Raw genomic sequence first — 140,879 nt, forward strand, 5'->3', positions numbered from 1 at the left:
GAATACCTTGTGAAAAGGTCTGAGATAATGCACAGTGATGCTGTCTATGTATTGTCTTGTGAGGCCTTCATCTATAACTTTTTCCTTACCCCTTTGGTGGTCCCCCTCACCCCAGCTTTTTTTTTTTTTTTAAAGGACAGGGTCTCACTCTGTTGCCTAGGCTGGAGTGCAGCAGCACAATTTTGGCTCACTGCAGACTCAACCTCCAGGGCTCGAGTAATCCTCCCACCTCAGCCTCGCAGGTAGCTGGGATCACAGGTATGTGCCACCACGCCCAGCTAATTTCTTGTTTCTTATAGAGACAGAGTCTTACTATATTGCCTAGGCTGGTCTCAAATTCCTGGGCTCAAGTGATCTTCCCACCTCAGCCTCTGAGTAGCTAGGACTACAGGCATGCACCACCATACTCGGCTAATTTTTGTATTCTTATTGTAGAGACAGGGGTCTCACTTTGTTGCCTAGGTTGGTCTTGAACTCCTGGGCTCAAGTGATTCTCCTGCCTTGGCCTCCCAAAGTGCTGGGATTACAGGCTTGAGCTATGTGCCCAACCTCCTTTGATTTTTTGTTTTTCTTCTTGTTTACTTGACTCATAGGAAAAAATATATACATTTATAAATCCTGATTCAAAGACTACTTTTGTGTGAGGGTACCGAGTTTGATTTTTTTTCTCCTTTCATCTAGGTCATGTGGCCTTTGAGAGATATGTGTGTGTGTGAGGGGTAGGATATGTGTTTAATTTTTTATATTTATATTTTGGTGCTGTATGTTGTGAAAGATTTGCTCATAGTGGATCAACGAACCATCTTTTCTAGGCAGTTTTGTTGAAAATGAAGGTTTCTCTTTGATTTCAAGAATGACCAAATTAAAAAACAAAAACAAGGTATTAATTTTCTATTGCTACCATAAAAAATTCTAACAAACTTAGTGGCTTAAAACAACATAAACCTAGCTTTGTGTATCAGAAATCTGAAACCTATCTCCCTGGGCTAAAATCAAGCTGTGGCAGGGCTGCATTCCTTTCTGGAGGCTCTAGGGGGCAGTCTGTTTCTGTCCTGGCCTTTTCTAGCTCCTAGAGGCCATCCACATTCCTTGGCTCGTGGCCTCTTCCTCTGTTGTCAGAGCCAGGAATGCAGCATCTCCCTGGCCCTGCTTCCATCTCACATCTTTTTCTCTGATCACAGCTGGGAAAGGTTCACTTATTTTAAGGACTCGTGTGATTAGATTGGGCCCATCTTAAGGTTCTTAATTTAATAACATATTTTATTATGCAGAGTCACATATTCAGGGGTTCCAGGGATTCAGATGTGGACCCCTTTGGGGCAGGAGTTATAATTCTGCCTATTACAAATGATGTAAGAGCATATACATTACAGTGTTTAAAATAGTAATGAGTTGGAAATACATGTTCTACAACAGGAAAATGCTTAAGTTATAGAACAAACAAATGTTGGAGTACTAGGAAGCCTCTAAAAATCATTGTAAGAGAATAACATAGGCGATGAAAGAAGTAGAATACAAAGTTTTAAACAGTGTGATGCTGTACTGCATGTGGGGTGGGGTGATGCCCCACTGGGTGTGTAGAATTTTGAGTGATTTTCATTTTCTTTTTTTTTATGTTTCTTTTTTGGGGAGAGGGGGTACTGTCTGCTGTAAGCATGTGTTACTACTATCATATCCATCTCCCCCCAAAACTTTTAATTAAATCTTAAGGGAAAGTGTATTTTATTTAATAGTTGTAAAAAGTAAGTATCTTAAAAGCAAATACTAAAGTCCTGATAAAATTTACATTATACTATAAAAGGGCATAATTTAAAGGCAAAGGCAAAGGGAAACTTTCAGTAAGCATTTCCTAATAGAAGTCCTATAAAATGAGGTATGTAGTAATTACTTGGGCTGGGATTAAAGGGACATAAGAATGTCTTTACATACAAGTATAGCCAATAAACAAAATGCACAACAGTCTAGTTACCATTAATCAAAATGGTGGGCAAGTACTATAAAAGTCACCATTAAAATACAGCTTTGTTAAAATGTATATAATATTTATGGAAACTAAAACTGACATTTCAAAATAATTATTTCTGTGTGCCCTAGACATTTGAGCAATTTAATACTTCTGCTGGAGTACAGAGAGGAAGTAAGATGGAATGTATTTGGATTTCAAGCAGTTATTTTTAAAGGAAAGCTATTACTTTAGAAACTAAAAGCAAAACAAAAAACAAAAACTTTAACCAGTGTCCTTTCATCTAGCTAATTAGATGTTTGTTCATTCACTATAGATATAGAATTTATTTAAAACCTCAAAATGATTGAAGTAACAGACTCAGCACTGTGACTTTGGGATTGAGTAGGCTATAAGAGTGGGGTGAAATATGACCACTCATTCTATAATTCAATATTAAAACACATGCCTGCAACCAAAGAAATAAGTAGTACTGGGTTAGGCCAGGTTCCCAAGTTCATTGTGTAGTCTAGATCTATAGTGCTAATAAAGAGAAGACAATAAGTTGTTTGCCTACCTTATTTCATTGTTAAAAAAAATCACTAGGTCAAAATAATGAGTCAAGTTGTTGATTGAAAAACCCAGAATTGATTTTGTATTTGCTGGGATAAGCTAGATGTCTTAGTTCATTTTGTGCTGCTATAACAGAATACCACAGACTAACTTCTAAAAAACAGTAATTTTCTTGCAGTTCTGGAGACTGAGAAGTCCAAGATCAAGGCACTGGCATCTGGTGAGGGCCTTCTTGCTGTCTCATCACATGGCAGAAGGGCAAGAGCACAAGAGAGAGAACCCATTCCAGAGAGTGCTTTTCATAATTAATCTATTCTTAAGGGTGGAGCCCTCATGGCCTAAACACCTCCCATTAAGCCCCACTTCCCAGTGCTGTTGCATTTGGGATTCAGTCTCTAACACATGAATATCTGGGATACACATTCAAACTATGGCACTAGGTTATGCTGTAGTAACAAATTATTCCCTAAACAGGCACAGATGATGGTCCAGGGCAACTGTCCCCTGGTGTGAATCAGCAATTCAGGTCACTTGATTCTTGTGACTGTGGCATCACAGGGAGACAAGAGGTCTCCCTGTTTTCAACTACAGCAGAAAGCATGAGGAGTATGCAGCCCACCTCTTCTATGCTTGGCTCAGTGGTGATATACAGTATATCTCTTCTGCTTACAGCCCATTGGCCTGAAATGGTCATGTGGTCCCACTCAAAGGGGAAGGAGGCTGGGAAATGGAAGCTTCTATGTGTCCTGAAAAGAAATGATTGGCATACTGCTGAGTACTACTTATGTTTAAACACACCTATACAATTTTGGAGAAGCTTTCCTTTATTTTTTTATCCAGTTGGAGAGACTTTGGTCTCTAAACTTCAGAGCTGCAGGTAGGACCTGGTCCTCATTCTAGAGAAAGTAGCTCTGCAGTCCCAGCAGAAAGAAGCCTGACTTGAAGCTCCACTACTTTGGCTATCTGTTGAGTGTTCTTCAAAAGTGAGTGCCAATTCACCGTAGTACCTGGCACCTGGCCTTCCATGCTTTCATTATTAGGGAAACTAGATTCGTAGCACAGCTATTGGAGAGTACTAGGATCCTAGTAAGCTGGCTTTACAAACATGGTATGTACTGCCTATTTTTGCTTTTATTTCAGAGAAAATAAAATGTAAGATAATAGGAACAAATACATGTGAACTGCTGGATGGCTATTCAAAAATAGTTTGCCAGAGTAACTGGTAAGCCTGAAATCTGTGTGGCCATGAAAGGGCTCATCATTGGCTTAATTCTGAAGCAAAACTTAGTGAAACACGTGGTGGTTATCTTGGAGGTAAAATGCTGGCTTCCCGATGGGAAGTGAAAGTGTCAATCAAGTTGTGTTGGGAGATGTGATAAAGGCTGAGGCAGTCTTGCAGCTCATGATTTTATGCAGGGGCTAAGAAGAGAAGGATCTTCAAAAAAACCAGGGGATATCATTCTAGCTTTTGAGGATGAGACAGCCTCAAAGCACTGGGAAAGCTGGATGCTAGCAGGAGGCAGTAGAAATGCAGGTGTGAGAAAAATAAAGGCTGGGCCAGCGTGCTGGCAGGAAATGGATTTGAAAGGCAGGTCTGATAAATGTTTCAGAAAAAGAGAGCTGTCAGGATGAGGTAGAGCGAGCTTGGCAGCCTGGGAGTTGGCATGCCATTGATGGTCAAGACCAAATGCTGCTTCTCCTATCCAGCCAGAAATTTTGCTTTAGAAATGACACTAGGGTTTTGCTCTCAACAACCACTGTCCTCTCTCTCATTCTCCCTCTCACTGGGTTACCTCCTCCTTGTCAGTGACCTCTTCTGTGATACTGACTCTTCAATCCATCACGGGTTTTTTCTCTGATTTTTTAAGAATAAGTGGAAATACCTATATTGTTTGTTCTTTCAGTTGTAGAAAATATTGAAAACCAAAAGGAAAGAATTTAAAAACACTGTAATTGCACTACCAAGAAGCACTTATTTTGGTATACGGCCATGTGTTGCTTAATGGTGGGGATATATTTTGAGAAATGTTTTATTAGGTGACTTCGTCATTGTACAGATAATAGAGAGTACTTACACAAACCCAGATTATATAGCTGACTACCCACCTGTGATATATGGTATAGCTGAGTGCTCCTAGTCTGCAAACCTGTAGAGCATGTTACTGTACTGAATAAGGTAGGAAATTGTAACACAATGGGAATCATTTGTTTATTTAAATATATCAAAACATAAAAAGGTACAGTAAAAATACAATTTAAAAGATAAAAAATGGTAGGTACCTGTGTAGGGCACCTACCATGAATAGAGCTTGCAGGACTGGAAGTTGCTCTGGGTGAGTCAGTGAGTGGTGAATGGATATGAAAGCCTAGAACACGGCTACACACTACTGTACAATTCATAAGCACTACATTTAGGCACACTAAATTTATAAAAAATATTTTTCTTTAATAGGAAATTAAACTTACTGTAATTTGTTACTTTATAAACTTTTTAACTTTTAACAACTTTTAGATTGTTTTTTGAGCAACATTTAGCTTAAAACACAAACTCATGTACAGCTGTACAAAAATATTTTCTTTTTAAATATCCTTACTCTATAAGCTTTTTTCATTAAAAAATTATTTTTACTTTTAAATTTTTTTTGTTAAAAACAAAGATGCAAATACACACATTATCCTGGGTCTACACAGGGTCAGGATCATCAATATCACTGTCTTCCACCTCCACATCTTGTCCTGCTGGAAGGTGTTCAGGGGCAATAACACGCACGGAGCTGTCATCTCCTATGATAACAGTGCCCTCTTCTGGAGGACCTCCTCAAGGAACTGCCTGAAGCTATTTTAGAGTTAACTTAAAAAAATAAGTAGAAGGAGTACACTCTAACAATAAAAAGTATGTAAATACATAAACCCAGTAATAGTCTATTATGATTGTTATGTACTATACATAAATATATATGCCACACTATTGCAAGACTGGCAGTGCCATAGGATTATTTACGTACAGCATCACCACAAATGTGAGCAATGCATTGTGCTACAACGTTCTGATGGCTATGACATCATTAGATGATAGGAATTTTTCAGTTTCATTATGATCTTATGGAACAACTGTTGTATCTGTGGTCCATTGTTGGCCAAAGTGTCATCAGGAGTTGCATGACTGTATCTCCTTCCAGACTTGTGTTTATGTGTGCGCTTTTACAAAAAGGGAATATACACACTATTCTGGGTACTCCTTTTCTCATTTAATATTCTGTGAAAAGCTAGACTCATTTATGAATGCTTATGAGATGTTTTACTGGCATTTCACACTCAATGTGACAACACCATCCTTATCATTTCTAACCTGTGCCTCATTTTTTTCATTTTTCATTTCATTAACTTTTTCAACATCTTTTGAGCCCACAGTAAGGGCCTAACCACTTGATAATTGTCTTAGTTTATTTTCTGTTGCTATAACAGAATACCATGGACTGGGTAGTTTATAAAGAAAAGAAGTTTATTTAGCTCATGGTTCTGGAGGCTAGGAAGTCCAAGAGCATGTCACCACCAGCATCTGGTGAGGGTTGTCCCATGGCAGAAGTGGGGAAGGACGGAAGGTGGAAGCAAGTGCACAAGACAGAGAGAAAATTGGGTCAAATTCATCCTTTTTATAAGGTGCCCACTCCTGTGATAACTAACCTACTTTCATGATAATGACATTAATTCATTAATCCATATAATCACCTCTTAAAGTTCCCACCTCTCAACACTGTTACAATGGGGATTAAGATTTCAACACAAATTTTTGGGAGGACACATTCAAACCATAGCAATGGTTAAAAGTAAGCTCAGATACTCTCTTTTTTCCTTATCCTTCTCACATTTAATTGTCTCGAAATCACTCATTCATTCAATAAATATTTTTTCATCTGTCCTTACATGGCCTGTATGCAGCCTGTGCCCTCATGATTTCCTCATTCAGTAAAATTGAGCACCTACTATGTGCCAGACTTTGTTTTTGGCTCTGGGCACACCAAAGTGAACCAAATGGGGAAGGTACCTTCTATCATGGTGCTAGTATTCTAGAGGAGGAATAAATACTGCTTCAATATATTAGTTATCCATTATTGCGTAGCAAATTACCCCAAAACTTAGTGACTTACAATAATGACATTTACTATTTTACTGTGTTTGTGGGTTAGGAGTTGGGGCATGCCTTAGTAGGTCCTCTGCTTCAGGGTCTCTCACAGGCTGCACTCATCTCAAGGACTGACTAGGGGAGAACTGGCTTTCAAAGTCATTCACGTGGTTGTTGGCAGGATTCCGTTTCTTGCTGTGTTGGCTATAGGCTACTGTCAATCCTGGCCACATGCACGTCTCTCTTAGGGCAGCTCACAATAGGGCAGCTTGCTTCATCAGAGTAAGCAAGCAAGCGAGAGCCAGAGAGAGAAAGACTAAGAGGGAGAGTGCCGGTAAAACAAGAGTCATGGTCTTTTATGACCAATGTTGAAGTGACATCCCATCACTGTGCCATATCCTATTTGTTAGGAACAAGTCCCTAGGTGGCCCATTGAAGGGGAGGGTGTTACACAGGGTTTGAATACCAGGAAACGGGGATCATTGTGAGCCATTTTAGAAGGCTGCCTCCCACAGTCAAGAAACAAGACAATTCCAGATCATACTCAGTGCTAGAGAGAAAACAGGACGGGGATAAGACGAAGAGCCTCTGGGAGTGTTGGGGAGGTAGTCTTTAGTGAGTGTTTACAGAGGACCTCACTGAGGAGATGACAGCGAAGCAGAGAACTAAAGGGCAAGAAAGGGCCCACCTGGAAAGACTCAAGCCTTCCAGACAGAGGAAACAGAAAAGGCAAAGTGGCAGAATGAGTTCTGCCTGTTTGAGGAAGAGAGTGCAGCCCAGTGACATGGAGTGAATGAACACGAAGCAAGCGGGCGCCTGCTGAGATGAGGCCTGGGTAATGAGTACATGAAGTGAATAGTGTCCGTGTTTTGAAATACCGAGTAACTTCCCTATGTCACAGCTTGTAAGTGACACAGCACACACAAGGATTTGAACCCGAGTCCATCTGATGCTAAAGTCTATGTTTTTGCCACACTAGTGCCTTGCAGAATTTACTAGAAGAGGATGCTGCTGGGTGGTGGTCAGCCACTCCAGGTGCTCACGATGTAAGTAAGACTTTCAAGGCTAAAACCAGGATAGTCCTGAGGAAATTGGGATAGCTGGTCACCCTCAAGACACGACAGGAACAGAGTTCTCTGACGTGATATGAAACCCAGGATGAGCCGGCAGCTCTGAGTCAGCCTGATGAGAAGTCGGCTGTGCCTTTTGTTACCAAGAAAACAAAACCGTAGCATAACCCCACTTTGTTGTTAAAACAAAATGTTTACATTCTTCTGTTCTGCTTCGCTCAAGTCATTCCTGTGGGACAAGCCGACCTAACATACAGGTGTAGTCAGAGGCTAGGAGAGACCTAGGCAGGCCCCTGTCCATTCTCAGTCACTGAAATGAGACCTAGGGACTCAGGAAGGACTCCGAGTTCCCTTAGTCATCATTCCCTCTGGGCATCCTGCTTTTGGCATAATTACTGATACGAGCACCTCGTGTCCCCTCCTGAATTATACCTACCACCCCCCCCCCCCCCCGCCCCCTGCAAATGCTTAGCACAGTATCTGGCCCAAGGAAGTGACTTCACGGAAATTCAACGGATGACTGACTGGACAATGAACAACACACAGCAATGTGTGGTGTGACAGAAAAGGCTGCACCAGCAAAAATTGGAAGCTGATCTTTGGGTATTTCCTTGCCTTGGCCACTTTGCAATTTCCTGGGTGCTTGAAACAGGAAGTCAGTGACTCTAAGCCCCTGTGGGATCTGGCACGTCACATCAAGGTATCTGAAAAGTCCTCATTCTTCACTTCTCCATGCGATCCTACCCTACAGACCAGCCCTCCTTTTGGAACCTCTCCTGCTACACATTCTGTGACCCTGAGACTCTCTTTTATTTTATTTATTTATTTTTATTTTCCCGTGTTTCCAAAGGAATAATAGGGCAGTTAAATATAGCTACGACTGTGCCTTTCCATAGCCCAGAAAAGTCTGGAAAACTGGGAATATCCAAAGCTCAGGATGATATTGCGCACACAAAAAGTACTAGGCAGAGTAATGTTTAGATAGAAAGCAGACTCAGTCATATAAAATATATGCATATATAGCATGATCTGCATTTCTGTGATGCTTCTGAAGTACAGAAGCATTCAGCACTTTAGTAACTCTTACTGCAAGTTACCTCTTCAATCATTTTTTAAAATGCTTTAAAAATTTTTTAGCTTATTGAGGTATGACTGACAAAAATTTTATATATTTAAAGTGTACAACATGTTTTGATAGATGTATACATTGCGAAATGATTACCACAATTAAGCTAATAAACATATCCATTATCTCACATTACATTTGTGTGTGTGTGTGTGTGCACACACACACATAGTGAGAACACTTAAGATCTACTCTTAGCAAATATCAAGTATTTCAAGTATATCAAGTATGCAATATATTATTACTGTACACTCACCATGCTGTACATTAGATCTTCAGAACTTATTTATCTTATAACTGAAAGTTTGTACCCTTTGACCAATGTCCCTGTTTCCACCATTCCCAGTGACCACTATTCTACTCTGTTTTTATGAGTCTGGCTTTTTTTAGATTCCACATGTAAGTGAGATTATACAGTATTTGTCTTTCTGTGACTGGCTTATTTTACTTAGCATAATATCCTGCTGGTTCATCCACATTGTTGCAAATGGCAAGATTTCCTTATTTTTTTAAGGCTGAATAGTATTTTATTGTGTATGTATACACCACATTTCTTTATCCGTTCATTCATTGATCAACACTTATGTTGATTCCATATTTTGGCTATTGTGAATAATGCTGCAGTAAACATAGGAGTGTGGACAGCTCTTTGACATATTGATTTCATTTTCCCTGGCTATATGCCTAGAAGAGGGATTGCTGGATCATATGGTGGATCTAGTTTTAATATTTTGAGGACCCTCCATATTGTTTTCTATGATGGCTATACCAATTTACATTCCCGCCAATAATGTATAACAGTTCCCTTTCTCCACATCCCTGCCAACACTTATCTTTTGGCTTTTTGGTACTAGCCATCCTAACAGGTATGAGGTGATATTTTATTGTGGTTTTGATTTGCATCTCCCTGATGATTAGTGATGTAGAGCACATTTCTATATACCTGTTGGCCATTTTTATGTCTTCTTTGGGAAAATGTCTATTCAGATTATTTTCCCACTTTAAATCCAGTTATTTGTTTTTTTGCTGTTGAATTGTATGAATTTTTTATGTATTTTGGATAGTAACCCTTTATTATATATGTGGTTTACAAATTTTCTCCCATTCTATAGGTTCTTTTTTTCTTTATTTTACTACAAAGGTTAAAATTTTGTTTTAATTTTTGTGGGTACATAGTAGGTGTATATATTTATGAGGTATGTAAGATGTTTTGATACAGGCAAATTGTGTCACAGAAAATCTCAAGAATTTATCTTTTGTCTTGTGATACAATTATACTCTTAGTTATTTTAAAATGTACAATTAAATTATTGACTATAGTCACCCTGCTGTACTATCAAATAGCAGGTCTTATTCTTTCTAACTTTTTTTTTGGGTACCCATTAACCATCCCTACCCCCCCCACTTCCCCCTTACCCCCTTCTATAGGTTCTTTTTGTTTTGTCAATTTTTTTTCCTTTGCTGTGCAGAATAAAATGCTTTTTCAAAGCAAGTTAAAGCTGCTCTCTACTTAGATTAAGAAATCAACTTAAAGTATAATATAGATATATAAAAAAAGAAATCAAAACATCTGAAGTGGCTCCAGCAGAAGGAAAGGCAAGATGGGAATCAACAAAGTTTAATCTACATTGTTTCTGCTTCTCTTTTTCTACCAACACTGTGTTCAACTGCATAACAGTAGTACCAATGAGCACGAGAAAGATAGTTTTTAGTTTAAAGACTATTTCAGTTTTATCAGACTACTTCAGACCTCAGACTCCAGACTTCAGACTCTAGACTTTAGATAACAGACTTCACACTCCAGACAACAGACTTTCAGACTCTAGCTTCAGACTTCAGACAACAGACTCTAGACAACAGACTCCAGTCTCCACATTCCAAATGACAGACTACAGACTCCACACTCCAGACAACAGACTTTTAGACTCCAGATCAGACTTCGAACTTCAGATTTACTCCAGACTTCAGACTCCAGACCAGACTTCAGACTCCAGACCCAGATTTCAGACTTTAGACTTCAGATTCCAGACTTCAGACTCCAGACCAGATTTCAGATTTCGGACTCCAGACCAGACTTCTGACTTCAGACTTCAGACTCCTGACCCCGGATTTCAGACTCCAGGCTTCAGAGTGTGGACTTTGGACTACTTCAGCTTTAGTCAGACAGACAACTTCAGTCAGACCACTTTTCACCTCTACCATCTAATCTCATCTTTTAAACAACCCCCTAAAAAGATAGCATTCCCAAGAAACCGAGGCCCAGAAACACTGAATGACATACTCAAGACTACCCACCTAGTAAGGGGGAGGCCACAGGTTCCCTTGCCCTGGCAGCATGCACATGGCAGGCCCTTCACTTAGCTGGTAGAAAGAACACAGGCTTGGGAAGGAGATGTCTGATGTTCACTCCCTGACGACACTCTTACTTGCTTCTCTGATCTCTCTGAGCCTTGGGTGGCCCATCTGCTAAACAGGGATAAGTTATTTCCTGGGGATGCTAAGAGACTTCTGCCTCATGCCTTCAGTGCTGCTCATGTTGCCCCCTTGGAATTACGTGTTCAACTTCTTTCTTCCCCACTAGACTGTGAGCTTCTTCAGGGCAAAGACCAGGACTTTCTTGCTGTTAACCCCAGCAACTAGCACCATGCCTGACCAAAGGGCATGCTGAATAAACATTGATTGTCCAAAATCACATGCCTGGTCCCCAGTAGGCACTTGCTGGTTACTGCTTTCTTCCCATCCTCCCTCTGCCACACCTACCTCTCTGAGTCTGGAGGGGATGGCCATGTACTAGGCGGGGGGCAGTGTCCATAGGAAGTTCAAGTCCTTTGCAGCAGTCAGTTTCATTTCCTATGATTAAAATTTCTGTGAAACATATTATGCAAGAGTAGGATTTTAATATAGTCATTCCCTCAGCAGTCTGGGCAAGACAGACCTACCCTGTACCAGTTCCTGGCACAGCTGGTGTTGGCCCAGTTATGCAAGTTTCTGAGGTTTAAAACAGAACAACAACCTTCCAGTGTTTCTTTCAACGCCAAAGCAAACTTTCTCAGCAGAGCGGCCCCTCATTCTTGGAAAAGAGAGGAATGTCCTTTTCTTTTCCCTGTCTCCTCTTTTCTGAGAGAAAAGTGATAATTTATTATTGAGATTGCAGATCAGGCCTTGACCCCTCCTTTGACAAAGAGGCAAAACACTCCCAGAAATAAAGTTTTCATTAATGCATTCCTCTCTCCCGTTTCTCTGTCCCCTCCTCCCCTTTCCTGTTCTCTATGTCTCTGCTTCTGAATGTACCCCCAACTTCTTTCCAAGTACTTCCTCCTGCACTGTCCCACCTGAACCTCTGCTAGGTAATGCCCTCTGCTCCCTTTTTGCCACCAACAGTCTAATTTCCTGAGAGACACTGAGCTCATCTAGTTGGTTAGAAGAAAACATTATGATTGATCTAATTCCTATTAAAGTGTGAATGACTGAAAGCCCAATATATTTACATTACTTCATATAATTGCCTTTTTACCAAAAGGGCTTATTAATCCAAGTAAACACTTTCCATGTAGAATTCCCCTAAAGAATTTTGGGCTAGTTATTCCTCTGCATGTCTCTCAGGGAATGACTATTTCTTCATAACTTCTGTCTTTCTTTTCAAGAGTAAAATGAAGGGAAGGGTGAGTGATCTCATATTGGGTCTACACTGGGGATTATGCCCTCAGTGAGCTAGAGATGGGACAAGTTTAGGGACTGATTTTCTTAGAGGCAATCATTACCTGGTAATTTTCCTGTCAATTGAATTATGATCTTAGAAACAAATCCTTTTAAAAAAAAGGTCAGCTGGGTATGGTGGCTCATGCCTGTAATCCCAGCATTTTGGGAGGCCAAGGCAGGCAGATCACTTGAGGTCAGGAGTTCAAGACCAGCCTGGTCAACATGGTAAAACTCCGTCTCTACTAAAAAAAAAAAGTACAAAAATTAGCCTGGCATGGTGGTGCACACCTGTAATCTCAGCTACTTGGGAGGCAGGAGAATCACTTGAACCTGGGAGGTGGAGGTTGCAGTGAGCCGAGATTGCACCACTGCACTCTAGCCTGGGTGAAGGAACAAGACTCTGTCTCAAAAAAAAAAAAAAAAACAAAATTAAAAAAATAAAATAAAAGGTGAAGGAAAATTTTCATATTGTTTAATTTTCTGTTATAATTTTTATTCTTTGCCAATACAGCTTTGAAACTCTGTAGTTTCCTTAGTAACTCTGTAGTGTCTAAAAGTTCCTTAGTCAACTGATGTATAACTCCTCTCTTTCATGTCATTCACCCCATAATTATGTACTTTTGTCAACTATTATAATTAGTATTCATATGCCTAATGTTTTTGCGTATCTGTTGTATAGACAGGCAGCTTTGTTTCTCCACTCGATTCTTCTTTTTTGATTTTTTTTAAACCAAAGTTTATTCTTACATGTACAGCAGACTGCAAGACAATAGTTCATTCTAACTATAGGTGGCAAAAGATGTTACGGCAGGAAATGCAGAGGTTTAAATAGCAATAGAATCAAGGATCATCATCGCCTCAGTCACAAGGAATAGCTTTTTTTTTTTTTTCCAGGTTTCTTATTTATTTATTTTCAACTCTTATAAATTCAGGGGGCACATGAGCAGGTTTGTTACCTGGATATATTGTGTGGTGTTGAGGTTTGTGTTACAAATAATCTCATCACTCAGGTACTGAACATACTACTCAATATTTCGTTTTTCAACACTTAACCTCCTTCCTCCCCCCTCTAGTATCCCCACTTTCTATCGTTGCCATCTTTATGGCCATGAGCACAAAGTTTAGCTCCCATTTATAAGTGAGAACACGTGGTATTTGATTTTCAGTCTATGCATTAATTTGCTTAGGATAATACTTTTTGCCAGATTTCTTAATTCCACTTGTGGCCAGGAGTCCCTTCCCTGTGTCCTTTGCTTTTAGCTCCTCAAGTTTCTTCTGCTCCTCTTTTTGCTTCTGCGTGGAAGCCTGTCTTCCTCCTCCATCTCTTTGGCCTGTTTCTTGGTCTCTTCTTGCCACCTTTGCAGCCAGACATGGCACTTGCTGCTCTTTCCCCAGGCCCTATCACCAGAATTCATTTTTTATAAAACAAATATTCATTTGGCTCTACTTACCAACGAACTCATATCTAGCACTTACAAACATTAGGTACTGGCGGGTGGCACCGACACCTGGGGCCTGGGTCGGGGACACGCGGAGGTCAAGCCGGTGAAGGCGGCAGGAAGCTGGAGCACGATCCCAGGGGGAACAATCCTGGACCATGACTCAATAGCCACTTCGAGGAGTGACCAGCCTGCGTTTCAACCAAGATCAAAGCTGCTTTTGCTGCGCCATGGAGACAAGTGTGCGCATCTACAACGTGGAGCCCTTGATGGAGAAGGGGCATCTGGACCACGAGCAGGGGGGCAGCATGGGCTTGGTGGAGATGCTGCACCGCTGCAACCTTCTGGCCTTGGTGGGCGGTGGTAGTAGCCCCAAGTTATCAGAGATCTCAGTGCTGATCTGGGACGATGCCCAGGAGGGCAAGGACTCCAAGGAGACGATGGTGCTGGAGTTCACCTTCACCAAGCCAGTGCTTTCTGTGCGCATGTGCCATGACAAGATCGTGAATGTGCTGAAGAACCGCGTCTATGTGTACTCCTTCCCAGACAATCCTCGAAAGCCGTTTGAGTTTGATACCCGGGTCAACCCCAAGGGGCTCTGTGACCTCTGCCCCAGCCTGGAGAAGCAACTGTTAGTGTTCCCGGGACACAAGTGAGGGAGTCTGCAACTTGTGGACCTGGCGAGCACAAAGCCTGGCACCTTGTCTGCTCCATTCACCATCAATGCACATCAGAGTGACATAACCTGTGTGTCTCTAAACCAGCCAGGCACTGTAGTGGCCTCAGCCTCCCAGAAGGGTACCCTTATTTGCCTCTTTGACACACAATTCAAGGAGAAACTGGTGGAGCTGCACCGAGGCACTGACCCTGTCACCCTCTAGTGCATTAACTTCAGCCATGACTCCTCCTTCCTCTGTGTTTCCATTGATAAGGGCACCATCCATATCTTTGCTCTCAAGGATACCCGTCTCAACCGCTGCTCCGCGCTGGCTCGCCTGGGCAAGGTGGAGCCTATGATTGGGCAGTACGTGGACTCTCAGTGGAGCCTGGCGAGCTTCACTGTGCCTGCTGAGTCAGCTTGCATCTGCGCCTTATGTTGCAATACTTCCAAGAACGTCAACTCTGTCATTGCCATCTGTGTAGATGGGACCTTCCACAAATATGTCTTCATTCCTGATGGAAACTGCAACAGAGAGGCTTTCGATGTATACTTTGACATCTGTGATGATGATGACTTTTAAGGACCCTGGGAGCTGTGCTAGAGACCTGCAGTGGCAGACTGCAGAGCTGAGCCTCGGCAGTGGGGCATGCTTGGAAGCCACCAGCCAGCAAGTATTAATGGGGCCGGTGCCCACTTCCCACTCAGCAGAGCTATGTCTGTATAAAGAGCTCACTTCCCCACAGCACTTCTTGATGACTGTGCACCCCAAGGGCCAGGCCAGAGACCCAGGAAGGCAGCGATCCCTTGGGATCCCTAACCTGGAGGAAATTGCCAGGGACCCAGAGGGAGTACCCTAATCCTACCTGGGGAATTTTTAAAAGCTTCCTAGGAAGAGATGATCTCCGATGTGATGCATATGAATAAAAGCCCCTTAATGGCAAAACAAACAAACAAACAAACATCAGGTACTGTTGGTAATTTATACGTGCCATCTCAGCAAATTTTCAACCCTGTGAAGTCCATTTCAAAGAGATGATAACTTGCTCAAAATCATGCAGTTAGCTAGATGGCTCAGAATCTCTATTCATAACCTCTATACATACTGCCTTTGTTATGTTTCATGTTATCAGAAATGTTTAAAAATCACTTTGGAATGTTATTTATCACAACAAACAAAAGTTATATCATCTTAAGCTTCTAAAAGCCAATCTGAACAGTTTGACCAAATGAAAACTTAAGTTCTTAAGACGAAGACCCCATTGTACCCAACCTTACATACTCAAGGTTGATGAGGTACTGTTCCTCCTATTCTCTAGTTACTTGGTGAGGCCATCACTAATCTCAACAGATTCTGGGGGTTTGAAGGCAGTGGCCACCTGTATCAAGAAATAAAATATTGACTACAAGCAGAGCAAGTAACTGTATGACATTCCTTTTTCCCCAGGACAAATGTTTCCACTATTTTCATTCTGATTCATCAACAGTGTGATTAGACTTCCTGGTCCCACTGAAAAATGGAATTAAGTTCTCACAGTTTAAATCCTAACGCCTTTCTTCAAAATAATAGCTAACACTGAACATTTAACCAGGTTCTAGGCACTATATTCTGGATAAGAATTGTCTCCATTTAATAAATGTAAAAACTGAGTCTTGGGAAATCTGCTCAGTTATAAAGATAACATGTGGAAGAATTAAGATTTGAATCCAAGTCTGTCTGACTGCAAAACATTTGCCCTTACAAACCATGCTACATTGCTCCCATAATGTGGAGGGTGGGCATGACTGAATCGTGCTGAGCCCTGGGAATCAGTGGACATGACTTTGGATCTGAGACACGTGGGCCACAGTTGATGGCTGCCTTGAGACAATCCAGAAGCTGATTTATGGCAGTGATTCATAGTGTGTCCTTTAGAGCAGGAGTCCCCGGCCCCATGGTACTGGTCTGTAGCCTGCTAGGAACCAGGCTGCACAGCAGGATGTGAGAGGCAGGCAAGTGAGCATTACTGCCTGAGCTCTGCCTCCTGTCAAATCAGTGGCAGCATTAGATTCTCATGGGAGCATGAGCCCTATTGTGAACTTCACATGCAAGGGATCTAGGTTGTGTGCTCCTTATGAGAATCTAATGCCTCCGAAACCATTCGCCCCCCTCCCCGGTCTGTGGAACTGGTCCCTGGTGCCAAAAAGGTTGGAGACTGTTGCTTTAGAGCCAGTATAGCATATTTTAAAGATACTATATTTTAGTATTATGCAATAAATAAAAGAAAAATTGCAATGAAGAGTTCTTGCTATGTTACAGGTCAGGGATGATGATGATGGTGATGATGATGATGGTGATGACACTAGCTAACAATGATTGAATTCTTTCTTTGTGTCAAGCATTCTGTTAAGCACATTATATGCATAACCTCATTTAAACAGGAAAGAAAATCAACTGTTATTTGAATGGTATCTGGTACTTGAGCCATTACTCAATCATCATTTGACTTCCTTCTTCTACTTAAAATAGTATATGGCATTGTTTCAGGCAAGATTTGTTGTTTCTTAAAATTCTCATATGAGGCAATCATACCTGAATTGTGCAATGCATTTGGGCAATATTTGTATGAAGAAACCATGTGACAAAATGGGAACATGCACACACACATACAAAACAAACAACAACAAAAAAATAAAAATTAAGAATTCATCCTTTTCAGGAGAATCGCTTAAACCCAGGATGCAAAGGTTGCAATGAGTCGAGATCACGCTACTGCACTCCAGCCTGAGTGACACAGCGAGACTCTGTCTTAAAAACAACAACAAAAAAATTCAGCCTTTTGTATTATTTGAGTGTTTGGTTATGCTCTCATGGAATAAAAATATTATGAAGCATGAGAAGTTGGTTTATGGAGATCTAGTGAAATGCATGGCACGTGGGCTTTGAAATCAGGTGGAGGTTCCAATCCTAACTATGTTACTTGGCAAGTTTGTGAACTCTTCTGAGCCTCCTTGACTAAAATTCTGATAATACCTGCCTTATAGGCTTCTTATAGGATTAAACAAACACACTTAAAACAACCAGAAGAGATCTTAGCTCAAGATAGGGTCTCAACAGAAGTAACTGACTTCCACTCCCCAACCTTACTTTGGATTCTACCTGCCAAACTCTACAGTGTTTACTGACTTCTCCTTCCTTCACCCTCTATTCTATGTCCCATTTTTATAGTTTTGTATTTCCAAATTACTTTTATTTACTCATTTATTCAAAGGTATTTACTGAACAACTGCTATATATGAGGTACTAGAATAAGCACTGAGGAGGCAATGGTAAGCTAAACCAAACAGAATTCCTGGTTATGGCCTAGTGAGAGAGACAGGCATTAATCACACAAGCAGGAAGAAAGCTACAAGCTGAGCCATATGCTTTGAAGGAAAAGATCACATCTCTAGGCTGAAAAGTGATGGAAGTGAAGTTGGGTGGGAGCCTGAAGAGAATAAGCGTGGTCTATGATAGGTGGTGCTGGTCCTAGTGGAGGTGGTGGTGATGGTGGAATTGACGGTGATGATGGAGGTGGTAGTGATGGTGGAGTTGATGGTAGTGATGGAGGCGGTGGTGATGATGGAGGTGATGGTGATGACAAGGTGGTGGTGATGGTGGAGTTGATGGTGTGATGGTGGAGTTGATGGTGTGATGGTGATGATGGAGGTGGTGGTGATGGTGGAGCTGATGGTGGTGATGGAGGTGGTGGTGATGGTGGAGTTGATGGTGATGATAGAGGTGGTGGTGATGGTGGAGTTGTTGGTGATGATGGAGGTGGTGGTGATGGTGGAGTTGTTGGTGATGATGGAGGTGGTGGTGATGGTGGAGTTGGTGGTGGTGATGGTGGGGTTGATGGTGATGATGGAGGTGGTGGTGATGGTGGAGTTGATGGTGGTGATGGAGGTGGTGGTGGTGATGGTGGAGTTGATGGTGATGAGTTGGTAGTGATGGTGGAGTTGATGGTGGTGATGGAGGTGGTGGTGATGGTAGAGTTGATGATGGTGATCGAGGTAGTGGTGATGGTGGGGTTGATGGAAATGATGAGGTAGTGGTGATGATAAGGTGGTGGTAAAGGTGGAGTTGATGGTGATGATGAAGGTGGTGGTGATGGTGGAGTTGATGATGGTGATGGAGGTGGTGATGATGGTGGAGTCGATGGCAATGATGAGGTGGTGGTGGTGATGATAGTGGAGGTACTGGTGATGATGGAGGGAATGTGGTAGAAAGCAGCATTCACAACAGAGGGAACAGTATATTCAAAGAATCGGTAGTGGTGGAACCTCTGCATGTCTGAGAAGCTGAAGGACTAGTGTGGCTGGCATGTGGATGGTGAGAGGGAAGGAGCAGAGACCAAAAGGAAAGCAGAATCCACACCACAGACCCTGGAGGGCCTTGTAGAATATGTGAAGCATTTGGATCCTAGTCCTAAGAACGACTAGATGCCACAGAAAAGCTTAAACATGGGGTGAGGTGAGGTGATCAGATTTGCATTGTGAAAAGATCATTCTAATTCTTTGTGGTCCAATAATGGTAGCTAATAGCTACACATGGCTGCTGAACACTTGAAATATTGCTAGTTTTAGTAGAGATGTAAAATATACACTGGATTTCAAAAACTTAGTATAAAAAATGTAAAATATCTCATTAATTTAAAAATATTAATTATATCTTAAAAAAGTATTTCAGATTAAATATAATTAAAATCAATTTTAAAATTATTTTTAAAAACAATTACTAGGCCAGGCGTGATGGCTCATCCCTCTAATCCTAGCACTTTGGGAGGCTGAGGTGGTAGGATTGCTTGAGTCCAAGAGTTCGAGACCAGACTGGGAAACATAGGGAGACACTGTCTCCAATAAAACAAACAAAAAAGCTAGGTGGGTGTGGTGGGACACACCTATGGTCCCAGCTACTCGGGAGGTTAAGGCAGGAGGATCACTCGAGCCCAGGAGGTCAAGACTGCAGTGAGCCATGATCGTGCCATTGTACTCCAGTCTGGATGGCAGAGCAAGACCCTGTCTCAAAAACAAACAAACAAAACCCATTTCCCCCACTCCCCAAAAAACCAATTATCTGTTTCTTGTTAACCTTTTAAAATATAGCTATTAAAAATTAAAAATTGGGGGTGGGCACGGTGGCTCACACCTATAATCCCAGCACTTTGGAAGGCCGAGGCAGGTGAATCACTTGAGGTCAGGAGTTTGAGACCAGCCTGGCCAACATGTTGAAACCCTGTCTGTACTAAAAATACAAAAATTAGCCAGGTGTGTTGGTGGGCACCTGTAATCTCAGCTACTCTGGAGGCTGAGACAGGAGAATTGCTTGAACTCAGGACTTGGAGGTTGCAGTGAGCCAAAATCATGTCACTGCACTCCAGCCTGGGTGACAGAGTGAGACTCCATCTCAAAAAAAAAATTTAAAATTGCATATGTGGCTCCCATTGTATTTGAACTAGATGGTGCTACTCTAAGTGCAGTATGGAGAAGGTGCTACAGAGAAGGCACAGTAGAGGAGAACATTTAGGAAGTTGTTTTTGTACTCCAGGAAAGAGAGGAGAAGGTAGCTTGAACTAGGATGATGGCAGTGGGAATAAAAAGAGTTGGATGAATTCAAGGTAAAATCGGCAGGACTAAGAGCTGCAGCAGATGCCTCTGGATGGATGGTGGAGCTTCATGTTGAAATACAGAACAGCAGAAAAAGATTAGCCTTGGTGATATGGTTTGGCTCTGTGTCCTCACCCAAATCTCATCTTGAATTGTACTTCCATAATTCCCACATGTTGTGGGAGGTACCTGGTGGGAGATAATTTGAATCATGGCAGCAGTTTCCCCCGTACTGTTCTTGTGGTAGTGAATAAGTCTCATGAGATCTGATGGTTTTAGAAGGGGTTTCTGCTTTTGCATCTTCTTCATTTTCTCTTGCCGCCACCATGTAAGAAGTGCTTTTTGCCTCCTGCCATGATTCTGAGGCCTCCCCAGCCATGTGGAACTGTAAGTCCAATTAAACCTCTTTTTTTTTTTTTTCCAGTCTTGGGTATGTCTTTATCAGCAGTGTGAAAATAGACTAATATAGTAAATTGGTACCAGTAGAGTGGGGTGCTGCTGAAAAGACACCCCAAAATGTGGAAGCGACTTTGGAACTGGGTAACAGGCAGAGGTTGGAACAGTTTGGAGGGCTCAGAAGAAGACAGGAAAATGTGGTAAAGTTTGGAACTTCCTAGAGACTTGTTGAATGGCTTTGACCAAAAGCATGATAGCAATATGGACAATAAAGTCTAGGCTGAGGTAGTCTCAGATGGAGATGAGGAACTTGTTGGGAACTGGAGCAAAAGTGACTCTTGTTATGTTTTAGCAAAGAGACTGGTGGCATTTTGTCCCTGCCTTAGAGATTTGTGGAACTTTGAACTTGACAGAGATGATTTAGGGTATCTGGCAGAAGAAATTTCTAAGCAGCAAAGCATTTAAGAGGTGACTTGGGTGCTGCTAAAGGCATTCTGTTTTATAAGGGTAGCAGAGCAGAAAATTTGCAGCCTGACAATATGACAGAAAAGAAAAACCTGTTATCTGAGGAGAAATACAAGCCACTGCAGAAATTTGCATAAGTAATGAGGAGCTGAATGTTAATCCCCAAGACAATAGGGAAAATGTCTTCAGAGGTCTTCACAGCAGCCCCTCCCGTCACAGGCCCAGAGGCCTAAAAGAAAATGGTTTCGCTGGCCAGGCCCAGGGTCCCCATGCTGTGTGCAGTCTAAGGATTTGGTGCCCTGTGTCCCAGACACTCCAGCCATGACTAAAAGGAGCCAAGGTACAGCTTGGGCTGTTGCTTCAGAGGGTAGAAGCCCCAAACTGTGGCAGCTTCCACGTGATGTTGATTCTGTGGGTGCACCAAAGTCAAGAATTGAGGTTTGAGGAATCTCCACCTACATTTCAGAAGATGTATGGGAACGCCTGAATGTCCAGGAAAAAGTTTGCTGCAGGGGCAGGGCCCAGATGGAGAACATCTGCTAGTGCAGTGTGGAAGGGAAATATGGGGTTGGAGCCCTCACGCAGAGTCTCTACTGGGCACTGCCTAGTGGAGCTGTGAGAAGAGGGCCATTGTCTTCCAGATTGTAGAATGGTAGATCTGCTGACAGCTTGCATCATGCAACTGGAAAAGCCACAGACACTCAACACCAGCCCATGAAAGCAGCCAGGAGGGGAGCCATACCGTGCAAAACCACAGGGGCGGAGCTGCCTGAGGCCATGGGAACCCACCTCTTGCATCAGTGTGACCTAGATGTGAGACGTGGGGTCAAAGGAGATCATTTTGGAGCTTGAAGATGTGACTGCCTTGCTGGATTTCAGACTTGCAAGGGGCCAGTAGCCCTTTTCTTTTGGCCAATTTCTCCCATTTGGAATGGCTGTATTTACCCAATGCCTATATCCCCATTGTATATAGGAAGTAACTAACTTGCTTCTGATTTTACAGGTTCATAGGTGAAAGGGACCTGCCTTGTTTCAGATAAGACTTTGGACTGTGGACTTTTGAGTTAATGCTGAAATGAGTTAAGACTTTGGGGGAACTATTAGCTTTGAAATGTGAGGACATGAGATTTGGGGGGCCAGGGGCAGAATGATATGGTTTGGCTCTGTGTTCCACTGAAATCTCATCTTGAATTGTACTCTCATAATTCCCACATGTTGTGGGAGGGACCTGGTGGGAGATAATTTAAATCATGGGGGCAGTTTCCCCCATACTGTTCTCATGGTAGTGAATAAGTCTCATGAGATCTGATGGTTTTATCAGGGGTTTCTGCTTTTGCATCTTCCTCATTTTCTCTTGCTGCCACCAGGTAAGAAGTGCCTTTTGCCTCCTGCCATGATTCTGAGGCCTCCCCAGCCATGTGGAATTATAAGTCCAATTAAATCTCTTTTCTTTTCCAGTCTCAGGTATGTCTTTATCAGCAGTGTGAAAATGGACTAATACACCTGGCAAAAAATATTGTGAGCTCAGATTGGGACATATTGAATGTGCATGCTCTGAGACAAATGTCTCAAGTAGGCAGTTGCCTATCTAGGTCTGGAGCTCAGGTGAGATACTTGGGCAAGAGATTTAAATTGGAAAGTTATTGGGTTATGGACAGCATAAATGAAATTCATTAAGAAGAAAGCAGCCAGTGAGAAGTGGCCTTGGACCTAGACTTGGGAAATGGGGCAGGGAAGGATAACCTTGAAAAAGAGGGTTTAAAGGAAAGACTAAGTATGTGGTCATACAAGCAAAAGGAGAGAACGTTTAAGAAAGGAGTGGCCAGCTGGGTGCGGTGGCTCATGCCTGTAATCTCAGCACTTTGGGAGGCCAAGGTGGGTGAATCACCTGAGGTCAGGAGTTCCAGACCAGCCTGACCAACATGGTGAAACCCCATCTCTACTGAAAATACAAAAAATTAGCCAGGTGTGGTGGTGCATGCTTGTAATCCCAGCTACTTGGGAGCTGAGGTAGGAGAATCGCTTGAACCTGGGAGGTGGAGGTTGCAATGAGCCGATGAGCCGAGATTGTGCCACTACACTCCAGCCTAGGCGACACAGCAAGACTTTGTTTCAAAAAAAAAAAAAAAAAAAAAAAAAAAAAAAAGAAAGGAGTGGTCAATCACATCTGTTCTGAGAGGTTAAGCAACATGAGGACCAAAAAATATCTGGGGGAGTGAGCAATGCAGTGGTCTCTGGTAACCTTTGCAAGTGCTGTTTGGATGGAGTGATGGGGTGGAAGCCAGACTGGAATAGAGGGAAGACTGGGTAAAAGGAGAGGAGATAGAGACAGTAGGTACAGAAAACTCTTTAAAGGTGTTGGGCTGTTAAGTGGAGAGGGAGAGAAAGAGAAGTTTGAAGGAGACCAAAAATATTTTTTGCTGTTGTTCATTTTAAAAATAAATAGGGAAAACTTGAGCATGTGTGAATATTGGTAGGAGTGGTCTGGATAAGATGGAATAGTAGAGCACAAAAGAAAAGAGAGGGATAATAAGCAGAGCATCTAGATAACATCTACATAGGATAAGTGGGTACCCAGCATCCTTGGAGGTCCGCTGTTCTACTGTGGTAGGAGGGTGGAGGGGGTGTTTGGGTATAAGTTCAGGTGTGGGAAGTTAGAATTTCTCTAGATGGCTTTAATTTTCTCTGTGAAATAAGAGATAAAGTCATTCCTGGAAAGGATGTGAGGAGGCAGAAGCTGCTGGTAGCTGGACGAGAGTGGAGTAAGCTTGAGATTGTGTTTCAGGAATTGCAAGAGAGCTGGCTCAAGAAATGCAATAAAGTACCTGGTCTCCTCTAAGAAGGCAGGTCATAGGGTTCTTTTAGGTTTGGGGTTTTGTCACATGGGATATAAGGAAAAGAGACAGTGGTGGCTCTAGAATTTCTGTTTAGTAGAGCTTTAGAAGAAGCAATCTGATTTGGGGATAGGAAGGCTTGAAGCATCTTGTACAGTATTTTACATTAGGTATATTAAGAAAACATCAATTGTTCATATAGAAGAACAGGGAAGACTTAGGAAAATTGAGAATGAGGTAAAGCCCTCTCCTGTAACCTTGTGTTCATCAACACCACTGGAAAGAGTTTCTGGTTTTGGCAAGGGTGATATGGAGATTCTGAAGTCTGGGAGCTCTTCCAAAAGCCAGTAAGAAGGGCTGTGCACTATCTGAACTTCCCTGAAGTAGTTCATTCCAGCACACCTGGGCAGCTGGCATTCGTGTTCAGACCATCTGGTGGCCACACTCAGGATGGTTTTTTTCCCCTATAAAAAGGGATCAGATCTCTCTGTTTTGCAATTAGCAATTTGGGGGGCCAAGTATGACTCCCCATAGTATGCTATGAGAATGGGAAACCCAGGGATCTGCTGATTCTTCTGCTGTGAGCTCCGACTTGAACCAAGTGTTTGTCTGAGAAGAATGGAGGTAACAAATGGATTGGAAAGAGGAGGGATCAGTGGACTCTGATCAAGATGCAGGAGGTTTGAATGAGTCATTTTGAAGGCTTGGTAACTGTAGGTAATGACAAAGTCCAGGGCATGGCTGAAGTGGCATAGAGGAGAAGATCCCTGCAGAGGAGGAGGTAAAGGAACTGAGCAGCCAGGGTGTTGGGTAGGTCATCTGAGGGAACACTGAAGGCATTGGGTCTCCTGGAAGATCTTGAGAAGAAGAAGACTGAGCAGGTCCCAAAGTCTTCAAAAAGTAAGAGGAGTAACTAGGAGGTCAGCAGATGGTGACAGAAGTTGAAGGGCGTGAGGACAATGTGGTCCAGTGGCATGAGACTAGAGCCTCACAGGAACTGGTTTTCTTACACCATGTTGCCCAGGCTGGTCTCAAACTCTTGGCCTCAAGTGATCCCAGAGGGGCCTCCCAAAGTGCTAGGATTACAGGTCTAAGCCACCACACCGGGCCTGTTTTTAGCTAATTTTTTTTTTTTTTCTAAGACAGAATCTGGCTCTGTAACCCAGGCTGGAGTGCAGTGGCACCTTTGCTCACTTCAACCTCCATCTCCCAGGTTCAAGCGATTCTCCTGCCTCAGCCTCCTGAGTAGCTGGGATTACAGGTACCTGCCACCATGGCTGGCTAATTTTTGTATTTTCAGTAGAGATGGGGTTTCATCATGTTGGCCAGGCTGATAGGGAACTCCTGACCTCAGGTGATCCACCCGCCTTAGCCTCCCAAAGTGTTGTGATTACGCGTGTGAGCCACCGTGCCTGGCTATTTTTAGTTTTTAAAGTAACCTCCATACTGTTTTCCATAGTGGCTTTATTAATTTACATTCCTACCAGTAGTGTACAATGGTTCCCTTTTCTCCACATCCTTACCAGCTCTGATATTCTGTCTTTTTGATAAAAGCCATTCTAACTGTGTGAGATGGTATCTCATTGTGGTTTTGATTTGCATTTCTCTGATGATTCGTGATATTGAACATTTTTTCCTATACCTGTTGGCCATTTGTATATTTTCTTTTAGGAAATGTCAGCTCGTATCTTTTTTCCCATATTTTAATCAGATTTTTTTTTTTTTTTTTTTTGCTATGGAGTTGTTTGAGCTCCTTATATATTCTGGTTATTAATCCCTTGTTAAATGGATAGTTTGCAAATATTTTCTATCATTCTGTGAGTTGTCTCTTTACTTGGTTGTTTTCCTTGCTGTGTGTAAGCTTTTTAGCTTGATAAAATTCTGTTTGTTTATTTTTGCTTTGGTTGCCTGTACTTTTGAGATCTTATGTAAAAATTCTTTGCCCAGACCAATGTTCTAGAGCAGTCCCTAAAGGTTTATTCTAGAACTTTCATAGCTTCAGGTCTTAGACATAAGTCTTTAGTCCATTTTTATTTGATTGTTGTATATGGTAAGAGATGGGAGTTTAGTTTCATTCTTCCACATGTAGATATCCAGTTGTCTCAGCACCATTTATTGAAGAGACTGCGCTGTCCCCATTGTATGCTCTGGTACCTTTGTAAAAAATTAGTTGGCTGTAAATGTGTGGATTTATAGCTGGGTTCTCCATGCTGTTCCATTGGTCTATGTGTCTTTTTTATGCCAATATCATGCTGCTTTTGTTACAATGGCTTTGTAGTATATTTTGAAGCCAGATAGAGTGATGCCTCTGGCTTCATTCTTTTTGCTCAAGACTGCTTTGGCTATTCAGAGTCTTTTGTGATTCCATATAAATTTTAGGATTGTTCTTCTATTTTTGTGAAGAATGTCATTAGTCTTTTCATAAGGATTGCACTGAATCTATAAATTGCTTTGGGTAGTATTGTCATTTTAACAATATTAATTCTTTCAATCCATGAGCATGAAATATCTTTCTATTTTTTGATGTGTGTTCTCTTCAACTTCTTTTTCCAGTGTGTTATAATTTTCCTTGTATGGATAAATGAAATTACTTTCTTGATTTCTTTTTCAGATTGTTCACTGTTAGTATATATAAATGCTACTGATTTTTTTTTTTATACGGGGCCTGGCTCTGTTGCCTAGAATGGAGGGCAGTGGTGCGATCTCAGCTCACTGCAACCTCCACATCTGGGGATCGTGATCCTCTCACTTCAGCCTCCCAAGTAGCTGCAGGTGCACGCCACCATCGCCAGGTAATTTTTGTATTTTTTTGGTATAGACAGGGTTTCACCATGTTTCCCAGGCTGGTTTTGAACTCCTGAGCTCAAGCCATTTGCCTGCCTCTGCCTCCCAAAGTGCTGGGATTACGAAGTCAGCTACTGTGCCCAGCACTACTGATTTTTTTATTTTGTATCCTGCAATTTTACTGAATTTGTTCATTAGTTCTAATAGCTTTGTGTGTGTGTGTGTGAAGTATTTAGGTTTTTCCTAAATATAAGATTGTGTCATCTGTGTACAAGCCTGATTTGATTTCTTCCTTTCCAACTTGGGTGCCCTTGATTTCTTTCTCTTGTCTAATTGCTCTCACCAGTACTTCCAGTATTATGTTGAATAAAAGTGGTCAAAGTGGGTATCCATGTCTTGTTCCAGGTCTTAGAGAGAAGACTTTCCATTTTTCCCCATTCAGTATGATATTGGCTGTGGTTTGTCATATACGGTGAGGTATATTCCTTCTACACCTAGTTCATTGAGGGTTTTTTATCATAAAATAATGTTGAATTTTATCAAATGCTTTTTCAGCATCTGTTAAAAAGATCATATGGTTTTTGTTCTTGGTTCTGTTAATGTGACAAATCACATATATTGATTTGCTTATGTTGAACCATTCTTGCATCCCTTGGACAAATCCCACTTGGTCATAGTGAATGATCTTTTTAATGTGCTGTTGGATTCAGTTTGCTAGTATTTTGTTAAGGATTTTTGTGTCTGTGTTCATCAGTGATATTGGCCTGTAGTTCTCTTTTTGTTGTTGTTGTGTCTTTGTCTGGTTTGGGCCTCAGGACAATGCTGGTTTTGTAGAATGAGTCTAGAAGAATTCCCTCCTTGTCAATTGTTTTTGAGGAGTTTGACTAGAATTGGTATTAGTTCTTTAAATATTTGGTAGAATTTAGCAGTGAAGCCATCAGGTCCTGGTGTTTTCTTTGAGAGAAACTTTTTATTATGACTTTGATCTCATTACTTGTTATTGGTTTATTGAGGTATTCTATGTATTCACAATTCAGTCTTGGTAGGTTGCATGTGTCTAGGAATTTGTCCATTTCTTCTAGGTTTTTCAATTTATTGGTGTATAATTGTTCATACTAGTCTTTAATGATTCTTTGTATTCTGTGATATCAGTTGTAATGCCTCCCTTTTCATTTGTAATTTTATTTATTTATTTCTTCTTTTTTTCTTAGTCTAGCTAAAGGTTTGTTGATTTTATCTTTTTCAAAAAGCCAACTTTTTGTTTTGTTGGTCTTCTGTATGGTTTTTTTAGTCTCAATATCATTTATTTCTATGATCTTTATTATTTCTTTCCTTCTATTAATTTTTGGTTGGTGTAGGCTGGGTGCAGTGGCTCACACCTGTAATCCCAGCAGTTTGGGAGGCTGAGGTGGGTGGATCACAAGGTCAAGAGATTGAGACCATCCTGGCTAACAAGATGAAACCCCGTCTCTACTAAAAATACAAAAAATTAGCTGGGCGTGGTGGCGGGCGCCTGTAGTCCCAGCTACTAGGGAAGCTGAGGCAGGAGAATGGTGTGAACCTGGGAGGTGGAGCTTGCAGTGAGCCAAGATCGTGCCACTGCACTTCAGCCTGGGTGACAGAGCGAGACTCTGTGTCAAAAAAAAAAAAAAAAAAATTTTTTTTTTGGTTGGTGTGATGGTTAAGACCGCGTGTCAACTTGATTGGATTGAAGGATGCAAAATATTGATCCTGGGTGTGTTGTGAGGGTGTTGTCAAAAGAGATTAACATTTGAGTCAGTGGACTGGGAAAGGCAGACCCATCCTTAATCTGGGTGGGCACAATCTAATCAGCTGCCAGTGGGCTAGAATATAAGCAGGCAGAAAAATATGAAAAAGAGAGACTGGCCTAGCCTCTCAGCCTACATCTTTCTCCTGTGCTGGATGTTTCCTGCCTTCTAACATTGGACTCCAAGTTCTTCAGTTTTGGAACTCAGACTGGCTCTCCTTGCTCCTCAGCCTGCAGACAGCCTATTGTGGGACCTTGTGATCATATGAGTTAAAACTTACTAAACTTCCCTTTATATATATATATATAGGGAAGATTTTTATATATATATATATATATATAAAGGGAATATATATATAAAGGGACTATATATATATATATAAAGGGAATATATATATATAAAGGGACTATATATATATAAAGGAAATATATACATAAAGGGACTATACATAAAGGGAATATATATATATAAAGGGAAGTTTATATATATATACATATATAAAGGGAAGTTTATACATATATACATATATAAAGGGAAGTTTATATATATCTATAAAGGGAAGTTTATATATATGTTATATATATATTCCATTACTTTTGTCCCTCTAGAGAACCCTAATACAGTTGGTTCTTGCTTTTCTAGTTCCTTGAAGTGCATCATTAGGTAAGTTTATTTGATGTATTTTTACTTTCTTGATGTAGACATTTATTGATATAAACCTCCTTCTTAGTATTGCTTTTGCTGTATCTTATAGATTTGGGTATGTTATTTTCCATTTTTATTTATTTCAAGAAATTTTAATTTTTTCTTCTTAATTTCTTCATTGACCCATTGGTCATTCAGGAGCATGTTGTTTCATTTTTATGGGTATGTGTAGTTTCCAAGATTTCTCTTGTTATCGACTTCTAGCTTTATTCCATTATGGTCAAAATATTTGATATGATTTCTTCTTTTTTGAGTTTGTTGAGACTTGTTTTGTGGGCTAAAATATGGTAGACTCTGGAGAATGTTCCATGTGCTGATTCAAAAGAATGTGCATTCTGCAGCAGTTGGGTGAAATGCTCTGCAAATGTCAGTTAGGTCTATTTGGTCTAGTGTGTGGTTTAATTCTGATGTTTCCTTGTTGATCTGCTGTCTGCATGACTTGTCCATTGAAGTCCCTTACTATTACTGTATTGCAGTCTATGTCTCCCTTGAGCTCTATTAGTGTTTGCCTTATATACTTTGGTGCTCTGCTGTTGGGTGCATAGATATTTATAATTGTTATAGCCTCTTGCAAATGGACCCCTTTATTATTATATAGTGACCTTCTTTGGCTCTTTTTATAGTTTTTTACTTTATTTTATCTGACATAAGTATAGCTACTTCTGTTTTTTTGTTTGTTTTTACTTGCATGGAATATCATTTTTCATCACTTCACTTTCAATTTCTGTGGGTTTTTATAGATGAGGTGGGTTTCTTATAGCTGGATCTTGTTTCATTATCCAGCCATTTTATGTCTTTTAATTGAAGAATTAAATCCATTTACATTTAGTGTTATTATTGATAAGGGCTTACTACTGCTATTTTGTTGCTTGTGTTCTCCTTTTTAAACTCCTTTCTTACTGTCTTCCTTTGTGGTTAAATGATTGTTTTGGTAGTATGTTTTAATTTGTTGCTTTCTATTTTTAGTGTATCTATTATAGGTTTTTGCATTGTGGTCACCATGAGGCTTACAAAAAAAATGTCTTATAGAGATAACAAGTTATTTTAAAGAGATGACAATTTATCTTAGATCAGAAAAAAGAACAGAAACAAAGAACAAACTTAAAAAACAAAAAACCCTCTATACTTTGACTCCACATTTTGACTTTTCTTTTCTCAGTTTATATATTTTTATACTGTCTGTCTCTTAATAAGTTGCTATAGCTATTATTGTTTTTCATATAGTTGCCTTATAGGTTTCCTACTAGAGTTTTGAGTGGACTGCATACCATAATTACAGCACTGGAGTATTCTAGGGTTATCTTTGTACTAGTGGGTTTTATACCTTCAAATGTTTTCTTTTTGCATGTTAGTGGTTTTTTTCTTGCAAATTGAAGAACTCCCTTTAGCATTTCTTGTAAGACAGGTCTGGTGATTGTGAATTCTCTTAGCTTTTGTTTGTGTGGGAAGAGTAATTTCTCTTTCATATTTGAAGAATAGCTTTTCCAAATATAGTATTCTTGGGTGGCAGGGTTTTTTCAGAACATTGAAAATGTTGTCGCACACCCTCCTGGCCTGTATGGTTTTCGTTGATAAGTCTATTGCCAGATGAATTGGAGTTTCTTTGTATGTTACTTGCTTCTTTTCTCTTTTAGGATCCTCTCTTTATCCTTGACATTTGGGAGTTTGCTTATTTTATGCCTTGATGTAGTCTTATTTGGGATGAATCTGTTTGGTATTCTCTGACCTTCTTCTACGTGGATATTTATATCTTTCTCAATTTTTGGAAAGCTTTCTGTTACTATTTATTTGAATAAGCTTTCCATCCCTTGCTCTTGCTCAACTACCTCTTGAACAACAACAGCAACAACAACAATAAATTTTAGATTTGGTCATTTCCATGTATTTTAGGTAATCTTTCTTCCTGTTCAATCTTTTTTCTCTTTTGACTGTGTGATACTGAATAGCCTATCTTCAAGCCAACTGATTCCTTCCTTTGCTTGATCTATTCTGCTCCTGAGACCCTCTAATAAATTTTTCATTTCAGCAAATGTTTTCTCAGTTCCAAGATTTATTTGATTTTTAAAATTATTATTTCAATCTCTTTGTTAAATTTCTGGGAAATTTCTGAATTGCTTTTCTGTGTTATCCTGAAGGCCACTGAGTTTCCTTAAAATTGCTATTTTGAATTATTTGTCAGAGAGCTCATGTATTGCCATCTTCTTAGGGCCTGTCATGGGTATCTTGCTTTGTCCAGTTAGGGAGGTTTTGGTTCCCTATTTGCTGTTGTTTCTTGTGGATATATCTCTATGTCTTTGCATTGAAGGATTTGTTATTTATTCCAGTCTTTTCTGGCTTGTTTTGGTTTTTATTTGGTGTATTTGCCTAGAGATTCCTTGTAATTTACTTGTTAATTTCTTATTTCCCGCACCACTAAGTTGCCACCTCCTTTTTGGTGCTAGATGATGCCTTAAGCACAGGTTTGCCTCAGCTCTAGCAAGGAATCAGAGTGCTGCGAGTCTCAAATGGAAGAAGTCCCAGTGAGGATATCTTGCCAGTTTGGGAAGGCTGGCTGGAGGTTCATGCCCAAGGGACCTGTGGAAGGTACTTCCTAAAGCTGGTGCTGCTAAACAGTCACTCTGATTTGGCATCTCCTTTGGCTTAATTACAGAGCAGAGTTTCCAGGGCTGGGCAAGGTAGTCCCACCTCTCACCTTGACTTTTGCTGTTTGCAGGGATATTTCTCTCTTCAGGCACTTGTGATGCTTTCTGTGGGTTGAGGCAGGTACAGGTCCCCTGCCAGGGAACCGAAGGTGATGGAGAAGCTGCTTGTCTACCTCTATCTCACTTTTTCCAGGGTAGAAACTATGAGTTGGGAGGAATTTTCCCCATGCTTCATGACAGGCAGATTGTGGGGAGGGGCATTGTGGATGTGGAAATCTGATTCTCTTAGTCTATTCCAGGCTTTTTCACTTGTCTGTGGCCCCAGGAACTGACTCATCCTCATATTTGAGTTCTGGGATATTGCTGGTGATAATATCTGCACTGTCTATTTGTTTTGAGTTTTCTGTGGACAGGGAAATGAAGCCAGTATGCCACCATTTTGGAACTGAAATTCTCCAAAGTATACATTTTAAGTCGCTATGATAAGCGACTCTCATAGGCCAAATTCTTTTAAACATGACAAGTCTTAAAAAATCAAGTATCCACCAATTCTTTAACACAAAATATTAATATAAATGCTAATTATACATCTTCCAGAGGTTGCACCTAGAAACTTTTTGGAGTAAGTAAGACTGTCCATCTAATTGCCCAATAGGACAGAAACCTTGCAGGCTTTGAAAGATTCTTACACACCCATAGGAAACGATTACATCATTGTTATGTAATTTGGGGAATTCCTTCTTAGGTACTTGGCCAGCAATATTGGCTGAGAAGCTGACAGTACTCTTGTCTGTGACTCTGACCAGTACACACTGAGCTCTAATTATACTTAATGATAGGAACTGAATGAAAAGAAAACAGTGGTTACACAGCTTATATTCCTGACTTTGAATCATATCATGACTCATTGTTTTTCCATCTACATGGAGTTGGCAACCCCTACACAGACTGGCATACCACAAAGTTGGATTCAGCAGTTATTTGGCTAAGATATATATATAGATATATAGATATATATCTAGAGAGAGAGAGAGAGAGAGATTGAGAGAGATGGAGTCTCACTCTGTCTTGCCCAGACTGGAGTACAGTGGCACAATCTCAGCTCACTGCAGCCTGTGCCTCTTAGGTTCAGGCGATTCTCCTGTCTCAGCCTCCCAAGTAGCTGGGAATACAGGTGGGCACTGCCATATCCGGCTAATTTTGTATTTTTAATAGAGATGGGGTTTTACCATGTTGGCCAGGCTGGTTTCAAACTCCTGACCTCAGGTGATCCACCTGCCTTGGCTTCCCAAAGTGTTGGGATTACAGGCGTGAGCCAGGCTAAGATATTTTAGTACATTTTTCAAGGTGCTCCAAATAAGTTAGAACTTGATAAAATTCTGCCTTCTTTTCATATTCTTCTCTGAAGTGGTCTGAAAAGCCATATAACCCTTATATATATTAAAATGATACCAGTCACTCATGGTTTTGCTTGACTACGTGGGTGAAAATAGTGCACTATATTTCTTCATTCCCATCTTTAAATGAAGTCAGCTTTTGTGTGGTGGAGGCAAGATGTCAGTCAAGACAAGGGGCCTGGTCTAGGCTTCTTCCCCCTGAAGTCTTGTCTCTGCAATGGCCACTTCAGATGTTTATACACCTATCCTCCAGGTCTAGCCCATATTCTGAAAAGGCAAGGCAATCCACCACTCAACAAGTATTCATTGAGTGCCAGCCATGTTATTGGGGATGAGAATAGTTCAGTGCATAAAAGAAAACAAAATCCCTGACCCCATGGGATTTACATCCAGTCATACTTAGCAGATGTGTGTGAATCTGGAAGCACCTTTTCTATAGCCTGATAGAATTCTTACAACAGGTGAAAACTACTTGCCTTGTCTTTGGGAGCCTTGTGCATTTGGATCTATCCCTTAACAACTAACCTTGTCTATCATCCTCACAGTCTGGCCCTTTACTTCTGGGATAGTCCATCAGAGACTTGAGGAAAAGTTTCTTTCTCTCTTTTTCCATTTTCCCAAATTTAAATTCATGAAATATATATAAGTTCTCTAAATTAAAAACAACAGGATATTTTACCAACTTTCTGTTCTGAACTAACTTAAAATTTATGTTTCCAATCCCCAGAGATATGAACTAAAAAGCCTGAAATAAATGTAGATCAGTCACTTGAGCTGACGTATGAAGCAGTAACTTTACTCTGAGAGGTTTTGGTTGATCTTTCAAGTTTCTAAAAGTATTTGGAAGTGGGAAACACCGTTCTTCATATGAGATAAAAGGAAGAAAAAAGGACCTTACAGTCAGGCTCATTGTGAAAAAACTAATATTAAGATAAGCTGAAGAAATCAAACGAGAGTATTTGCAAATCACTTGTTGGAGGTAAAGCTGGAAGCCTGTGTAGTTCAGGAAAATAGAAGATGAGATGGCTGAGATCCCATGAACAGACCAGGTCCAATAGAAACTATAATAACAACAGAGCTCAGCTACAGGAATTTTCAATGATGACAAAATTTTAAAGACATGCCTCTACTTTTGTATTGACTAAAGATCTTCAGGTTGAAAGTGTCAAGATCTGCTTAATAGCATATCCTCTGTTGCAACATTCAAAATCATCAGGATACTTAGATCTCAGTGAAAAATTGATGGTTGAAGAATAATTGAAGTATTCAGTCCATAAGGAAGCCTGAAGCTCCCTATACACCTTGAATTTCATGCTAAATAATCTACAAGTTCTGGAAAATGCTGCCTACTCTAGAAAAACTGACTAACCTTGATCTTGGTCAGCATATACTTGGTTCTTTACATATCACTTATCAGTGGTCAGAAAGGGAAGAATACTTAAACTTATCCAACACAAAAATTCACAATTTAACCAATTGTTTCCCAGACATGAGGCTTACTAGATGTGAGCCTTGTAAACTTTTATTTAGCTGCAACTTAAAGAACTTTACATTTTCAGATATGTGTTGAAGACCCTACCAGATGCTTTCTTCCTCTTTGAGAAGAAGCAGGAAAAGAAAACTTTCTCTAAAGGGCAACTTGACTCTTTTCACACCCTGAAGACCTTGGAAGCTGGTGGCAATAACTTCATTTGCTCCTGCGAATTCCTCTCCTTCACTCAGGAGCAGCAAGCACTGGCCAAAGTTCTTATCGGTTGGCCAGCAAACTACCTGTGTGGCTCTCCATCTCACGTGTGTGGCCAACAGGTTCAGGACGTCCGCCTCTTGGTGTCGGAGTGCCACAGGGTGGCACTGGTGTCTGGCATGTGCTGTGCCCTGTTCCTGCTGATCCTGCCCACGGGGGTCCTGTGCCACCATTTCCACGGCCTGTGGTACATGAAAATGATGTGGGCCTGGCTCCAGGCCAAAAGGAAGCCCAGGAAAGCTTGCAGCAGGGACATCTGTTATGATGCATTTGTTTCTTACAGTGAGTGGGATGCCTACTGGGTGGAGAACCTTATGGTCCAGGAGCTGGAGAACTTCAATCCCCCCTTCAAGTTGTGTCTTCATAAGCGGGACTTCATTCCTGGCAAGTGGATCATTGACAATATCATTGACTCCATTGAAAAGAGCCACAAAACTGTCTTTGTGCTTTCTGAAAACTTTGTGAAGAGTGAGTGGTGCAAGAATGAACTGGACTTCTCCCATTTCCGTCTTTTTGATGAGAACAATGATGCTGCCATTCTCATTCTTCTGGAGCCCATTGAGAAGCCATTTGTCTTAGTCAATTTGGGCTGCTATAGCAAAAATGCCAATAGACTGGGTAGTTTATAGATAACAGAAATTCATTTCTCACAGATCTAGAGGCTGGGAAGTCCAAGATCAAGGTGTTGGCAGATTTGGTATCTGGTGAGGAACTCTTCCAGGCTCAAAGATAGCTGTCTTCTCACTGTGTTCTTACATGGTGGAAGGGGTGAGGGAGCTCTCTGAAGTTTCTTTTGTGAGGGAACTAATCCCATTCGTGAAGCTTCTGCCCTCATGACCTAATCACTCATCAAAGGGCCCAACTCCAGTGCCTCACATTGGGGGTTAGGATTTCAACAGATGAATTTCAGAGGAACACAGGCCTTCAGTCCATGGCTAGGATCATTCCCCAGCACTTCCGTTAAGCTGCAGAAGATAATTAACACCTAGACCTGCCTGGAGTGGCCACTAATGAAGCTCAGCAGGAAGGGTTTTAGTTAAAGAAAACTCCTAGTTTTTAGTTCAACCATTGTGGAAGACAGTGTGGTGATTCCTCAAGGATCTAGAACTAGAAATACCATTTGACCCAGCCATCCCATTACTGGGTATATACCCAAAGGATTATAAATCATGCTACTATAAAGACACATGTACACGTATGTTTACTGCGGCACTATTCACAATAGCAAAGACTTGGAACCAACCCAAATGTCCATCAATGATAGACTGGATTAAGAAAATGTGGCATATATACACCATGGAATACTACACAGCTATAAAAAAGGATGAGGTTGCCGGGCGCGGTGGCTCATGCCTGTAATCCCAGCACTTTGGGAGGCTGAGGCGGGCGGAGCACGAGGTCAGGAGATAGAGACCACGGTGAAACCCCGTCTCTACTAAAAATACAAAACAAAAATTAGCTGGGCGTGGTGGCGGGCGCCTGTAGTCCCAGCTACTCAGAGAAGCTGAGGCAGGAGAATGGCGGGAACCCGGGAGGCGGAGCTTGCAGTGAGCTGAGATCGCGCCACTGCACTCCAGCCTGGGTGACAGAGCAAGACTCTGTCTCAAAAAAAAAAAACAAAAACAAAAACAAACAAAGGATGAGTTCATGTCCTTTGTAGGGACATGGATGACGCTGGAAACCGTCATTATGAGCAAACTATCACAAGGACAGAAAACCAAACACCGCATGTTCTCACTCATAGGTGGGAATTGTTCAAATCCCACTTGGACACAGGGTGGGGAACATCACACACCAGGGCCTGACATGGGGTGGGGGGAGGGGAGAGGGATAGCATTAGGAGAAATACCTAATGTAAATGACGAGTTAATGGGTGCAGCACACCAACATGGCACATGTATACATATGTAACAAACCTGCACGTTGTGCACATGTACCCTAAAACTTAAAGTATAATAATAATAAAAAATAAAACATATTAAAGAAAAATGAGCTTGGGAGTCATCGTGCCTCCTGCTCCCTTCCCCTGCCCCCAGCCCCACTTCTGGCTGGGACCTTTGAAGAGTGCAGTTCCCTTTTCCCCCATAATTCATTCTGTCCATCTACTCATTCCAGCACACTTTTTGATCTGATTTCTATGGCTCAGCTCCAAGGTGCTTGCCTCAGTCCCCGGGGCCGCAGGAGCCCACAAAAAAAAAAAAAAAAAAAAAAAAGAAAACTCCTAGTTTTTAAAAGGGAAATATATACAACATGAAATATTCTCAGTTTTCAGAATTTGGTTCTATGTTAACTTAGAACTTTACTACTATTATTTTGCATAGATAGTATTTTTGAAATGTCTTAAAAAATTACAGACATATTGACATCTGTTCAGAGTAAAAAAATGTTGAAGAATGTATGTTCATGTATAAAGATCTGTAAAATAATGCAGGATTTATGGCATATTTTCATTAATTGGTTTTTGGTGGATGAGTTTCTTATTATTTCATCTGACAATTACAAAATACTTTAAGTGAAAAAGACATAGACTGTGTGTTTCGTTTTGTTTTTTCGAAACAGAGTCTCACTCTTATCTCCCAGCCTCAACCCCCTGGACTCAAATGATCCTCCCACTTCAGCCTCCTGAGTAGCTGGGGTTACAGCAACAAACCACCATGCCTGGCTAATTTTTGAATTTTTGTAGAGATGGGGGTCTCCCTATTTTGCCCAGGCTGGTCTCAAACTCCTGGACTCAAGTGATCATCCTGCCTTGGGCTCCCAAAGTGCTGGGATTACAGGTATGTACCACCACGTTGGCCTTGTTTTTTGGATAACTTTCAGATAACAGCTTAGGATTTCAGGTAGATGCTCAAAACTATGAATATATACAATGAAAGTTACCCTTTCTCCAAATATTAGTGCATTTCATATGCCGTGTTGATTTTCTAACTTTAATCAACATTTTTTTTTTTTTTGGTAGAGAGTTATAGGTGGTCTTATATCTAGATACAGAAGGAGACTTGGAGTCTAACCTGGGATTTGCCACATGTTAACTGTGAGCCATCCGACTCTGGGCAAGTTCTCTAATCACTTTAACCAAAGAAATAGTAATATCAGAATTATTTATTGCATGTGTTATGGTAAGATTCAGATGAAATTATAGATGTGAAGTTGCTTCAAAAATGTCAAGAACTAGGCCGGGTGCTGTGGCTCACACCTGTAATCCCAGCACTTTGGGAAGCCTAGGCTGGTGGATCACTTGGTGCCAGGAGTTCAAGACCAGCCTGGTCAACATGGTAAAACCCTGTCTGTACTAAAAATACGAAAATTTGCCAGGCGTGGTGGCACGTTCCTGTAATCCCACCTACTTGGGAGGCTGAGGCAGAGAATTGCTTGAATCTGGGAGGTGGAGACTGCAGTGAGCCAAGATCGCACCACTGCACTCCAGCCTGGGTGACAAAACGAGACTCCATCTCAGAAAAAAAAAAAAAGTATCAAGAACTGAACAAGTATAAGGACTGCGTCTGAGTTGGATGTGCTAATAGCTTTGTGGACAGTGTACAACTACCTTCAATATATGCAGAGGACACTGATAATAATTTGTGGCTAAATAAATGATTTCTATCTGACTTTGCCAGAATATTCCAAGTGACTTTAGGATTATAGAGCAATAGCATCAAAATCCACCTTAGGCAGTTCAACTAGGGAAGTGAAATCGAGAAAAAACAAGTTTTTAGTTTCAGGAGAAATAATTTGAAGGAAGTTTTCTTGTGTCTGAAATCATAAGGTAGAGAGCTGGAGATTTGGAATTAATAAGAAAGCATTTTCACCAGCTGGACAACCTGATGGTCAGGATAAAGAAAAATAGTAAGATAGTGACCTGTATACAAAAACCTCTCAATTTCATATTTATGTGTATTGATTAAGTTTCCCTGATGAGATGATTAGGGATGTGGAACAGGATAGGAGAAACAGCCCTGGATTTAAGGTAAAATTCTGGTTTCAAATCTCAGTTCTGTCATATATAATACAATTCACATGACATTTTCTTGTGTAAGGGAGGAACAAGGATGCTTGCTCTCTTCATATCTCACTTTGTGAAACTCAAATGTAATTATGAACATAAAAGGTACATTATTAAGGCAGTTGAATTTTAAAAGCTTGTTTTCTTCCCTTATACATATTCCTAACCGTGGAGACAGCTAGGTTCTGTGGCAATGAAGAACATTGATCAATGACTGTTTTTGGTATTACTTTGGGAAGTAGGGATGGAATAGGGGCAAGGGAAGGGCTTAGCTTCAAACTGTAGATAGAAGTGGGAAGCCCAAATCTTTTCATGGTGAGAAGTGGGATGGAATGTAGGTGCTAGAGATGGTGCACCAGTAGGGACTGTCACAGGATTGGGGAAAAAAATCCGGGGCTGTCCTTATCTGTTCCCTTAGGCAAAATCGTTCTGTGTTAGTCTGGAGGGTGAACGTATTTTAATGCAGGAGAGCATAGACTTTTGGGTGGAAGCGGACCCTGGAGATGTACTGGCAGGTGAATAGAGTGTGGAAAAGCGGGGAAAGGAGAAGCATGATTCATGAGCCTGAGTTCGGGCTTCCATGGATGAAACATCAGGAGTAGAGTTTGAAGACGGTGTGTTTCAGGTGATGTGAGGTCCTGGATGCCGAAGCTTCAAGAAAATACTGGTTGGGCACTTAGCCTTCCCTCTGGTTGCCAATCCCACGCAGGCCGCCTCTAGTGTCTCGATTCGCTTTTCCCTGACCTGGAACCTCCGCCAAGCCCCAAGTTCTCTTCTTCGACCCAGGCTTGCACCGGGCAGCTGTCGGGGCAGGACCCGCCTCTGGCCTGTCGTAGCCTAGCTCACGGTCAAGGGTGGGAGCCTGCCGGGAAGCACGGCCGCGGGGGCTCGCTCTGGGCCACCTGCCCGGAGCGCGGCGCCAGGTACAGCGTTCCCTCCTGCTGCGCGGCGGCGCGCGTGCCCCGTGGGAGGGGCGGTTCCCGCACCACAGAAGGAGGGGGCGCCCGGCCGCGCGGACTTTCCCTTTCGCTCACTTCCTAGTCCCGGGCAGGTCGGCTCGGAGGCAGCGAGAGAGCGCAGCCAGGGGGCTGCTCGGCGTTCTCCCAGGTACGTCGTGCGCGACCCGCTCGTGTGGTCTCTCTGCACCCCTTCCTGGGGTCGGGTCGAGCAGGGGCGGAGGGGAGCCGCAGCCCGGTCACGGGCTCCAGGGACTCCAGGTTCCCGTTCGGCTGCACCTGGGCCTCTAGCTCCTGTCCGGGCGGGGATGGCGGGGATGGCGGGAAGCGTATCAGGCCCCCGGGATGCCGGTGCTTCTTTGCGCGGCCCGGCGCGGGAATGTGGACACCAGCGAAGCCGGCTCAGGTCGGCCCTCGGGAGAAGCAGGGGCTACACGGAAAGGGAGCCCGCGGGTCCTGCGGAGCCCGAGGTCGGGACCCCCCGCGTGCAGTGCCAATGGGCTGTGGCTGGGCCGAGCGCCCTTCCAGCCTTGCGGGCCCCTGGGGGTTGCCGCGGGGAGCTTCCGCTGAGGCCCCGGGCCTCTGGCCGCCACCTCCCTCGGGAGGCCGGGGTGGGCGGTGACCCCGGCCCGGCCCTCCCGCTTCCCTGATTCCCGGTGGGGTTGCCCTCCCCGCCTCCTGGCCCCTCTTGGCTTGGAGCGCGGATGACAAAGATTGGGTAAAGGCTTTCAACAAGCTAGCATCTCGCAGGGGGTGTGTCCTTGCTCACTGGTTACTGCTAGGACGGAGCTTCGATTTTGGTCACCGTGGCTCAGAGGTGGGAAAGGTTACGTGCTCTGGGTCTGTCCAGGACCCTGGCTCCCTAACCCAAGTCTGGCCTCTGCTTCCTGGCAGGCTTCGCCCCGCCTCTGCGTTCCTTCATTCTTAGGATGTGTGAGTTAGGTCTCTGATTAGAAAACAACTTACAGCGTTTAAGCAAAGTCGAGTTCTTCAAGTAAGAATGCTTTGAAGTGCCCTTTACAACTTCTTCAACTTCTATACATATGAACTTGTGTTTAGAACTTAAATGCAAGCCAGGAAAGCCTTTTTCCTGTTTGAAAGAGAGAGAAAAAGAGAGAAAGAGGTGATTGAAAGTGGTGGGTTGGGGCGGAGAAAGAGAAAGAGAGTAATTGTTCTGGGTGTAGACAACTCAGTTTGCTGAGATGACTTCAGTCTTTTGACTCTGTTATTAAGATTTTTACCAAAGAGCAACTGTAGATATGCTGGCCTGACTTGAAGGGACAGACCAAACAAACAACAAAACACAAAACAAAACAAACAACAAAAGCAAGAGCAGAAACTATTGGAAAATGATTTATTCACCAATATTTTAAAGTTTCTTCCTGTTCTAAGCAAGGAACATCTTTAAGTTCTTTATAATGTACCCATTTTACATTTACAAAAACTGCCAGAAGTTGACAGCATATTTTGGGGGTTTCTAAGCTATCAGTTAATTTTTTGGGGTACAGTTTCATTGATAACAGAGGAGAAAAAATCTAATGGAATACCCCCAAATTTAAAAGAGGGCAAGAAAAGAGAGACAATAGAACATAAAACAAATGGGACAAGAATAAAGTACATAGTTGTCATAGTCCCATTGGTGCTGCTGTAACAAAATACCTGAGACTGGGTAATTTACAAAGAACAGAAATTTATCCATTCATGGTTCCGGAGTCTGGAAAGTCCAAGATTGAAGGGCTGCATCTGGTGAGGGTCGTCTGGCTACATTATAACATGATGGAAAGCATCACATGGTGAGAGAGAGCAAGAGAGGACAGAACTTACTTTTATAACAAACTCATTCTCACAATAACCTGCTCCCTTGGTGATAACATTCATCCATTTATGAGGGTAGAGCCTTCATGACCTAAACACCTCTTAAAAGGTTCCACCTCTTAGCTTGCAGTGAGCTGAGTTTGTGCCACTGCACTCCAGCCTGGGTGACAGAGCGAGACTCCGTCTCAAAACAAACAAACAAACAAAAATTCCACCTCTCAACACTGTTGCATTGAAGATGAAATTTCCAATACATGAGCTTTGGGGCACACGTTCAAACCATAGCAATAGTTCAATTACTTTAAAGCCCAAAATGTCAGTAATTATATTAAATGCAATTTAATACATCAGTAACTAAATGAGACAGACTAAATTTTATGATAATCAGACTAATATTGTCAGACTAGACTTCAAAACAACCCAACAATCATATGCTGTTTACAAGAGACACATTTATGGATACTAAAAGGTATAAAGTGAACAGATGCAACCATTTATCAAAAGAAAGCTGTTGTGGCAATATTACTATTAGACAAAATAGAATTAGGAAAAAAAATCATAACTGTAGATAAAGAGAAACATTTCACTAAGTTAAAGGTTTCACTGAGAAGAAATAAAAATTCTGAATTTATATGTACCTATAACACAACATTAAGAAACTAGAAAATAGAAAAAGAGCCAAATTGACTGAACTAGAAAAATATAGAAAAACAGAAAATTCATAGAAAAATCCACAATCATAGTGGGAGATTTTATCATACATCTCTCAGTAACTGATAGAAAAACCAGACAAAAGATCAATAAGTATAAAGAAAATGCGAACACAATGTAGTTCACATAAGGAACCTATACCACTTCCAACAGCTGCTGAAATCACAGAGCATACTTAAAATCTGACCATATACTGGCTCATAGAGTAAATTGCAATACGTTTTAAAGAATTTAAATCATACAGAATATGTCTTCTGACCATAATGCAATTAAAGTAGAAAAGAACAGAAAAACTTATAGAAAATTCTCATATATTTGGAAATTAGTAAATACATTTCTAAATAACCCATGGGTCAAAAAATAGAATGAAAATCAGAAAATATTTTTAATGAATTATGAAAAAAATTACATATAAAAACTTGTCAGATGCACCTCAACTACTGCTTAAAGGAAACTTATAACCTTAAGTGCATGTATTAGAAATGAAGAGTGACTAAAAATGAATGAACAAGCAAATACCTTAAAAACTAGAAAAGGAATAGTAAAATAAATCCAGAGAAATCAGAACAGGGGAAATAATAATATAAGAATGGAAATTAATGAGCTAGAAAATAGAGGATCTATCAAGTCAGAAGTTGATTTTTTGAAAATGCTAATAAAAATGACAAACCTCTGGCAAGACAATAAAAGCTGGTACAAATAACTCATCTAAGGAATAAAATTGAGGACCTCTCTTTTGTTAAATGACATAAGCAGGAGGCCATTATCCTGAGACTGTCTCTATACTTTGAGTTCTTACATAATAAACTGCAACCTAACTTAGTATACTACATAAACAAACTGAAACCTAACTTAGGAGTCTTTTTTTTTGTAATTAATAGCCAAATTTCCACCAAATCATAGCCAAGCTTTAGCCAATCACAGGTAGCCAGCTGATCAGACTATGCCCAAACAAGGTAAATGCCTATTACACCATGCCCAAATAAGGCAGATTCCTAGCTGAAGCCAATCAGGTGATTACTGTGCTCTTGTGTTTGGCCTATAAAAGCTCACTGCTCACACTGTTGGGTGCTCTCTGAAACTTTTGTGAATCTGAGTGCTGCCTGATTCATGAATCATTCTTTGCTAAAATAAACTCTGTCAAATTTAATTTGTCTGAAGTTTCTCTTTTGACAGTTTTTGGTGTTGCAAGCAGGATCCAAAGGAGACCTATAGTGACCCTTGGGAGCTCTTAGTGACCAAGTGAAGGTACCTGCGGGGTTCATTGTGCCTATTGCTCTTTCACTGCAGCTGGTAGTTGTGGGTAAGTTCCTGCTCAGACTTGAGTGCTATACATTTGCATTTTCAGCTCTCTGACTTTATTTGAGCAATTCTTTGACTGGATTGTCTCCAGAATTGGACTGGAATCAGTGAAGAAACTGAAACTGGACTGGTGCTCTAGGAGGCCTCCAGTAGATAAGGTTACTAGAAGACAGGGAATCATGGGCTTATCTGGATTTAAGGAGTCTACAACTCCATCTGCAACTCCAGCTGATTTCATTTATAAGAATTATGGACCAAGAACCTGTGCTTTTCTAGAGAAATGTGTGGGCCTTACTAAAGGTAACTTAGAATTACAGTGGACTGCCAAGACCAGCTCGGTCATGGAGACCCTAACCCAGCAGCGCTAGAGGAATTAAAGACACACACACAGAAATATAGAGTGTGGAGTGGGAAATCAGGGCACTCACAGCCTTCAGAGCTGAGAGCTCCAAACAGAGATTTACCCACATATTTATTGACAGCAAGCCAGTGATAAGCATTATTTCTATAGATTATAGATTAGCTAAAAGTATTCCTTACAGGAAACAAAGGGATGGGCTGAAACAAAGGGATGGGCTCTGGCTAGATACCTGCAGCAGGAACATGTCCTTAAGGCACAGATCGCTCATGCTATTGTTTGTGGCTTAGGAACATGTTAAGTGGTTTTCCGCCTTGGGTGGACCAGGTGTTCCTTGCCCTCATTCCAGTAAACCCACAACCTTCAGCGTGGGCGTCATGGCCATCACGAACATGTCACAGTGCTGCAGATATTTTGTTTATGGCCAGATCTGGGGCTAGTTTATGGCCAGATTTGGGGGCCTGTTCCCAACATGTCCCCGTGTTTTGTTTTGCAAAGCAATAAAAGCAAAGGCAGCTTTGTCACGGTGAGCTACTTGCAGGAGTTGGGATTTGCATCTGCATACTATACAAAGACAAACAACACAGATTAAAAGTACAACCATCATTGAAGTCCTAGAGCTTCCAAGTGTCTTTATCTATTTTAATGGATTAATCACTGCTAATCTGTCTGCAGCTCCTTCAAGCACTGCAGTTCCTGGCAATAAGGTCAGGTGTGCCTGGGATGCTTTAAATATTTGTTCTTTTAATTTTGCAATATCCAAAGACAAGTTTGTAGAGTGTCCTTCTAGATACTTTTTTATTCTTTCCTGAATTTTGATCTTATTTAAGAGCCATTAATAGTTTCCACAAATCCTTATGTTTAGCTCCTACAGTGGGCCATATCATTTGATGGTGAGGTGCCACTATACCGTCATGTTTCCAGATAATAGGAACTCTTGCCGTATTTCTTACTATTTCTACCATTTGACCATTTTGTTTAGACCAGCTGAACATAGTGTGGCCATGGCATGCAGACTGAGAGGAGGTGCAATTTAAGCTAAACATCCCCTTAGGGGACCAATCAATAATGATTCCATAGGAATCGTTGCACAACACCTCTGCCTGTTCTGCAATGCAATCTTCCCAAACAAGTATGTTCATTATTTCTGGCCAGGTCCAATTCTGTTTACAAACAGGTTTTTGAGGGCAGTATGCCTCAATTATAGAAACAGATTTATTATGGTAAATACTGAGATCAGAAAGCATGTGTAACTGTGTCATAGAATGATTACATCCAGGCATTATTGCCAGCCAAGATTGATAAATATGCCCAATAAGTATAATTGTTCTCTGTGTCAGCCCTTGTTGAAGGAATACTCATGGCAATGGTGATCACCGCTATCATAGCTATCATTAAATTACTCATTGTGACTGGTTGTCCCACTTTCCTCAGGTTTTCTTCCACCATCTGTGACAGTTTCTTGATCTATCCCCAGGTAGGTGGCTGTGTTCGATGGTTGTTGCTTGTGATAGTTTGGGTCCTCCTCAGCGTCAGTCTCGACATGGCTGTGACCAGGGGGTGCTCGGGATCCTCCCAGAATCTCTTCTTTGGCATCTGGCTCGTGATAAGGTCTCAGGTGTCTTGATGGTATCCAAATCGGCTGTTGATTCTGGCCTGGAGAAACACAAGCATAACCTCTACCCCAAGTTATTATTTTACTTATTTCCCAACTTTTTGTTGTCAGATCTCTGCACCAAGCCAGTTGTTCTGCTTCTGTCTTTGCAGCTGGTTTCTGTAGATTCTGTTCAGCTGCTGATAGCATCTGGCCTTTAGGCAGGCTCAAAAAATTTAAAGTCAATAATGTTAGATTCAATTGTATATGGGTGTCCCGTAATCCCTGTTTCCCCTTTTTGCTTTTGCAACTGCTGTTTCAGGGAGAGATTCATTCTTTCTACAATGGTTTGTCCTTGAGAATTATATGGGATGCCAGTAATGTGTTTAATATTCCATATACAGAAAAATGTAGCTAGAGCTTGGCTAGTATAGCCTGGGGCATTATGTGTTTTAATAGAAGCTGGAATGCCTATCACTGCAAAACACTGCAAAAGGTGATGCTTAACACAGGCAGAAGACTCTCCTGATTGGCATGTAGCCCAGACAAAGTGAGAAAAGGTGTCCACACATACATGTACATCAGCTAGTCTCCCAAACGAGGGAACATGTGTGACATCCATTTGCTAAAGATAATTAGGTTCCAATCCTCGAGGATTAACTCCTCTTGTAAAAGATGAGGAATGCACCATTTGGTACGTTGGGCATCACTGGATAATAGCTTTAGCTTCTTTCCAGGTACTGTTGTATCTGCGTTTGAGACCAGAGGCATTAACGTGGGTTAAATTGTGAAAGTGTCTAGCATTAGATATTGCAGTAGCAACTAGGCGATCAGCCATTTGATTCCCTTCAGTTAAAGGTCCTGGAAGAGGTGTATGAGCCCTAATGTGAGTGATGTAAAAAGGGTGCATTCTACTCCTAACTGCTGTTTGCAATTGGGTAAATAAATTCATCAGTTGTTTATCTGTATGAAATAATAACTGAGCATTTTCAATTAATTGTGTGGAATGAACCACATATGAAGAATCAGAAATCACATTAATAGGCATATCAAAAGCAGTCAGTATCTCAATTACAGCTACAAGCTCCGCTTTTTGAGCTGAAGTATAGGGCGTCTGAAAAACTTTACCTTTCGATCCAGAATAAGAGGCTTTACCATTACTAGACCCATCTGTAAAAACATTCTCAGCACCTTCAATTGGTTTAAATTTAGTTATTTTGGGGAGAATCTAATTAGTTAATTTCAAAAATGGAAATAATTTCATTTTAGGAAAATGATTATTGAGAATACCCACAAAGTCAACTAAATGGGTTTGCCAAGTAAGACTATTTATAAAAGCTTGCTGTATTTGTGCCTTCGTGAGAGGGACAATAATTTTTCCAGGATCATATCCATGTAATTTAACAATCCAAGTTCTCCCATTTCTTATCATTGTAGCAATTTGATCCAAATAAGGAGTTAGAGTCTGTGGCTAGATATCTGCAGCAGGAACATGTCCTTAAGGCACAGATCGCTCATGCTATTGTTTGTGGCTTAGGAATGCCTTAAGTGGTTTTCTGTCTTAGGTGGACCAGGTGTTCCTTGCTCTCGTTCCAGTAAACCCACAACCTTCAGTGTGGGCGTCATGGCCATCACAAACATGTCACAGTGCTGCAGAGATTTTGTTTATGGCCAGATCTGGAGCCACTTTATGGCCAGATTTTGGAGCCTGTTCCCAACAGTGGACAAAGAAGAAAAGCTTCTTAAGGCAAACAGGCACTTATTTTTTAAAGCTACAGTAGCTAGACAAACCAAGAGAATCCCGTGTATGTTTTACTTTTGTATTTTTATTTTTAATATTTGTAGATACATAGTAGGTGTATATATTTATGGGGCACTTGAGATATTTTGATACAGGCATACAATGGATAATAATAACATCATGGTAAAAGGAGTATCCATTACCTCAAGCATTTATCCTTTCTTTGTGTTATAAACAATCTAATTAAACTCTTTTAGTTATCATAAAATGTACAATAATTATTGTTGACTGTAGTCACCCTGTTTTGCTATCAAAGAATAAATCTTATTCATTTTATCGAACTATATTTGTGTACCCATTAACCATCCCAATCCCCTTGCACCTCCAGCTACACTTCCCAGCCTCTGATAACAATCATTTTACTCTCTTATCTCCATGAGTTCAATTGTTTTAATTTGTAGCTCCCACAAATAAGTGAGAATGTGAGATGTTTGTCTTTCTGTGCCTTATTTCACTTAACATAATATCCTCCAGTTCCATCCATGTTGTTGTATGACAGGATCTCATTCTTTCTTATGGCTGAATAGTACCCCGTTGTATGTATGTACCACATTTTCTTTATCCATTCATGTGTAGATGGACACTTGGATTGCTTCTAAATCTTGGCTACTGTGAATAGTGCAGCACTAAACATGGGAGTGCAGGTATCTCCTTGATATATTGATTTCCTTTATTTTGGGTATATACCTAGCAGTGGGATTGCTGGATCGTGTGGTAGCTCTACTATTAGTCTTTTGAGGAACCTCCAAATTGTTCTCCATAGTGGTTGTACTAATTTGCATTCCCACCCACCAACAGTGTCCAAGGATTCTCTTTTCACCACATCCTTGCAGCATTTTTATTGCCTGTCTTTTGGATAAAAGCCATTTTAACTGGGGTGAGATGATATCTCATTGTAGTTTTGATTAGCATTTCTCTGATTATCAATGAAGTTGAGCACCTTTTCATATATCTGTTTGCCATTCATACACCTTCTTTTGAGCAGTGTCTATATAGATCTTTTGCCCATTTAAAAAATTGGATTATTAAATTTTTTCCTGTTGAGTTATTTGATTTCCTTATATATTCTGGTTATTAATCCCCTTTCAAATTGATAGTTTGTGAATATTTTCTCCCATTCTGTGTATTGCCTCTGCACTTTGTTGATTATTTGATTTGCTATGCAGAAACTTTTTAACTTGATGTGATCCCTTTTGTTCATTTTTGCTTTGGTTGCCTATGCTTGTGGGGTATGACTTAAGAAATCTTTGCCCAGACCAATGTCATGGAGAGTTTTCTTAATGTTTTCTTTTAATAGTTTCATAGTTTGAGGTCTTAGATTTAAGTCTTTAATCTATTTTGTTTTTATTTTTCTATATGGCAAGATATAGGGGTCTAGTTTCTTCTGCATATGGATATCTACTTTTCCCAGTACCACTTATTGAAGAGACTGTCCTTTCTGCAGTGTATGTTCTTGACACTTTTATTGAAAATGAATTCACTGTAGATGTATGGATTTGTTTCTGGGTTCTCTATTCTGTTCTATTCTGTGTGTCTGTTTTTATGCCAGTACCATTCTGTTTTAGTTACTATAGCTCTGTAGTATCATTTTAAATCAGATAATGTGATTCCTCCAGTTTTGTTCTTTTTCCTCAGAATAGCTCTGGCTATTCTGGGTCTTTTGTGGTTTCATGTAAATTTTAGGATTATATTTCATTAGCATATTTCTGTGAAGAATGTCATTGGTATTTTGATATGAACTGCATTAAATCTATAGATTGCTTTGGGTAGTAGGGACATTTTAACAATATTGATTTTTCCAATCCATGAACATGGAATATCTTTCCATTTTTTGGTGTCTTCTTTAATTTCTTGTATCGGTGTTTACAGTGTTTCTTGCATCAGTGTCTGTAGTTTTCATTGTAGAGATCTTTTACTCCTTTGATTAAGTTTATTCCTGGGTATTTTATTTGTAGCTATTGTAAACGAGATTACTATCTTGATTTCTTTTTCAGATTGTTCACTGTTGGCATATAGAAATGCTACTGATTTTTGTATGTTGATTTTGTATACTACAATTTCATTGAATTTGCTTATTACAGAGAGACTAAAGATAGTTGGGTCTGTTACTAAATGTGTTTTCTGTCACACTGAAAAATCATACCATGAGAAGGTACATGCTTCTAGAAATTACAGTTCATAGATATGTCAATGTACAGAATGCTGGTATGACAGTTCACAATTGTTTGCTTTGTAGTTTTCACTAGAAATTAAAGTTACTGAGGGTAAAGTAATCCCAGCACTGTGGGAAGCTGAGGCAGGATGATTGCTTAATGCCAGGAGTTTGAGACCAGCTGGGGCAATGTAGCATGACCCCATCTACAAAAAAAAAAGAATTCTAATTAATATGTGGTACTAGAATTACCAGAAATAATAAGGGAAACAACTCTGAAAAGAAGACAAGATGTGTTTTGGGTAAGAACAGCTATAAAGTATGAGGGGATGTTTTGTTTTGTTAAGGAAAAAATAAAATAATATTTGTCCTAAAGTAAAATGCCTGGTTGTTAAGACAATGAGAAAGAGAAAGAGTATAGAAGAAAAACTGAATGGGTATAAGAAAGTTATAGAAGGCTGTGGGATAGGAATCCTGGGAAGGGAATTTTATATGTGATCAAACTAAGATTTGAAGAAAAATCTAAGTTTTTTTTAAAAAATTGAGCATTAATATCAAAAACATACTGATACAGAACTAGAAATGTGTCCTCTCTGTTAAAACAACAAGGTTTTCTTGGAGTATTGGTTTGCTCTTAATAAGAAATTGAAAGACTTCTTTACCTGCTAAGTAATTGGCCTAGGAAATGACGATTCTGTGTTTTATCGAGGTAATTTATTGTGCTTCATGTTGTCTTTATTAGATCTTTGACTGCCTCGGAGACCTGAGTTCACCTTATTGAAAGAGCAAGAGTTTCTACAATTATGTGGCTTTATTTGCCTTTGAAGTCTTTTACCAATCACTCTAGTTAAATGAATAAATATTGTTTCATAGGGACCTGTGATCCTATTTTAATCAAATATTTTAAACCTTTTGATATTTTTGACTTCTCAAAATCAAATTCTAAATTAAAACCTTTTGACGTTGAACAAACTTTGGAAGCTTCTAGATGGGCTTCTGGAATATCTCAAAAGAAATTGTTTTTTCTTCTGATAAAAAAAGAGAGATATTAAACTAATTAGGCTTATTTGATATGTTATATTGCATGGGAAGCATTGTTAAATTATAAGTGATGCTGAACTTTCTTTAAGTCATATTGTATGGGTATGTTATTAATATGTGCTTCAGAAATTATATGAAATTCTTAGAAACCAGATAGTCATGGTATAATACTGTCAGCCAAAATTCTAATTATCATGAAATATTATATGTTGCAGAAGTAATGCAATTTCCTTATCAATTGCATTATTGTGAACTCTCATCATATCTTTAACCAAGTCCATTTTAAGCTTTGTCATCTACAAAGAGTCACTTCTTTTACTCTGGTACTTTCCGGAACACTATGAAAAACAATTATATAAAGTGTGTGGACCTATAGACAAACAAACAACCAAACAAAAATCATAAAGTGTTCTTTTAAAAGATTCGTGGAAAGGCCTCTGACAAGTATAGGTTTCTGATAACTTTAAGATCATATTACTGGACTGGGTAAGAAATTCCAGAACTCTAGCAAAGAAATGGATTGCTTCATAAAACTGCCAACCCAGCATCAAGCAGAATAAGAATTAATTGAATACCAGGGAAATGCTTTGGCAGATTTTCATGCTAAGTCAGCCAGCACTGAAATTGTTAAGATATGCAATTTGAAAGAACACTATAATATTCATCTGAATCAAATCATCTATGATAACCTATTTAAATGAACAGCATCTTGCACCTGAATTGGAGAAACAAAACTGATATTTAAAAGGATATAAATGTAGTGTTAAATGTGGCCTCATGGATCAGACAGCTATCTGGTCCTTTCTGAGTCCATATAGCTGCCATTATTAAAAGTTCTGCACTCTATGACTCATCACAGAATAGATAACATGAAATTATGAAAAAATATTGGTGTTATGACTGTTCTAAAATTGCTAAAATGGCTTGTAATCAATGTTTGGTTTGTCAAATCCACAATTTTTATAAGATAATAAAAACCTCAGTTGGTACATTTCCACCATCCACTGGACTATTTGAACATTTACAGAAGGATTGCATTCAGTTGCCTCATTGGGAATCTGCAGGAAACTTAAGTAAGTGCTGGATATGTCATGTTGAACCAAACACTAATATGCTCTTAAAGGTCTCCTAATTCACCCTATAACAGATTTCACTGATATTCCGAGTGTGACTACCTGTTCAAATTGCACATCTGATCTTTCTATAGGGTTAGGCTTTTTGAATCACATATTCAGATTTCATGTTTAAAGCTAACAGTAGACAAAACATATAGGAGAGGCTTTACAGTTAAATTATTCCAGAAACTGAATAAGAAAACCAAAAGGAGAGATAATTAGTTTGTAGACGAATTCATAACCCTAATTCTCTAATTGTTGGTAGCCTCCATTGATGATAATTAATAGTGGAGCCTTAGATAAATACTACTATTGCTTCCCCGTTGATGACCCCTGTAGCACACAGTGTCCCACAGGGAACTGTGTCTTGTGCCCCTCTAGCATATATTTTTATCTGTGAAGGATTTAACTGTCAATCATAGGCACAGGCAACTCTATGTCCCAATCAGTAGGAAATAAGAAGTCAGTGTGGATTAGGGATTCTAGCAGTACCACTGTCACTCCATAACCAACTGGAAATTTGACATTGTTCTATACCTCTTAATTTGCACTATGGTATAAAAAGGAACTTTCTAGCAGCTGCGAATCCCGCTAAATGGGCATCTTTTGTTCAAATGCTCCTTCCCTGGCTTGGAATAAATGTAAATGAGGTTATGGTTAGAAATCCCTTTCAAACATTAGCTACTACAGCTGACTACTGGAAAGGCTATAGTTGCCCAGTGAAGTTCTCTAAATTCTCTTGCTAAAGTTTCTTTAAATAACAGGATTGCCTTGAACTATCTTTTGGTTCGTAGTGGGGCGGGGGGTGTGATAGGGGACACTGTATATAATAGCTAATACATCCTACTGCACTTGCATAAAGGAATCTGTTATAAAGAAAATGAAATAAGGGTATAAAAGTTGGAAAGAAGAAAACCATCATTATGTCTTGAGGATGATTGGGGATACAGAAAATGAGAAGAATCCACAAACTATTAGAATTACTAAGTTAATTTAGCAAGGTTGCTCAATGCATGGTCAGTATACAAAATTTAATTGAATTTCTACATATATGTATATGCCATATTGTGTTAGATTGTTCTGCATTGCTATAAGGTAATACCTGAGGCTGGGTAATTTATAAAGAAAAGAGGTTTATTTGGCTCATGGTTCTGCAGGCTGTACAAGCATGGCACTAGCATCTGCTTGACCTTAGGAAGCCTTTACTCATGGTGGAAGAAGGGGGAGCTGGCATGTCATATAGTGAGAGAGGGAGTGAGAGGGAGGGAGCAAGAGTGAAGGGGGAGGTCCCAGACTCTTTTTAAACAACCTGAAATCCTGTGAACAGAGTGAAAACTAATTTATTACCATGAGGGGCACACCAAGCCATTCATGAGGGATACACCTTCATGACCCAAACACTTTCCACCAGGTCCTACCTTCAACACTGGGGATCACATTTCAACATGAGATTTGGAGAGGACAAACATCCAAAGCATATCACATATATAAATATGTAAAACTATTTTAAATGTTTTTAAAGTATCGAATAGGAATAAATCTCACAAAATATGCTTAAGAACTTTAAGCAAAAACCATAAAATACTATTGTGATAAGTTAAAGAAGACCTAAATAAATGGAGAGATCTGTCGTGCTCATGGATTGGAAGATTCAATACTGTAATGATGTGAATAGTTCCCAAATTGTTCTATAGATTCAATACATTGCCAATTAAAATCTCAGTGGACTTTGTTTTTTTGAAACTGACAAGCTGATTCTGCCATTTATAATAATATTCAAAGGGGCAAAAATAACCAACACACATTTGAAGAAGAACAAGGAGGAAGAAGAACATATTTGAAGAAGAATAAGGAACTCTATTAAGTGTATATCTCCTAGATATTGAGATACACATTTGAAATACATCTATCACCTAGATATTGAGATATATTATACATTTAATATAGTGCGTTGCTGGTATAGGGATAGACAAATGAACATTGGATCAGAATAGCACTGAAACAAGATCTACCCCTATATGGGCATGTGCCTATTGACAAAGAAAATATTGTTGATTATTTCCCCAAGATGATCTGTAAAAAACAAGTTAATTGAACATCCATATGGGAAAAAAGTGAATCCTTCTGCTACCTGAAATATCAACCCCAGGTAGATTATAGATCTAAAAGTGAAAGGCAAAGCAATAAAGATTTTAGAAAATAACAAAGAGAATATCTTTATGAAAATACAGGAAATATTTTAAAAATAGGCTAGAAAACTCACTATTAAAATATATAAAATATAAGAACATCTGTTCATCAAAAGTACTGTAGTTTGAATAGCGGTGTCTCCTCCAATATTCATATTGAAACTTAATCCCCATTGTAACAGTACCAATCCTAAAACTAAGTATTAAGAGGTGTGACCTGTGGGAAGTGACTAAGTCATGAGGGCTCTTTCCTCAGGTATGGGATTAGCATCCTTATAAAAGGCCTTGGGATGGCAGGTAGTGCCCCCTTGCCCTCTTGTGTTCTCCCATGTGAGGACACATCAACAAGGCACCATCTTGGAAGGAGAGAGAATCCCTCACCAGACACAAGTGCACGTGCCTTGATCTTAGACTTCCCAGCCTCCAGAGCTATAGTAAATACATTTCTGTTCTTTATAAATTACCTGGTCTCTGGTATTTTGTTATAGAAGCACTAATGGACTAAGACAAAAAGATTCCATTATGAAAGTGAAAAGGCAACCACAGAGTGGCAGAAGCTTTTGGAGATGATGAATATGTTTACTTCCTGGATTGCGGTGATACCATGAGTGTATACATGTGTATGTATACATAATGTAATACAAATTGTGTTCATTGATTATGTACGGTTTCTTTGTATACCAATTATGCCTTAATAAAGCTGAGGAAAAAAAAGAAAATCCAGAATAAATATGCATGGTAAGATCCATTTATTTAAAACAAAAAAAAAGAGGAGGGAATGCAAAGCAGTGGTTTTGGTGCAAACATAAAAATTCTGGCTCCAACAGCATTTAAATTCCCAAACTAAGCATGTTTATGTTTTAATTCTTTGTGGCCATAAATTGTACAGCTCAGGCCTTTATAATCTCTCAGATTCTGTGAATGTGGGGAATTAGTTTTACTCATAAAAAGTTTTTTTTTTATTATTATACTTTAGGTTTTAGGGTACATGTGCATAATGTGCAGGTTTGTTACATATGTATCCATGTGCCATGTTGTTTTGCTGCACCCATTAACTCGTCATTTAGCATTAGGTATATCTCCTAATGCTGTCCCTCCCCCCTCCCCCCACCCCACAACAGTCCCCGGAGTGTGATGTTCCCCTTCCTGTGTCCATGAGTTCTCATTGTTCAATTCCCACCTAACTCATAAAAAGTTTTGTTCTTGGGGATAAATTTTTTAAAAAAATTTTTTGTATAGTTAGCACACTGAGAAAATACAGACAAAGGCATACAGATGCAAGGAATGGGGTAGCTGAATAGAGCCAAAGAATGATATGGGGCCCAGAAGGTGGGCAAAGAGAAAGTTGTTGGGTTTATGGTTACAAGTAAACTAGCAGTTGTGGTGCAGATAGTTTTATTTCCCCCACATTAATCTGAACAGCCCATCCAGACTTAAACACTGCTTTTTGCATTTACTTCCAGGCAGGAAGACAGGGTTCTGATGGTGTGAGTCTCCTTCAATCCACCAAACCACCTTGGTCTGCCTGGAGTTTCCAACACCCCTCCTGCCTGCTGGTGATAGGTGTGAGGCAGGTTGATGAACATGCAACTTTTTGCTTTTGGTCCCAAAGCATGCTACTACTGGAGTTTCATCCAGTGAATGAGAGCTATAGTTTGGTTCTGTGAGATCCCTATGAATGAAGGAGCGGGGGGGCGGGCATTGAAGCAGAGAAAAGAAATGCTTAAATGTTAAGAAAGTTTGAAGTGCAGAAAAAGGTGATTGTAAATCCATATGGTTAAGCTTAGCCCATTTCTTAAAAGGCTTGATTGCTCATTCCTCCATTCATTGATATACTCACTCTTCCAATCCATGTTATTGAGTCTTGCTCTATATTTCCAGATGGTTGTGCTTTTAAGTACTGTATAGTGGTTGTATATCTGTGTTAGCATTGCTGAATGTATCAGGGAATTCATTTTTTTTATCCCCATTCATTCGTTCCATTCATCTGTTTCTCTCTCTCTCTCTCTCTCTGTCTCTGTGTGTGTGTGTGTGTTATGCCTAGAAAACATTTCTCAAGAATTAGAATTATGATATGCTGTCAAACACAATGACTTATTTGAACCTCTTTTATTTGTAGGTTGAATCACTGGACAATGCCACACAGTTTGTGGATGGTGTGGGTCTTGGGGGTCATCATCAGCCTCTCCAAGGAGGAATCCTCCCATCAGGCTTCTCTGTCTTGTGACCGCAATGGCAGCTGCAAGGGCAGCTCAGGATCTTTAAACTCCATTCCCTCAGGGCTCACAGAAGCTGTAAAAAGCCTTGACCTGTCCAACAACAGGATCACCTACATTAGCAACAGTGACCTACAGAGGTGTGTGAACCTCCAGGCTCTGGTGCTGACAGCCAATGGAATTAACACAATAGAGGAAGATTCTTTTTCTTCCCTGGGCAGTCTTGAACATTTAGACTTATCCTATAATTACTTATCCAATTTATCGTCTTCCTGGTTCAAGCCCCTTTCTTCTTTGACATTCTTAAACTTACTGGGAAATCCTTACAAAAGCCTCGGGGAAACATCTCTTTTTTCTCATCTCACAAAATTGCGAATCCTGAGAGTAGGAAATATGGACACCTTCACTAAGATTCAAAGAAAAGATTTTGCTGGACTTACCTTCCTTGAGGAACTTGAGATTGATGCTTCAGATCTACAGAGCTATGAGCCAAAAAGTTTGAAGTCAATTCAGAACGTAAGTCATCTGATCCTTCATATGAAGCAGCATATTTTACTGCTGGAGATTTTTGTAGATGTTACAAGTTCCGTGGAATGTTTGGAACTGCGAGATATTGATTTGGACACTTTCCATTTTTCAGAACTATCCACTGGTGAAACAAATTCACTGATTAAAAAGTTTACATTTAGAAATGTGAAAATCACTGATGAAAGTTTGTTTCAGATCTTGAAACTTTTGAATCAGATTTCTGGATTGTTAGAATTAGAGTTTGATGACTGTACCCTTAATGGAGTTGGTAATTTTAGAGCATCTGATGATGACAGAGTTATAGATCCAGGTAAAGTGGAAACGTTAACAATCCGGAGGCTGCATATTCCAAGGTTTTACTTATTTTATGATCTGAGAACTTTATATTCACTCACAGAAAGAGTTAAAAGAATCACAGTAGAAAACAGTAAAGTTTTTCTGGTTCCTTGTTCACTTTCACGACATTTAAAATCATTAGAATACTTGGATCTCAGTGAAAATTTGATGGTTGAAGAATACTTGAAAAATTCAGCCTGTGAGGATGGCTGGCCCTCTCTACAAACTTTAATTTTAAGGCAAAATCATTTGGCATCATTGGAAAAAACCGGAGAGACTTTGCTTACTCTGAAAAACTTGACTAACCTTGATATCAGTAAGAATAGTTTTCATTCTATGCCTGAAACTTGTCAGTGGCCAGAAAAGATGAAATATTTGAACTTATCCAGCACACGAATACACAGTGTAACAGGCTGCATTCCCAAGACACTGGAAATTTTAGATGTTAGCAACAACAATCTCAATTTATTTTCTTTGAATTTGCTGCAACTCAAAGAACTTTATATTTCCAGAAATAAGTTGATGACTCTACCAGATGCCTCCCTCTTACCCACGTTACTAGTATTGAAAATCAGTAGGAATACAATAACTACGTTTTCTAAGGAGCAACTTGACTCATTTCACACACTGAAGACTTTGGAAGCTGGTGGCAATAACTTCATTTGCTCCTGTGAATTCCTCTCCTTCACTCAGGAGCAGCAAGCACTGGCCAAAGTCCTGATTGACTGGCCAGCAAATTACCTGTGTGACTCTCCATCCCATGTGCGCGGCCAGCGGGTTCAGGACGTCCGCCTCTCCGTGTCAGAATGTCACAGGACGGCACTGGTGTCTGGTATATGCTGTGCTCTGTTCCTGCTGATCCTGCTCACGGCGGTCCTGTGCCACCATTTCCATGGCCTGTGGTACATGAAAATGATGTGGGCCTGGCTCCAGGCCAAAAGGAAGCCCAGGAAAGCTCCCAGCAGGGACATCTGCTATGATGCATTTGTTTCTTACAGTGAGCAGGATGCCTACTGGGTGGAGAACCTTATGGTCCAGGAGCTGGAGAACTTCAATCCCCCCTTCAGGCTGTGTCTTCATAAGCGGGACTTCATTCCTGGCAAGTGGATCATTGACAATATCATTGACTCCATTGAAAGGAGCCACAAAACTGTCTTTGTGCTTTCTGAAAACTTTGTGAAGAGTGAGTGGTGCAAGTATGAACTGGACTTCTCCCATTTCCGTCTTTTTGATGAGAACAATGATGCTGCCATTCTCGTTCTTCTGGAGCCCATTGAGAAAAAAGCCATTCCCCAGCGCTTCTGCAAGCTGCGGAAGATAATGAACACCAAGACCTACCTGGAGTGGCCCATGGACGAGGCTCAGCGGGAAGGGTTTTGGGTAAATCTGAGAGCTGCGATAAAGTCCTAGGTTCCCATATTTAAGGCCAGTCTTTGTCTAGTTGGGATCTTTACGTCACTAGTTGTAGTTAAGTTCATTCAGACATAATTATATAAAAACTACATGGATGTACCATCATTTGAGGACTTACTTACTAAAACTACAAAACTTCAAATTTTGTCTAGGGTGCCGTTTTATAAACATATGCCAGATTTAAAAATTAGTTTTTGGTTTTTTCTTTTTTCTGTGAGATAACCATGATCATAAGTCTATTATTGATATCTGAATATATTCCCTTGGTATCCAAGGGAATTGGTTGCAGGATCCTTATGGATATCAAAATTCATAGATGATCAAGTCCCTTATAAGAGTGGCATAGTATTTGCATATAACCTGTGTACATTCTCCTGTATACTTTAAATCATCTCTAGATTACTTATGATACCCAATACAATGTAAATATATGTAAATAGTTGTACTGTCTTTTTATTTATATTATTATTGTATTGTTATTTTTTATTTTCAAAATTTTTAAAACATACTTTTGATCCACAGTTGGTTGACTTCATGGATGCAGAACCCATGGATGTAGAGGGCCAACTGTAATCTGTAGCAACTGGCTTAGTTCATTAGGAAACAGCACAAATGAACTTAAGATTCTCAATGTCTGTGTCATTCTTTCTTCCTGCTAAGAGACTCCTGTGTGGCCACAAAAGGCATTCTCTATGCCATCTAGCTGTTACTTCTCTGTGTGACTGATCTCAAGAGCAACAAGGCAAAGTATTTGGGGCACTCCCCCAAACTTGTTGCTATTCCTAAAAAAAAGTGCTGTGTATTTCTGATTAAACTTTACAGGATGAGAAATACCTAGAGGGTGTATTTTCATGTGATCTGGATCTGTCTTTCTGGCTATTTGATAGGTTTCTCCAGCCATAGTTACTTCAGAGAGTGAGTACACAGTGCAAGGTACAGTAAATTATGTATTTCTGTAATTTAACAAAATAAATACTCAGTTTAGGAGAATTTGAAAGACACTTCCCACATCCGGACTCTGGTCTTCCTCAGCCTCTAACTACCTTTTGAGTTCTAGTTATTGTCCAATCACTCTGACTCTCAGTTCCTGTTTTTTAGTCTATATCTCCTGCATCTTGTTGCTTTTTCCTTTGAAAAGTCTTGTTTTTAATTCTAAAAAAGCCTGCCCTTTTTCCCCTTCTGAATATTTAAAAAAGTACATGTGAGTTAAATAGATTTTTAAGCAAATATATACCTAGAGGTTCCTCATGACTCAAAAATAGTTTGATACACAATAATTTAAAGGTAGATACTACTACCTATGTTAATTTTGCAATCTAGGTATAATAATACCACACATTAAATTTTGATGCAACTTTCTTTGGTAAGAGCTATTTGCTGATTCTATGTGACCTTCTTCTTAAGCTGGGAACCATGTGAAAGGAAGTGAGCTTTCTTTGACGCCTGCTCAATTCTCAACCAGAACTAGGTGTATGTGGTTAATTGGGCACTGGAGTCAGAAAGACCTGGGTTAGTAGACGTGTAATCTTTGGCAAGTCACTTGACATGACCCAAAAAGTTTTTCTGTCTTTAAAATAGGGATGATGATCTCTATATCCTAAGATGCTGACAGTATGAAATGTAGGAATGTAAGTAAACCATGAGCCTAAGCTCCTTGATTTCCATTTTCTCTGGAGGGGTGTGGAGGGCAAGAGTACCACGCCTAAGAGAATGGGCACTATGGGTTCGTTTGTGGGGTGAGGGTGATGTCTGTAGTAGATATTAGCTATTATTATTTTCCAAGAAGAGATTTCAGTCCCTTATATATTATGGCTTGTAAATGGATATTTTTCTGTTATGGATACTAGCAGGGATATAAGGGATCCTGCTGTTTGCAGAAAAATACCACAAAGAAATATATGCTCATTAAGTGCAGAAGAAGCTTTTCCTTGGGGAACTCGCACAGGGCTGCTGCTGTTTCACACGACCTCCCAGAAGAATGTTATGGAGGAAACAGTAGCCAGCCTTAAAAAAAAAATCAGGCCTGGCGTAATCCCAGCACTTTGGGAGGCTGAGGCAGGAGGATTGCTTGAGCCCAGGAGTTGGAGACCAGCCTGGGCAACATGGCAAAACCCTGTCTCTTACCAAAAAATACAAAATATTAGCAGGGCATGGTGGCATGTGCCTCTGGTCCTAGCTACTCGGGGGACTGAGGTGGGAGGATCACCTGAGCCCAGGAGGTCCAGGCTGCAGTGAGCTGTGATTGCACCACTGCACTCCAGCCTGGGTGACAGAGCAAGACACTGTCTCAAAAAAACAAAACAAAACAAAAAGCAAAAAACAAGTTTAGAAGAAGGAAACTTGAGGAGATTCCACAGACACCAAACACAGTAATGGACTTTCTGCTTTACTTCTCTGTTTCCTACATTAAGCACCATGTTAATTACGAGAACAAGGTAGATTTAACACTGACTTGATCTATGTTTAATTTCAAGAAATTAAAATATCAACTGAAATAGCTTCATAGTTAATTGATAGATTTAAAATAATCTTTAAAAAATAATCTTTAGGACAGGCGTGGTGGCTCATGCCTGTAATCTCAGCACTTTGGGAGGCTGAGGTGGGAGGATCACCTGAGGTGATGTGGTGCCTATTCACATTAAAGGTGGATCTTCCTCTCCGAGTCCACTGACTCAAATGTTAATCCCCTCCGGCAACACCCTCACAGACACACCAGAAACAATACTTTACCAGCTATCCAGGCAGCTTTCAATCCCATCAAGTTGACACCTAGTATTAGCCATAATACTCTCCAATCTTTTTTCAGTGTATATATACACACTACTTTACAAAATTGGGATTAGATTGTAAATACTTAAACTTTATAAAGAAAATGGCATCTTCATTTTTTTCTGAGGCTGTTTAGTGATTATCTGACATTCCTGAACTCTGAGGGTCATTGTGAATCCCATTCAGATAAATACTGGCTTATTTGCCCAGAGTTCTAAATGGTTCTAAAAGCTACCATTGTGGCTATACATAAAAGATAAGTGGGAACTAAATTAGAGATCTGTTTAAGGGTTCTTTTTTTGTTTAACAGGAGAAAAACTAATTTTTGTTAGTGCTGTATTCAAATGTGAAGTCTTTTATTTGTCAATAGACTATAAGCTCAAGAATCTTGTTTTATCTCCCTACCCCTTGAACATGCCTACTATATAGTAAGTATTGAATTATTGGAATGTTTTCAGAGTAGAGAAATAAGCAATTAAAAATTCTATAATCTGGATGCTGAATCAATCATAATGAGAGAGGAGAAAATGAAAAATTAGTTGGGTAGACAGCTAAGGCTAGTCTTCAGAGAAGCAGCCTGCTTGAAAAATCACAGCTACAGGCAAAAATAGAGCAGCCTGGGGAAAACTCAGGCTGCACCTGCACAGATAAGCAGGCAAGGTCCAGCAGAGAAGCCTTTAGTTCTTTGTGTGATTAGCAGGCTCCCAGGAAAATGTTTTCTCCCTTTTTCAGATATGAACACGGGGGGCTCCACGGGAGATTGCACTGGAAACAGAGGGGGCTTACCTAAAACAAACCCACAGTTATTCATACAAGAAAAAAGCTATGCTTTGTGCTTACCTAGAGATATCTCACAGCTGTATAGATAGGTGGAGTTGTGCAGACAGGTTTTCAAATAAGAGAAGTTACTCAAACAGCTACAGAGATGAGAGGAGTTTCGTACAAAAGCTTTTGCATTCAACTGTAAAATGGCACCCCACTTGGGCTCTCCTCTCCACTGTGGAGAGCTTTCTTCTTTCACTTATTAAACTTTTGCTCCAACCTCACCCTTTGCGTCCATCCTCCTTCATTTTCTCAGTCATGACAAAATAAGTTCAAATAACACCTTAGACAACGAGACCATGGACCCTGACCTATTTCAATAATACTGAAGCATTGGGCAGTTTGAAAGAGGAAAGTTCTCAACAGTTAGAAATTGTAGTGTGAATTTTCTTAATGATGGACCTTTGAATAGCATTACGTATAGTGCCAGTATCTCAACAAGGAAAATAATCATTGTATTTCCTTTCTACTTCATACAAGTGTAATGGCTTCAAGTATTGCAGAGTAGATGTCTGGTGTTGATGTATACAGTGTTGGCTGTTTAAAAAATGACCAGTAATTTAAATTAATTTTGAGAGTCTAACATATCATTCATGGGTTAATTCTTTCTGGCTGGTCTTCTCTATTCAGTTATTTTGTTCTCTTCTGCCAGATTAATTTACTCTTTCAAAAAATATTTTTTGAGTGCCTATTATGTGCTAGGCAGTGCGCAAAGTGCAGGGGATATGGTAGGGAACAAAACAGATAAAATTCCTTGTCTTCATGGAGGAGAAGACAATAAATTTATGATAGGATTTCAGGTATTGATAAGTGCTATGAAGAAAATAAAAGCAGAGTGCCACAATGGAATGACTGTGCATGTGTGTGTGTGCACACACACGCAGAGTGGAACAAAAGTGAGTCTTCTTGCTTTAGTACAGCTGTTGCAGTGGTTTGAATACTTTTGGCAGCTCCAGGAAACCCAAAGTACCTGTGGCCCCTTGAGAAGGTGTGGCGCCTGCTGCCAGAGGCTGTGGGAGTAACCCACTTTTTTTTTTTTTTTTTTTTTTTTTAGTGTATCATGAATATCTTTAATCTTCCTTTTTTATTTTTTAAACGTTTATTTTAGGTTCAGGGGTACGTGTGCAGGTTTCATGCATAAGTAAACTTGTGTCATGGGGGTTTGTTGTACAGATTATTTTGTCATTCAGGTACTAAGCCTAGTACCCATAGTTATTTTTTTCTAATCCTCCCTCCTCCCACCTTCCACCCACAAGTAGGATCCAGTGTCTGTTGTTTTTCTCTTTGGGTCCATGTGTTTTCATTGTTTAGCTCCCAGTTAAAACTGAGAACTTGCATTATTTGGTTTTCTGTTCCTGTATTAGCTTGCTAAGGATAATGGCCTCCAGCTCCATTTGTGTTCCTGCAAAGGATATGATCTTGTTCTTTTTGTTTTTTTGTTTTTTCATTTTTATTATTATTATTATACTTTAAGTTTTAGGGTACATGTGCACAACGTGCAGGTTTGTTATATATGTATACATGTGCCATGTTGGTGTGCTGCACCCATTAACTCGTCATTTAGCATTAGGTATATCTCCTAATGCTATCCCTCCCCCCTTCCCCCACCCCACAACTGTCCCCAGAGTGTGATGTTCCCCTTCCTGTGTCCATGTGTTCTCATTGTTCAATTCCCATCTATGAGTGAGAACATGCGGTGTTTGGTTTTTTGTCCTTGCGATAGTTTACTGAGAATGATGGTGTCCAGTTTCATCCATGTCCCTACAAAGGACATGAACTCATCATTTTTTATGGCTGCATAGTATTCCATGGTGTATATGTGCCACATTTTCTTAACCCAGTCGATCATTGTTGGACATTTGGGTTGGTTCCAAGTCTTTGCTATTGTGAATAGTGCCGCAATAAACATACATGTGCGTATGTCTTTATAGCAGCATGATTTATAATCCTTTGGGTATATACCCAGTAATGGGATGGCTGGGTCAAATGGTATTTCTAGTTCTAGATCCCCGAGGAATTGCCACACCAACTTCCATAATGGTTGAACTAGTTTACAGTCCCACCAACAGTGTAAAAGTGTTCCTATTTCTCCACATCCTCTCCAGCACCTGTTGTTTCCTGACTTTTTAATGATCGCCATTCTAACTGGTGTGAGATGGTATCTCATTGTGGTTTTGATTTGCATTTCTCTGATGGCCAGTGATGATGAGCATTTTTTCATGTGTTTTTTGGCGGCATAAATGTCTTTTGAAAAGTGTCTGTTCATATCCTTCGTCCACTTTTTGATGGGATTGTTTGTTTTTTTCTTGTAAATTTGTTTGAGTTCATTGTAGATTTTGGATATTAGCCCTTTGTCAGATGAGTAGGTTGCAAAAATTTTCTCCCATTCTGTAGGTTGCCTGTTCACTCTGATGGTAGTTTCTTTTGCTGTGCAGCAGCTCTTTAGTTTAATTAGATCCCATTTGTCAATTTTGGCTTTTGTTGCCATTGCTTTTGGTGTTTTAGACATGAAGTCCTTGCCCATGCCTATGTCCTGAATGGTATTGCCTAGGTTTTCTTCTAGGGTTTTTATGGTTTTAGGTCTAACATGTAAGTCTTTAATCCATCTTGAATTAATTTTTGTATAAGGTGTAAGGAAGGGATCTAGTTTCAGCTTTCTACATATGGCTAGCCAGTTTTCCCAGCACCATTTATTAAATAGGGAATCCTTTCCCCATTGCTTGTTTTTGTCAGGTTTGTCAAAGATCAGATAGTTGTAGATATGCGGCATTATTTCTGAGGGCTCTGTTCTGTTCCATTGGTCTATATCTCTGTTTTGGTACCAGTACCATGCTGTTTTGGGAGTAACCCACTTTCTACAGAAGAGCTCTGTGGTGCAGAAGCTGTCACATGGTAAGAAGCACATAGAGCAGAAGACAAGCACAATGTCCTTAACGATAGATTACTTAACAACTCCACCTACTTTAAAGATGTTGAACTGATGAGAAAGTATTAGCTATGGCTAAATGTTGTATGTGAGAAGTACTTTGCAAACCTCTGAAACACTTTACAGATATTGTTATCAGTCAAACTGGAAGTAGAATGTCCACAGTGCAGTGTAACAAATGTGACATGTGCATGAGTTGAGAAACAGATGTAATGGGAAAGATGAAAAAACATGCTTTATTTGTTTATTCCATTGTTCAGCTTCTCTTTAAATTCTTTCCACATGGACAAATTACTTGACAACAAAGTTTACTTAGTTTTCTAAACACTTGGGATCATCTCTAAAATTAAAAAAAATTAATATTAAATGTTGAACCAAGGATTTCAACCATGCAGTATGTTGCTTCTAGGGTCTGCTGTCCTATTCCAGCCCTAGTGAATAGTTAATGCCTTGAACTATTCCTATCACCACAGGTTGCCAGGCCACCAAGTAACGAAGCCAATCCAGGATTTGTCCATACAGAAAATGTGTGCGCTCCCAGCTAAATCTCAGTTAAGGAGGTTGTTCTATATACAGCCAAGTAGCAGAAATATTCATAAATGTCATTTGCAAATGTAATAAACAATGTAATGAATGGGTATTTCCTTTCTTGTTAATTCTATGTGCTCAATTAAAAGCCCCTTATGTGAGTTTTATAGCATTACGGTTATCATTGTTACTTACACCACACCCAATTTCTGAAAATAAATTGAAGCTCTTTACAATAAAATCCCAAACTAGAAAACAAGAATCAAAGGCAAGGGTATATGGTAAAAGAAGGAAGAAGAGGGGAATGACTATACTGGAAAACCAAGGATAGTGGAAACTGCTCTAAATGAGCAAAAACAGCTCTGGGCTTTGCTGTAGTCATACATCAGAATGAACCCATTGTATATTACAAAGAATAACACTGGTTCATCAGATAAGAGAGACCTTTTTCTGCTGTCTTTGATAAACTGTGCTAGGGAGCTTAATGAATGCATAGTGTCTCTGACAACAATTTTACAAGCAAAATGACAGCTTTTTCACATGTAGATTTTTCTTATGTGTCTCAATAAAAGAGTAGTACATGTTTTATTCAACAGTTTATTTTCTCAAGACTACATAAAGAAATGAATTGCCCTTTGTTAAAGTATCACTTGAGGTGACGTTTATGATCATATTATCACCAATTTTATAACAAAGATTTATGCATTGAGGTTTTATAGGTTAATAACCAAAAACTGTTCTGGACTTGGTATCCTCATTTTAGAAGAGGAATTCCGGGACAGTGGATGAACAGGAAGGTGGAAGGATCATCACACACTTTTAGCCTTGAGTTGGGCTTGAGTGGCACTGACTCACCGAGAAAGGCCAGGTCTGTGGATGGAATGGGCACTGCAGAGGGTGGTCTCTTGCAATGGTATGAGCCTTGAGACCCAAAGATCCACTGATGTTGCCTCCTTCTCTGGTGCCCTCCTTGAATCCCTCCCTGATCTGCAGTGCCCAGAGATGAGGGCATTGTTGCCAGTAGCCATTGTTAAACCATACATATAGGGTTGGTGAGGAACAGGGGAGCAGAAAGCAAGGAAGGTGATTCCTTTAGCATTGTAAAATTTAGGTGACTGTTACTCAGAAAGTACAGAAAGGCTGTCTCTTAGAGAAGAGATGGTACTTGGCAGGTTGATGCCAACCTCTCAGGGCTCTTCTGCTTAAGGGAGGATATGTTTTAATTCCATTCCCGCCCCACTGTCTGAATGAGATATACTATGGTCTTGAGATAGTGAGATTGAAGACAAAGTCTTTCTAGTTAGCTCCGGATGGGGGCCATTACCTTCCTGTGACCTTAATGTGACTTGAGTTTATTCTGTTGCACATCTCTGATGTCTATACAAATCTCAGCTGCTGCCAGAAGCTGACCAACTCTGTAGATCTTTATTTCTTTTCAATATTGTTATCACTAGTGTTTGGCCTAAGAAGAGATGATGCATGGCATGGAATTTAAAAAGCCAAAATCCAGACGGGGAAATACCTACTCATTTCTGAGAATAATAAAATTTGGTACACCCTAACATATTTTAAAAATAGTTTTCTGTACTCTAGTTCACATTTCAGCTTTTAAAATTTCAATTCCAATTTTTCTATTTATGCACCTATCTACCCACCCATCTAATTCCCCCATTTATTCATCCATCCATCCATCCATCCTGAATATTCTTCCATATATTTTACCTATTTTTTGCAATGTCTCATCACATTTCCACTACAGCCCTTAATGTGGAAAATATAGAACATAAACAGTGGAATGTTTTCTGGCATTTAACTTTCTAACCAGAATAGTATTATAGGCACAGAGGAGAAAAGAGACCATAAGTCATTTTGAAATAGGTGATTAGGGAAAACAGAAAATTTTCTGCTGGAACTATACAAAAACACTGAAAGTTTTCATTGAAGAATATATCCTGAGAAACATTCAAGATAATCTCTTATAACCTTTTTGTTTTAAAGGATATGGATTACTGATCATCCTCTTCAAATCAACCTTCTCTTTGCAGTAAGGGCAAGTCTGCTTTTTCCCAACGATACACCAACCTCGGATGCAGAATTCATGAAAGCTGAAGCATCTTGTTAGGGAGGCTTCTAGATATGAAAAGGCAATGTCTGGTTCATGATGGCATGGAATGGTCCCATCTTCGGGGTCTAGTGGTGGAGTCATGACTTGATGAGGCACGTCGCTTTTTTCGGGAGGTTCTGTAAGGGACCTGACAATGACAGTGAGCCTGGAGTCACAACTGCATTCGCTTTATGACCCCGAGGAATTTACTTAGCTTCTTGGCCTTCTTGCCTCACTTGATTCTGGTAAGAATTGGATTAGATAAAGAATGTGAGTCCTTTTTTTTTTTTTTTCCTTTACAGTGATGTCTTCCATAAGTGTATTGTTACATTTCCCCACCTTGTTATTGTGCATTTCTCATGCATTTACTGTAGCATTTCTCTGTTCTACTTTTTGTGCATTATTCATTAGCTTCATGTAATCAGACTTGTCTTAGGCACTTAGACAAGTTAAAATTATTTGCGGTTATAAAGTTACAAATATTTCCATTAACTTCATATTTTTTTTCTTGTATTTTAAAAGTACTGATAAGGAGCCAATTATTTTTAATAGAATATATACCTACTAAACTTCTCAAACTCTAGGCATTTATAGATCCATTAGTATACGTCTCCTGGTCCGGAAAGTCTGACCCTTTGTCCCCAAACTTGAGAGTGAACCCTATGTGTTCTCACAGCACCAGAGACTTACTCTAGTGTAGCATGACTTTTGGTACTTACGTGTTTCTCCTAGACCATGTGTTACCTGTAGGACTATGTCTCATTCATTTCAGTGTCCTCAGCATCGTAAGCCATGCCTAAGAAATATGTATTGAATGAACATTTGAATGACTCTTTCAAAACTGATTATTTTTGGAAACATATATTTCCATGTTCCCTGATACTATGGATTTGGGAAAAATGAACTATAATGAAATCCATCCTATTGATTTGTTTATTTCTACAATCGCTGCTCCCAGTGTGACTTTCTGGGCCAAGATCACATGATCTTTTGACTGGCCTGTTACACACCCAGGTGAACAGCAACGATGTAGAAGTTCCCTCCCTAACAAATGGAGGAGCTCGGTGGTGTAGCAAGTCAAGGCCATGTATATAACTCCTCAGTATTACATTTCAATGTAACCAGGAGTTTCCATTATTTTATGTTCTTGGAATTGGGGTCATTTTTGCAATATGTTTTAAAATAAAGTGGTGTATTATAACAAAGATTTTGAACCAAAACTCCAACAGCCTTTCATTCAAAAGGGCTGGAATACAGCCCCATCTTCCACAAAGGTATAGAATTCAGGGGCCATTGAGCCAGCACTGAAATGTCCACATTCTCTCTAATGCTCTTTTTCATTTTCAAAATCTCAATGCTGAAAAACTTCCACACTGGAGAACTGCTGCAGAGCAAGACTCAGATAACCCATCCTTGTTAATATGACTCATATTTGCCCATTTCTCAGTAATATGACTCATGCTAAAATAGGCCATTAATAATACTCCCTGAAATGCAAATTTAAAGGTGACTACATTTTAGATTATATATGCACACACGTACAACAATCCCTAAGGGCTTTTAAAGGTGGAGAGAGAAAATATTTCCATTTGCAAATGGCAGAAGGGGCTCTGTTCCAACATTTGAAAAATAAATCATATTTAAAACTAGGGCCAGACTTGGAAAATTGCTACAAAGAATGAATATTTTGGGAAAGGTATCACACTGAAAAAACCACTACAGAAATCCATATGGGGTATCTTTGTGTTTTTTCCCTTAAGATTTTAAGGCTTATGTGTTGGAGTAAAGGCTCCTATTACTTTTGAGATGCATTTGGTCCAGGTTTTACTCTCAGGATTGAATAAGTGGAAACTGTCCAGATTAAACAGAATTGAATCATAGGTACTGGACACCGAGGTATGACTGACTAAATTAAGTGGGCTTTAGGCAAAAGACAGATGGTTTAACCATCTCATAATGCCAGAGCTTTGAACTAACTGGGTACATAGCGATGACATTATTAAATTGATACTGTACTATAAAATAAAGATAAATAATACCCTTTCTTGTATTTAGGAAGAATTGAAATACTGATGATTGGCCAACCTAAGCCTAACTTTGGTATCCATAGCAAAAGTAGTATCCATACATGTTCAGGCAGCACAGGTTGATTTGTTCAGGGGTCTCGATGCCAGCATTTTTCAGCACATTGAGGCTTTTCTTAATGGTTACTGGAGTTACCATAGAATGCTGGTTTCCAGGCTCAGGCTGTCTGGTACCTATCATATGAAGATCCCTCAGCCAATGGATAGCTATTTGGGATAGAACCCATTGGTAGAGGAGCCCATGGTCCAAGAACAAATGTCCAAATTTTGGTCCCTGCTTTTGTAATCCAAGGTGTCTTGCCTGTGGCTGTATCTTCTTCTAAAGACTGAAGCTGAGAAGAAGGCTTGGTTTCCTCCCTTGGCTGCTCCCAAGACTACTGTTGCCACAGGTAGGTTCCTAGGATTATTTCTAGGCAAAGCACTCTTTGTATTTCTTGGTTTGCTAAGATTCAGACCTGGGGCTCCACTTGGATAGTCTTAAGTTCCCCTGTGCACCTGATACTTCACTCTTTTTCTCACCTCCAAACCCCTTCTTTTCCTGATCTTTCTTGGCTATCTGCTCGCTTATGACTTCAACCAATTTCCCCTGCTAGCACCCTGCTCAGATACTGCCTTCCTGTCTATGTGGCATTAAGAGTCTTCTTTAAAAAGGAAATTACTGGAGAAGGAGGTTCACCTTAATTAGCAGTTTATTATTAAGCAGGGACAAACAGGAAGACTCAAAAAAAAAGACTGGGCTGGAGGATAAAGGACTGGGGTTTGGGCATGGAAGGTAAGCAAGATGGAGGAGATGAGGACAGAAGGAGGTGAAGGAAGAAAGAAGGAGGCTTGATGAAGGCCAAACAGTTTCCTTTGAAAAGGATACACATGATTACAGGAAAGCTGGTAGGTGTTTTCAATGAGCCCTTCTTCATCAAGCTCCACAATGATCTTCTGCCCACAGACTGCACAGATATTGTCTGATAAGCTCCTTGTAGGCAACCCGCTGACACTGTAGAACTATCAGAGGAAATGGACAGAGCACAGTCGGAAAGGAGAGCACATGCCACTCTCTGAATGCAGGAAGCCACTGCCAGGCACTGGGACAGGCAGCCCTTGGCACATAGAATCTCCACTGCGGCTGGGCACGGTGGCTCATGCCTGTAATCCCAGCACTTTGGGAGGCTGAGGCAGGTGGATCACAAGGTCAGGAGTTCGAGACCAGCGTGGCCAACGGGGTGAAACCCTGTCTCTACTAAAAATACAAAAAAATTAGCCAGGTGCGGTGGTGGGCACCTGTAATCCCAGCTACTCGGGAGGCTGAGGCAGGAGAATTGGTTGAACCCGGGAGGTGGAGGTTGCAGTGAGCTGAGATTGTGCCACTGCACTCTAGCCTGGGTGACAGAGCAAGACTCTGTCTCAAAAAAAAAAAAAAAAAAAAAGAAAAGAATCTCCACTGCTTCTAAGATAGTTTAGAATGTGAGACACCGTTTCCTGTAAGAAGAATGCTACAGAGGGGTTAAGGTTTCCAGGCAAAAACTCATTGAATTCCAAATGGACCCAAAGCACATTGTCAATTATAACCTCTCATCTAACCTTCACATTGAGGAATCCTTTCACAGGAATCATTTTTATCCAGGGCTGGAGTTAAGAGGAACCTTCAGAGGAAGCCTTTGAGTTTAATCCATAGATTGGCCCTTCCCTTTATTGTCCTGGAGATTCTGATTCAGATCTCTGGAGTAAACCGAGGCATCTCTCTGTCATTTAAATCCCCATGTTTTTATTGGGTGCATGCTGAGCAATCACCATTGGAAGGCAATGCATTTAGAACTTTACCTTGGGATAGCTGCATCTTCCCATACTGTGGATAAGGAGTGGTTCTCAACACTGGCAGCATATTAGAATCCCTAGGAAGCTTTTTTTTTTTTCCAAAGAAAATTATTTTATAATAGTTTTAGATTTAAAGAAAAGATACAAAAATATTACAGAGATTGGCTATATACCACATATCTAGTTTCCCTATATTATTATTAGATTGATTTTAAGGAATTGGCCCACACATTTGTGGGCAAGTCAGAAATTTGCAGAGCAGGTTGGCAGGCCAGCAGGCTGGAAACTCTGGCAAGATTGATGTTGCAGTCTTGAGGCAGAACTCCTTTTTCTCTAGGAAGCCTCAGTTTTTGCTATTAAGGCCTTCGACTGATTGGCTGAGGTCTATGTGGAATATTAAGGGTAATCTCCTTCACGTAAAGTCAATTGATTATAGATATTAATCATATCTGCAAAATACCTTTGCATCAACATGTAGACTAGTGATTTTACCAAACAAGTGGGTATCATAGCCTAGGCAAATTGACTCTAAAATTTAATCATCACAACCTCGTTAAGGGAGGAGAATTTATATAAATTATGTGGAATTCTTTTGCACAGATTTGACTATTCTCTTCCACTTATTTATTTATTCAATCATTTATTGATATCAACGTGGACCCATGGATATTTATTTTATGCTTTGGGTTATAACTCAATACTACTACTATTACTATTTTGTTGCTCAAATTCCAGCTTTGGCCATTGGGAGCTCTTTCAGTTGGCTCCTGTGTCTCTTTGACATATCCCCAATCACTGTGGAGTTCTTTTGTTTTTAGCATTTTCTTGCTTTTGGTCACTATAAGATGCACCAGGCTTTTATATTGTGTATTCTTTGCCCAGACCTGTAATCAGCCACTTCTTCAACAAGCCCCAGTTCCTTTTATTGTAGAATGATATTAGAAAACAAGATCTGGACACTATGTATATTCATTTTGCCGGGGTATCATTGCCCCTAGGACCTCTTAGCTGACAGAACAAGGAATTCATCTGTATATACTAACACACACACACACACACACATATCTGTAAATATTTCTATATCTATCCATGTATATCTATATTAAGCTAAACAATTATAATTACAGAATACATGTATGGTGGTATCAAAATTGTTAACCCATAGACTTGACAGCAACAACTTTATCAACTAGAGTACAGTGCTTAGGACACAGCTTCTTTTGTTTTTAGTCTTATGATCTCCATTCATTTCAAAGTTACTTAGGTCAGCACCTTTGTTCCCACCCCTTTCAATGAGGTTATTTCATACATTTGTAATATGGTTAGATTCTTTTGGCATGATCTGAATTCTATCCTTGGATTCTCTGACTTCCTAAATTATTTTTAAAATTTGCATAAATTTAAGGTTCACACTTTCTATGGATTTTGAGAAATGTATAGTGTTATGTATCCACCATTATCGTATCACACAGAAGAGTTTCACCACTCTAAATTTCCTGTGCTTCACCTATTCAACCATGCTCCTTCCCTAAAGCCTTGGCAACCACAGATCTGTTTAGCAACTCTATAGTTGCACCTTTTCTAAAATGTCATATAAATGCAGTCATACAGGATGGAGCCTTTTCAGACTGGCTTCTCTCACTCAGCAACATGCATTTAAGATTCACCCCATGGTTTTGGATGGTTTAATAGCTCATTACTTTTCCTAAGGAGTTTTTTTTGTTTGGTTGGTTTTTGTTTTTTTTTTTTTTTGAAGCAGATGTACTGGCTCTACTCCCAGAGATTCTGATTTACCTGCTCTGGTGTGGGGCTTAGGCACTGATATGGGAAGGGAGATTGTATCTCCTTACCTCAGTCACAAGCACATGCACATGCACAAGTGTCTGTGGACACACACCCCTCTCATTAATCCAAGTCACTGGTGGGTGTACCAATGGCTTGAGGCAGTGGTTTTTATAGATTTGGTAGCTGGAATAAACAGACAGGATGACAAGATGTTAAGAACTGGTCGGGTTGGATCAGGTGAGAAGTTTCCCAAAAGCTGGTGCTTAAAGACTTGGTTGTCTTGCCAGATAAAGTCTCTTCTTCCTGATCTACTTGAGAACAGCCACATATAATTCTAATCTTTCTTTTCTGTCCATAAACACAAGAGGCTTTGGGAATTTTCCAAGGGGTATAACTTCTGTTTTTTTCTTGGAGAAACTGGGAATAAAAATGCTCCTTCCTGTGCTCACATTAAACCTTATAAGAAAGGCAGTTGTATTGTTCCAGCATTTCACCACAGAATCTGGGCTGCAGGCTTTAGGAAAAGAGTAAGATAGAGTGTATGGTGGAGGGGAAGGACGAATGCGGTGAGGAGGAAGTCAAGGTCATAGCCACTTAGGTCCTGCTCCAGAAATGGAGGGAACAGTCCAGAAGTTCACCCTTTTCTTGCTACTTACACTGTTTTTTTCTTTTTTTAAAAAAATTTAATTTAATTTAAAATTCCAGGATACACGTGCAGGTTTGTTGCATAGGTAAACATGTGCCATGATGGTTTGCTGTACCTATCAACCCATCAGCTAGGTATTAAGACCCACATGCATTAGCTATTTTTCCTGATGCTCTCCCTTCTCCTCCCCTGACAGGCCCCAGTGTGCGTTGTTCCCCTCTCTGTGTCCATGTGTTCTCATTGTTCAGCTCCCATGTACAAGTGAGAACAGGCAGTGTTGGGTTTTCTGTTCCTGTGTTAGTCTGCTGAAGATAATGGCTTCCAGCTCCATCCATGTCCCTGCAAAGGACATGATCTCATTCCTTTTTATGGCTGCATAGTATTCCATGGTGTATATGTACCACACTTTCTTTATCCAGTCTATCATTGATGGGTTGTTTCCATGTCTTTGCTTTACACTGGTTTTTCTACTTCACATCTGGCTGTGTACCAGGAGACACATGTAGACGACAGAGATGTGGAAATTCTTGAAACTACTAAGTCATCCCTAGAGCCTTTAGTCTGTAAGTTTTTAAGAGATATGCAAGAGTCAGACATAGATAAATGCCCCTGATATCTGAGTCAGGAATACATCTAACTAGAAAGTATGTCCATTCTGGATTTTAATCTTAAAAGAGTTCAAAAAAAGAAAAGAAAAACAACTGTTAGAGATTAACAGTTAGGTAACAGTATAGAATCAGAATACATCTAGCACACTTTTTATATCTTCTACTTCTTCAGATGCTATATAATGTGACTGGTATTTATAATAAGTATTACCCAGAGGCACTGTTGATTCTGAACTGTTTTATGCAGCATCAAATATAGTTTTTATTTGCATTAGGCAGGGTTTTGGACAGAGCTAACAGGATTTAGTTATTGTTAATGTTTTACTAATCCTTAAATGTTGGCAATTGGAGTATGCTAGATACAATAACACAAATAATTTGCATATTTTATTTTAAAAGATGCCTTATTCCACAAGGATTCTATATAAGACATGTATTTTCCAATTAATTAACAAAGACAATTTTTTGATGCAAGGAGAATCCAGGGAGCAACTGGGCTAGGTGAACCAAAATAGTTCCAAAGGAAACGATAATCAGTATATGGAGAAAGACTTTTTTATTTCTGAAAATGGATGCAGACATGTAAGAAGAGACCATTTCTCTATGTGTCATAAATGGTTTCAGAAAATGAAAGCAACACTTACCCCTATAGTGGAAGCCATGTAGTCTGAGCAGATCTCGGCAAAGTCTCTCCCCATTACTCCATAGTAGAGGCCGTAGAACAAAGACACAATGCCAAAATCCATGGAATCTCTAGCTTTGATTCTATTGAAAACAACAGTATAAAGAAATAAGAATGTGGCATATTTCCAAACAGCTGGAGTTTGGAAAATATTTCCTGTTGATGGTATCTAAGAGAACCTTGTGGGTATTTTTTTTTCATTTATTTGTTTGATTTTTCTTTTTTAAATGAAACAATTTAAAATTCTCTGAATTTCCCTCAAATTGTAGCACTCAGTGCCAACTGGACAAAGGAATTCTTCAGATAGCCTTCAAGTGCTTCTTAGGACTGCAGTGCCTAGACAAGCCGACTCTGACCAGTGGTTTCAGGCTCAGCTATAGGTAGGCCTCAGCAGCTTGTAACAGTTTCCATCTCCAGGCCACATGCCGGGTAACTCCAATGGGCAGCTAACATTAAGAACCACTAGAGCAATAGTTCTCAGCCCTAAACATAGATTAGAATCACCTGGGAAGATTTAAAAGCGCATTGACACATGGGCCCACCACCAAGGACTGGAGTTTAGTTAATCTGGGTTGGGGTCTGGACAGCAGTATTTTTAAAGAGCTTGTCAAGTGATTGATTCTTTAATACAACAAGGATTGAGTATGTCTGCTGTAGAACTTAGATTTTTATAAAATGCTTTCCAATGATCTTTCCTAACAAGTGCTTGAGATAGATATTATCACCCCCACTTTGCATATGAAAACATGGAGACTTAGAAAACATTATTTGCTTGACACAACAATTGGTATGTCACAAAGCCACAAATGAAGCTCACATCTTGAAGCCCTTGATTACCATGCCAGAGTTGCTATGTATTAACTGAAAAAAACTTTTTGCAAGTTAAATCATATTTCAATTATACCAGGATTCTTTGTGATCATCCCCCCAGCCAGTTTTTTTTTTTTCTTAAGGGAAAGATCTCTTTTAAAAGTGAATAATTTGCCCTAAATTTAATTTATGAATCTAAATAATTGCACATTTGGTTTGCTCTATCTATAAAACAATCTCAAATATCAGTGGTGAGCCTTGGTGGTTCTGATTGATTCAGGGAAGGGAGGAAAATGTGGACAAGAGTTGGGTAGTCTCTCTCTAAAACCTATTTCTGTTTTCTGTTCATTGCAGGAAGAAATGGTGAAGGCAGACAGCTTTGTAGATTTAGAAGGTACAGATTTTTGGGTGATATGAACTGAGGCTTCCAACGTGGGTGGTAGCTTCATCCTTTCAGGATTTGTCTGGGTATATCTGAGAATTAGGACAGTGGAGGAAATGAAGAGTATCTTCCCTCCATGTCCAGGGAAATATGTATCAATAATTTTATTGATAAAAAGTAGAGTAACACACTTATGGCTCCCTAGGAAAAAAGCTTAATATGATGATAATCATCAAGTAGTGGGAAAAAAATAGTTCCTTTTCTAAAGGGTTAAGTTTTTGGTATGCCTTACTGTAGGAAAATTCATGAATAAGGACCTTGAAATCTTATGAGGTAATAATCTTGGAACAGCTATAGTTCCCAGTGATTTCAAAAAAATCCTTATGAGTATTTTTATGTTCACTAAAATAAACCAGTATAGATAGTATGTTAAAAAAGACATTACCATGTCTTTCTATATCCTAACCTAGCAATAATAGATCTGTACAATTACTTTCTACCCCTTTCCTGCTAGAAAATGTTAGGTGCTCCCGCTCCGAAAGTTTTATAAATGCTTATAAAATCAGATTGCTATGCTGCCATAGGAAGAGCCCTTTCATCCAGGGCTGACTCTCCATCCAATTGCCTTCCCTGTTTTCTGAGTAAAGGGTTGATGATCTCTCCTTTTCAATTTCTGCTATGGTCCCAGAAGTTTAGAGTAACTTTGATGTGAGAGCTATTCTGGGGGATTTGTATTTGAGCTGCTTTCCATAGCTGTGTGGTATGTCTTCAGTCCCCTTTCCAGGACACAGGCTGGTTACTCAGCCTCAGTTGTGCCCCTGAGAATGCCATCCACAGCATGTCTCAGCAACCACCTTAAGCGGGAGCACAGCTCTTAGTCAAAGATATGGTTATCCCTACTTCCTTTATCTCTCTAGCCTAGACTTTCTTGCTCTTTTATACCTTTACTTCTCTTTCAATTTCTTTTTTAAAACTCCCCATCTATTAAACAATAGATACTGACATGTTTTCTATCCTTTAAATCTTTTTTATTTGTTTATTTGGTTTCCCAGCTTTTATTTTATTCCAATTAAAATTGTTTTTGAGACGAGGTCTGGCCATGTTGCCCAGGCTGGTCTTGAACTCCTGGCCTCAAGCAATCCTCCCACCTCTGCCTCCCAAGTAGCTGGGATTACAGGGATGAGCCACGACGCCCAGCCTCTTACAATTTCTAAGCACTCACTTTTCCTCCTTTTCCAAGTATCCCCAACACAAGGCATTTCATGACTATCAGAAACCAAATTCAAGAGAGCAGTGAGTGCTGTCCAATGGAAATACAGCCACAAATATAATTTTAAATTTTCTGGTAGGTGCATTTAATAAGTCAAAAAAAAAAACAACAAAAAACAGGTGAAATTAATCTCACCAATACATTTTAAATACTATCATTTAAAAATGTAATTGATATAAAAATGTTTTTTATGTAAGTCTTTGAAATTCAGTATGTATTTCACACTTAGAGTACATCTTATTTCATATTTTAGGTGTTCAGTAGTCACATGAGCTAGTGGCTACTATACTGGACAACATACTTCTAGAGGTTTTAGATAAGAAGATATATATAAAAGGAGATCTAGGTACTTGGGAATTTTGTAGAAGAGAAATTAGTTCAGTAAGAATTACTCTAGCATAATTGTAGGTCCACTGTTAATAGTAATCTTTTAAATTTGCAGACCAAATATAAATTCTCCTTAAACCTCCTAATTTAAAAAAATTATTTTGTAGGGTGCTTCTTTCTTCCCTTTCTATTGGTTTTCCCCAGAGAAGACTATGTGTGGATATCTACTATAAAACATGTGTGCATGGAAAATTGTAGGGCCAGATGCTTCCGGATTAAGAGAACACGATGAGGTGAGTGTGCCAAGCAAGTGCTTGGAGATATTAATGTCTTAATTAGAGATACTTACTTGAAAAACAGATTGAATCCACACATTGTAAACATGATCGCCAAGTAACCCACAACACCAAATGCATAGCTGAGTTTGTAGATCAAAAGAAACCATTTGTAGACCAATCTGTGGAGTGAAAAATGGGGAGAAACTCAGAACGTGGTAATATTATAAAATATTTTGTCTTTTTCAAAGACTTACAAATCAGTTTTTAGTTTCTAAAATTATATTTAAAACACACAGAACACAGATGTATAAAGCAATAAGCATTATATGAATAGAACTATCATGCTCATGTGTTTCTGTGTATATGCATATGTGAATTCTTTTTACATGTGTCTACGTCCCTCACGTGCTTCACTTAAAAATAGCCTTCAGGAATGGTTACTCTTCCTGGGACCGTGCCTCCCCACACCGCTCCCTTCTCATTTGGTCCTAGGGTTAATCTTGAGTGGTTTCAGCAGGAGCGCCTTGGAGGTGAACAAAAGGTGGGATGAGAAGTCAAAGGGGAGTCCAGAACTTCTTCCCCAGGAGTTTTTCTTCCCTCTTGTTCTGTTGCCCCCTTTCCCCCAGCCCCAGTTCAGATATCACCAGTAGTGGGCCCAGCCCTCATCCCATGTCCCCTCCACCCAAAGAGCCCTCCCCTAGCCCAGGGGATGAAATGACGAGAGCCCCAGGCTATTTCCTTCTGCTGTGTGGAAGGATCCTGCGTGTACCCCAGCACCCTCTGTGACTTTCCAAGGCCTTTCCTTGTTCCTAAAGGGTCTAAGTGGAGAAGGAAAAGGATGAGGATGGAGGGTGAGTGGAGAGAATCTAGAAGGAAGCCCTCCCCTCTGCTGGTTTCCTTCTTCATTGGCAGTAAAGGCCCTTAGAAAAAAACTACAAGAAGGACCATGTGACAGCTTCATGTCTAGGAGGATGGGGGAAGAGGCTGGGAGCCCAGTTCCATTCTTGGAGGGCCACAGCAGAGGGGCTATGCCCATTGGTACAAGAGGTGGTGGATGGAAAAGCTGGGGTCTTATCTTTATTGCTCAAAGAAAATGAAGAGGTGGCTGGAAAGCTGCTTACAAGGGTGGGCAATGGCAGAAGGCCCTGTTTGCCTCACATCCCTTTCCCTGCACATCCTCTTGGAGTCTCTTTCCTGCCTTTCACTCCAAACTGCATTCAGAGTCTCGCTCCAGAGATTTAGCCCCACCCTCTCACCCCCAAGCCCTGAGCCCTGTCTCTGACTCTCTCACCTTCCCCAGCTTACTCCCTGTTGGAGCCATTGCACCAAATGCTTAAGATCTATGATATTACTAGCATAAGGTTTCAATATGATTTTAATAGGTGCTCTATTTTTCACTGAGTTCCAGTCAGAAGGGACCTTCTGAACATCACGGTTTAAATGGGTTGTGGGCTAGCCCGTGAAATGAGTTGTCATATACATCACTTCTATGGTGAACTGCCTTCTGCACTTGAAGCAACTGATATTCAAGGGTGTCTGTGCTACCACCTCCTCCACCAGGTGTGATCCTGCCCCAGTGGGGAGTAGGCAGGGGTGAGCTATGTGGGGGAGCGGGCAGGGGTGAGCTGCGTGGGGGAGCGGGCAGAGGTGAGCTACGTGGGGGAGCGGGCAGGGGTGAGCTGCGTGGGGGAGTAGGCAGGGGTGAGTTACGTGGAGACAGAAACTTGCATGGGCTGCAGAAGTTGGCTGAAATTACTGTGAGGCTGTGTGGCCTTGAAAGGAAGCCAGAGAAGGCTTTTGGGGTCTTTCTGTCACAGTGACTCTTGAGCCATGGTTCTTTTCATTTGTCAGTACTGAGCAGCTTAGATCATTGCTCAGGGCAGCCAGATCAAGGTGGAAGTTTATGTTGCTAAAAGTGGTGATGATGGAGAAACAGGCAAGCTCTGAGAAGGTCCCCTCTACTAGGCCCCCAACACCTGCCAGTACCAGAATATGGTTCCTTGAACTCCACACACACTGGTGACCCATCTCCCTGCCTTAAGGGGCCTCTCTCAAACTTCTGCCAGCATTAGAGATGTTCTAGGACTAATAACCTTTAAACTGCAGGGTTTCTCTGTGCAAAGCGGTTTGTTGAATTAATGAAGCCATAGAATGCTTTTGGGAGCAGGAGCTTTGCAGCCAAGTAGTTCTTTGGTCTGATCCAGGGCTTTGCTGCTTACTGCCCATGGGACTTTGGTCAATTTACTTGGCATTGCTTCCTATGGTTGCCTAATTTATAACGTGAGGATAACACTAGCTCCTAAGGTTGTTCTGAAGATTGTGTGAGCTAATGTATTGATGTTTATTGACTTGGCACACTAAATGCTCAATGTGTCATATCACTGTTATGGATGTGTTCGGTTTTCCAAATCTCAAGCCCCACTTCTCCTGCCATTTTCCTGCTTATTGGGGGCACCTATTTTCAGGAACAGTAGAGTCCAGAACTTCCTTGCTACCCAGACTTACACTGTAAGGCAGATAAGCCAGATAGGAGATTGTGTAACTTCTTCAGAGCAGCCTCCAAAAGGAAAGCTTGGCCTTGGGTTGGATTCGATGTGATCAAGCCCAGCTATTTGTGGCTCAGGTGTGTGTGTGTGTGTGTGTGTGTGTGTGTGTTTTTTTTTTTTTTTGAGGTGGAGTCTTGCTCTGTTGTCCAGGCTAGAGTGCAATGGCGCGATCCTGGCTCACTGCAACCTCTGCCTCTGGGTTCAAGTGATTCTCCTGCCTCAGCCTCCCGAGTAGCTGGGATTACAAGCATCTGCCACCACACCTGGCTAATTTTTGTATTTTTAGTCGAGACAGGAGTTCACCATGTTAGCCAGGGTGGTCTCAAACTCCTGACCTCAGGCGATCCACCCACCTCGGCCTCCCAAAGTGCTGGGATTACAGGCATGAGCCACCGCGTGTGTGGCTTATTTCTGACCCTGAACTTCACTGCTTGCCAGACAAACCAACTGTAGTTGAGAGGAAACTCACTTCTCCTTCTCTGGGCACCCTATCCTGAAACAAGAGCTTGATATGCTCTCAAAGAGGAACAGTAGGCTTTGAACTGCTGGTGCTGGAGACCACTGCTTATGGGTCTGCCTTATACAGCAATGCTGATTTCTTCATCCAGCTCCCCTAGCCTGTAATGAAATCCTCTGCTTCCAAATGGAAGATAGTTAAAATGTGACTCACCTGTAATATAATAATTAAGCAAAGATCCATGGTAATTCTGGGGCCTATTGCTTCTTATGTACAGGAGCTCCATCCTGACTGCTCTTCTAGAAGAGGCCCCTACTTCACCTTGCTCACTGACGTCTCTTCAAATGGCAGCTGAGTTTGCTTTACAATATCAGTGGAGCCTCTTGACTCTCAGACTATCCTCTAGGGCTTGGAGTTGTGCAGGCAGGAAGAAGCTGAGAGGACATGCTTTGGGCATGGGAAAGTGAGCGGACATATGCAAGCCATAAAGGGTAATGAGGCAGCATTTGGGTATTTCTTGTAATAAAGTTCCTCTGCATTGCATGAACTGATGTGCACAAAAACACTGCCTTTAGGTAGGTAATTCATTATACAGTGGATAGGCGAACCATTCTCACAGAAATACAACATAGATTATATCCAGGGGATGAAAACAAGCACATTTTGATTCATCCCAAACTCAGAGCACTTTCACAAATCTTAAACAACTTAGAATATTTTCTAAGAACGAGAAAGGTACCATATTCACTTTACCAATTGATAAGCCAGACACTACAAGTGCTGTCCAAGATCCCAAATTGGCCAGTTTATAAGGTCTCCTACCACCACCCAGACCTCTTCCTCTTTAGTTTAGTGGGACTAAACTAAAATACTCATAACATGAATTCATGTATTTGGATATCCATTTTTATCATCACATTTATTTATCTGATTTCTCATTGGATATTTTTCCGTCTCCTAACTTGAAGGAAAAGTTGACATACGTGTTTCCTACATTTTTAGAGGATGAAAACAAATGTCTAAATAATCATAAAAGTATTTCACTGAAGCTTATGATTTATTCTCCCAAAAGGCCAAATTTAGCATTGTCTTATCACTGTTTTACATTTTACACACTTTATCTCATTCCAGTTTTATCTCGATGAGGATTTGGATTTTATCCACAGAACAGGGAGGGCAAAAGCAAGCCTGTGGGCGCAGTATGTGATGATAAACACTTTGGAAAGATTTGTGAATGATACAATGGAGTTATACAAATCTTTGGAGGCTGACAATGGTAATTAAAGTGACCATTGGAATATTAAACCATCATTTGTTATTAGAGTAATAAGTTGTCCATGACTTATGATTTATTATATATTTTCAGGTTGAAACACAACTTTCAACTCTTGCTCTGTTTTAAAATATGTGACACAACTTATAGTGGAATAAAGAAAAATGCTGAGGTAAAAATAAACTTGCAAATAATGCTCTAGAAATTTTAAACAATAGTTTCACTTCTCTTTCTTCTGCATTTCACTAGCTAATATTTGAAGTAATAAATTTTACATGCATATCTGAATTCCCATTAAATAATGAAGGCAAACTAAGAGCAGTGTAGCTAATTTCTCAACTGTTTTGCTACCAAAGGTAAAAGACACGTAAAAGAAATGTAACCCCCCCTACTCCCCAACCCAGGAAAATGGCAATAAAATATGCTTTTTAATATTTAAAATAAAGGGGCTCCTGGGGAAGGAATGTATGGAATACATACCGTGGTGTCCTTCCTGAGAGGGGTTTTCGGGTAGCTCTGAAGAGGATGTAACTGGTAATAATGGAGAACATCCCCCACATAGACAGAAACCGCCACCAGTATAGTTTTATTGTGAAATATAAGGGGACAACCCACATCTGCAACAAGGTCACCAGCTGTCAGAGAAATGAACAGGAAGTCTCTTTCAATGACCAAGTGCCCAAATGGCGTCTCCATTATTAAATGAGTCTGAAGCATCTCTGGGAGAACCACCTTCACCATCACGTCTGTACCATGCAACTGGTTCACCATTAAACTGTAAGCTTCCCTAGACAGGCCAGGCTATGGAGAGTATGGGCACAATTATCTGAAAATTCCAATGGGAAACAATCCAAAATACTTGCCTTCTGTCACTTCCTTTCATCTGACTATTTTAGATGAAAGGCCTTTGGGGCCTCCATAGAGATGTGATTTTGGACAAGGGAGCCTCACTTTAGTTATATAATTGAGGGTACGGATGCTTGCACTGCTTCCCTGCACTGACTGAGGCGCGGGGATCAAACGAGATCAGGAATGGAAAGCACTCCGAAAACCATACTGCACTACATAGAGCCCAGGGGTTTTGTTACTATCACGTGCCCATATGAAAGTGACAGCAATGTCAAAGGAGGAAGTGGAGGTCAGAGTTTCAGAGAAGCCCCTGGGATGTCTTCTGCCTGCAGTCCCAGGGCACTCTGCAAGGTTTCCTGTTCATTTGGTGCATAAACCCTTTGTGACCTATGCCATTGACCTGAGTCCAAGTAGCCTTCAGAGGGTCCTTTAATCTGGTCCCACTCCCATAGGTCAGGGAGCAGGGCAGAGTGAACTGACTGTCTGTGGGTCACTGATGTGATATGGTTACCATAGCTACACTCCTACTCTTCGAAGTAGGCCTTATACCAGCTAGTCACCCCTCTTGGGAAAAGCAGACAGCTTTAATCAATACCAATATCTTTTGGTCTTTTATATTTTTTCGCATTCAGACTAACCAACTATTATTTGCTCAGAATGAACATAAGGGGAATGGCAAAGAGGTTTTTGTCTCAAGGGTGTACATTAAATAATTTTTAGTGGTAGCCTGCAGTGCGCTGTTGAGGATTCCGAGCCTGGATCCTGGTTTAGTGGTAGAGTCTTATGATCAGTTAATGAAGTCTGCCAGCAATGTGGGAAGAGTAGTTAGAACTTGCTTATCGCATATTCATCATCCTGAGTATTAAAAAGGCTGCTGCCATTTGTTTTCTTTACCTTCTCAATCTTTGCAATAGAAAAGGGAGGTTTAAAACAAAAGAGTCTATGGATTTATTGTTGGATCCTTTAAACAGGTCTTGGTGATAATAGTCTAAGGTCAATAACCAAAGCTCTTGGACAAGACTTCAAGATAGAAATGAGAAAGGCAAGGCCACAGCCATTCTTCTTTCAATGTCAGATAAGAAGACATTTCCCAGGCTCATCATTCTCCTTTGATTGCTCCATCCTCATAAATGATCTGAAGTCTTCTTAGAATTGCTCTGAATCTTCTTTCAGAGAACCCTAGAGTTGTTATCATAGATATGCACTTGAACAAAAACACACACAGAGCAAGTCTGAGGTGAGTATCTGAGGAGTTCGGGAACAAATCCTATAACTTACATTTTTGTTTTTTTAACTTCAAGGAATACTTTCAGGGAAAAAATATCCACTCTTTACTCTTGCCTCCATTTATCAGATAACTGCTTTAAATTTCCATCCTACTTTGTGGGTGTGGAAAATGAATGAGTTAGAACCTTTATGAAATTGAGATAAATACACATACACAAATAGGAAAAACAAGCTTTACTTAAGGAAGTAGAATAGTTTTCAAGAGGACCCAAAACCATATGCTAAGTAACCAAGACTCAAGATGTGCTTACTTAAGCATTCAGCAACTTTGACCCTCTGCTATTGACAGTAAAAGTATGCAGCACCATGGACAGGTGTGGTGGCTCATGCCTGTAATCCCTGCAGTTTGGGAGGCTGGGGTGGATGGATTTCTTGAGCTCAGGAGCTTGACACCAGCCTGGGCAATATGGCCAAACCCTGTCTCTACAAAAATTAGCCAGGCATGGTGGTGTGTGCCTGTAGTCCCAGCTACTCAGGAGGCTGAGGTGGGAGGACCACCTGAGCCCTTGAGGTCGAGGCTGCAGTGAGTTGAGATCATGACACTGCACTGGGTGACAGAGTTAGACCCTGTCTTAAAAAAAAAAAAGTGTGTAGCACCTCAACAAAAATCTCATCAGCATATTGGTCATTTATTTTCTGTAGCTGATTTTGGAGATAGTTCTTTATCATAAATTATACATTTGCTGACTTAAAAGATCATTACTTCTGGTAGTAAAGAAGGAAATGGACATGAACTTCATCTTTCAAAGTCTGATCATCTGTCATTTGCATTTTTCCTTTCTATTTTAAGAATTTGATTCATTTTTATATTTCCCCATAAAATACTGGAGTTTTTTAAAATAAAAATTTGAGTTGGTTCATTTTAATTCAGTGGAACTACTATGCTCTTATATTTTATACTTTAGATCTAAGCCAAAATATAAGACTAATCAATTTCTTCTAATCCATGGAGTTACAATCCATGATAGTTTGGAGCTACAGCTGGACTATATTTTAATAAAACCAGTTCTCTTCCTATAGATCTGTAAGTATGAACAATTTCTAGAAGATGTCAAATTTCTCTTGATGCCCAGATTTAATTAATAGTGAATAACAATGTTCAATGTACAGACATGGTACTTTTAAAAATAGGCTTTGGAGATCAAAAAGGAAAAGAAAGCAAAAAATCATTAGAATGTATTATGTATGCAAATATTTTATTTCTTAACTATCTTTAAAATGTAACCCAGCACCATATTTTCTCAATATATGAAGGGAAAGTTCAGTAATTTGCTCTGTGAATTCAATGATTGCATGGGTAGTCATTTTGAAATGAGAGACACATTTCGTATCAGTTTAAAAGATTCTTTATCAATTTCCAGAGCAGTTAAAAGTTCTCATTTTAAATAGTAACTGCCATATACGAAATGTAGGAATGCTGTCCCTCATAAATAAACACATGAAATACGTGAAATCAAGGCACATACATGCAAAGAAGGAAGCCTGGCATCTGGAATTCATTAATAATGCCACAGGGGTCACCATCTGGGCATGTGTGTATAAAACACATCTGCACTACTGGCAACAGGTAGCTCATGCATCTGGATCACATCACTCATGTTCTCCCCAACCACATATTATAGCAGGAGGAATTTCCTGATGAATCAGATGCTGCCCAAAAGTACCATGGTTTTTTTGTGTTGCCATGCACATAATGAATCTGAAAAGAATTACAGATCAAGCCAAAACAAATATACCTTTCATTTGTCTAATTGTACAGAATGATGAATGGGCCGTGCAATATTAAAAGAAAGAAGGAAAGAGAAAGAGAGAGAGAGAGGGAGGGAGGAAGGAAGGAAGGAAGGAAACAAGGAAACAAGGAAAAAAAGAAAAAAAATAAATTATGTGTGTTCATTTCCTCTGCACTGCAAATCCCAAACTATCTGCAATCATTTGTGTGTGGAGGGTGGTGGGATGGTGGAGGGAGGGCAGTGGTGTGCTCAGAGGTAAGCAGAAAATTATCATAAAAAATACCCAGGAAACAATGCTGCTATTAGTAAAAGACAATGAAGGAGAGTGTGAATATAAAGCAAGTAGGAAGAAAGTATGGGTTGGCACGTGGTGACTCATGCCTGTAATCTGAGGACTTTGGGAGGCCGAGATGGGTGGATCACTTGAGGCCAGAAGTTTGAGACCAGCCTGGGCAACATGGTGAAAACCCATCTCTACTAAAAATACAAAAATTAGCTGGGCGAGGTGGCACATGCCTGGAATCCCAGCTACTTGGGTGGCTGAGGCGTGAGAGTTGTTTGAACCTGGGAAGCAGAGGTTGCAGTGAGCTGACATCGTGCCACTGCACTCCAGCTTGGGTGACAGAGCAAGACTCTGTCTCAAACAAAAAAAACCAAAAAAACAAAAAAAAAAAAAAAAAAGAAGAAAATATGGAAATGGATTGTTGGCATACAAAGGTTCCTTAGAAATTCAGTTGGTTCACTTTTTTTAATCTCCATGTCAATCTAGATGGCTGATTTTGTTATTTAAACTTTTAAAGGAGATTCTGCAATGTTATGTACATATGTATTTAAGTATGTATGTATTTGTGTCTTGCCTCATTTTAAAAAGATTTGAGCAGACACAATGCTTTATTGCCCCAGTAATATTTTCTAGTATTTCACAGCTATTAATAGGCAGGAAGTTTGATTTAAACAGAGCAATGCTTCAATCTGGAAAATTATTTGCACTGTATTGAGGCAAGTTAATAGTGTGTCTGAAACCCAAGTTCTGGGCATGTAGTCATCAGGCCTTCCACTGATTTGTAAAGTCAGAGAAGGATTCTTTTTTGGCACTCTTCTGTCTACTTGCTGCAGATATGGAAAGTAACTGCACATAAAAGAAGGTGGAGAGGGTGATGTTGAATGAAATTTTATTTCTAGTTAAATGCTGTTCAAAGCATTTGGAAATGATTTAACTTTGAGGCTTTGCCTACATCTATAACATATCAAGATTACCAGCTGGAAAGGGAAAAATTCAAATACCCAGATGCTTGGACTATGCTGTGCTAAAAATGTGACTATTTGAAAACATCCAGGTATTTAGTAGTATCCCACGTAAAATAAGAATTTTCCACCTTCTTTCCACTTTTGACATCACATAGGAGCAGTTAACATTATATTTCTATACTTTATTTTCTAAATAAACCATTTCTTTTGCTTTAGGCATTTATAATAAGCTGCTCTGATGTACACAGCTCCTACAGACCACAGAACATAATCTATCTAGACAAATTTAAAAGACCACTTCAGAAGACGGGCATACTTCTTAAAAAGTTGTATCTGAAAATATTCTGAGCTTTTTGAATTAGTCTGTGTCCTCTTTAAGTACATGATCTGAATTATGCATAAAAGAATGTGAAAATAATAATCCTTATAATGAATAATACCTTCAGGGTAAAAATAATATGCATAAATAATAATACATTCAGGGTACAAAGCTTTTACACATATTACTATAAGTGCACTTCCTACTTTTTTTCTAACTTCCATCCCTTGCTTTTCTGTAAACTCCCATTCCAACAGTAAGTAACCTGGCTCCCACTAGCTGCTATTTACTTAGTTGTTCAATTCCTGTGTACATACAGAGCAGTATGATAATTAATTTGTATCCCCATGGGAACAATTTTATCAAGTGGAATACAGTGCTTTTTTGCAGTTCCTATTGCCTTCGTCTTACAGACTCTGCTCATTTCCAAAGTTACTTGGAGGAGAGAAGACTCTGCTCATTTCCAAAGTTACTTGGAGAGGGGACGATACTTTTCCCCTCTCTACCCTTCAGTGAGGTTGTTTTCCATATTTTTAATGCAGTTAGATCCTCTTGCATAGTCTGCATTTCTCCCTGGAATCCCCCAACCTCCTAAATGATTCTTAAAAATGTTCATATTTTGAAGTCCAGTTTTTGTGCTGTACAGGTCTATGACATTTGACAAATGCGTAATATATCGTACCCACAAATACAATATTACACAAATTAATTTTACTACTCCAAAATTCCTGACCTATTTATTTTCCTCTCTTCCCCCCAAACCACTGATTGTTTTACTGTCTCTATAGTTTTGTGGTTTTCAGAATGTCATATAATTGAAACCATACAGTATGTAGCTTTTTCACATTGGTTTGTTTCACTATGACTTGTTTCACCAAAGTTCATCCATGTCTTTTCATGATGCGATAGCTTCTTTCTTTTCATTATTGAATAATATTCCATTGCATGAATGTACCACAGTTTATCCAGCTTTTAAAGGACATCTTGGTTGCTACCAGTTTTGGGCAATTATGAATAAAGGTGCTATAAATATTTGCATGCAGGTTTTTGTGTGAATGTAGGTTTTCAATTTAACTGGGTACATACTCGGTAGAGTGATTATATAGTAAGCCTATGTTTAGCTTTGTGGGAGACTGCCAAACAGCCTTCAAAAATAGCTTTACCATTATTTGCATTCCCAACAATGAGAGTTCCTGCTACTCCACATTGTCATCAGTATTTGGTATCGTCAGTTTTTTGAATTTTAGCTATTCTAATAGGTGTGTAGTGTTATCTTATTATTGCCTTAATTCTCTAATGACACATGATGAGATGATGAGCTCCTTTTCATACGCATATTTGCCATCTGTAAGTTTTCCTTAGTAGGAATTAATTAATTACATGTGTAATTAATTACATAAGTTAATCCAGATCTTTTGCCATTTTTAATGAGTTGTTTTCTCGTGGTTGAGTTTTAAGTATATTTTGGATACAAGTCCTTTATCAGATATATGTGTTTGCAAATATTTTCTCCAAGTCTGGCTTGTTTTTTCATTCTCTCTTTTTTTTTTTTTTTTTGAGATGTTGTCTCGCTCTGTCACCCAGGCTGGAGTGCAGTGGCTTGATCTCAGCTCACTGCAAGCTCTGCCTCCTGGGTTCACGCCATTCTCCTGCCTCAGCCTCCCGAGTTGCTGGGACTACAGGCACCCGCCACCACACTCAGCTAATTTTTTGTATTTTTTAGTAGAGACGGGTTTCACCATGTTAGTCAGGATGGTCTCGATCTCCTGACCTAGTGATCTGCCTGCCTCGGCCTCCCAAAGGCAGGGATTACAGGCTTAAGCCACCATGCCTGGCCTCATTCTCTTAACAGTATCTTTTCCATAGCAGTTTTTAATTTCAATAAAATCTACCTTATTTATATTTTCTCTCATGGATCATGCTTTTAGTACCATATCTAAAAACTCATCATCGAATACAAGTAAACCTAGATTTTTTTCCTAAGTTATCTTCTCAAAGTCTTATAGTTTTGCATTTTACATTTAGGCCCAAGATTCATTTTGAATTAATTTTTCTAAAAGGTGTATTGTATGTTCTGTGTCTGTGTCTATTTTTTTTTTTTTGCATATGAAAATCCAGTTGTTCCACAACCATTTGTTGGAAAGACTATCCTTTCTCTATTGAATTGCCTTTGGTCCTTTGTCATGGGTCAGTTGACTGCATTTGTTTGAGGGTCTATTTGTGGGCCCTCTATTCTGTTCCATTGACCTATGTGTCTATTCTTTCACCAGTACCACGCTATATTTATTACTGTAGCTTTACAGTAAGTCTTGAAATTGGGCAGTGTCAGTCCTCCAACTTTGTCTTTCAGTGTTGTGCTGTCTATTGTGGGTCTTTTGCTTTTCCACATAAACTGTAGAATCAGTTTGTTGATAGACACAAAGTACCTTGTTGAGATTTTAGTTGAGATTGTGTTTAATCTATAGATCAAGTCAGGAAGACTGGACATATTAATGATATTGAATCTTCCAATCTATGAATATGGAATAACCTTTCCATTAATTTATATCTCTTTTCTCTGTATAGATCCTGTACATATTTTGATAGACTTATGCCTAAGTATTTATATTTTTTTGGTGCAACTGTAAATGGTATTGTGTTTTAATTTCAAATTCCAATGGTTCATTACTGGTAACAATCGACTTTTGTATATTTACTTTGTATCTTCCAACCTTGCTATAATCACTTATTATTTCCATGAGTTTATGTTGATTCTTCGAGATTTTCCATATAGACAATCATGTAAGACGGTTTTAATTTTTCTTTCTAATCTGTATACCTTTTATTTCCTATCTTGCTGCACTAGCAAGGACTTCCTGTACAATGTTGAATAGGAGTGGTGAGACAGGACATTCTTTCCTTCTTCCTTATCTTAGAGGGAAATCATCCAGTTTCTCACCATTAGGTATGTTAGTTCTAGGCTTTCTGTAGGCACTCTTTATGAAGTTGGGAAATTCCCTTTTATTCCTAGTTTGCTGAGAGTTTTACATGAATGCATGCTAGACCTTGCCAAATGCTTCTGCTACATCTATTGATATGATCATAGGGCTTTCTTCTTTAGCCTCTTGATGTGATTATTTACATAAATTGATTTTTAATTGTTGAGTCAGCCTTTCATATATGGAATAAATCTCACTTGATTGTGGTGTATAATTCATTTTATACATTATTAGATTTGATTTGCTAATATTTTGATGAGGATTTTTGGATTTATGTTTTCAAGAGATTTTGGTCTACAGTTTCCTTTTCTTGGAATGCCTTCATACGGTAAGTCTTGAAATTGGGCAGTGTCAGTCCTCCAACTTTGTCTTTCTGGTTTTTTTATGAGAGTAATGCTGGCCTCAATGAATGAATTTGCAAGTACTCCCTTTGTTTCTATTTTCTGGGAGAGATTGTAGAGAACTGGTATCATTTCTTCTTTAAATATTTGGTAGAATTTAGCAGTGAAACTAACTGGGCTTGGTGCTTTCTTTTTTGGAAGGTTATTAATTATTGATTGAAATTTTAAATTGATATAGGCCTATTCAGTTCATCTATTTCTCCTTGTGCGAGTTTTGGTATAGTTTGTGTCTTTCAAAGAATTAGCCCACTTCATCTAATTTATCCAAATTTGTGGGCATAGAATTGTTTGTAGCCTTTTCTTGTTATGTCCTTGGGATTAGTAATGATGATCTCATTTTTTTTTTTTTTTTTTTTCTTGAGACGGAGTCTCGCCCTGTCGCCCAGGCTGGAGTGTGCAGTGGCGCAATCTCGGCTCACTGCAAGCTCCGCCTCCCAGGTTCACGCCATTCTCCTGCCTCAGCCTCTCCGAGTAGCTGGGACTACAGGCGCCCGCCACCACGCCCGGCTAATTTTTTTGTATTTTTTAGTAGAGACGAGGTTTCACTGCGGTCTCGATCTCCTGACCTCGTGATCCGCCCGCCTCGGCCTCCCAAAGTGCTGGGATTACAAGCGTGAGCCACCGCGCCCGGCCTGATCTCATTTTCTTTTCTCTTTTTTTAGGGAGACAGGGCCTCACTCTGTGACCCAGGCTGGAATGCAGTGGCATAATCATAGCTCACTGTACCTCCAACTCCTAGGCTTAAGCAATCCTCCTGCCTCAGCCTCCTGAGTAGTTAGGACTACAGGCACGTGCCATGATGCCTGGCTAATTTTCAAATTTTTTGTAGAGATGGGGGTCTCATTATGTTGCCCAGACTGGTCTTGAACTCTTGGCCTCGAGTGATCCTCCCACCTCAGCCTCCCAAGTGCTGGGATGACAGGTGTGAGTCACTAAGCCTAGCCCAATTTTCTTTTATAATATTAGTAATTTGTGTTTTCTCTTTTTTTTTTCTTGGTTAGTCTGGCTAGAGGTTTATCAAATTTATTGATCTTTTCAAAGAACCAGCTTTAGGTTTCATTGTGTTTCCTCTACTGATTTCCTATTTTTAATTTCATCAATTTTTGCCAAAATTTATATTATTTATTTTCTGTTTGTTGTAGGCATAAATTACTCTTCCTTTTCTAGTTTCCTCAGGTGGATTTTTAGATTATTGATTTTAGACTTTTTTCTTTTCTAATATATGCATTCAATGGTATAAATTTTCCTCTAAGCACTGCTTTTGCTGCATCCCAGAAATTTTGATAAGTTGCATTTTCATTTTCATTTAAATTATTTTAAAATTTCTCTGGAGTTTCTTCTTTGACCCATGTGTTGTTTAGTATTATGTTATTTAATCTGCAAATATTTTGGAATTTTCCATGCTTTCTGTTATTAATTTCTAGTTTAATTCATTGTGGTTTGAGAGCATAGATTGTATAATTTCTATTCTTTTAAATTTATTTTGGAGTGTTTTATGGCTCAGAATGTGGTGTATTTTGGTGAATGTTCCATGTGATGTCAAGAAGAATATATACTCTGTTGTTGTTGGATGAAGTATTCTATAAATGTCATTTAGAGCAAGCTGATGAATGGAACTGTTCAGTCAATTATGTCCTTACTAATTTTATGCCTGCTTGATCTATCAACTACTAAAAGAGACGTATTAAAATCTTTAACTATAATGGTCAATTTGTTGATTTCTCTTTGCAGTTCTATCAGTTTTTGTCTCATATATTTTGATGATCTTTTGTTAGATGCATACATATTAAGAATATCTTCTTGAATAACTGACCCCTTTATCATTATGTAATGCCCTTTCTTTCTTTCTTTCTTTTTTTGAGGCAGAGTCTCACTCTGTTGCCCAGGCTGGAGTGCAGTGGAGAGATCATGGCTCATTGCAGCATTGACCTCCTAGGCTCAAGCCATTTTCCCATCTCAGCCTCTGGAGTAGCTGGGACTACAGGAGCATGCCACTATGCCTGGCTAATTTTTAAATTATTTATAGAGATGAGGTTTCCTCATGTTACCCAAACTGGTTTTGAACTCCTAGGCTCAAGCGATCCTCCCTCCTCAGCTTCCAAGCAGCTAGGACTACAGGTGCATGCCACTACATCTGGCTAATTTTTTTTTTTTTTTTGGTAGAGATAGGGTGTCACTTTGTTGCCCAAGCTGGTCTAGAGCTCGACTCAAGCAATCCTCCTACCTTGGGCTCTCAAAGTGCTGGAATTACAGGCATGAGCCATTGTGCCAAGCCAAATGCCCTTTCTTATCCCCGATAATTTTCGTTGTTCTGAAGTCCACTTTGTCTGAAATTAATATAGCTGGTCCAGCTTTCTTTTGATTAGTGTTAGTATGGAATATCTTTTTCCAAATCTTTACTGTTGATATATCTGTAACAACATATAATTGCATCTTGTTTTTGAAAATTAATCCACTCTGACAATCTTTGTATTTTAATTTTTATATTTAGACCATTCACATTTGAAGTGATTATTGATATAATTGTATTAATATTTACCATGTATGTAACTATTTTCTATTTGTTGCACTTGTTCCTTGCATCTTTCTCTCTCTCCCTCTGCCTTCTCTGGCTTTAACTGGGTATTTTATGAGATTCCATTTTCTCTCCTCTATTAGTATATCAATTATACTCCTTTACAATTATTTCTAGTGGTTTCTCTAGAGTTTGCAAAATACATCCATAACTAATCCAAGTCCATTCTCAAATAACACTATACAGCTTTATTGGTATTCTAGGTACCTTATAACAGAAATCCCAATTCCTCCCTCCCATTTCTTATAATACTGCCATCATTCATTTCAATTATCCATATAACATAATCACCCAATACACTGTTCCTATCTTTACTTTGAACAATTAATCTATTAGAGGAATTAAGAATAAGAAATAGGGCCAGGCATGGTGGCTCACGCCTGTAATCCCAGCGCTTTGGGAGGCCGAGGTGGGTGGATCATGAGGTCAGGAGTTCGAGACCAGCCTGACCAACATGGTGCAATCCTGTCTCTACTAAAAATACAACAATTAGCCGGGTGTTGGGGAAGGTGCCTGTAATCTCGGCTACTTGGGAGGCTGAGGCAGGAGAATCGCTTGAACCTGGGAGATGACGGGTACAGTGAGCCGAGATCACACCATTATACTCCAGTGACAGAGCGAGACTCCGTCTCAAAAGAAAAAGAAAGAAAGAAAGAAAAAGTTTTATTTCTATTTATTCTTTCTCTGACACTCTTTCTTTCTTTATGTAGATTATCTGAGTTTCTGGCCTAAATGACTTTACTTCTTTCTGAAGAACTTTTAAAAAACACTTCTTACAGGCCAGAACTACTGGTAATGAATTCCTCATTTTTTGTTTGCCTGATAAAGTCTTTATTCCTCTTTCACTTGGAAGTGAATTTCTCTGGATATAGAATCCTAGACTGCTGGGGTTTTTTCTTTCAATACTTTAAATATTTTACTTCACTTTCTTCTTGTTTGCATGGTTTGTTTTTTCCCCTCTCTGGCTGCTTTTAAGGTTTTCTCTTCATCTTTGGCTTTCTGTAGTGTGAATTTGATATACCCAGGTACAGATTTCTTGGTATTTACCCTACTTGGTATTCTCTGAGTTTCTTGGATTTGTGGTTTGGTGTCTCCTTAATCTTGAAAAATTATTGGTCATTATTATTTCAAATATTTTTTCAGTTCCATTATCTCATTCTTCTCCTTTTGGTATTCCAGTATGTGTGTTATATTTTTTGAAAATGTTCCATAGTTCTTAGATATCCTGTTCTATTTTCTTTTCACTCTTTTTTTCTCTTTGCATCTCATTTAGGGAAGTTTCTACTGACATTATCTTCAAGCTCACTAATTCCTTGCTCAGCTTCGTCCAATCTATCGATGAGGCCATTCAAGGCATTCTTCCTTTCTGGTACCATTTTTTTTTTGTTTTATTTTTAGCATTTTAAAAGGTTCTTTGTAAGTTTCTACTTCTCTGATTACATTACACATCTATACCTGGATGTTGTCTATTTTTTCCATTAGAGATCTTAGCATATTAGCCATCATTATTTTAAGTTTTATTTTATTTTTAATTGAAAAATAATAATTGTATATATTTATGAAGTACAATGTGATGTTTCTGTACATGTATACATTGTGAAATGATCAAATCAGGCTAATTAGCATATCTATCACCTCAAATATTTATCATTTTTTTGCAGTGAGAACATTTAAAATCCTCTTTTAGCTATTTTGGGACATTCAATACATTAATGTTAACTACAGTCTCCATGCTGTGCAATAGAATACCAGAACTTATTCCTCATATCTAACTGAAACTTTGTACTTGTTTACCAATATCTCCCCTTCCCCATCTACCCACCCCCCTACGGCCTCTGGTAGCCACCATTCTACTCTACTTCTGTGAGTTTGACTTTTTAATCATAATTATTTTAAATTCCTGGTCTGATAATTCCAAAATCTCTGCCATATCTGAGTCTGGTTCTTTGTCCCTTCAGATTGTGTTTTTTTTCTCCTTCTAGCATGACTTGTAATATTTGGTTGAAAAGCAGACATGATGTATTGAGTAATAGAAGCTGAGATAAACAGGCCTTTAGTGTGAGGTTTTTATTAATTTGGCTATGAGTTGGGCTGTGTTTAATGTTTGCTGTAGTTGTAGGTGTCAAAGTCTTCAATTTCCACTAGGGTCCTTGTTTCTGTCCCTGCTGTTGTCTTTGGGTTTCCCTAAACATTCCTTCTTATATAGAGTCTAAGCCTTGCAGCTCTTTCAGCTCTAACTTTTGGCTATTACACTGGATACCTGTTGATGTGGTGGCAGGGTATAAGGATAGTGGGAGCATTCTGTTATCATATGGTTAAGTCTCTTTTAGGCCTGTGTCCCTGGGGTGTTCTTTACAAGTGTTTCTCAACTATTTTGTTTCCCCTTTGGTGACACAGGAAGGCTAGAGGGAGCTGGAGTTGGGTTCTCTCCCCTCATATTGGATGAAGCTCTGATCAACCTTTTCCCTTGCTGTGGTAGGCCTTGTTATGGAGAACATTCTGGATCTGCTTCAAAGTGGTCACTTTTCCCCTCCCCTGCTGGAAGCATGAGAGCGCTTCTTGGGTTTTCATCGTAAGAACCTGGTGGGGTAGCTGGAGGTAAAACCTAAACAAAATGTGGGGTCCCTGACTGTGGCTCCCAAGAGTTTCTCACTCTCACACTACTTTATGCACTGCTTCCAGCAATCCTTCAGAGTTACTACATTTGATATGGCATTGTGGCTTCTGCTTTCAGGAAGGAGATCTCAGCTGTGATTTCCTGCATTCACCTGTTTCTCTAGATTTTGAGGTGGTGGTTTTCCCTGTGACCTCAATTCTCTGATAGGTCCAAGAAAAGCCATTGATAATCAGTTTGGCCAGTTTTTTTCTTGTTGTAAGATAAAAGTGCTGACTTCCAAGCTTTTTATATGTTGGAGCTGAAACCAGAAGTCCTTCCTGTTTTTAAAAATTTCATCATTTTAAATAACAGGAAACAAAGGCTCCTTGTGGTTAAATGAGTAGCTAGAATCTTCCCCCTTCTAAGCCAGTGCTCTTTCCTTTCACCATCCTGCCACATTAGGTTGGTGCAAAAGTAATTGCTGTTTTTGCTATTAAAAGTAATGGGAAAAACCACAATCACTTTTGCACCAACCTACTATATCTCACAAAATCAGCCCAGGAAAATGTCCTCAGAAAAAGCATGAGACTGAATAGCTGGGCATGGTGGCTCATGCCTGTAATCCCAGCACTTTGGGCGGCCAGCCGAGGCAGACGGATCACCTGAGGTCAGGAGTTCGAAACCAGCCTGGCCAACATAGTGAAACCCCATCTCTACTAAAATAAAACAATTAGCTGGGCGCAGTGTCAGGCAACTGTAATCCCAGCTACTCGGGAGGCTGAGGCAGGAGAATCTCTTGAACCTGGGAGGCAGAGGTTGCAGTGAGCCAAGATCACGCCACTGCACTCCACCTGGGTGACAGAGTGAGATTCTGTTCCAAAAAAAAAAAAAAAAATTGAGGCAGAATAGAAGGGGGTGGCAAGGCAGGATAAACAGCTGTACTGCTTTGGAAAAAAAGAATTCATTATCTCCTCATAAAGGATGTAAATCAATGGTTGAACATTCTCTCTAGCTTTACAAAAGTGTCCAGAAAAGGATGCTTTTATTAGCAAACTGCTTTTACAGCATATGATTACGTTTGCACAAATGTTATATACAAACAGTATCTCTTGGATGCTTTCGGAGTCAACTAATAGTACTGAACACTTACTATGGATCAGCCACTGTACTAGAAATTCAGAGTTATTTAATGAGCTTGTTCTTGATATGAGAGCAAATAACTAGTGAGGTTGGATTCTAGCTTCTCGGCAACTAATTAGTTATATACCTTTGGCCAAGGTTTTTAATTTCTCTGAACTGTATTTCACAAAGGGGATACAAAATAATTACCTCTCAAGGTAACTGAGGTAACGTACAGAAAGCGCTTATCACAGCTGTAATAATAATAGTAATTTATATACAGTAATTTTGTGTATATTATGAGTATTATAGTAATTATAATGTATATTAATATGTTTCTAATATTGATAGAGGCTATAATATCAAGTCATGGAGATAAATTTCACTATATAACTCCTTGTAGAAAACAGCCAGCAATGTTGTGAATCTTATAAACATGTTCAAAGCTCTCAGTAGCTAGTCTTATACATGCCAAGAAAAACAATCAAAAGCTAGCTTCTCTCCGGATGATAGGGCAATTTAGGTCAGCATTTATGGACACATGTCTGTCAAATTCCATCCCAAAGACTTTAAATTCAGTGGTGTATTAGGCCGTGGTTTTTTTTGATATTGTTCACCCAAGTATAAGAAAGCTGGAAACCAGTGTTAGAATAAGCTAGTGGTACTCTAGGAACAATTTCAAGCTCAAATGGTTGCAGACATCACCAAGAGTGCCTGAAATGGCTGTGCTCTGATGACCACTCTGCAGGTGAATCCCCAAGAAGGAATGCAAAGCATGGGGCAAAGTCAAGGCTGCAGCATGGGAAATTCTGGCGTCTCATCTTGAGCCACAGATTGAGTAGCCCTTCAATAGAGACATGCAGGGGAATGGGGCTACTCAACCTGTTCCTTTGGGATAATACCAATAATTAGATAGATTGATGTGTAAAGAAGTAGAATATATCCCAGAGACCAACCAAGTCTATGGGCTAACCCAGCAGAGTCTCAAGGCACCATGAGACCTGAATCTGTCCTTGACTATGGTGGGGGCGACTTTATGCAGGCTCCTGGCTTTGTCAAAGTGCTAGACAGGATCACCATGATCACTATCATCATGAGAGGCATGGTAACAGGCATCTGGTCACCTCCAAGGTGATCCTTAGGACTACAGAGCCCCACTGGGTAGCCATAAAACATAGGAGCTGTGTGGCAGAGGGACATAGACATAGCAACCTTAGAGAGCAAAAGTGGGGTGACTAAAGGAGTCAGGGGGAGGTGGCAGTCAAAAGCAAGTCCCTGGAGAGGCACTGCAGGTAGCACAGCTTGTGCAGTTAGCAACAGGAAACAACTCAGATGACTCCAGCTAACTAACAGAGGTCAGGGTCCAGGGTGTCCATCTAGTCCAGTGTAGCCTGAGTCATCTAAGGTCAGACCCTTCAATGGCCACAAGTCCTTAAAGGGGATTCTGAGGCATAGGCAGGTCTGTCTTTGGCCAGGTAGAGCCGGTGTGTAAGTGCCACACTTACACTTACTGGTGCAGTGACACACACCCTCCAAGAGTTGACACAAGAGCAGCTGCTTCAAATACAAGACAAGAATGGTCTTTGTGCATATGCCACCTCAAAAATCATCAAATCTGGCTGGGCGCAGTAGCTCATACCTGTAATCCCGGCACTTTGGGAGGCCAAGGCGGGTGGATCACCTGAGATTAGGAGTTTGAGACCAGCCTGGCCAACATGGTGAATGAAACCCCATCTCCACTAAAAAATACAAAATTAGCCAGGTGTGGTGGTGGGTGCCTGTAATCTCAGCTACTCGGGAGGCTGAGGCTGGTGAATCGCTTGAACCCGGGAGGTGGAGATTGCAGTGAGCCGAGATCGTGCCATTGCACTCCAGCCTGGGCAACGAGAGCAAAACTCCATCTCAAAGAAAAAAAAAATCGTCAAATGAAAATGTTGCAGGAGTGTCAAATGAAAATGTTGCAGGAGTGTCAAATGAAAATGTTGCAGGAGTGTCAAATGAAAATGTTGCAGGAGTGGTGTGACACAGTGCGAGTCAAGGGCTCCTGGAGCATTGTTTCCTTTCAAGGTCAGGGGGCTTCCTATGCAAAACCCACAACTGTGTTACTATGGAAAAAGAACATTTTTTTCTACATCAATCTAGAGATAATGATTAATTATAAAGAAAGAATGAATAAGGCTATGAACTGATTCCTTATGAATCCAGGTTTCTTCCTACATGAGGACTCAAGAAATTTTATCTTAGATACTTCCATTTTGCAGATAAGGAAACCATAGTTAAGATATATTTAAAGAACTTTTCTTTGATATGAGTGAAGAACTAGTGAGGTTTGATTCTAGTTTCATTCACTTAAAAACATTATGCAAGTGCAATATAAAGCGTGTTTATTATAATTGATAAGACAACGGTGACATGGCAGAAAATGGATACATTTGCTTTAAAATAATAAAATGAGATTCCCCTTTCTAAAGAAAATGTTCAAAATTTGCCTAAACTTAAATACAATACAGAACTCAAAAGAATTCCTTTAGACCCTGTACTATATAGGAAATAAATTCTATGACAGGTAATAATAAAATAATGTATTGGTCTAAGTCAACACTTCATATGTTGCAGGCAAGTTGAGTCCCTCAGGCTCTATAATGACCATTCCAAGACCCAGAACCATGTAGAGTGTTAACTGAGGACCTTTTTCCTTTGCAACACTTTTCCATTTAGTCCATGTTTGAATCTAAACCAGAGGATTTTAAAGTGTGATTCCGGGACCGGCAGCCTCAACATTACCAGCACCATGAGGGAACTTGTTAGACATGCAAATTCTTGGGTCCCTATTGAATCGGAAACTCTATGGACAGGACCTGGGAACTTGATTTAACAAGCTCTCTAGATGATTCTGATGCACCCTTCTCTAACCATTGAGAAATACTACTCTAAACATTGTGATGGCAAGGTCTCAGGCCCAACAAGTCCCACAGTATGACTCTCTGGCCCTGGTGGTGAACATGCTCGAATGAGATTGGTCTGTGAAAATGAAATCTTGCTCCACATTGCTGAGGTCAGTGCAGTGTGTGCATGAACACATGCCAAGATGGTTTACTACTAATGAAACAACATTAGACAGTGTCTTAGTCCATTTTGTGTTGCTATACTAGAATATGACAGATTGGGTAATTTACAGTGAAAAGAAATTTATTTCTCACAGTTCTGGAGGCTCAGAAGTCCAAGATTGAATGGCTGGCATCTGGTGAGGGCCATCTTGCTGCCTCATCTCATGGCATAAGACAAGAGGGCCAGAGAAAATGAGAGAGAGAAAAGGTGGCTGAACTCATCCTTTTATAAGGAACCTACCCCTGCAATAAAGGCATTAGTCCATTCATGAAGGCAGAGCCCTCATGACCTAATTGCTTCTCATTAGGCCCACCTCCCAACACTGTTGCATTGAGTATTATGTTTCCAACACCTGAACTTTGGTGGACACTCTCAAACCACAGCATTCTGCTCTGGCTCCAAATTCATGTTTTTCTCACACATCATAAAATATATTCATTTCATCCCAATTGCCCCAAAGTCTTAACTTGTTCTGGTAAAAGTCCAGTGTCTCATCTAAATCAGATATGGATGAGACTCAAGGCACAAGTCATCCTGAGGCAAATTCCCCTCTAGCTGTGAGCCTGTGAAATTAACAAGTTCTCTTCTTCCAAAATACAATGACAGGTCAGGCAGAGGATAGACATTCCCATTCCAAAAGGGAGAAATAGGTAAGAAGAAAGGAGTAACAGTCCCCAAGCAAGTCTAAAACTTAACAAGGTAAACAATACTAAATCCTAAGACTTGAGGATAATCTTCTTTGACTCCATGTCCTACTTTCTGGGCATAGTGAGGTAGGGTTTGGAACCCTGAGGCCTCAGGAACAGCCTTGCCCCCATGGCTTTGCTAGGCTTAGCCCACACAACTCTCACAGGTTGGAATCTCATGTCCATAGCTCTCCTAGGCTGGAGTTGCATGCTGCATGCCCATAGCTCTCCTGGGCTGGAGTTGCATGCTGGTAGTTGTATAGTTCTGGGACTTGGGGGCATCCCCACCCTGAAGGGCTCCCCTAGGCCAAGTGAGGACTCTCTGCTATGGCTGTGACTCCACACTTCTGCTGGGCATGGTCCTCCTAGGCACTCTCTGTGGCAGCTCTGCCCCAAGACAAGTCTTTGCCTAGGCCCTCTGGTTGTCCACAACATCCTTTGAAATCTAAGTGGAGGCTGCCATGGCCTCACAGCATGTGCCTACAGAATTAGCGCCACCAAAGTTTATAGCTTGTACCTTCCAGAGCTGCAGGTTGAGCTGCACCTGGGCTCCCTGGAGCCACAGCTGAAGCAGCCAAGGAGAATGATGCTGGAATTCAAGGAGCAGAGTCCTGAGGTGGCCCTGCTCACTGTTCCTGTGTAGGGCACAATGGGGAGTCACCCCAAACCATTCTGCTCTCCTAGAGCTCTGAGCCTGTGATGGGAGGGGCATCCTTGAAGGGCACTGAAATGCCTTCAGGGTCATTTTCCTGTTTTCTTGATTACTTGCATCTGGCTTCCTTCTAGCTGTGTTAATCCCCTTTATCAAAGGGTCACTTGGCTGCACCCTTGCAAGCCTTTTTATTCTTTATGTAGCCAGGCTGTGAGTTTTCCAAATTTTATATTGTTTCTCTTTTACTTATAAATTCCATCTTTAAATCACTTATCTCTTCTTTCATTTTACTATATGCAGGTAAAAGAAGCCATGCAGGTCCTCCAATATATTGCTTAGAAATTTCTTTCACCAGATATCCTGGTTCATTGCTCTTAAATCTGCCTTCCGTAAAGCCCTCCAGCATGGACACAGTTAAGCCAAGTTCTTTGTGACTTTATAATGAGGATGGCCGTTACTTCAGTTTCCGATACCTTGTTCCTCATTTTCTGTCTGAGACCTCAGGAGAATGGCTTTTACTGTTCATATTTCTACCAACATTCTGACCATGACCACTTAAGTGACCACGAAAAAGTTTCAGCCTTTCTCTATAGTTCTTTTCTTCTTCTGAGCCCTCACCAGACTTGCCTTTAATACTCCATTACAGCAAGACCAGCTGTTTCTAGCCTGCTCCTTCAAACTCTTCCAGCGTCCGCCCAATTACATAGTTCCAAAGCTGCTTCCCCATTTTCAGGCATTTGTTATTATAACAGCCCCACTTCTTGGTATTAATTTTCTTTCTTAGTCTGTTTTATGCTGTTATAACAGAATACCACAGATTGGGTAATAAATAATAAACAGCAATGTATTGCCTCATGGTCTGGAGGCTGGAAAGTACAAGACATGGATTTTGCATCTTGCAAGGGCTTTCTTGCTGTGTCATCTCATGGCAGAAGGTGAGAGGGCAAGAGAGAATGAGAGAGAAAATGGGCCCACATTCATGTTTTTATAATAAACCCACTCCCACAATAATTAATGGCATTAATCCATTCACAAGGGCAGAGCCCTTATGGCCAAATCGCCTTATTAGGCCCCACCTCCCAGCACTGTTGCATTGGGGATTAAATATCTCCAACACAAGAACTTTGGGGGATACATTCAAACCATAGCAGACAGCCTAAACCATTTCTTTTGGCTATTCCTAATCCTCCTTTTCCTGGACTGTTGGCAGAAGTTGTTCATGCATGAAAGGAAAACTGGTTTACTTAAACCAGGGTTTCTCAGTCTTGGCACCATTGACATTTTAGGCCAGATAATTTTTGTTGTGGGGAGCTGTTCTGCATTGGAGGATGTTTACCAGCATCCCTGGCCTCTATCCACCAGGTGCCAGTTGCAACTCCCCTCCCCCTTTTCACCTCCCACAAGTCTTGACAGTCAAAAATGTTTCCAGACATTGCCAAATGTCTCCTGGGAGTGAAATTGCACTTGGTTGAGAACCACTGACTTAAACCAAGGCAGTTCCTTCAAAGTGCTAACTAAGGGAGAACGTGTCCTGGAAAAAAAACAGTCAAGCTGATACAAGCTGGAGCAGGCTCCCAGCAGCCACGGGGGTGACTCACATTGTAGGATCGGCCATGCCTCTGTCTCCACTGAACCAGCACTATCTGGGCAATGACCAGAACGCAGAGGAAGATCAAGATCATTTCCACGTGCATGGAATCATGGCCCCGGTGCATCTTGTACATTCTCTCCTGCTGCAGGCTGGAACCAGCAAAATGAGGTCATCTGAAAAAGCCCTCAACCTTGCGCATTTAGCAAAAAAAAAAAAAAAAAAAAAAAAAAAAAAAAAAAAAAAAAAAAAAAAAAAAAAAAAATTAACAGGTTTGGCTTACAAAAAGCAACAGGGGATTTCAAATATAAGGGTTGGTAAGCTTTGATTGTAAAGTTTTTCTTGGTTTCTTCCCTTTCCCTAGATCTGGAGAAGGAGCAGCTGGGAGGAGGAGCCTGACTCTCTTAGCAAAACCAGTTCCTTTGCTTTCCCATGTGGCTGGCCTCAGCCTTGTCTTTTAAGTTAAGTGATGGGGCTGAAAAAACTAATGAGCCCCCGAAAGACCTGGGTTCCAGTCCCTGATCTGCCACTTCATTGCCTCACAACCTTGGGGAAGTCATTTATCCTCTCTGAGCCTCAGTTTCCTCATTTGCAAATTTCAAATAACCATCCTTCTGTAACTGACAAGGTTGTTGTAAGACTATAAAGCACATGTTATTTTATTTGTATCTATATGAGGAAGAATTATTATTGAGCTGCATCATATGAAACTTCAATTTTTGAAAGTCAAAAACAGTCAAATGTTGGTAATTTTAAATCATTTGCTACTATTTCAAGTAAAAGGATACCCTGCAGATGGTGCTTATGCCAGAGGAGAGAATATTATCCACAGGGCAATGAAAAGCTGAATGAGTTGTATAAATTGTTATAGGACTATTATAGAGAGAAAGAATAGGCTTAAGTATTATCTTAGACATGCACAAACATTCCCATGATGGCTGAATGTTCCCATTTTAGTTGGATGCTTAGTTTTGCACAGTTATAGAGAGAATCAACAAAATAGTTTGTCCTCTGGTTTAACGTTCTGGGGTAGCCTCGATGAAAACCTAGAGCAGTGGTTCTCGACCTTGTCTGTAAGTTAGGAATCACTGGGAAGCTTTAAAAAAAACCTTAACCCCAACCCCGCCATATCCAGATCAATTAGATGACCATTTCTGGGTGTTGGGGGCTGAATTGCTCCCTCTCAAAATTCATACACCGACGACCTAATCCCCTGTACTTCAGCACGCCAACCAAAACCTGCCAGCACCTTAATCTTGGACTTTTAGCCTCCAGAACTGTGAGAAAATAAATTTATCATTTTAAGCCACTTATTCTGTGGTATCTTGTTCTGGTATTCCTAGCAAATTAATACAGATTTGCAGGATGGGACGTGACATCAGGAATTTTTCAGGCGTCCCATGTGATTTTAAGGGGCAGCCAAGATTGAGAACCACGAGCCTAGAGGAAGAGAAAGAGGCCCAGGGTCAAGATGAGTGAACATGGGGAAAAATTATGAATGCTGTCAGTTACTTTCTAAATACTGGTTATCATTATCTTTCATCCCTAGTGTGGCACCATCAGTCACAAAATCTCTTAAAATTAAGTTTCCACTTACGTCTGGTTACAGTATACAGTTAGCTAGTTAGTGTACCACCCAGAACACACCGCAGGGTAACAGTCTGTGCTGTGAGATAGTGACCTTTTAAAGGCACTTGATGGGTATGTGGGTTGGGTCCTCTCCCTCTGACAGCATTTCTACAGCTACTCCAAAGAGCAGTGAATGCCTCAGAAAAAGGTCTCATCCAAATCACAAGGGTGCCCCCTGCTGGAAGAGGTGTAGAAATCAGCCCACAGAGCCCAGTAAATACTCCTGCTCAAGTTCAGTTTCTTTGAGAGGGATTCTCAGAATGTCAGTGCTGGAAGTTACCATAGATGGAATGAATCTCCTTCATTTATCAAATGACGAAGCTGAAATCCATATCAGGTAAGCAACTTGAATAAAATTACATGGCTCTTAGTCTCTCTATTGGAAGCTGAGCTCAGGAGACAAGAAGGATTTCTAGAAGCTCATTTAAACAAACAAACAAAAAAACAAACTTGTTCCCCTGAAGAAATGGGAAGAAAAATGAAAAGAGTACAAGCGCTTAGTTGTGGTTTATACAGCTCCAAATCTAAAATAGCTGTTTAATATTCTATATAATTAACAGACTTTGAACTTACGGCATATAGATAAAAGAGTGACTTCATCATCATTCTAAAATAGGATTTGCATAGATATAAAATAAAATATGCTTTATGAGATTAATCTATTAATCTATTATATCAGATTAATCTAAAAAATGCATCTCAAATTGGTTAGCCTATGTTGAAGTACTTTGAAAAGTATATATTGGTGTACAAATGTAGTAAGGATTTTCTTTTTTGAGTAGGAATACATCTAAAATTGACTCCTGTAATACAAAAAACGAGGAGCTTGTCATTCTTATTTCACTTCATGTGGTGCTCACAGGGCCCAATGGCCCTACAGTATGCACCAGAACACAGGGGAAATGGTATAGGAACAAAACCAGTGTATCTTGTGCCTAAAATAAATAGTAACTTGACACAGCCATATTTTGAAGGATATATTAATCCACCTTTGTGGGACTGCATGATCTTTTCCTACAGATCATGCTGTAGAAAACAGATGAAATCCATGCATTTTGGTCTATAGTATTTGTGTATCCTACCCCATCTTCTCTATCTTGGAAAATTTACAAATAAAATGATGACTTCATTCATTTTCTCAACTGTTAAGATAAAAATCTAATTTTTAGCAAAACAACTCTTAAAACATACTAATTACTTACTTCCATGCATCTTCTGCAGAAAGCTTTGTATGAGAGAGCTGAAAAACATAAAAAGGGCGCTTATCAAAAAATGTCCTTATTTTCTTGGTTTTTCTGTGAAAGCAATACATAGGAAACCCAGACCATGAAAAATAACAGCGTCACATAGTATTTGAATAATTGGGGATAAAAGTCCTAGTAAAATAATTTGCTTACAGAACTAAAACAACACAAACAAAAAAAGAGTAATCAGGTCACTATTAATAAATATTTGATCCTGTTCCCGGATCAGAGAATCAGATGAGGCTCCATTTCAGTGGTTTTGTTTTGGCAAATCAGTCAAAGTTACAGAGAGTGGTCTCCCAATAGGCCATGCTACTCTGGCTTCTAGGATATGAAGTGTGAGTCTGAGCATCCCTAAAAAACATCTGTTTTGCTGGTATCTTAAATGACTGCAGTGAGTAAATATCTCCAATCTCAGTGAGTAAATATCATTTCCAAGTTCAAAGTTTCAGAGACAGAGCTGACCAGAGGCTCCATTGATTTGGAGCATTCTTGTACTCTCCTGTTAAGAAGGCGTCATTACTGACCCCAGTGAAGGGAGTAATCTGGACTTGTGCCCTTACAAATTGAGCTGGAAAGCACAGAGATCATCTCCAGAACCATGCTTTTTGGATGACCTGCAGAGTCCACCCAGGGACTACCTTTTCTAGATTATTGCTAACCCACTACATTTGGTCATTTGAAACCTTTAAGGCCAATCATTGGAAAGACATAATCGTGTAACTTTGGTGGAGAGCACAGAAGAGCATAGAAAACCAATGTTTTTGCCCCCAAAGCAGAAGTTAGCAGAAAGGGACCTGTGGAACAAAGGAGGAGACTCATGCACCTTGACTACCTGGGGCTTGCTTCACTCCTGCAACTCAACACTTGAGTGAGCCCAGCTGCTGTGACCTCCATTTGAATATTAGGGACGCACCTGGTGGGATCACCTGGGGGCAGGGAGCCATGGAGAAGTTGCTAGTATGACCCCCTGTGCCACCCACTTCTTCTTTCCTGGCATCACCCAGAAAGGTCCTGGCATTGTGCAAATATTGCCTAAACTTATACTTTTCTATTTCATCCAAAGCCTTGTTCTCTCTTAAATGTGAGAAAGAAAACCTTAAAAGTACTAGAAGAAAACATGGGTAAACATGTTTATAATTCTGCAGTGGAAAAGGCATTTTTAAGTATAATGTACAGCCCAGAAATTATAAAGTTAAAAAAATGACAGATTTTGAGGACATTTAAAATAAAATACATTATAGTCCTCAATATTTGAAAGACAAATTGAACTGGGGAAAGCATAACATATGTGAGGGGCAAAATACTAATAAGCATATGTAAAAAGGGCTTTTATAATTTAATCAAAAAGAGACAGTCCAAAAGGGCAAAGTACATGAATGAGAAATTCAAAAATTGAGATACACAAATGACCAATAAATTTATGGAAATGTGTTCAAACTCACTAGTAATAACTGTGTTTAAAAAAAAAGTAAAAATGAGGACTTCTATTGAAACATGGTAAATAAAAAAAGTGCACTTACCTCCTCTCCCTCCCCAAACACCACTAGAACAATAGCAAAAGGACATAAACCTCCAAGTCCAAGGGGAATGAGAGACGAGTCCAGAGCAGCCAATTCTGAAACTGACCAGCAGATGGGCCAGCAGAAACGGACACTGGGACACCACAGGGCAAAAGACACCGAAGCCCACCAGCATGTGGGTAGTGCAGAGCAGAATGTGTGTGCTAAGACCCTCAGGAGGGCTGTGGATTGCGGGGTCCTAGGGCGTCTAGAAGTGGGGGATGCAACTGGGGTTAGTAACAGAAGGTTCAATGAAAGTCAGTTTAAGGTTTGGAGGCCCCCCACACTAGCAGAATACTAGTGGTTAAACCAGAGGCACAGGCTGAGAGGCACCAGGCATGTGGAGGGAGAGCAGAGGACACTGGCAGCCCTCATCTGAGTCTAGAGAGCCCTAGCACCATCCTCCCTGGCAGCATCACCTCCAGATCAGGCTGCAGGGGCCCTGCCTTGCTTTAGAGGACCCTGGACATCTCAAACCCTGAAACGTAAAATAACTGTGTTTTTATCTTTTCTCTCTCTCTCTTTTTTCTTTTTTTTTTTTTTCCGAGGTGGAGTCTTGCTTTTGTCGCCCAGGCTAGAGTGCAATGGTGCGATCTCAGCTCACTGCAACCTCCGCCTCCTGGGTTCAAGCGATTCTCCTGCCTTAGCCTCTTGAGTAGCTGGGACTACAGGCACTCACCACCATGCCCAGCTAAATTTTTCTATTTTTAGTAGAGACAGGGTTTTGCTATGTTGGCCAGGCTGGTCTCGAACTCCTGACCTCAGGTGATCCGCCCGCCTCGATCTCTCAAAGTGCTGGGAATTACAGGAGTGAGCCACTGTGCCTGATGTCTTTTCTGTCTCTTAAGAAAATATTTTGAGCCCGGGCGCGGTGGCTCACGCCTGTAATCCCAGCACTTTGGGAGGCTGAGGCGGGTGGATCACGAGGTCAGGAGATTGAGACCATCCTGGCTAACACGGTGAAACCCCGTCTCTACTAAAAATACAAAAAATTAGCCTGGCGTAGTTGCGGCGCCTGTAGTCCCAGCTGCTCAGGAGGATGAGGCAGGAGAATGGTGTGAACCCGGGAGGCCGAGCTTGCAGTGAGCCAAGATCGCGCCACTGCACTCCAGCCTGGGCGACAGAGCAAGAATCCGTCTCAAAAAAAAAAAAAAAAAAAAAGAAAATATTATGAAAGTCTGGTAACTGATTGAGTGAGTAGACCTTGATTGGAGAGAGATGATGTAAGGCTGACACCCCAGGGGGCTGGCAGGTTGGGCAGAAGAAAAAGAATAGCCTGTGCTCTGGGAAACTGGAGATAAAGTTTTGAAATTTGGCCATCCCAAACCATCTAAGTGGGATCTTGGCTGACTAGGCTCCTCAATTAACTGCAGTGAGGTAGTCTGGGAGCAGCTTGGAACTGCTTGGATATCCTGAGTCTGAAAAGTGGGATGTGTGGTGGGAGATCCTATCTACCACAGCTTCCTTGGGAGTTAGTGGGATCTGCATCCCTGGCTTAGGCATTGTAGTAGGTTGAATGGTGTCGTCCCAAAAGATATATTTGAGTCCTAACCCCCAGTACCTGTGAATGTGATCTTATTTGGCAATAGGGTATTTGCAGATGTAATTGAGGACCTCAGAATAAGACCATCTGGATTTAGGGCAGGTCCTAAATCCAATGACTAGTGTCCTTACAAGAGAAAGGAGCAGAAGATTTGACATCCAGAGACACAGACACAGAGTAGCAAGGCAGAGTAGACGGCCATATGAAGACAGAAGCAGGAACCGGAGTGATGCAGCCACAAGCCAGGAACACCTGGAGTCACCAGAGACTGGAAGGGGCAAGTAAGAAGTCTCCCCTAGAGTCTCTGGAGGGAGCATGACCCTGTTGACACCTAGATTTTGAACTCCTGGCCTCCAGAACTGTGAGATAATACATTTTTTGTTGTTATGGCAGCCCTAGGAAACTAGCACAGGTACATTGAAACCTCCATCTTCCCTGTCCCAGCAGATCCTTGCTACCACTCAAGCCTGCAGCCAGCAGTGCAGGTAGGGAGAATGTGGCTACACTGGCCACAGGTGGACCTGCAGGCAGGGCTGTGAGAGCAGATCAGTTGATAATACTTAGACATGTGGCACGAGGGCCTGCATTTGTGCTCTTGGCCTAGGCATGTTAGACATGGGCTTGCCCACTTGGCTGGCAGCCAGACATGCCCCTTACACACGGAATGAATCAATCTAAGCCAAGAGAAAAGACCTATAGATATGGACAGTCCTTGTTCTCCCTGCGAAAAGGCCCAGCCAGGTCACCTTCCACTGAAGCCTGCCTGTCAACAAGCTTTCCCTGCTAGCAAGAGCTTAACAGTGCTGTACTGTCTCACCTTAGACGCAAATGAATAATCAAAGATCGCAAGACATTTGAGACAGGAAAGAGTTCTGCACCCATGATGACAAGAACACTGTGCTTTAAAGAATATAGAAAAACAACCAAAAGCTCTTAGAAATTAAAAACGGGAAGATAGAAATAAGAACTCGAATGAAGAATTGAAGATAAATTGAAGAACTCAGAAAGAATTAAAAAAAAAACTCAAAGACATGGAAAACAGAAGAGAAAATATAAGAATATTAATGAATTGGGCTTGGAAATCTCCTCATATTCCATCCCCCCAACAAAAAAAAAAATGAGTTCTAGAGCCAGAGAAGAAGATAACAGATGGCAGGAAGTTTAAAAGAAATTACACAAGAAAATTTCCAAGGACTGAAAGATACCTGTTTTAAAAATGAAATGCTCACCAAGTACCCAGCCCGATGGATGAAAAAGACCCATATTTTTATATAGCTACATAAAAGAATCTGTAAGATCTATAAAATGATAACACAGATTCATATTTACTGACATAGAAATATTTTCATGAAGTATTTCAAACAGAAAAAGCATGCTTCAAAACAGTTGTGTATAATCTGAGCCTATTTATGTAAATGTATAGTTACATAAAGAGACATCTGTAATAAAAAAGCCCAGAAGAGTGGCTCCCAAGACATTAACAGGAATGCTCCAAGGGTGGTGATACATCCTGGGCATTTACTTTCTTTTTTATACTTCTTTACATTAAGTGTATTCTACATGAACATATGTCACTAAAAAGAACAATACAAAAGTAAGCTTGCCCCTGTCCTCTCTTTTATCCCTTTCCTTGTCTGATCAGTAGCCATGTCCTTTTTATCCCTGTTCCAGCACCATATTTGTATCAATCTCTTATATCTTTCTTTTGGCTAGCTAAATCTGTGTGAGCTCCAGATGCTTCTGAATGCCTCCTACATAGTCCCACTTGGGACTCTCTCTCTCAGATATGTGAATTAACCTGCCCTAAAGTGAACATACTTGTTTCCCCCCAAGCTGCTCCCACTTCGGTGTCCCCCCTCCCCCATCTCAGTTAATAGCATTCTGTCCTATCTATCCAATTGCTCAAAGCAGAAAAGCCTGGGGCATCATCCCTGCCCCTAACCAACCCTGTACCTCCAACCCACTACTCTCCTGTTGACCCTACCTATAAATGCCTCACAAACATGCCCCCTTCTCTCCACCCCTATGGCTTCTATGCCATTCATTTTGTCATTCCTTCAGCAAATATGGAGTGGTGCCTCCCATGTGCCAGCCGCTGGGTTAAGAGCTGGCATTCAAGGATTAGAAAGACAGACAAAGTGCCTGTTCTCATGAATAGGACCTTGTGTTCTAGAGGAAATGATGCACAATAAACAAGCAAACAAAACAACTGCCTAATGAAGTAAATTATATGAAGAAAATAAAATGTGTGATAAAGAATAACCAGCAGGCGGCAAGGGCTGTTAGATAGGGTGGCCAGGGGAGGATGAGTTGGAGGCCAGCATGCAGGGTGTCCGCCTCCTCTGAGGCCCTTGCCTTTGCTCTCTTCCCTCTTCAAACAGTATGAGTGTTTCCATTAAAGGTAGACTGATCCTATTGTCTTCCTGCCTGAAATCCAACATGGTTCACAAGGCCTTGTATCCCATTTCAGCCTCCCCTCTCTCCACTGCTCCTGCACACCCTCTGCTTCAGCCAAGCAGAGCTTTCCTGTCCCTGAATGCTCTCCCTCCACTCCCAGCCTCCATGCTGGGTTGCCTCATTTCTGCTCACCCTTGGATCCCACTTACTCCAGGACACCCTTTCAGTGAGGCCCCTACCAGGATATCTACTGACCTTGAACATTGTTACCAGACTGCACTGTTGATGACTTATTTACTTACCTGAATCCGTAGGTGGCCAGCGCTGGCCTCATCCCCCCACTGAATCCCCACGTCTGGCACATGGCGCACTCAATGTGTTTGGAGACTGCCACCCCGCCCCTGGAATTGGCTTTCATCATCTCTCACCCGAACTGCTACCTCCAAACTGATTTCGTCACTTTCGACTCTTCCCTCACAAAACCCACCTGTTAGAAAAATCTTTCTAAACCAAGTGGCAAAGCCAGAACAATGAACTCAGAAACTAGTGATGACCCTGGACCACATGTGAGTGCCAGGTAGGAATGTTAGGTTTAGAGGGCTGCATTCATTGGTAAGGAATTCATGTCACAAGGCAAGGCTGCATGCCTGTGGGTGGAGAGGAGGGGCTGTGTATGGCCTACCCCAAGGCAGAGAGCAGTTTTGAGGAAGTGGTGGGTCCTCTTAGCTCTCAGGAGAAATCCGAGCCTGGAAAGCAAGCCTTAGACAAGCAGAAGAGGGAACTCCTAAACCCATGGTCTCTGCTCTCTTACACTCCAAATTTAAGGAGTTTCAAACATACCTAACCAGTTGCAGGCTCAAAAGACCCCAGGGGTTGTAGCTGGGGAGATGGAGGATGGGGAATAGGGAGATGGTGTTTGTCCAGTAAGGTATGTTGGAGTTAGGGTCTCACATCATAAGATTGTATGTTACTGTTCATTTATTCATTCAATAAATATTTATTGAGGCCCTGCCATTTGCTGAGACTGTTCTAGGTCCTGGAAGTACAGGAGCGAGCAAGGCAGACCACATGGCTTCTCTGCTGGAGCTTTCATGCTGAAGGAGGTTCTTAGACAATCAAATACACACATAGACATCTTCAGGTAGTGATAAGGGTGATGAAGGAAAATAAAATAGGGTGAGGTTCAAACTAAAGGGAAGCTATCAGATAATAGGCTGGTCAGTAACTATCTCTATTTTCCCTTTCTTATCCCTAGCTCTAGTAAAGTCAAGAAACCAACACTTCTTGAACTTTGATGTGCAAATGAATCACCCTGGGATCTGGTTAAAACGCGGATTTCGATTCAGTGGGTCTGGGATTTCGATTCAGTGGGTCTGGCGTGGGAACTGAGACTGCATTTTTAACAGGCTCCCAGGTAACCCCTTGGCTGCTGGGTCCACACTGTCTTGCCATAGGGGATTAAGGGAAAAGCTGTGAGTCTCTCCTAGGGCAGCCTCAACAGAGAGGCCATACCTCCTGAGGGCAGCAGATTAGGCAGTGATGCCAGCCTTAAGGAAGAGCAAAGATCAGCAGCAAATCCACCAGTACTAGATCCTCTGACCCTCCTGGCATGCATTCATCAATTCAGAACCTTCCTTTCGATAATCTGGGTTTGAAACCAGCAAGAAAGTCATGGAGTTTCATTATAAGTTTCCCCATTTTGTGGTACACAAGCCCCTCCACAGCCTAGCCCACCCTTATTTTTTGCTATAAGCATTCCTGACCCCTAGGTTTCTGCCGGTCAGAGTGGACAGTCCCCTCTCTCTGCCTTGTCCCATGGCCATCCATCCCAACATTTAAAAAAAATCTCCAAGCCATTTGGTACTGCTGTTCCCTCCATCTAGAATTCTCTGGCTCATGAGGTCAGATCCTGTCCATTCCCCAACACCCAGCTCGAACGTCACACCCTCACGGGTTGGAGGAGAAGGGGGGAAGTCAGGAGCAAGCCCTTCTCAGAAATCCTACAGCTCTTTGCCTGAACCTGTTTTGGGACACTAATTTACTACCAGCTCTATGAGTGATTTTTGTTGTTAAGAGTTATCTTTGCCCTTAAGAGTTATTTTTTACGGATGGGATTTGGGTTCCTCCAGGTAAGACCTAACCTCCTCCACCCCCAAACCCTCCTGGTACCTGGATGTAGCCTAAGACGAATTGTCCTATGAATAAATAATAAATGAAGATTGGGTTTGCAATTGACGCCAGCAGAAGCAGAAATGGGCTAGGTTGAGCAACAGGCAAGACAAGCTGACGATCATGGTACACGTCTTGAATCAGAAACCCTGGGCACAGACCAGCGGTCTGCGTGGTAACAGGCCCTCAGAGTGATTCTGATGACACTCGAGTTTGAGAACCAGGGCGATCTAGCCAAGAGCCTGGGGCACACCCCTTCCCCTCCCTGGCTGCTTACGACCTTGACCCTGGGCCCTGGGGGCTTCTGCTGAGGAGGGAGGAGGACACAGGCGGTCACGAAGGAGGGCGGGAGTGGAAGGGGTGAGCCTGGGAGAGAAAGTGCGAGGATGCGAGGAGAGGGATGGAGCGAAGGAAGAGGATCAGAAGGAGGAAAGGAAGGTAGCGGGGAGGGCACAGAAGTGGGGAGGGAGGGAGTGGAGGAGGGACTGGCACCCCTCACGGTGGCATCTTCCAGAAGGTCATCCGTCCGTCCCCAGGTCCTTCCAGGGCCGGTTCTCCCCGGTGGGGCCCGGGGTCTTGGAGACCAGTCTGTGCAGCCTGCCCGGCACCAGCGTGAGCCCCGGGACCCCGGCCTGGCGTCCCCCACGCCCGCGCCCCCGCTCCAGTACCTGCTCCTGCTGCGGGGGCGCCTCCAGCACCGGCGCTGCCTTCCGCGCCGCCGCCCGCGCGGCCATGCCTGCGCCGCTGTGCCTTCTCCAGCGCACAGCGCCTGCCAGGGAGGGTCCCGCAGAGTCCGCAGAAGGAGGCGCCGCGGGGCCGAGGGAGCCAAGGGTGGGAGCCGGATCTGCAGCGGCGGTGGAGGGGCGGCCCCGCCCGGGCTGTGCGGGGCGGGAGATGGGAGCTTCCCGGCGCGCCCTGCCTCCGCCCCCTGCACGCTGGCCAGCCTCCTCCCCAGCAGCGGCCTGGAGGTCCCGGTCGCCAGCACCCCCGGTTCCTTCAGGACCTCAGGCCTCTCTGTAGGGAAGCCATTCAGTCAGCCATTGCCGCCAATAAAGCTTCCTGAGCCCTACCGGGTGCGTGTGGCGGGAACCCCGGTTTTGTTACCGGGCGGCAGGACTGGAGGAGGGGTCAGAGGTGGGTAGGGAGAGATAGGGGAGTAGAGGAGTGAGAAATGGCGGTGGGGGCGCGGGGGGTGCTGGGGAGGAGGGGAAGAATGGAGAGAGAGAGAGAGAGAGAGAGAGAGAGGGTTTCCTCGGCTCCTCTCCCTCAGAGGTGTTTATTAGGAGGCAGGAGTTCGGGTGGCTGTGCAGATACAGACTTTCCTCAGTTATCTGTGCTTCCTCCAAAGATGACGAAGGAGAGAAACTCCAGTCTAGGGAGAGCGCAGACCCTCTTGGCCCCCATGCTGCTCCAGGCCATGCAGGGCCCCTGGGACGCAGGCATCTTGCCTTTGCCCCTCTACCTCCAGGTCTCCCCTCCCCCCTTTACAGCTTAGGGCTAAGTCTGGCTTCAAGGTTGAGAACAAGCTGGAACGTTTAGGCGAGCCTTTAGAAATACCTGGGTGTTGATTTGGGGAAACAGAAAAGAGGAGCACAGAATTAGATCATGTGTCCTACGAAATATGGCTTACCCCTTTCCAGTTTGTGATGGCTCGTATTTGTCAACACCTACAAAGGAGATGAACGGACTGAGATGGACATTTCTCTGCCATTGTGGAACGAGAGCCTAACAGGGGATAGAGAAAAATAAGCATCTAAGTACAATTTATCACGGATGGTGCCTTGGTTTTCCAGCCTTAACTGGGCATCAGATCCTATGGAGGATTGCTGAGTTTGTTAAAACTCAGAGTGCTGGCCAAGCACAGTGGCTGATGCCTTTAATCTCAGCACTTTGGGAGGACAGGGCAGGCGGATTGCTTGAACCTAGGAGTTTGAGACCAGCCTAGGCAACATGGCGAAACCCCATCTCTATAAAATATACAAAAGTGAGCTGGGCGTGGTACACCTGTAGTCCTGTAGTCCCAGCTACTCAGGAGATTGAGGCTGGAGGATCGCTGGAGCCCGGGAGGTTCAGGCTGCAGTGAGCCGTGATGGAACCACTGCACTTCTGCCTGGACAACAGAGCGAGACTCTATCAAAAAACAAAACAAAAATCTTCAGATTGCTGGAGTTGAGCCCTAGAGTTTTTAATATAGTAGGTCTAGGGTGGGGCCTGAGCATTTGTCTTTTGAACAAGTTTTCAGGTGCCGCTGGGGCTGTTACCTACATCTGAAGACTACCTTGTAGCATGATCAGAGTGTGTTGGAAAGAGTGTCTGAGATGGAGAGAACAGGGGATGCAAGGGCCGGGAGGCTGGAGAAGGCATAATGAATTGGAGAAATAAAAATCATGGTTGACATTGATAGAATGCTTACCGTGTGCCAGGTGCTGTCCTGAGCACTCTACCTGTGTTAGCTCATTCAGTCTTCCTGACAATCCTGTGAGGTGGGCATTGTGACTGTCCATGTTTTACACGGGAGAACACTGAAGCACAGAGAGGTCCAGAAGTTTGTTCAAGTTTTGAAGCTAATAGGTGGGGCAGTGGGAATTTGAACCCAGAGAAAACTGACTTCATAGTCTGGGTTCTTAATCTCTCAAGGAGGTAGCTGCAAAGGTCAGCATGGGCCAGATTCACGTAAATCATATTAAACAGTTTGGACTGTAGCCTCAGGAGAATGAAAAGCCATTACTGAGTTTTAAGCAAGAAAACGACATTACCAGACTTGCCTTTTGGCTTCAAGAGTGGGGAAGAGGGCTATGACTGTGACTCAAGACAGAGAGACCAGCCAGAAAGCTATTGCTATAGTTTCAGCTCTAAGGATGACAGTGGCCTTGGTGGTGAGAGTGAGTGTTTGCAGGGACGGAGTGGAGAGGAGATGGAGAGATGTGTTTGGGGATGGGAGATCTAGGTAATAGAATCTACTGTACTTGACTCATCTCCAAGGATGGTGCCCAGGCATGTGGCTTGGACAGTGTAGCATTTGGGCAGACAGTGCTGCCATTGCTGAGAATGGAAACATTGAAAGAGCAGCAGATTTGGGGACACAAAAATAGTGGGTTCATTTGGACACCTTACATCTCTACCTATCTTGTGGCCTGCCTTCATGTGGCAAGAGCCAGTTTTTCTCTCCAGCCCAGGATATCTTCACATTCATCTAGATTCTCCCAAGGCAGCAAAATAATACAATGAAAGTTGTCCATATGGAGATGGATGTTCCCTTTCTATAAAATTGTGACCTGTTATTGTTATATAAGTCTTAGGTCCCTGATTTGAAACTCTCTCTCCTGATTGATTGGCACCAAAAAGACCCACATACTTCACTGGAGACCCATGTATGCACAAAGGTATCATCTTCCTTCTGGCTTCAGCTCAGCAATCGTATCAGAAAAAAAGTCAAAAAGTGCATTTCTTCCCCATCAGTAATGATGGCTTTGCTCTAATCTATCCTCCTCTTATACCTGGTTTCTTCTATGATCAAATTGCAGATATTCAGAATGAAGATTTAATTTCCCAGTAAGTTAGGCAATGCTTTCTGGAGTAGTTCACTGAAACAAGGTTAATTAATTTGAAATTTTGTTTTCCAAATCAAATGGTTGGCAGCTGACTCTGTCTTCTGTCCTGGAATAGATGAACTGTATTCTGCTGCTTAACACTAATCTCTTCAGCATTTTAGCTGTAGTCTGTGCATCCTCCTTCATGTCCCGCAATCTAGAGTCCTGAGGTGGTTGTAATGATGTAGTGGAAGAAATTAGCTAATGTTGTAAATGTGTTTGAGAAACAAGGTGGGGTCAAGAATCACTCGTCAGTTGATTGTCATATTTGGTGCAGGAATCAACAGACTCAAGGAACAGAATGGGCACATACATTTATGGAAAACTAGTTTTATGAGAGGAGTAGCAAATCAGCAGAAAAAAATAGATTATTTAGTAATTGATTTATCCATAAGAAAAAAAAATTATACCATACCAACACAAAACTTGTGGTTAGAAAGCAAAAGTTTATCTAAAAGAATGTTTTTATGGTCTCAAGATAAGAAAAGATATATTAAACAAGACTCACAAAGAACAAATTGCAAAGAAAAAAAGTTAGCCTATATTAAAAGGAAAAATTTCTGTACAACAGAAACTTGCCGTTAAAAAAGAGGCAAGCCATGAACCAGAATATATTTGTATATATCTCATTGACAAAGGACTAGTACTCAGAATAAGTAGAACTGCTAGAAATTAATTTTTAAAAAGCATAGATCAATAGAAATGGGCAAGGGATAGAAATCAATTTGTATAAAATTATGAGACTTTAAAAATAATTTCAAGGGAATTAATGATTGAACTTATGAAAATGTGGATTAATTCAGAGTACACACTTCACAGGAATGCTTGTGTATGTTCAGTTACTTGTTCCGCTGTGGCTCCCTTCAGCCTTCCTACCCACAGACCACTCAGCAATTTTCCCCATTTCTCCTCCACTTTCTTGGGGCCACCAAACTTCCTTGGGCCAATGGTGCCACCTAATGGTTAGATCTTGCAGAATTCTATTGTATTGCTTTACAAATGATCTTTTTCAAGTAACTTCCATTTTCAATTTACTCCTTTCCTCATTTCTCGTCTTTTTCATATTTCGTATACCATATACAGATATCTCATGTCTTTTTCACATTCCCAGATAAAATGTGTATTTGATCCCTAGCGTTAAGCTAGAATAAATGATTCAGAATGTCTCCAGCCAGGTGCAGTGCTGGTCACATGTGGAGTAGGATGGCAGAGGGAGACTCCAGGCAACTGGCAGAACTTCTCCTCTGTGAAGGGGAGAGCAAGAGCAGGTTCATCTACATGTGGGCAGGGCAGGGAGGTAAAAATCCATCCAGGCTGTATGAATATCCAAGAGCTTGTCTGATCTCAGAAATCAGTATGAAAAAGACACCAAACTTTCTGGACCCCAGTGTTTCTTGGGGCCAGGGTTGGCTTTGTTATAAATAGGAATAATCACCCAAGAGGGGAAGAACACTGAAGCCAGGTCTCATCTTGGCTGATGAAATAGCTGCATAGGAATGACTAGGCTAACTTCTTTTCAGTCGTCCTAACCCTCCATTCCACCCCCTCCCCAAACTCCTTTCTGGGTGCTAAGTTGGTCTTCACATGCAGACACTAGCTCCTTAGAATTGGCAGAAATCCTGCAAGTTGGTCTGATTCCCAACTGTCAGGGTTCCTGACTTACAGTCCCAGTTTTCCTTGGTCCCTCTGCCTAACTGGATAGACATTTTCATCTTCCTTTAATTAAATCTGTTTTCGCCTAAGCACCAGTACTCAAAACAAATGAAAGATTTTTTTATCTCATCCTTTAATTATTAGTATTGTAACATTATTGATTTCCACTCTTTTGGGCTAGAATGTATGGTGTTTAGCTATATTATGGTTACATGGCTTTTTGTGAGCTGGCTTGTAGCCCTAATTGCCATTTATAACATTGCTTCTATGGGAAAGTGCATTCTTCCTTTCAAACCACAGGCCTTCCAAACACACAAACACAATTTATTTGTGAGCTGGGAACCATCAGTATTAATGTCTCTTGGCCCATGGCAGCCCCACAACCAAATGACATGTGGTTTAAGGTTCATGTAACAGCCGGTTCATTTAAATAATGTTAGTTAGGACTCAGCTTTCAGGTTCTCGGATTTCTGGTTAATTTCGAATAGAAGAGGCAGCAGAGTTGCAGCATTCAGACAGCGTATGCATAGTGCTCCCTGCTCCCTATTGAGTAATGGCACATTCTTTCTTTTAATGGTTTACCCTGCAGGTTTTAGGAGTCAGCCTCTTCCGAGGGCAAGCTTTTCAGTTCTGTTGAACAATTGATCTTGAAAAAGAAGAACTCCTTTTAAAAACAACTATACTTTCAAGCCTGGAAGTTCAGCTAGGGTCATTCCAGTTTATTGAGTGCAGGGGCCCTCTCAGCAGGAGGGAAAACCACATTTAAATCCTTGATGGAGCTCCTTCTCCTCCTCTCTCCTTGTCTTCCTTTCCCCAGTGCCTCCTCTAAGAAGTTTCTTCTTTACTAAGTTAGAAGCCAAACAGCCTGTCCCAGGCAAGCTAGTCTCCACTGTCCTAGCTATAAAAAGAGTTAATATTTATCAAACAAACACCAACAGTGTGCCAAGGCACTGGCTAAGTGTGATATATGTCTGATATCATTTAATCCTCAAAAGGACTCCCAGTGATAGGTATCACCATCCACAGTTTACAGATGAAGACATTTAAGTCAAAAGAGATGAATTGCTTTATCTAAGAATGTGTAGCAGCAACCACTGCTGTTCCAGTGGCCTAACCCCTAGGTTGTGTGGGGAGGCCCATTGCTTCACTGGAGGTGCCCCCAGGAAACCTTGTCCTGATACCGTGTCCTGTGTTTTTTTTTCATTTCTAGTTAAGACCAAGAACTTGCCCTCATAATTCCTATACTTCAGATTAATTGCCAGAGGTGCAAGATCACATGCACCTCTGTCCCAAAAAGTCACCTTCTGGTGAAAGAAAAATACTAATATTCTTATTTTCTCTTGACTTTAGATATTTGTCTTCCCTAGGGGCTTGAAGCAATCAGTTACAGAAGCACCAAGAGCACACAGTTATTTTTACCCTCCAGTGCGCGCTTCTGGTCTGACCTCTTACTCTGCTTTCTACCCATGACAATAGCTGAAACATTTTATACTCCTGAATAGTGCCAGGTGCTTTACATATATTTAATCCTAAAACAACACTATTGAGGAGGGAGAATAGGGTCTGAAGGCAGGGAACCTAAGGCCAATTCATGCAAATTTCCTGGAACTAAATTAAAAGGAAGAACCTGCACTCTGGTCTACTGTAGGTCCATTCTAGGACCTTTATTTGCATAAGGCACCAGTCCACGCCAGCATCTGATTGGCTACAGGCCAAACCTGCACTCTGGCCTATGAGTGGCCCATTCTAGGACTTTCATTTGCATAGGGTGCCAATCATACCATTCGTGGATTGGCTGCAGCCCAGTTCACTTTGGCCTCTAATTGGCGGTGAGCTAGCCCTTCATTTACGTATGGTGTAACCAATGAGAGACCTCTAGAGAGTACTGAAACCCCAGAAGACTTTGCTACCGGGGCTGCCGAGCCACTTGCTGGGGCTTCTCCCGTTCTGTGGAGTGTACTTTCGCTCCTATTGCCTTCCGCTTCAGTAAATCTAGGCTTTCATTGCTTGCTCGCGGGTGCTGTTCAATTCTTTGTTCAACGCACCAAGAACTAGGACAACTCATGATTAGAACCTTCCTCTCGGTACCAGGTAGGTTATTATTATAATCCTCATTTTACAAATAAAGATGAATAAGGACTTCTGGGCCATCCCCTATGCTTGTGAAGCCCTTTCGTTTCCTCATTTAAATCTGCCGAGGTCCCACCCCTCCCATGTTCCCTCCCCAGGCTTTCCCAGAACCCAGTGGCAATACATCTCTCAGCCCTTTGCTCCCAGCTTTTTGCATCAGCCTCTATTCCTGCCTGCTTTATTCTTTTATTTTTATTTTTATTTTTTTGAGACGGAGTCTCGCTCTGTCGCCCAGGCTGGAGTGCAGTGGCGCAATCTCGGCTCACTGCAAGCTCCGCCTCCCGGGTTCACGCCATTCTCCTGCCTCAGCCTCTCCGAGTAGCTGGGACTACAGGCGCCCGCCACCATGTCCGGCTAATTTTTTTGTATTTTTTTTTTTTTAGTAGAGACGGGGTTTCACCGTGGTCTCGATCTTCTGACCTCGTGATCCGCCCGCCTCGGCCTCCCAAAGTGCTGGGATTACAAGCGTGAGCCCACCGCGCCTGGCCTTGCTTTGTTTTAAAGGTGCTTGTAAGTATGTCTTTGTCAGCCACCCACTGCAAACGCATGGAGAGCAGAGACCATCTTTCAATCATCTTCATTGCACCACTACAGCTAGTAAATGCCTGGCCTGGAGCCAAATCAAATGGGCGATCCTGCCCCCCAGGCCCCTCACTGGCTTATGCAGGGAGAGTGAGGACAGGTGGCTTTCTTTAGCTCATCACCTGCAGAGGTTCCTCCAGGAAGGAGAGGGGGTCGTTGTCAGTGTGGCCGCAGCCTTTCCTTATCTACCCATTACAGGACCATTGAGAACTTGGCACAGGATACAGACTTTAAATAAGATAAGAGATATAAAATGTTCTTTTCAATTCGCAATTGCAAAAATATGGAACCAGCCCAAATGCCTATCAATCAATGAATGTATAAAGAAACTGTGGTATATACATACATGATGGAATACTACTCAACCATAAAAAGGAATGAATCAATGGCACTTGCAGCAACATGGATGGGACGGGAGGCTATTATTCTAAGTAAAGTAACTCAGGAATGGAAAACCAAACATCGTATGTTCTCACTTATAAGTGGGAGCTAACCTATGAGGATGAAAAGGCTTAAGAATGATACAATGGACTTTGGGGACTCGGGGAGAGAGTGGGAAGGGGTTGAGGGATAAAAGGATACAAATTGGGTTCAGAGTATACTCTGCTTGGGTGATGGGTGCACCATAATTTCACAAATCATCACTGAAGAATTTACTCATGGAAACCAAATACCACCTGTTCCCCAAAAACCTATAAAATTTTTTAAAAAATGTGCTCTTAACATTATTCCATGCACTGCAGAGTGTATACTCCTTATTTTATAATGAGTTTATACTTTTATATATAAATATATTCTTATAATACTCGTATTTTATAATATATTCTTATAAGCATCTACTACTTCTTATTTATTACTCAAAATGGGATATATTTTTGCCATCACTTAGAGATGCCAAGATGTGGATGGGAGAAAGCAAGCAGTGCAAAGGATAAGGCCTGGGTCTGCTCCATTCTACCTGTTCTCTTAGCCTTGTATTGAATGAACATAAATTGTGGTATTTAGCCATGTGACTGCTAAAAATATGTGGCACAAGTTAGTGTTGGCGATACAGTTGCTTTTTAAATTTATCCTATAAATGCAGTAATCCTAGCACTTTGCAGAATAGCTGGAATAGTGCACACAGGGAAATAAAACACATATTTACATTATTTGGGAGTATCAGAAATAGAGTATCAGTGTTTTGGGTATTTTTGTTGTTGGTTTTGCCTGTTCTGTGGAAAGGACTTCAAATATTCCAAGTTACTAAGTGGTTATAAACAAAAATTTTGTGCTCGGCATGTTATCTAAATAGGAGTATTTTTCTTTTTCTTTTCTTTTTTTTTTTTTTTTTTTTGAGATGGGATCTCATTCTGTCACCCAGGCTGAAGTGCTGTGGCACGATCTCTGCTTACTGCAACCTCCTCTTCCCAGGTTCAAGCAATTCTCCAGCCTCAGCCTCCTGAGTACCTGGGATTACAGGCACCTGCCACCACGCCCAGCTGATTTTTGTATTTTTAGTAGAGACCAGGTTTCACCATGTTGGCCAGGCTGGTCTTGAACTCCTGACCTCAGGTGATCCACCCACCTCGGCCTCCCAAAGTGCTGGGATTACAGGTATGAGCTACTGCCACCGGCGTAAATTTGGGTATTTTAAAAATTTAATATGTTGATATAAAATTGATTAATATGTTCAATTTTTGTAGTAAAAACATTCTATGGGGCTTTGAAAGAAGGAAAATTTTAGAAACCATCCTGGATGTGATGGTTAGTAGGTAATCTAAGGAATAGTTAGGCTTTACTAGTGTAAGATTTTTCTGATGATCTTACAGATACCCTTTAAAGTGGCCATGGTTTTGGTGATGACTTTAAGCGAACAACTCAAAGGAAGCTTTAGCCTGTGATAAATGTGGGAGAAGGACAGTGTCTGGGCCCACACACTCACTACAAGACTTGAATCAGAGCCCTGCCTCTCCTACTTGCTCTCTGGACTGTTTTGGAGAGAGGGTCTCTATTGTTTCCGCTTGGTTAATTTGGGTCTGTACTGTAAGTATATTAAGGCAATATTAACAGTGAAATGAAATTGAAAAATTCTCTTAGTAATATGTCGTTTGCGTGAAGAATTGCGAAATAACATGGTCAGAGCTGGTAGCCTAAGCATGAAAAACTTGATCATTTACTGAACTTAGGGTGGGGTAATTATCTTTGCTTTCTGAATGGCCTGAGCACTGGAAAGGTCGCCCCAGCCAATTAGGAATTAACTACCAATAAGACTATCCAGAAAAGGAAGAAAAGGTTGTGGAAAGTGAAGTTAAGTTTGGTTTAATGTGTATTGATTTTGAGACACCTCCAGGCTACATAGACATAGTTGTCCACAGTTAGAAGACAAACTGAAGTCAGGAGAAAGGTTAGAGATTAGAGATTTAGTTTTCGACAGTGGCAAACTTTCCAGGAGTGAATAATATTTCCTGGGAAGTCTATAATGTGAGAAAGGAAGGAGGTCCAGGAATATAGTTGGTAGTTAAGACAGTGGGATTTAGGATCAAACACATCTGGCCTCAAGTCTTAATTATAATATACTCTAACTCTGGTATCTTGGAACATCTGCTTTTGAAAAAAAAAAAAAAACAGACTTGTATAATTTATATACTTTATGATTCACCCTTTAAAAAAAAGTTTGATTCTATGTTTTTTTAGTATATTCACAAAATGACTATCACCACTATCTAATTCCAGAACATTTTTATCACCCCAAAAAGAAACCTTATATTCATTAGCAGTCACTCCCCATTTCCCCCTTCTACTATCCCCTGGCAACCATGAGTCTACTTTCTGTCTCTATGGTTTGTAATAAACATTATGTATAAATAGCATCATACAAGAAGGCTTTGTGCTTGGCTTCATAGCATAATTATTTCAAGGTTCATCCATGTTGTAATATGTATCAGTACTTCATTCCTTTTTATAATTGAATAATGTGTCATTACATAGATATACTACATTCTATCTATCCACTCATCAATTGATAGACTTTTGGGTTTTTTCCAGTTTTTGGTTATTATGAATAATGATGCTATGAAAATACATATACAAATGTTTTGTGAATATATGTTTTTAATTCTCTTGAGTATATCTCTACAAGTGCAGCCGTTGGTTCATATGGTAACTCTACATTTAAGATTTTGAAGAACTGCTAAACTGTTTTCCGGTGTAGCTGTATCATTTTACAACCCCACTAGCAATGTATGTGGGTTCTGATTACTTCACATTCTCACCAACAGTTATGATCTGACTTTTTGACTCTGGCCATTCTGGTGGGTATAAAGTCATATCTCATTGTGGCTTTGATTTGTATTAAATATTTTCCTAGAGACTAATAATACCAAGCATCTTTTTGTGTGAATATTGGCCATTTGAATATCTTTTTTTTTTTTTTTTTTTGAGTCAAGGTCTCACTTTGTTGCCCAGGCTGGAGTGCAGGGTGTGACAGTGATTTCTCTTGCCTCAGCCTCCCCAGTAGCTAGGACTACAGGCACATGCCACCATGCCTGGCTAATTTTTAGTTTTTTTTTTTTTTTTTTTTTTTTTTTTTTTTTTTTTTTTTTTGAGACGGAGTCTCGCTCTGTCGCCCAGGCTGGAGTGCAGTGGCACAATCTCGGCTCACTGCAAGCTCCGCCTCCCGGGTTCACGCCATTCTCCTGCCTCAGCCTCTCCGAGTAGCTGGGACTACAGGCGCCCGCCACCATGCCCGGCTAATTTTTTGTATTTTTAGTAGAGACGGGGTTTCACTGTGGTCTCGATCTTCTGACCTCGTGATCCGCCCGCCTCGGCCTCCCAAAGTGCTGGGATTACAAGCGTGAGCCACCGCGCCCGGCCAATTTTTAGTTTTTTATAGAGACAAGGTCTTGCTGTGTTACCCAGGTTGACCATTTGAATATCTCTGGAGAAGAGTCTATATAGTTCCTTTGTCCATTTTTAAATTGAGTTATTAGTTATTTTATTGTTGAATTTTAAGTGTTCTTTATATATTCTATGTGCCAGTCTTTTATTAGATATATGCTTTGCAATTTTTTTCTCATTCTTTGGGTTGTCTTTTCATTTTTTTGATAAAACTTTCAAAACATGAAAATTTTAAATTTACTCATGTGTTCTTTTGGTGTCATATCTAAAAAACCATTGCCTAATCCAGAGTCATGAAGAATTATTCCTATGTTTCTTCTAAGAGTTTATAATTTTAGTTCTTAGATTTAGGTCTTTGATTGAGTTTGAATCAAATTTTTTTTTTTTTTTGAGACAAAGTCTCACTCTGTCACCCAGGCTGGAGTGCAGTGGCATGATCTCGGCTCACTGCAACCTCTGCCTCCTGGGTTCAAGGAATTCTCATGCCTCAGCCTCTCGAGTAGCTAGGATTACAGGCAGCCGCCATGATGCCTGGCTCATTTTTGTATTATTTTTAGTAGAGATAGGGTTTCACCATCTTGGCCAGGATGGTCTTGATCTCCTGACCTCAGGTGATCCACCCATCTCAGCCTCCCAAAGTGTTGGGATTACAGGCATGAGTAACTGCGCCTGGCCAAATTTGAATCAATTTTTATATTTGGTGTGAGGTAGGGGTCCAAGTTCATTTTAGTTTCCTTCTTTCTTTCTTTTTTTTTTTTTTCGCATGTGGCTATCCAGTTGTCCTGGCACCATTTGTTATTTGTTGTAAAGACTATTCTTTCCCCATTGAATTCCTGTCTTGGCACCCTTGTGAAAAATCAATTGATCATTTTATAATGGTTTATTTTGGAACTCTCAATTCAATTTTATCAGTTTATATGCCAATCCTTGTGTCCGTACCACAGTGTGTTGATAATTGTGGCTTTGTATTAAGTGTTAAAAAAGGAAAGTGTGAGTCATCCAACTTTGTTCTTTCTCCTCCCCCCCGACCAACTTTGTTCTTCTTTTGCAAGATTTTCTTAGCTATTCCTGGTGCCTTGCATTTTCATAAGAATTTTAGAATCAGTTTGTCAGTTTCTGCCAAAAGGGCAGCTAGAATATTGATAAGATTATATTGAATCTATAGACCAATTTGGGAATATCACCATATTAATACTAAGTCTTCCAATTCAGGAATGTGGGATGCTTTTCTATTTATTTAGTTTTAAAATTTATTTCAATTATGTTTTGTAGTTTTCAGTTTACAAGTTTACACTTTTCATTTGTTAAACTTATTCCTAATTTTATTCTTTTTAATGCTAGAGTTGTTTTCTTAATTTTATTTTTGTATTGTTGATTGCTATAGAAATACATTTGATTTTTGCATATTGATTATGTATCCTGTAAACTTGCTGAACTCCTATTAGTTGTAGTAGTTTTTCAGTGGCTCCTTAGAATTTTTTATATATAAATCATGTTTTCTGTGAATAGAAGTAGTTGTTTTACTTCTTCCTTTCCAATCTGGATTCTCATGCTCTCTCTCTTTCCTGTCTTCTGCCTCCTCCTTTCATTTTTCTCTTTTCTCCTTTTTCCATATTGTGTTGCCTGGAACTTCTAGTACCATATTGAATAAGAGTGGTGAGAGTGTACCATACTTGTATTTTCCTGATCGTAAAGGGAAGGTATTCAGCCATTCACCATTAAGTATGGTGTTAACTATGATATTTATGTAGATGGCTTTATCAAGTTGAGGAAGTTCCTTTTTATTGCTAGTTTACTGAGTGTAATTATCTGAAAAGATATTAGATTTTTTCAAGTGCTTTTCTGCATCTGTTGATATAGTCATGTGATTTTTCTCTCTTATTCCATGAATATAGTGTCTTACATTGATTGTTCTTTATATGATAAATCAACCTGGCATTCCTGGGATGAATGCCACTTGATCATCTTGTATAATTCTTTTAATATACAGCTTCATTGTTAAGGATATTTGCATCTATGTTCATAAGAAATATTGGTCTACAGTTTTCCTTCCTTGTGATTTCTTTGTCTGGTTTTGGTATCAGGGTGATATTGGCCTCATAGAATAATTTGGGAAGTGTTCCCTCCTCTTCTGTTTTTTTTTTTTTTTCCTTTGGAAAAGTTTGTGAATGACTGATGTTAATTCTTCCTTAAATGTTTGGAATTCACCAGTGAAACCATCTGGGCCTGAACTTTTCTTTGTGGGAAGTTTTTTGATTACTGATTCAATCTCTTTCCTTGTTGTAGGTCTATAAAGATTTTCTACTTGCTCTTGAGTCAGTTTTGAAATTTTGTGTCTTTCTAAGAATTTGTCAATTTTGTCTAGGTTATCCAATTTTTTGGCATATAATTGTTCATTGTATTGTCTTATAATCTCTTTTATTTCTGAAAGGTTGGTAGTAATAGTCCACTTTCATCCCTGATTTTAGTAATTTGGGTTTTCTCTTTCTTTATTTTGGTCAGACTAGCTAAAGTTTTGTCAATTTTATTGATCTTTTAAAAGAATAAACTTTTCATTGATTTTGTCTATTATTTTCCTATTCTCAATTTTATTTACGTCTGTTATAATCTTTATAATTTCATTTCCTCTGGTTGCTTTGGGCTTAGTTTACTCTTATTTTTTAAGGTAGAAGTTTAGATTATTGCTTTAAGATCGTTTTTCTTTTTAAATATAGGCATTTGCAGCTATTTCCCTCTGAGCATTGCTTTAGCTGCATCCTATACATTTTGGCTTTGTTGGGTTTTTGTTTTCATTCACCTAAATGTCAAACACATTTAGGAATGTGTTGTTTAATTTCTGTGTCTTTGTGAGTTCTTCAAATTTCCTTCAGTTATTTATTTCTAATTCCATTTCATTGTGGTTGGAGAGCACACTTTGTGTGGGTTTATAAAGTCCTTCGAAGTTTATTGAGGCTTGTTATACAGCCTAATGTGGTGTATCCTGGGGAATGCTCCAGTTGTACTTGTGTGGTAAGTTCAAGGATTTGGGGGCTAATCAAGGAAAGACAGGAGCACAAGATGGCAGTGTTGTACAATAAGCTTTTTTGGTAGTATTTGGACAGGGTTGCAGGAGAGGGGAAGTCTCTCACAGCAGGAGACCTTCCAGAGACAGGGCAACCATCCAAAAGGGGAAAAGGGTAAGGGAACTCCTAAAGGAAAGGAGAATTGGAGGTGGGGCTCATGTGTCTAGGTGATGTCACTCAGCAGCAAGGTGGAGAGTTTTGGGATCAGATGGCTTTGAAGGGCAGTATTGGGTGGGGTCTTTTCTAGCCACAGAGTTTGTCTTGTCTATGACAAGCAGATACGGGAATACATTTAGAGCCTATCCTGTTTTGCAAAACTGCAGGGCATGCAAAACAGGATAGGCACTAAATGACAAAAAATATACTTATTTAGGATATATTTAAGGCAATTAGATGTAAGAATTTAGTGTGGTCCTGGTAGGCTTTCAACTACTGGTCCCAGCCTCTTGTGAAAAAGTAAACAACATGAGGGCCAATATACAGAGACCATCTTTGGCCCATTTATATAACAACTTGGGAAAAATGTGCATTTTGCTGTTGTTTGGTAGAATATTCTCTAGATGTCCCTTAGGTCTAGTTGGCTAATAGTATCATTCAAGTCTTCTATTTCCTCATTGATCTTCTGCTCTCATTTGTTCATTCCATTATTGAAAGTATGGTTTTGAAGTCTCCAACTATTATTGTTGAATTGTCTATTTTCTCTACTTTGTCCTTTATCAGCACATCTATCCTACCTTCTTCTTTGCCCACATAACTCCTTATATCATAAAGGATTCATAATGGTCTTCTATCTGGCATTGTTGGGCAGAGGGTAACTTTACTGGTTTGGGGATGGTTTTGTTTAATTTTTCTTTTCTAGCCTTGCATTGCTGTGAGCCAGTGCACACATTCTAATCCTCTGTAGGACAAGTGTTTAATGGTGTCAGACCAGGAAATGTAATAGAGACCATGCTTTACTCGGAGCCCTGCCCTGATTTTCTTTCTTTTTTTTTTTAATTATACTTTAGGTTTTAGGGTACATGTGCACAATGTGCAGGTTTGTTACATATGTATCCATGTGCCATGTTGTTTTGCTGCACCCATTAACTCGTCATTTAGCATTAGGTATATCTCCTAATGCTGTCCCTCCCCCCTCTCCCCACCCCACAACAGTCCTCGGAGTGTGATGTTCCCCTTCTTGTGTCCATGAGTTCTCATTGTTCAGTTCCCACCTATGAGTGAGAACATGTGGTGTTTGGTTTTTTGTCCTTGCGATAGTTTACTGAGAATGATGGTTTCCAGCTTCATCCATGTCCCTACAAAGGACATGAACTCATCATTTTTTATGGCTGCATAGTATTCCATGGTGTATATGTGCCACATTTTCTTAATCCAGTCTATCGTTGTTGGACATTTGGGTTGGTTCCAAGTCTTTGCTATTGTGAATAGTGCCGCAGTAAACATACGTGTGCATGTGTCTTTATAGCAGCATGATTTATAGTCCTTTGGGTATATACCCAGTAATGGGATGGCTGGGTCAAATGGTATTTCTAGTTCTAGATCCCTGAGGAATCGCCACACTGACTTCCACAATGGTTGAACTAGTTTACAGTCCCACCAACATTGTAAAAGTGTTCCTATTTCTCCACATCCTCTCCAGCACCTGTTGTTTCCCGAGTTTTTAATGATGGCCATTCTAACTGGTGTGAGATGGTATCTCACTGTGGTTTTGATTTGCATTTCTCTGATGGCCAGTGATGATGAGCATTTTTTCATGTGTTTTTTGGCTACATAAATGTCTTCTTTTGAGAAGTGTCTGTTCATGTCCTTCGCCCACTTTTTGATGGGGTTGTTTGTTTTTTTCTTGTAAATTTGTTTGAGTTCATTGTAGATTCTGGATATTAGCCCTTTGTCAGATGAGTAGGTTGCAAAAATTTTCTCCCATTGTGTAGGTTGCCTGTTCACTCTGATGGTAGTTTTTTTTACTGTGCAGAAGCTCTTTAGTTTAATTAGATCCCATTTGTCAATTTTGGCTTTTGTTGCCATTGTTTTTGGTGTTTTAGACATGAAGTCCTTGCCCACGCCTATGTCCTGAATGGTATTGCCTAGGTTTTCTTGTAGGATTTTAATGGTTTTAGGTCTAACATTTAAGTCTTTAATCCATCTTGAATTATTTTTTGTATAAGGTGTAAGGAAGGGATCCAGTTTCAGCTTTCTACATATGGCTAGCCAGTTTTCCCAGCACCATTTATTAAATAGGGAATCCTTTCCCCATTTCTTGTTTTTGTCAGGTTTGTCAAAGATCAGATAGTTGTAGATATGTGGCATTATTTCTGAGGGCTCTGTTCTGTTCCATTGATCTATGTCTCTGTTGTGGTACCAGTACCGTGCTGTTTTGGTTACTGTAGCCTTGTAGTATAGTTTGAAGTCAGGTAGCGTGATGCCTCCAGCTTTGTTCTTTTGGCTTAGGATTGACTTGGCAATGTGGGCTCTTTTTTGGTTCCATATGAACTTTAAAGTAGTTTTTTCCAATTCTGTGAAGAAAGTCATTGGTAGCTTGATGGGGATGGTATTGAATCTATAAATTACCTTGGGCAGTATGGCCATTTTCACGATATTGATTCTTCCAACCCATGGGCATGGAATGTTCTTCCATTTGTTTGTATCCTCTTTTATTTCATTGAGCAGTGGTTTGTAGTTCTCCTTGAAGAGGTCCTTCACATCCCTTGTAAGTTGGATTCCTAGGTATTTTATTCTCTTTGAAGCAATTGTGAATGGGAGTTCACTCATGATTTGGCTCTCTGTTTGTCTGTGATTGGTGTACAAGAATGCTTGTGATTTTTGTACATTGATTTTGTATCCTGAGACTTTGCTGAAGTTGCTAATCAGCATAAGGAGATTTTGGGCTGAGACAATGGGGTTTTCTAGATATACAATCATGTCATCTGCAAACAGGGACAATTGGACTTCCTCTTTTCCTAATTGAATACCCTTTATTTCCTTCTCCTGCCTGATTGCTCTGGCCAGAACTTCCAGCACTATGTTGAATAGGAGTGGTGAGAGAGGGCATCCCTGTCTTGTGCCAGTTTTCAAAGGGAATGCTTCCAGTTTTTGCCCATTCAGTATGATATTGGCTGTGGGTTTGTCATAGATAGCTCTTATTATTTTGAGATACGTCCCATCAATACCTAATTTATTGAGAGTTTTTAGCATGAAGGGTTGTTGAATTTTGTCAAAGGCCTTTTCTGCATCTATTGAGATAATCATGTGGTTTTTGTCTTTGGTTCTGTTTATATGCTGGATTACATTTATTGATTTGCGTATGTTGAACCAGCCTTGCATCCCAGGGATGAAGCCCACTTGATCATGGTGGATAAGCTTTTTGATGTGCTGCTGGATTCGGTTTGCCAGTATTTTATTGAGGATTTTTGCATCAATGTTCATCAAGGATATTGGTCTGAAATTCTCTTTTTTGGTTATGTCTCTGCCAGGCTTTGGTATCAGGACGATGCTGGCCTCTTAAAATGTGTTAGGGAGGATTCCCTCTTTTTCTATCGATTGGAATAGTTTCAGAAGGAATGGTACCAGTTCCTCCTTGTACCTCTGGTGGAATTTGGCTGTGAATCCATCAGGTCCTGGACTCTTTTTGGTTGGTAAGCTATTGATTATTGCCACAATTTCAGAACCTGTTATTGGTCTATTCAGAGATTCAACTTCTTCCTGGTTTAGTCTTGGGAGTGTGTATTTGTCGAGGAATTTATCCATTTCTTCTAGATTTTCTAGTTTATTTGCATAGAGGTGTTTGTAGTATTCTCTGATGGTAGATTGTGTTTCTGTGGGATTGGTGGTGATATCCCCTTTTTCATTTTTTATTGCATCTATTTGATTCTTCTCTCTTTTCTTCTTTATTAGTCTTGCTAGCTGTCTATCAATTTTGTTGATCTTTTCAAAAAACCAGCTCCTGGATTCATTAATTTTTTGAAGGGTTTTTTGTGTCTCTATTTCCTTCAGTTCTGCTCTGATTTTAGTTATTTCTAGCCTTCTGCTAGCTTTTGAATGTGTTTGCTCTTGCTTTTCTAGTTCTTTTAATTGTGATGTTAGGGTGTCAATTTTGGATCTTTCCTGCTTTCTCTTGTGGGCATTTAGTGCTATAAATTTCCCTCTACACACTGCTTTGAATGTGTTCCAGAGATTCTGGTATGTTGTGTCTTTGTTCTCATTGGTTTCAAAGAACATCTTTATTTCTGCCTTCATTTCATTATGTACCCAATAGTCATTCAGGAGCAGTTTGTTCAGTTTCCATGTAGTTGAGCAGTTTTGAGTGAGTTTCTTAATCCTGAGTTCTAGTTTGATTGCACTGTGGTCTGAGAGACAGTTTGTTATAATTTCTGTTCTTTTACATTTGCTGAGGAGAGCTTTACTTCCAACTATGTGGTCAATTTTTGAATAGGTGTGGTGTGGTGCTGAAAAAAATGTATATTCTGTTGATTTGGGGTGGAGAGTTCTGTAGATGTCTATTAGGTCCACTTTGTGCAGAGCTGAGTTCAATTTCTGCATATCCTTGTTAACTTTCTGTCTCGTTGATCTAATGTTGACAGTGGGGTGTTAAAATCTCCCCTTATTATTGTGTGGGAGTTTAAGTCCCTTTGTAGGTCACTGAGGACTTGCTTTATGAATCTGGGTGCTCCTGTGTTGGGTGCATATATATTTAGGATAGTTAGCTCTTCTTGTTGAATTGATCCCTTTACCATTATGTAATGGCCTTCTTTGTCTCTTTTGATCTTTGTTGGTTTAAAGTCTATTTTATCAGAGACTAGGATTGCAACCCCTGCCTTTTTTTGTTTTCCATTTGCTTGGTAGATCTTCCTCCATCCCTTTATTTTGAGTGTATGTGTGTCTCTGCATGTGAGATGGGTTTCCTGAATACAGCACACTGATGGGTCCTGACTCCTTATCCAGTTTGCCAGTCTGTGTCTTTTAATTGGAGCATTTAGCCCATTTACATTTAAAGTTAATATTGTTATGTGTGAATCTGATCCTGTCATTATGATGTTAGTTGGTTATTTTGCTTGTTAGTTGATGCAGTTTCTTCCTAGCTTCAATGGTCTTTACAGTTTGGCATGTTTTTGCAGTGGCTGGTACTGGTTGTTCCTTTCCATGTTTAGTGCTTCCTTCAGGAGCTCTTTTAGGGCAGGCCTGGTGGTGACAAAATCACTCAGCGTTTGCTTGTCTGTAAAGTATTTTATTTCTCCTTCACTTATGAAGCTTAGTTTGGCTGGATATGAAATTCTGGGTTGAAAATTCTTTTCTTTAAGAATGTGGAATATGGGCCCCCACTCTCTTCTGGCTGGTAGAGTTTCTGCCGAGAGATCAGCTGTTAGTCTGATGGGCTTCCCTTTGTGGGTAACCCGACCTTTCTCTCTGGCTGCCCTTAACATTTTTTCTTTCATTTCAACTTTGGTGAATCTGACAATTATGTGTCTTGGAGTTGCTCTTCTCGAGGAGTATCTTTGTGGCATTCTCTGTATTTCCTGAATCTGAATGTTGGCCTGCCTTGCTAGATTGGGGAAGTTCTCCTGGATAATATCTTGCAGAGCGTTTTCCAACTTGGTTCCATTCTCCCCGTCATTTTCAGGTACACCAATCAGACGTAGGTTTGGTCTTTTCACATAGTCCCAAATTTCTTGGAGGCTTTTTTCATTTCTTTTTATTCTTTTTTCTCTAAACTTCCCTTCTCGCTTCATTTCATTCATTTCATTTTCCATCAGCGATACCCTTTCTTCCAGTTGGTCGCATCTGCTACCGAGGCTTCTGCAATCTTCGCGTAGTTCTCGATACTTGGCTTTCAGCTCCATCAGCTCCTTTAAGCCCTTCTCTCCATTGGTTATCCTAGTTATCCATTCATCTAATTTTTTTTCAAAGTTTTTACCTTCTTTGCTATTGTTTTGAATTTCCTCCTGTAGCTCGGAGTAGTTCGATCATCTGAAGCCTTCTTCTCTCAACTCGTCAAAGTCATCCTCTGTACAGCTTTGTTCCGTTGCTGGTGAGGAACTGCGTTCCTTTGGAGGAGGAGAGGTGCTCTGCTTTTTAGAGTTTCCAGTTTTTCTGCTCTGTTTTTTTCCCCATCTTTGTGCTTTTATCTACTTTTGGTCTTTGATGATGGTGATGTACAGATGGGTTTTTGGTGTGGATGTCCTTTCTGTTTGTTAGTTTTCCTTCTACCAGACAGGACTCTGAGCTGCAGGTCTGTTGGAGTTTACTAGAGGTCCACTCCAGACCCTGTTTGGCTGGGTGTCAGCAGCAGTGGCTGCAGAACAGTGGATTTTCGTGAGATGACAAATTCAGCTGTCTGATAGTTCCTCTGGAAGTTTTGTCTCAGAGGAGTACCTGGCCGAGTGAGGTGTCAGTCTGTCCCTACTGGGGGATGCCTCCCAGTTAGGCTGCTCAGGGGTGAGGGACCCACTTTAGGAGGCAGTCTGTGCGTTCTCAGATCTCCAGCTGCGTGCTGGGAGAACCACTACTCTCTTCAAAGCTGTCAGTCAGACAGGGACATGTAAGTCTGCAGAGGTTCCTGCCGAATTTTTCTTTGTCTGTGCCCTGCCCCCAGAGGTGGAGCCTACAGAGGCAGGCAGACCTCCTTGAGCTGTGGTGGGCTCCACCCAGTTCGAGCTTCCTGTCTGCTTTGTTTACCTAAGCAAGCCTGGGCAATGGCAGGCGCCCCTCCCCCAGCCTCGCTGCCGCCTTGCAGTTTGATCTCAGACTGCTGTGCTAGCAATCAGCGAGACTCCGTGGGCATAGGACCCTCCGAGCCAGGTGCGGGACACAATCTCCTAGTGTGCCGTTTTCCAGGCCCGTTGGAAAAGCGCAGTATTAGGGTGGGACTGATCCAATTTTCCAGGTGCCGTCCATTACCCCTTTCTTTGACTAGGAAAGGGAACTCCCTGATCCCTTGTGCTTCCCGAGTGAGGCAATGCCTCGCCCTGCTTCGGCTCGTGCACAGTGCGCTTCACCGACTGTCCTGCACCCACTGTTTGGCACTCCCTAGTGAGATGAAACCGGTACCTCAAGCAGAAATGCAGAAATCACCCGTCTTCTGTTTCGCTCAGGCTGGGAGCTGTAGACTGGAGCTGTTCCTATTCGGCCGTCTTGGCTCCACCCTCTACAACATCCCTGCCCTGATTTTCACTTTCATCAATGAGTGTTAAAATTGTTAGAAGATCATAACACTGAAAAGATTATTGTGACCTCCCCATACCATTCCCATATTTTTTTCTAAAAACAAACAAAAACACCAAAACCCATTAACTTAGTTTTACAAATATAAATAAGTATGCAATTATCTAGTTTTCTCTCATGATGACAATTTTGATGATTTTTTTGAAAAAACAAAAAATTAAGTGCTTTTTTCTTTTCCTGTTTTTGGAATTCTCACTTTATTGGCACCCTGAATACAAAGCTTTGTCCATTATGGAGGCACTGTAAGAAAACCTCCTTTGTTCCATAGGACCTGGATGGCAAGTATCCAGGACATAGCTACCACTCCCTCCTCCCATGCCTCTGGCAGACACCATCACAACCATACATACATCCTCTTCCATGAAATGTCTGTATGTGCTTTGCTCATTTTCTAAGTGCTTTGTTCGATTTTTTTACTGTTAAGTTTTATGGGTTCTTTATATATTCTAGATACAAGTCTTTTATTCCTGATCTGTAATTTGTTTTTTTTCCCTCTTAACAAGGGCTTTTACATAGCCAAAGTTTTACATTTTTATGAGGTTCAATTTATTACTTTTTCGTTTTGTGGATTGTACTTTTGGTATCAAATCTAAGAACTCTTTGCCACCTTCTAGGTCTTAAAAAGATAAATTTGTCTTATTTCTCAAAAACTTTTATAGTTTTATATTTTACACTTATAAGTGTGTAATGGTTATAAATGAAGTGGTTCATTTGAGTTAACTTTTGTATGCAATGTTAGATTTAGATTTCTAATTTTTTTATTTGCCTATGGGATAGCCGATTGCTGCAGCACCATTTGTTGAAAAGGCGATTTCTAATCCATTGAATTGCATTCACATCATTGTCAAAAGTTAATTGAGTATATTTGTCTGGATTCATTTCTGGATTCTCTGTTCTATTCCACTGATCTGTGACTGTCCTCCACACTGTCCTGATTACTGTAGCGGTATAGTAAGCCTTAACATGGGAAGAATGATTTCTCCCACTGTGTTATTTTTCAAAATAATTTTGGCCAGTTTAGAGCATTTTTATTTTAATGTATATTTTAGAATAAGATTACCTATGTTTACAAAAAGCTTGCTGAGATTTTGACAGGAATTGCTTTAAATCTGTCAGTCAGTTTGGGAAGAATTGATATCTTTACTGTATTAAGTCTTCAAATCTATGAACATAGCATGTCTCTCCAATTATTTAGGTCTTCTTTGATGTCTTTCATCAGCATTTTGGATTTATCAAAATATTGAACCTGTGCATACACTGTTAGATTTATACCTAAGTATTTTATTTTCTTTGGAGCAATTCTAAATGGTTATAGTGTTTTATACTAACAACAAAACAACTTGTTGGTATGTATAAATGCAGTCACTTTTGTGTGTCAATCTTGTATCCTGTGACCTTACCCAACTCACTTATTAGTTCTCAGAGTGTTTTGTAGATTCCTTGGGATTTTTTAAATGTAGATAATTATATTTGTAAATAGACAATGTTTTTTTTTAACCCAGTTTGTATGCCAATTGTTTCTTTTCCTTGCCTCATTTGACTGTCTAGAACTTCCAACATGATGTTGAATAAGAATGGAGAGAGTGGACATCCTTGCCTTATTCCTGATCTTAGAATGAAAGCACTCAGTCATTTACCATTAAGTATGATATTAACTGTAGGATTGTTGGTAGACGCTCTTTGAGGTTAAGGAAGTTCCCCTATATTCTTAGTTTGCTGACAGATTTTATCATGAATGAATATTGAATTTTATATGCTTTTTTATCACATCAATTGATATGATCATGATTTTTTTCTTTAGCCTATTGATATCGTAGATTACATGAATTAATTTTTGAATATTGTACCAGGCTTGCATACCTTAAATAAACCAGCATGGTTATAGTATATTATTCTTTTTATGCATTGCTGGATTTGGTTTGCTACATTTTGTTGAAGATTTTCATGTCTAAGTTAACAGGAGATATGATTTGTAGTTTTCTTTTTTGTGTGTGCTGTCTTTGGTTTAAGTGTTAGGGCAATACTAGTCTCATAAGACGAGTTGGGAGGCATCCCTTCCTCTTCTATTTTCTGGAAGAGATTGTGTAAAATTGGCATTAGTTCTTTTTTAAATGTTTGGTAAAATTCTCCAGTGAAACTTTCTGGGCCTGGAGATTTTGATGTTTAGTGTTATTTTAATGTGAACTTATTGGTACCCATAAGAACAAATGGGGCCCAGGAAGACTGTGTTTAGGGGTGTCTGGGGAGGTTTGGGTCTCAGCTACTATTGTCCATCACATGTGTTTGTTACATTAGATCATGAGCTTCCTGAAGGGTAGCCATGGTGTGTTGGTCATCATTGGAATCCCAGCGCCTAGGACAGTGCCTTGCACATACTGAGTACTCAGTGTAAGGTTGCTGAGTAATGGAACTGACTCTCAGCACTTTGATTGTTGCAGACTGGAACCCTGATGCTTCTTAGGGAAGCCAAGGGAGAAGAGGGCAGCACAAAAATGCCTGAGTCTTCTTTTGGGGGTGGAAAAGTCTCTTTGGAAGAAGAGAGAAGTAGATAATATTTGTGATCTCATTCTTCCTCTTTCCTGCTTGAACTGCTACCATTCAGGCCTTGAACAACCCAGTGTACCAAGAAGCTGGTGTGTGGAGCACTGGTGGTGGGGAAGAATAGATGCAGACTAGTGCCCCTTCCTGCTGTGGGTGTCTTCAGACACAGAACCAAGCTCTGAGAATTATGCTTCAACATAGAAGATAGAAAGGAGATGAGAATGTATCAAGCTTAGGCATAACTTACTGAGTAATAGTTCTTAATTATTTATAGATGAGAAGACTGAGGCTTGAAGAAACTATTGACTTGCCTAGGTCTCTCTCAATTTCGAAAGCTACACCAATGAACTTAACACTTTTACTGCAGCTTCTAGTCTGTTAAGTGGTTTATCTTGATATACTTTAGATGATACAGCTGTAGGAAATTTTGTACCAGTTACTGGCACCAAGCTCTAGTGCCTTTCTCATTTCATAACATAAAATGATAAGTTAATGGTTATTACTACTCTGAATTGGAACATCTTGAGACAGATTCTTTGATTTGTCCTTCTAACACCGTCTGCATTAACTGATACCTTTATTAATTGAACTTTTTAAGCACTTACTTATCTCTATCACTCTCTGGACAGTAATGGAGTGCATTTTAAAGTATTTTGTTTTATTATGTTTTGTTACTATTTGTTTCTGAGCAATAATGTATTTAATCATTTTGCAAATTGAGAATTTTTTATTGTTATTGACTCTAAAATCTGTGGGTCTTATGCTAGATTTATTTGTAGTGTCTAGGGCAATAGCTTCAGCATAATATTGCACAATATCATTGTTGCTTGGTCAATATGTAAAACTGATGATGCTTAATTTCTAAGGCTCTGTCTTAATAGAAGATATTCTGGTTCAACTTATTAAAAATTCTCTTCTTATAAGTACCTTTACCCGGATCCTAATCTCCACTTAAATGCAACATTCTATTTTCAACTCAAGTAAACCACTCTCTCTTCTACGTCATCCCTGGTGCATGTACACATCTCCCTGTTAACATAGAGCATTGGAGTTATTTGTTTGCATGCCTCTCTTCCTTATTGGATTATGAGTTCCTTTTGGGAATGATTCATCACTGTATTACCAGTGCCTAACACAGTCCCTGTGGAATACAAGCTGAAGGATGGCAGAATCATTGTGTACCCACCATCTAGACCAGTGTCTGGCATGTGGTAAGCACTCAATGCATATTTATTGAATGAATAAGCCAATGTCAATAGTTTGTGCTCAATAAATAGTTGCTGAGTTAATAATTTGTATTTGTGCAATGTGTTTCATAGGCAAAAATCAAACTGTTCAATAATCCAGTTTCAGTGACTACATGAGGGATACATATGCCAGGATTTGCTTTTCAAGGTAACCCCATCCATTAAGAGCATTGAAAACTTGATAGTAAATAAGAGTTGAAAGATAAAAAGGCCAGCCAAATTATCATCTAATGAGAGAATAGGGAATCAGGAATTGCTATAGTTTGAATGTATCCCCTAAAATTCAAGTGTTGGGAAGTTAATCTCCAGTGCAACAGTGTTGAGAGGTGAGACCTTTAAGAGATGATTAAGTCATGATGATTCTGCCCTGTGAATAAATGAATGCCATTATTGCAGGTGTGGGTTATTTATTGTGGGAGTGAGTTCCTGATAAAAACAGTAAGTCCCTTTCCATTCTGTGTCTTGCACACTCTCCTACTCTTTCTCCTTTCACTAAGGGATGACACAGCATGAAGCCCTTATCAGATGCCAGCACCATGCTCTTGAACTTCCCAACCTCCAGAACCATGAGGCACATAAATTTCTATTGTTTGTAAATTACCCAGTCTGTGGTATTTTGTTACAGCAGCAGAAAACAGACTACGACAGAAATGGAGGGTGTTTTTAGACAAAA

At 40.5% G+C, this 140,879-nt stretch overlaps 3 protein-coding genes and 1 pseudogene across 6 annotated transcripts; 3 read left to right on the forward strand and 1 right to left on the reverse strand.

The window, feature by feature from the left end:
• Positions 1-14,130: 14,130 nt before the first annotated feature.
• LOC100604390 lies at positions 14,131-15,213 on the forward strand (annotated as a pseudogene).
• A 9,046-nt stretch (positions 15,214-24,259) lies between these two features.
• On the forward strand, positions 24,260-36,031 carry LOC101178195 (toll-like receptor 2). The gene is given in 3 exon segments (XM_012507922.2): positions 24,260-24,297; positions 34,807-35,558; positions 35,931-36,031. Coding segments are annotated over 3 exon segments (891 nt in total).
• Positions 36,032-40,043: 4,012 nt separating this feature from the next.
• TLR2 (toll like receptor 2) lies at positions 40,044-58,708 on the forward strand. 2 transcript variants are annotated; one of them, XM_003257854.3, is made up of 3 exons: positions 40,044-40,101; positions 43,638-43,779; positions 56,148-58,708. In XM_003257854.3, the coding sequence occupies exon 3, from the start codon at positions 56,164-56,166 to the stop codon at positions 58,516-58,518; it is 2,355 nt and encodes a 784-aa protein (XP_003257902.2). In that variant the 5' UTR covers positions 40,044-40,101; positions 43,638-43,779; positions 56,148-56,163; the 3' UTR covers positions 58,519-58,708. The 2 variants fall into 2 exon arrangements, with proteins under 2 accessions (XP_003257902.2, XP_012363424.2); XM_012507970.2 differs by having other exon boundaries at positions 43,653-43,779.
• Positions 58,709-65,251: 6,543 nt separating this feature from the next.
• RNF175 (ring finger protein 175) lies at positions 65,252-115,221 on the reverse strand. Of its 3 annotated transcripts, none has more exons than XM_003257855.3 (9): positions 114,976-115,211; positions 106,595-106,632; positions 103,774-103,915; positions 83,108-83,262; positions 78,423-78,530; positions 75,247-75,367; positions 70,620-70,753; positions 67,570-67,671; positions 65,252-65,579 (listed from the first exon to the last, which is right to left on the reverse strand). In XM_003257855.3, exons 1-9 carry the CDS (start codon positions 115,039-115,041, stop codon positions 65,459-65,461), a joined length of 987 nt encoding a protein of 328 aa, XP_003257903.2. In that variant the 5' UTR covers positions 115,042-115,211; the 3' UTR covers positions 65,252-65,458. The 3 variants fall into 3 exon arrangements, with proteins under 3 accessions (XP_003257903.2, XP_030672114.1, XP_030672115.1); XM_030816255.1 differs by having other exon boundaries at positions 65,459-65,579; positions 103,774-103,956; positions 114,976-115,221; XM_030816254.1 differs by lacking the exon at positions 67,570-67,671.
• Between the last annotated feature and the right edge of the window lie 25,658 nt (positions 115,222-140,879).

The sequence above is a fragment of the Nomascus leucogenys genome, chromosome 7b (genome assembly GCF_006542625.1).
Source record: "Nomascus leucogenys isolate Asia chromosome 7b, Asia_NLE_v1, whole genome shotgun sequence".
Lineage (NCBI taxonomy): Eukaryota > Metazoa > Chordata > Mammalia > Primates > Hylobatidae > Nomascus > Nomascus leucogenys.

Bases quoted from the DNA above. Each gene is read 5' to 3' on its own strand.
- TLR2 (XM_003257854.3), top strand. From the start codon at position 56,164: ATGCCACACAGTTTGTGGATGGTGTGGGTCTTGGGGGTCATCATCAGC.
- RNF175 (XM_003257855.3), bottom strand. From the start codon at position 115,041: ATGGCCGCGCGGGCGGCGGCGCGGAAGGCAGCGCCGGTGCTGGAGGCG. The intron at 78,531-83,107 runs GTATGTATTCCA...TTCACTCCACAG, and splicing joins CTCTCAGGAAGGACACCACG to ATTGGTCTACAAATGGTTTC. The intron at 67,672-70,619 runs GTATCCTTTTCA...AAGATGCTTCAG, and splicing joins CAGCTTTCCTGTAATCATGT to CTTTCATGAATTCTGCATCC.